The sequence below is a fragment of the Cupressus sempervirens genome, chromosome 1, assembly GCF_028749045.1.
Source record: "Cupressus sempervirens isolate cs-2001-9-10 chromosome 1, ASM2874904v1, whole genome shotgun sequence".
NCBI classification, from domain to species: domain Eukaryota; kingdom Viridiplantae; phylum Streptophyta; class Pinopsida; order Cupressales; family Cupressaceae; genus Cupressus; species Cupressus sempervirens.
In genome coordinates, this window is record NC_143118.1 from 818,261,125 (window position 1) to 818,387,510 (window position 126,386).

The 126,386-nt window shown below is 35.5% G+C and overlaps 1 protein-coding gene and 1 pseudogene across 3 annotated transcripts; both read right to left on the bottom strand.

Moving 5' to 3' along the window:
- Positions 1-1,454: 1,454 nt before the first annotated feature.
- On the bottom strand, positions 1,455-3,033 carry LOC149580380 (U-box domain-containing protein 44-like; annotated as a pseudogene).
- A 49,890-nt stretch (positions 3,034-52,923) lies between these two features.
- LOC149580381 (importin subunit alpha-like) lies at positions 52,924-121,066 on the bottom strand. 3 transcript variants are annotated; one of them, XM_089790502.1, is made up of 12 exons: positions 120,699-121,066; positions 120,030-120,107; positions 89,595-89,691; positions 89,418-89,509; positions 89,194-89,325; positions 88,900-89,085; positions 88,602-88,765; positions 66,644-66,722; positions 65,289-65,417; positions 65,040-65,167; positions 53,258-53,670; positions 52,924-53,175 (listed from the first exon to the last, which is right to left on the bottom strand). In XM_089790502.1, exons 1-11 carry the CDS (start codon positions 120,894-120,896, stop codon positions 53,259-53,261), a joined length of 1,695 nt encoding a protein of 564 aa, XP_089646628.1. In that variant the 5' UTR covers positions 120,897-121,066; the 3' UTR covers positions 52,924-53,175; position 53,258. The 3 variants fall into 3 exon arrangements, with proteins under 3 accessions (XP_089646628.1, XP_089646630.1, XP_089646629.1); XM_089790503.1 differs by having other exon boundaries at positions 52,981-53,170; XM_089790504.1 differs by lacking the exon at positions 120,030-120,107 and having other exon boundaries at positions 120,699-121,033.
- Between the last annotated feature and the right edge of the window lie 5,320 nt (positions 121,067-126,386).

Genomic DNA, 126,386 nt, shown 5'->3' on the forward strand with positions numbered 1-126,386 from the left:
TCTGTTCTTAGTAACACTTATGTTCAAACATCTTCACTTTCTTATTTGCATTGATTAACTAGATACGGTGGCATACCAGGAGACATTTGGTGATTGACTTATATTTGACTCATCTGCATTCAATGGTAAGCTAACATCTTGACATCTAGCAACTATGATGTGAATCATCTGTATCATGAGTGGTGCATATAGCTTGTGTTTTGTTTACTGCTATTAACATCTTAGGAACCCAAAATTCCCAATGTGAGTTGAGAACTGTGTAATCTGTAGTGAATTTAATGGACGATTAAATCATAGTGTTATTTATCTCTTCTAGGCTATGCTCATGCCAACTGAGGCCATTGAGTTTGTATAAGGAAGTACGAGGAACTTGACCATCGATCGGTGTTCAGCTCATTTCATCAAATAGTTGGTTTACACTCCTTTGGATGCTTTTACATCTGCCCTAACCTTCATCGAATTAAAAGAAGTCTATGCTACAAGCATCATTGGTGAATGATCAAGCAATACAACTTCGGACTTGTTACTCCACTAGTGTGTAGAATTCGCACTAGCCTATTAAGATTTGACCCAAAAGTCTTTTGCAAGAGGAAAACTGAAGAAATTGACTTCCTCCTTCAAATCCAATTTTCTTTAAGTGCCGATGACCATATGGTATGTTCATCATATGTGGCGGTGGATCCAAAATGGTGGCATTTTATGAAATCGTCATCTATTGCCTTTTGAGCTTTCATGCTTAGAATGAAGTCTTTAAACTTGGTGAGAAGATGCACCAACACCATGGGTTGATGACTATGGCTTCAGATTTTCATTGCTTGTATACATCAGATAACTGAACTTACATTTCATGTTTGACATATGTCTAAATGGTCCACATGTTATTCTTTGGCATCAACAGTCTTATTTCATAAACTCGATGATCAATTTCAAGCCATATCTGTCTATTTATCGGGCGCAGGTTCTTCACATATGCTCTGGTGTTACAACCACATCACTTCCAATTTACATTCCTCCGAAGAATTGAAACATGGAAACGACCCACTTATTTATGAAGCATGATGTATCTGGGCTTTTCATTGTTGGTATCAATGTTGCATTGATAAAGTAACATCTAAGTTCCATTATCATGACCATTCTCTTCTGTGCCAAATATATATATATATATATATATATATATATATATATATATATATATATATATATATATATAACTAGAATCTCCATACTAAGATCTCCACGGGCAACCATGAAAGCATCTAACTCCTTCACAATCTCATCAAAATTGACTACACCTTCCTGATTCTCGACCTTCACCATTAGCATGATATTCTTTGCATGATTAATGAGATATAGATACATGAAATTTTTCAACTTCAAATTCTCTTCTTTAATGTGATAGCCGCATTTTGAACATGTTGAGAATCCATTCAGACAAAACCATCAATCTCTGCACATTAAAAAAATAATTGTATAGCTTGATATTGCAAGGGAGGCTTGGCCATTTTGATAAAAGCCTAAATGGTTTGAAGGTTATTATCATTGTCCTAAATCAATCATGCAACATCACTATAATCTGAAGCTTTCGTCAACAATAACAGCACCTTCATCGAATTCTTTGCAATTGGTAATTCGCAGAAAGTTAGAATTCCCATGATGGCTTCAACAAGCTTGCATGCTTCCATTGGTGTCTTGTCATCATAGAGAAGAAAAGATCTTCCATGCTCCATAGTTAAATCTGCTAGAATAGCTGTAGCTTTAACTTTCATATTCAAATTAGGCTTCTCTAAGAAGAGAAGTAGCAAAGGAACCCCTCTAGCTTCTGCAAAACATTTTTTAGAATTTGAATGCAAAGAGAACTTGTGTAAAGCCTCGAGATTTGCATGCTCTAAACTAAAATTTCCGGACTTCAACATACCCACCAAAGCATCAATTACATTTTTTTGAATCAAGGGCTCTCTTCTGTTGTCATCGAGCTGCAATTGTGTGAGCATTTTGACCATTCCCAATTTGGATTCCTTTGTACCTCTTAAAAGTCAGTGGGCAAAGGATTTGCACCAATTAAACTAGATCATTGATCTTATCTTTCCTTTATTATAGGAGTTTCCATCATAAGAGAGCTCATTGAGAATAGTCTCAATATCCATCGTCAAATCTGGATGATTGCCCCTAATTAAAATCATAACAATTGTCAAAATAGCACCATGTTGTTGGCCTAGCTGCTCCAGGATATTCTTCTTCTTTTTTGTGAGCTCTAACAAGAGGTTGATAGCAGCCTTTGTGAGGTCAGGGTTCAAGTCATTAAATAGACATTTAATGATCTTACTAAGCCCATTGGCTTCAACTAGTTTTTCCTTCCCATGGTTATTGTCTTGCACAACTACCATTAAAACTGAAAAACAAAGTGCCTTCAAAGCTCCCACTATTAATGGAAGTAAAGATTCAAAAATTATCCAGTTTTTATCATTCGTACTCTCTTTGCAGAGTTCTGACAGATCAACAAGTGCTTTCTTTTTTTTTTGCTCAACACATAATTTTGTCTCTAACTTTATCTTTGCCTTCAAAATCCTTGCCATGTAGTTCTGCTACCTCCAGAGATTTATAGTCCAGTACAAGGCTTGGTTTGGTATAAGAATGGAATTCAGGAGAACTATACCAGTAAGGGTATCCTTTGGCTCACCTCTTGCAAACTCACTCTCAATTGCTTCTATCTCAAAATAATTATTAGTTGAGATCAAAACTGGATCGTTCATCACTTTCCCTATAAGAGGACATTTAAAATGTGAATATGGCTCATGAGTAATGAAATTCTCCCGAGATCTGCTAACTACTCTCCTCAATTCCAGGAATGCTTGCAGGAGGTTTCTAATGCCATGTTAGCATCTACTTGAGAAAGAAGAGCCATGACCTACTGCATATACTGGACATCCTGGAGCTCCTTTTCCCTTTCAGCTTCCTCGATATCCCTCTTAAACTTATGAAGTTCAGTAGATTTTAGCTAGGGCTTTGCCCAACACCTGTGGCACAATAATCCATCCTGCTCTTTGAAAGAATCATAATAACCAATGTTTTTATCCTTACAAAGCATTTTATACCATTCCAACTCTGCCATAGATGTTGTATAGACCTTGACAATATTGTCTGCATATTTCATCAACCAGGAGACTAGTAAACTAGTGGAACCTAGATTTAGGACAACCACATATTGAAGTTTTGAAATAGGGTTACTAAAAGTATGCCTACATTACTGCAGTAGGGTGTCATCCCCACCCCAATTTAGCCTTCTCATTAGAGGGTTTCTGGGTAATCATATATTGTGTCATGCATGTGTGCATGCTTACCTATTTACATACTTTAGATGTATATGCTTTATATGGTATTTTAGTTTACTTGTGAAATTATGAGATGGATGTAAAGTGAATTTTTTTATGAGCAAGAGTTTGAAGTATTGATTCACCCCCTCCTCTCATAATTTACCTTTCATATAGTATTTCCAACACATGTAAAGGATGTGCTCTAATAAAGAATATACAAATATCTTTTCCTCCTAGTGAACACAAGTCCAAATCAGCTCTAGAACTAGTTCACTCTAATTTATGTAGACCTATGCCAACTCTTTCTCTAAGAGGATTCTTCATTACATAATATTCATTGATGACTTCTCCAGGAAAACTTGGATCTATTTCTTAAAGGTCAAAGAATCAAATGAGGTCCTATCAAAATTTAAAGAGTTCAAAAAAATAGTGGAAAATTAAATCTCAAAAAGAATTAAAACATTAAGATCAAACAATGGAGGAGAATATGCCTCTAAAAACTTCAAAGATTTTTGTACCTCTATTGGGATTAAGAGGGAGTATAGAGTACCTTATAATCCTCAAGATAATGTGGTATTAGAGAGAAAAAAATAGAACCATTGTTGAAGCAAAAAAAGCTATGCTTCATTATCAAAATGTAAATTTCCCATTTTGGGTAGAGGCCACCAATACAACTGTATACATTCAAAATAGATGTCTACACTCTATACTAGGAAATATAACTCCTGAAGAAGTTTTTATAGGATCTAAACCTAACTTAAGTCATCTTATAATATTTGGTTTCCCTATTTACATTCACATACCTAAAGAAAAAAGAACCAAGTTAGAACCATTCAGGAAGAAAGGAATATTTTATGGGTACAGTGAGAACTCTGAAGGATATAGAGTCTATGTACATAGACAAAGATTAGTTGAAGTAAGAAGAGATGTCATGTTAGAAGAAAACATTTCTTTAAAACTATCTACAAGTACAAAAGATGAGCCCATCACAAACTTAGATAAAATCTACAAACTAAAATTTAGAGGGAGAACATATTAGAAGAGAATAAATCATTACTAGATACAAAGAATAGAGAAACCACTAATATTAATAAAAGGCCATTATGGGAAAGGAAAATGAATGAAGAAAATAATGTTGGTCCAAATGAAATTTCTAGGGAAAGAAATAAAACTAGAAATAAATCTTGTTACACTGTGTTAGTAACTGAGCTTACTAAATCTGAACCATTAACTATTAAAGAAACACTAACTTGTCAAGATTGGAAAGATGCTATGGTTGAGGAGTATCAACCCATATTATACAATGATGTTTGGGATATTTTACCTTGACCAAAAGACAAACAGGTTATTCCATAAACCACAAAAGTACTACAGGGTGTTGCTTCAGTCTTAGATCAGCAATGATATCCTAGTTTAGCATAAAACAATGCACAATTGCCTTGAGTTCCACTAAAGATGAGTATATGGAAGCCTCCATGGGAGCACGCAAAGCAGTATGAATGAGAAATCTATTATTTGGACTCTTTGGAAAACAACTAAGTCTTATAGTGATTCATTGTGATAACAAGAGTTGCATCAAACTTTCTGCAAATCTTGTTTTCCACAATCAATCGAAGCACATCAAGACTCCTTATCATTACATAAGAGACATGGTTTATAGAAATGTTATCAAGCTGATTTATGTTAGCAAAAATGAGAAAAATTTTGCTATTTTCACCAAGCCTCTTGCAAAGTTGAAAATAGTGTACTTCAGAGGTAAACTTAGTATGACAAATTTGAAAATGCAATTGTAAATTATTATAGTCATGAATGAAATTAGATGTTTATAAACATGTGTTATGAAAGGTAATGATGACCTTTCCTATGTGTAAGATCACTATTGTAAGGTGACGACCTTATTTATAATTGATCCATCTTCTAACATCAAAAGTGTTGAAGCATGCCTTATCATTTTTCTTTGGACCAAATTTTGCTAGACACATTGATGACCATCATGGTTCTTTGGGGCAGATTTTACCAAACACCATGAAAATCTATCATTATGGTTCTTCGGGCCAGATTTTGTTGGACACCATAATTTGATTAAACCATTTTATAAGTGGTGCATAACCTTGTATTATATTTCCTTCAATTCCTTCATTGCTAAAGAGGGAGTTTTAATAAGATTAGCTTCATGGAAATTGAAGCAAATTATGTATATGTGTTGTTATATATCTGATCAATATATTAAACCTAATTATAAATACATACATACACACACATATATTATTCACTCATGCTTTCTTACACACACACACACACACACACACACTCCTTATCCTTCTAAATGCTAATTAAATACATTACATTTTGTAAGTTGATCAAGTTTTGAATATCGATCAAGTAATGACAGTTTGGTATGTGCTCATTACTTATCTTTAAACATGAACCGATGCATTATCGGGTGCAAGTCTTAGTCAAGACTAAAGTATTAGTTATGAATCAATATGCATCTATTCAATAATATTAAGAAAGTAATAATATTATTATGTATTGAGGTATCATTATGTAGGGTCACAACCCTATGTAAACATATCTCAATGCATATATCTTTTGTATGCATTTGTGAATATTGAAAAATATATCAATAACAAGGCAATACATTCTCAAGAATATTTAGATTTGCACACACACATATATGTATATATACATACATAAACATATATCTATATGTATGTATGTATGTATGTATGTATGTATGTATGTCTATGTATGTGTGTGTGTCTATATATATATATATATATATATATATATATATATATATATAGGCACACACACACACACACACACACACACACACTTGAATAAATTAGAACATATTTATTACAGAAGATCTAAAATTTTCATGTAAGCTTCATTATTTTTCAATTCAAGTCTCCACCAATAAAGGATCATAAAACTTTATAGAATACACCTTATCATGTTGTTCGATTTAATATAATTTGACTCCTTTTGTGGATCATTCCACTTATCTTTAATTGCATATCTGATTGCCTCAATACTCCTTCCATAGATAGCAAGGTCCCAAATATCATAGAATTCATCAATAAAACTTGGCATTTTAAATAGTTTTTGCATGTCAAAATATAGTTTCATGGTCCCCTGTATTTTCTTTTGGGTTGCAATTCCAGTGCCAGTGCCAGTGTCACTCCTCTTGTATGTTTTTGTCATCGTTAAAAAATTTTCAGAACAATACATAGACACAAATTACAAATTATAAACATGATTAACATTTAAACCCTAAATTGTATTTCTAATATTTAACATTGCAAGTTGCCTAGCCACTAAAAAGTAAAAAATTTAGGCTTACAATGTACGATAAATTGAAAATTAAACCCTAAATTCTACAATCGATACTAGTTACTAAACTATCAGTAAAAAATGTGTTCATGATCTTACCCAAAAAGTTGAAACTCTAATTGATAATTATTTTCTGTGACATTGTGAGTTGTCTAGGAAGACTAGGTTTGTAATACAACTTGCAAATTGTGATTCGTAACCCCTTTTTTATGCTCCAATACTTTTATTAAATCTGGATTGGTAGTTTGTGTAGAGATCCAAGATTGAATAATGAAAACTATACCTTACAATCTACAGAAAAACAAATTTTACAAATTGTAAAATTGACAGAGTCGAGAATGTGTTTGATACTAATTCTTATGTACATTTTATAATGGACAACTAGTATTATAATTATTTGTGAAATTGTAAACGTACAACGTTATAGTATAATTCAGGATTAACTCTAGTAATTATATAGTGCCTACCCCTAGTTTACTTTTCATGCTATATTGTCCAATTCTTTTAGGCCAGCTTTTATGGTTATGTATTATGATTTAGTGGTACTTGGTTACTAGATTTGATTAATGTTATTTTATACTTAGATTATATATTTCATGAGCTACTTGATACTTGGTTATTTCATGTGTTCACGATTATTCTTTCAATGATGATGCTTTGTATGTTTCATATAGTGATTTCACTTGTTTCAAGATGACAATTAGATGGATGATTTATATACAATTTTTATGGTTACTTTCCCCACACTTGCATGCGTATGGTGTACATGTATGTTTTACTTCATCATTGACATTTCTGATGTGGTTGAGGGAGAGAGTTGTAGTCACCTGCTAGTTAGGATCTACATGATGTACCATTCCCTGCCATTTCCTATTTAGTCTAGATATATATGCATATGTACATGTTTGACTTTTATGTAGATTGCAGGTATTAGGCATCGACTTCCCTTAATTTCCAAGATGAGTGTGCCCTATCATAGTATCTCAATGGTAAAGAGGGGAGATAGTTCTCAAGTCCAAATCCTAAACTTGAGCCAATTGTCCTAAAATACAAGACAAGTATTTGAGTTATTTACCTTTTTGAATGCGTCAAATGACGTGAACTCAAGCTTTTAACCCTTAAGTTTGAATTTGTACTTTGTCTTTTAGATGAGTTTTCCTATTAAGTTTGTGGATCTGATGTGATTTTCATTTTTAATTAAGTCAAACAAAGATATATTAAATGATTTAATTAAAAGACCAAATTTGGCGTAATTATGTTTATTTTATTTAATAATATTTAACTTAGAAGTTTCATTTTAATAATGAACTTTAAATATTATTATTAGTTAAATTAATAAATATATTTTCTAAATATGTCTTATTATTTAATACAAATGAAGTAGGCATAATTAAATAAACTTTATTCTAATTAAAATAAAAAAGTGCACATAAAGAATTGAATAAATTAAAATAATAAAAGAAAAAACTTTTGCGTCTTCAGAAAAACTAAAACCTAAGGTTGAGAAAATTCTTTATTAGGAGATTAAAGCTCATTTCTCCACACATAGGTTTAGAGGAGCAATTTTTGGAAAGATTGTGGAAGATAGAAATTATTGCATTCTTTGAGTGTCCATCGGATTTTAGCATTAGAGCGAGGTAGGAATTATGTTGAGTTTATCACAATAAATCCTTCTAATTTACCTATCTCTTCTTTGTGCCTATTTATGGATCTTGTTTTGGAAATTGTATTTTTAAATTGAAACCCTTTTTTTTGAAGATTATTGTTCTTTGTTACTGAATGACTATGAACGAAAACTAGTTGAAACCCTCATAATAGGAATTGATGTTTGGAAACAAAACATAGCTAGGGTTTGATTTGAAATTTGATCTTATATTAAATTAAAGATTTGATTTGAGAAAATCATTTTTTTTATTTTTTTTAAGATTGCTAGAAAAGTTTTTATTTCAGGCCTGTACTGGAAATAAAATTTTTAAAATGCACATATATATATATATATATATATATACAAAAATTTATATTTAATAAAATGTAATTAATAAAATTTATGGAGAGGCAGGCAATTACCACCCCCCCCCCCCCTCCTTTGCTTTTTTTTTCCAATGCTACCAAGCAGTGTGCGGGTGTTGTAAGTAGGTTGCAGTTGCTAAGGCAGCCTACGACTGCTTACAAGCAACGCACGACTGCTTGAGCAATCGTCTGCCTTTGGGAGATGGGCTGCGTGAGCCTAAGGGCTATGATCACGGGCCCCACCAAAGGGTTTTTATTATTATTTTATATTAATATAATTATTACTTTATTAATAGTTTAATAATTATTAATAAATGTTAATATTAGTTAATTAAAAACAAGGCAAGAGCCTACAACACAATGGTAACTTGTGAGCCTCTCATGTGGGATGTCTTGGGTTCAAATTCACTTAACACATAAAAAATTATTAATCTAGGCTTCAATCGTTTACCAATCAAAAAAATAAAAGATAGTTAATTAAAAAATGTCATATAGTTTAATATTATTATATTAAAAATTGAAAAATTATATTTTAAATTTATTTAAGGGTAAATTAGTTTTAAAATTTTAATTATTGTTTAATAGTATTAAATTTTATTTTATTAGAAATTGTATTGTATATTAAGGTAATTATTATTGGATTGTTTGAATTATTAGTAAATGGATTTTGTTTGGGTGGAGTTAAATGCAAGAATTTCTCCACATAAATTATCATTTGATTTACATAAATATATATTTATTTAGGTAAACAAAGAAGATTGAGATATAAACATAAAACTTTAATTGTGATCTAGCCAACCTGAAAACCTTTAGCACCCAGATTAATTCCAAAAGCAAAAACTTGAAAACCTTGTCTCATATCAAAACTCTAGAGAATTTCTATAGAAAATTGGAATGGTTAAAGAACTACACTTATTTTAATTAATTCATGGGATGCTATGTTTCATGATGGGTTTTGCGAAATCTAGTTTTGACCAGTTAGGTATGTTTACCAAAGGCTTGGGAAGTGATTGATTTATGATGTTGTTATGTAATATTATTTGGTCGTGATCTTTTTTACTCCCAATCATTATGATGCATTCATGTATTTTTGTGATGAGGTTTCGATCAATTATATTTCGATGCTTTCTAGTTGCTTGTATAGGACTGAGGTGAATATTGTAATTTTATGAGTTTTTTTATGAGCTTACGGTAGGTTATTTATTTGTATGTTGGGAAGTGGCTTGCAATGGAGGCTGAAGCCCTAAAGAGGTTGCTTGGGTAACCCATTGTAAGTAGTATTAAGTGATAAAATTTCATTAAATGGGTTAAAATGAATTAACAAGAGTAAGTGTATTACCTCACCCATGCCTCAAGTGCTAGTTCAAGCTAGGATGGGGAGTAGAGAGGATGCTTGGTTACGACCTTGCCTCATTAGTATGGCTTATTTATAAGAAAGGATACTAATGCCACATAGATTCACTAGGGGGCCAAAGTCCAGAGAGGCTACTAGGGTAACCTTAGAGTTGTCTCATGTGATGACACTTGCCCACATGCATATTATGTTTCCTACATGTCTTTGTTGCCTCTAGGATTATATGTTACTTGTGTACTTGGTACCTTTGAGATAGATTGGTATCAAGATTCCTTGATCTGAATTTTTGTTACAAATTTTGGATTTGGGACTTGAGATTATCTCCTTAGCACAATGGGAGTGAGCCATTTAGGTTCCATGAGGTTGGGTGGTGTTTCTTATTCCATTGAGATTTTGACAGTTAGATGTTGTTGCTAGATGTACTTGTGCAGTTGTTCTATCCTTTTGATCTTGTGATTTTGTTCTGTGGTCATATTATGATTTACTATACTTTGATTATTTGAGATCCTATGAGATGTTGTATCTTATCATGTTGTATATTCTTTTAATATTTCATACCTTATGACTTGTATAGAGGATGATTATGCATTTTGGTTATGCCATGTAACATCTTATGTACTTGTATATTAATTCATTTGATCTATGATGTGGACTTCATTTAATTATCAAATTTTATCTTATTAAAACTTATGTATGTGATTCAACATCAAGGAACCCTTGAGAGATGTTAATGTATTTCTTATGTATGTATGTAAGTTATTGCTTCCTCAATGTTATCTCTTGTTGTTTTAATCTTTTAAAAAAAAAGTTTAGCAAACTTAGTGACATAATAGGTTAATTTCTTTGGGTTCTCTAGCTTGGAGTTACAAATTATTGCTAATTTCTGAAGAGTTGGTGACTTCTTTCTCAAGACTTCTTTTTTGGGGAAATTTCGAAAAAAAAATGAGGGTAACCAAAATCGGCTTGAAATAAATCTTAAGTCATCAACCTCTGAAGCTCGAATAGTGGTAGTTGTTGATCTTTACATGTCTCATCATTACACCATGATAATAACCAATTCAAGAGCTGAAGTTGCTAAAGGCCCAGGGCTCGAGCTACATCAATGGTGCCCCCAGTTCTTAGAATTGTTTCCATTGACAATAATATATAGAAGGCAGGCGAAGAAAATAGTTTCTTAAAGGGCAAGACATAAGGAGCTATAAATCCTTATGTGTAATATGATCCTGCCTTACATTTCTCATCATTACACCACGATCTACATCTTCCATGTATCTTCTTTCTACATCATTTGAGAAAGCAAGACTACCCTTTTCGAAATCGACCCAAAATACAATTAGGGCCATTTGATCTTTATTGATCGAACAATGCGTAAAGGATGTCAATGCCTCAATAGATATTATGTCAACTATGCCACATGTCCTCTTTCTGGGGAATATGCGAATATAAGTCAACTGTTGCCAAAATTGGTCTGAAATTCATTTGGACTCATTGATCTAAGTTGATCTAACGGTGGTTGACTTGTTTCCTTTTTTGTATAACATAAATGATGCCATGTCATCGAGTCACACGTATCACTATGATATTTACCACGGGTCCACCATCCATGTCAAAATGAATAGTGAATAGTCATAGGTATTACATGTATACTATGTGTCTTCTCTCCAGGGTGATTTGGGAAAATGAGTTGAGTGCTGCCCAAATCAATCTGAAATACATCCCAAGTTGTTGATCCTTTCTCATCCAACAATAGTTAGGGAATTCTCTTTATTATATTAACACTTGTGTCATCATATTAAATTATAATTATAATATTAATTATTATTGTATAATAATAATAACAACATTGTATTAACACTTGTTAAAGATAAAAATTACCAATTAAAAATAAATTGAATGAATATATTTTATGTAATATTAACAAATGATTTAGCTTATTTGTGTTATGTTTTTTAAAATTATTTTGTGATTGAATAAGAAGATATTCATAACAAATTAAGTAGAAATATGAATCTATGTATTTGTGCATTGAGTTTCAAACTGAGCCATTTACATTAACAAAATAATTATATTATTTTATGCTTTTGATGACGATTAAAAAATAATTAAGGAGCTAATACAATATAGTTAAATTATTCTAATTTATATAGCATACTTAAAATTTTAATTAAAATTTAAAAGTCATTACAATATGAATAATTGAGCATTCATAGCATAAAGTTTTTAAATAGCATATTTATTAGTTATTAGAGACTAGAGCTAACAAGTGTCTTTTTTTCAAGTACATGTATAAAAATGGTTGAGCATTCCATAGATTTGCCTGAAAATCATCTTTGGTCATTGATCTAAGTTGATCAAATGGTGCCACTATGAGAATAGTGATTTCACACATGATACATGTTTGTTGTGTGTCTTGTTTCTAGGGCATTTCGAAAAGCTAGTCAGATGTTTCCAAATTTGGCCCAAAAAATATCTAGAGTTGTTGATCTTTGTTCATCCAATGGTAATCATGATACCACCTTTATAATATTATTAACATAGTTCTTAAATACATTAGAATATTTCTAATTGTTAAAATAAAATAGTTTCTCAATGATACTTTAAATTTGATTGTAAAAGTAATTATCGATTATGTTCCACATATTCTATTATTCTATATTGCTGAAGTCAAACACTGAAGCAAGTGGTGTATTAATTAAATTAATTGTTAATTGTTAAACCTAAATATGTTAATTTTAATTTAATGTTGAATGTTATATTTTTTTTCTTAACCATTTAATAGAAAAATTCAAAAATGCCAAAACATTGCATAAGTAAGCATAACAATAAAATACAATTTTATATGGAACTCCAAAAATTGTATTGATATTCCTTGAAAATTGCAATGTGAGGAAGAGACATGTACAATGATTTTAATTTGACTAAACAAAATAGAAAGTAAAACTAGACTACATTGGAAAACCTTAGTACTAATGTACTAGTCATTGTAGAAAGCACACAACCTGACTAAGGTTATGAATTCTTGTAGCCATAGGTTGTCCTATGCCACTTCATCTAGATTATACCATTTTCAAAGAAAATTCAAGCCAATTTGTGCCCATTTCTTATGGTTTCAACTATCCAATAGTCAGGCCCAACAAAAATGGTTGCAAGGCCACATTTTGGCCTAGTTCTAGAAGCTTATGGATTTCACCCATCCAAGGATCCCCACCCCTAATAATGCATCAGCAAAGATGCCAATGTCATCACCCAAGTATTCTTCTTTAAAATTCTTCCTCAGGAGAAACAAAATGTTCTTCCTTGGGAGAAACAAAATATTGACCCTTTCTTCTCTAAGATCAAGCAAAGATGCTAGAAACTAAGATGTAATATCCATGTTGACACAACACCTATTCTCATTCTCCAAAAACTTGCACCCCATAACCATTTCCACAACATGAATAATTAAATGCACAATGGGAACAACACCATTGCAAATTGACAAGATGTTTTCATCATCGATGTCACCTAAAAAGCCCTTCTATTCCTCTTCCAATTTGCATATCAAGTGAATTAGAGTGTCCTTGACTACAAAGCAATGACTACCAATCTAACACACCATGTAAACCAGACTAGAATTTAATAAACACTAAAAGTATACCTATTACCAGACTATTAACTACCAAAAATGAGATGAGCAATGATGAAAGAAGAAGCTCAATTGCCTATAAATAAGCTGAGTGGTTGAATGATGGTCCCTACACATTTGTTTGCCTGACTTCTATTTCAATTGTTTTAAATTTTATTTTATTTTGTAAATCTTCAACATATATGCAAGTTTTTGTCGAAAAAGTTGTAATGTGTGTGAAGTTGATGGAAGAGGGAATGCCACTGATAGTGACAAGACATCTATTTACTATCCACTACAAGTGGTATAAGGTGGAAGGAAACATGTCACCATTTTAGTGTGATGAACCTCCTTATAGCAATATCGTGAGAATGCTCGAAATAACAGAATACAAAGTGATAGCAGAACTCAGAATGAATCTACTGATCGCAGGCCACTTCGAGGGGGTAACCTCCTTTGAGCAAGCTCAATACAATAAATTCGTTCGTTCCCATCAAGGGCCTCAACCTATTCTTATATACTGAGTACGATCTAGAAAAGTAATACTACCTATGCATGTGGGATAATAAAATATACTCACGGGACGACTTACAAAGCATATGCGTCCAACAACACTACTCTAACAAAATAAACAGAAGGAACACACAGGTTCCTAACATCCCCTCTCCCTTAGAAAAAAGCTTTGTCCTCAAAGCTTAAGGTGTGGAAATTGTTGTTGAATCTGAAGAAGGGGTTCCCAGGTAGCATCCTCTGGTTGCATGCCATGCCACTGAATCAAGACCTCAGAGATGGAGCGAGAGCGAAGCTGGCGAGTGCGCTGGTCAATGATTGCCACCGGGTTGACATAGTTCTCCGCAGCAGGGATCAGATTCTTCGTACCTTACAGGATAATCTTCACATGGCCCGTAATCGGATGAAACAGCAAGCAGATCAACACCGTTCTGAGCGCTCATTTCAAGTTGGGGATATGGTTTTTCTTCGTCTACAACCATACAAACAATCCTCCCTAAAGCTGAAAGGGTGTCATAAGCTGGCCCCAAAATTTTATGGGCCTTATAAGGTTCTGCAGAAGATTGGTTCAGTTGCTTATAAACTGGAACTTATAAGTTTTGAGGAAGCCTGAGTGCCCTGCTGAAGGAGAAGCATGGAGTTCATAAAAAATAGCCTGATGTAGAGCTGGGTTCTGAGGAAGCACTAGCCGACCCTTGTATCGAAGAGAAGCACCATCCCAAGAGTAATGTGGTATAGCAGAAGGATTATTGGCTAGCTGGTGAATGATTTGAGATAAAGAAGGGTCACTGTCATAGCCCTGCTGAACAGACGCTAACCAATTGGGAATGGGCATAGAAATAGCGAAAAGGGAAGCTTGATTATCAAATGTGCGAGAAAGAGCATCTGCCACAATATTCTCCTTACCCTTCTTGTAGGTGATCTCATAATCATACCCCATGAGTTTGCTGACCCATTTTTGTTGTGTAGGAGAGGATACCCGTTGTTCCAGGAAGTATTTCAGACTTTGGTGATCGGTTCTGATGCAAAAATGACTCCCTAAGAGGTATGGCCGCCACTTCTGTACAGCATGCAAAATAGCCATCATTTCTTTTTCATAAGTAGAGAGGGCTAGATTCTTACCAGAGAGGGCTTTGCTAGTGAACGCAATAGGATGGTCATCTTGCAGGAGAACAGCACCCAATCCATTGCCGCAAGCATCACTCTCAATAGTGAAGGGTTTGGAAAAATCTGGCATTGCGAGAACAGGTGTACTGCACATAGCCTGTTTCAGTTGTTCAAATGCAGTCTCAGCAACAGGGGTCCAGGAGAAGGCATCCTTTTTTAACAGAGCTGTCAATGGTGCTGCAATTTTCTCGTAATCTTTGACAAACTTGCGGTAGTAGCCAGTCAACCCCAAAAAACCCCGAAGGCTCTTGAGAGTTTTAGGATGCGGCCAAGTTTTCATGGCATCTATTTTGGTAGGATCCACCCGCACTCCATGGTGTGCAACAATATGCCCGAGATACTCCACTTCCTCCTGGCCAAACACACATTTAGATAGTTTTGCACAGAGTTGATGATCAGAGAGAAGTTGCAAGACAAGCTCCAGATGATGGAGATGCTCAGCCCAAGTTTTGCTATATATGAGGATATCATCAAAGAAGACCGGAATGAATTTCCGGAGGTATGGTCGAAATATGTTATTCATCACTGCCTGAAATGTTGAAGGAGCATTCGTGAGGCCAAAGGGCATGACTAAAAATTCATAGTGACCATCATGTGTGCGGAAGGCAGTTTTAGGTATATCCTCCTCATTAACCCGAATTTGATGATACCCAGAACGAAGATCTAACTTGGAGAAAAAATGAGCCCCATGAAGTTCATCAAGAAGTTCATCAACAACTGGAATGGGAAACTTGTCCTTTATAGTGAGATGATTAAGTGCTCGGAAATCAATGCAGAGTCGCCATGACCCATCTTTTTTGCGAACAAGCAGAACTGGAGAAGAAAAGGAACTGGTACTAGGGCGAATAATACCTTGCTTCAGTAAGTCACGGACAAGTATCTCGATTTTGGTCTTCTGATGAAATGGGTAGCGGTAGGGCCTGATGTTGGGCGGAACACTGCCAGGAAGGAGCTGAATACGGTGGTCCTCTGGACGAGAAGGAGGTAATCCCACAGGTTCAGCAAATACACCAGAATACTTGTCCAAAATGTGTTGGAGATCGGCAGGAGTGCTAGAGACTGCTGATGGCTGCATCTGAATGGAATGGAGCTGAGCGATGACACCATGTGAATTCTTCTTAAGAAGTTTTTCCATACGGTGTGAACTGATGATGCTGAGAGACCCTGGTTGTAAGCCTTTCAAAGTGTGTTGGTGCCCCTCGGCTGAAAACTGCATCCAAAGTTCAGCAAAATCCCAGAGAATGGGGCCAAGAGTGCGTAACCATTGGGCACCCAAAACCACATCACAGCCACCTAAAGGTAAGGCAAACATGTCAGAGCGCATGTTATAATCGCCAATAGAGAGATGCACATTGCGACATTTCCCTTTACAAGGTAAAGTGCCCCCATTGGCAATCATGACTTCAAAGCTAGAGCAGGGATGGATAAAGCAATCAGCCTGTTTGGCTATTCGTGGATCAATGAAGTTATGAGTGCTACCAGAATCAATGAGTATAGTAAGAGGGATCTTCTTGAAGAAACCCTGGACCCGCATGGTTTGTGGAGTAGTGACTCCTACCAAAGCATGGACAGATATCTCGGGTGGAGCTTCTGGTGAAGGAGGTTCAGGCTGGTGAGGCTCAACCTCATCATCCACTGTTTCCTGAGCATCTACATATTCTTCCAATTCCGGTGGAGAATCCACATCCAAGAGATAGAGCTTTTGCTGAACACATCTATGGCCCCGAGACCATTTCTCATCACAATTATAACAAAGCCCTTTGTCTCGCCTGACTCGCATCTCTGTTTCAGACAAGTGCTTGATCGGAGTAGTTCTGGGAGCTGGTATGACTGGAGGGTTGTGAGAACCTGTATTTCTGAATGGAATAAAATTAGATCTGGAGCGTTGTAGAGCACTAATCTTGTCTTCCGCTAACTTAGCCAACCCAAGGGCTTCCATCATTGTAGTAGGTCGAAACATTTTGACTTCTGAGCGAAGTGCATCCTTCAGACCACTGACAAAACAACTACGGAAGAATTCATCAGACAAGCCCTCTGTGTGATTAGCTAATTTTTCAAACTCTGTCTGGTATTCTCTTACAGTGCCTGTTTGACGCAGTTTAGTGAGTGCTCCTGTGAAATCATCAAAGGAACTAGGGCCAAAGCGCTCCAAAATGAGGGTGCACAATTCTCTCCACGTTGGGCCTACATTAGCCTTGATGTACCAACGGAACCATTGAAGAGCTTCATGTTCCAAATGAAAAGATGCAAGGGGGACTTTGTGGTTATCCAAAGTATTATGCAAGCTGAAATACTGCTCTGCCCTATAGATCCATCCAGTCGGATCAGAACCATCGAAGCGTGGAAAATCAAGCTTTGGTCCACGAAAATTGCCAGAAGAGGACCCAGTATCTCCTGAATGGTTTCGGCTCATGGCTGACTGCTGAAAGTTAAGACCCAGAATTTTGTCATCCAGATCTTGAAGTTTGGTTTTGAGGGATGCCATTTCTTCTTCCATGATTTTTGCTCCTGTACGCGTAACAACCATAAAGCAAGGGTTTTTTTTTTTTTTTTTTTTTTTTTTTTTTGGAATGGGTAGAAGATGAGAAACAAAAACTTTTTTAGTTACGGCAAACTTGGATTTGGGTAAAACTCAGATAGGAAATGGGTGTTCGACGGGTGGTGGGAGACTATCTAGGGACAAGGGAAACAGAAAAATGAGGGTTTCAAGGGTAGGGAGGCAAAATGAGGCGAACAGTCCAAGAGGGATTTAGGGCTTTGATATGTAAAATTTGGGGTTGGGTCGCCAAGGAAGGAAGTATGCGAAATGATATTGCAGACGTTCTGCGGAAGTATGAGCAGAAACAGAAAGCAAACAAGGAAGCTACGACTAAAAAACAGAAAAAATTTTACTCTTTTTTTTTTTTTTTTGAACAGTCGACTTAGAAAAATTCACTCACAGACAGAACAACTGAAAAGAGTTATTGCAATAACAAGAGATATTAGAAGTGAGAGGAACCTGAAGGCCACGACAGAAAAAAATTTGATGTAATTTCCACCCAGCGAGCCCAAGAGAGTGCTCTGATACCAGATGTGATGAACCTCCTTATAGCAATATCGTGAGAATGCTCGAAATAACAGAATACAAAGTGATAGCAGAACTCAGAATGAATCTACTGATCGCAGGCCACTTCGAGGGGGTAACCTCCTTTGAGCAAGCTCAATACAATAAATTCGTTCGTTCCCATCAAGGGCCTCAACCTATTCTTATATACTGAGTACGATCTAGAAAAGTAATACTACCTATGCATGTGGGATAATAAAATATACTCACGGGACGACTTACAAAGCATATGCGTCCAACAACACTACTCTAACAAAATAAACAGAAGGAACACACAGGTTCCTAACATTTAGAGACTTGAGCAAGGTTGAGGCTTCATTCAAGACATTTGGCTTCAAATAAATCTTCAACCATTGATATATTATCATCGAACGATAGTTTGTAGATGATGTCACTGGTTACACACGTATATTGGAGATATGACATGTTATTAGAAACATTTCCCAAAAACTTCATACATCAATTCCTACTTGCATACAACATGTGTAGTATGTACTGCGTACTTATACTAACCAGTAAGTATTTACTAGAAAATGAAATTATGATTCACGCAAATTTGGAAAGTAATAATTAAATACATCATCCAATTACTGTAAAATAACTAGAGCCCAAAAGAAAACACCATGCCAGCTGAAATATCAAATGTCAACAAAAAGGAGTTTACTTTGCATTATATTCTTTGTATTTTCTTTACACTTCATCTTCGTGTGTGTGTGTGTGTGTGTGTGTGTGTGTGTGTGTGTGTGTGTGTGTGTGTGTGTGTGTGTGTGTGTGTGTGTGTGTGTGTGTGTGTGTGTGTGTGTGTGTGTGTGTGTGTGTGTGTGTGTGTGTGTGTGTGTGTTTTTAGTATACCAAAAATAGTTGTGGTTTCCCTCAAAAATGGAAGCAAGAAGCTTGAAACAATTATATTTTAAATTCATACACTTTCGATAATATGTTTTACAAAAAAACCCTAACTAAATCGATGATTCTTCATGTAACACTTCTTTTATCCTTCAAAATATCCCAAAATCATTGAAGTTCGAGTTTTGTTGTTCCACCACATTTTCAATTTGTTCTTCAAAATTAGCAGGGTCAAGACCCATTTCAATAACATTGCTCAGAGGTCTGCCTTTTCCTACTCCTTTTCGAGCTCTTTGATGGTGTCCTTGGGATTAGCAGAGAGAACCTGCAAAGCTACAATAAGCCCAATAGTAAGATAACTTTGTTCCTCATCCTCCTCCATAGGCAAATTTGGGTTGACAACAAGGCTTGGATTTCCATTCGACGATCCCTCTTCTACAAATATTCCCATTTTTGGCAACTAACTATGTTTCTGATAATGACAACCACTAAGTAGGATGTTTGAAGCATAAAGAATATTTTTTCAACTAGATTCCACCTTGTCATAAATGCAATAGGAAATTCCAAATACATGCCGTCCTATAGAAACCTCACTTTCTTATCACTCATTGATTTAATACCAAGTGTAATCTTTTGATAATCTAACAACCGATTTGAAAAACATATGATTAGTTTCTAATCGTTGATTCATTGAGCAACCATGTCATTTTCTAGCACATTTGCCAACGCATTATATTATTATTTTAATAGACAAGAAAAATTTCCTAATCAAATATATTTTGTTTCCAATAAAAGAGAAAAATTGCATCTACCATTAAAATTTTTGTGACATCAAAAAATAAATTTGCCAAATGAAATTAATTTTCCCCCCTCGAAACTAATGTTGGATTCGCCAAGAATTTATATATTTTCGAGGAGGGGATTTCTTAAAGTTATCCCTATGTATTGTGCTTAATAGGATACTCATCTATCATAACTAGCAAAAAAAATTCACAAATGATACACATCATTCACCTATCATCTATACCCTTTCACACACACTTGGTTGAAGCACTAGTTATATAAATATGTGAAGTACCATCGCTCCTAAATGCATGCATCAAGAGATAAATGAATAATCATGATGAAAATTGAATATTGTACAATGAAATAATATTGGCAATATCTCATTCTTTTAAGATGAAATCTACATGCTGACAACCCATAAATAATACAATTATAGGGGGAAGGAAACAATAAGGAAAATTCACAATCAATAAAACTACAAATATAAAACGACCATTTGGGTAGTGATAAGTATGACATTTGGGCTCTTGGCTACAATAAATAATTTTTTATAGGGTCGAGGAGAAGTTTGATGAGTACAATCATCTTATGGATACTTTGGGATATTTTATATCACCTTTAGAAATAATAAGTTGTGAATTAATACTAGCATATCAAGTATCTTTACTTGATTTTAATATTCTCTAAGATCTACAACCGCACTAGCATATGGTAACAAGAATCATAGTCTAGGACAATTTATTGGTCACCAAATCATTAAATAAAAAATTATATGGCATCCTATGAAAGTTGGATATGATGTATCAATCTTTAATCTCTTTGCACTTCTAATAACCATAATTGTTGGACATTTCTATTTTTAGTAGCTCTATTAATACAATATATGAGACAAAATGAAAGCACATTTAATCAAAGGTGATCCTTTCATGGGAATATAAAAAAGGTACATTCAGGTATGGTCAAATTTTAATTAATATGCCCACTCTACCCTTAATTCTATCCACTATAGACTTCCAAAAAGTCAACTTGTTATTCCCAACAAAGAAAGGAACTCCCCGATAAGCTGAGGGAAGAAGATCTTACTGAAAACCCAAAGTTTTAACAATCTTGGAGGAAAGAAAGGCATTAGTAAAGAAATTATAAACTTTGATTTAGGAGCAATAATCCTTTGACTAGACACTGAAATGTAGAGATCTAACACTTTCTTGATAGTTTGAGCTTCTTGTAGTGCAGCATGCCCAAACAACAAGGTATCATCAACAAACAGAGAATGTGTTAGAACAATAGAAGTTCTAGGAATCTGAACACCCTTCGATTGCAATTGTACATGCCTCCAGGTAATCATCTTGCTAAAGGCCTGAACCATAATAATAAACAAAGATGGAGAAATTGGATCTCCTTGTCTTACACATTGAGAGGATGAGAAGTGGCCTAAAGGAACCCCATTTATGATAAGTGAGAAAGAAGCTCTAGCGAAGCAAGCCTTGACCCATTTACACCACTTTGGGGAAAAACCAAATTTCAAAATCACTTTAATAAGAAAATTCTAGTTAACTTTATCATATGCTTTCATCATATCTAGTTTAACTACAAACAATGGAATCTGATGTATGTTGATAGAATGGAGTACTTCATGAGCCACTAAAGCACCTTCCATTGTCTCTTTCCCAGGCACAAAACCTCCTTGCTATGAAGAAATGATCCTAGGTAAGAGTTTTTGCAAACAAAAGTATATGGTTTTTTGTAAAAATCTTGTACACTGTATTGTACAAAGAAATTGACCTGAATTTAGCAAAGGTTTTTGGGGAAGCCAACTTCAAGATCAAGACAATATTGGTGATATTAAAGTTCTTTAGTATATAACCATGCTTCCTATATTCTTCCATGGTAGAGAGAAGATCAAAAGCAATTATATCCCAACATTTCTGAAAGAAAGCAATAGTATATCCATCTAGGCCTGGAGCCTTATCCATATGCAAGGAAAAGAAAACCTCTCTCATCTCAAAAAGCATGAATGACTTCAATAATCTAGAATTATCTAGAGGAGTAACTAATTGTGGAATAAGTGAAAGAAAATCCTCTTCTAGATCAGGAAATGAAGATTGATCTTGAGGTGAAGATAAAAGATTTTTGAAAAATTTTACTCCCTCATCTTAAATGGCTTGTCTCCCTCAAAACTATACCAGATTCTAAATTTGTAATCTAAAAAATAGCATTGGCAGTTCATCTTTTCTTAATAGACATGTGAAAGAAGTTTGTGTTCTTATCACCATACTTAAGCCATATTTTTCTTAACTTTTGTCTCCAAAACCCCTCCTCTCTCACACAAAGTTCCTCCCACTTAGCCTAGAATTTTTTTTTTTGACAAAAAGTATTTGAATCCAAACCATGTTGAATGATGTGAGAATGGATCTGTTGTAGATCGCAAGACACTATTTCTTTTTTAGCAAAGATGTTTATAAAAACATGTTTGTTCCACCATTTGATTTGTCTCTTTTGGATGTTTAGTTTTTTGAAAAATTGAAACATTTTGGATCCCTCTTCAAAAGGCACACAAATCCACCATTGATTAAGAAGTGGAAGGAAATGTGGATTCCTAAACCACATATTCTAAAACTTAAAAGAGGACTTAGATCTTGGAACTAAGGAATCTACTGAGATGTTAAGCAGCACTGGATAGTAGTTAGATACTATAAATGACAATACTTTTGTAGAAGAAGAGAAATGAAGCAACTTCCAAGAATGTGATAATAAAAATCTATCTAAATGCTCTGCAATCTAAAGGAATCCCAAACTTCTATTTGTCTACGTAAACTTACTATTGTCAGGAGCAATATCAATCAAGTTATTATGTAGAATAAAATTTTGAAAAATTTCCATGACCCTAAGTGGTGGGGAAATACCTCCTTGCTTCTCTTCATGATTGACAATGGCATTAAAGTCCCTACTAAAAATAAAATTAGAGTCTTCATGATCTAGAACTACCTAAGTTAATTTTGTCCACAAATTTCTCTTATCTGCAACCAGGGTAGGGCTATATACATTAAGTATCATGAAAGAGAGTTGGAAATGCTTAAACTTGATCAACTGTCAATTCAATTGTTGTTGAATGAGCTCCCCAGAAACTGTCTTAGGATTCCAAAGCATTGTACTACCACCAGATGCACCAATGCCAGGAGAATGAACAAACTCCCATAGTTTTCATTTAGCAACTGTCTTGTGCAATGAGTCAACTACAAGTTTTGTCTCTTGCAGAAGCACAATATCAGTATGCAATGAGTCCACTTGTTGTTTAAATCTTTGCTGCTTATCAGAGGCATTAGTGTCTAGGTGAGGATCCTCATTGGGCTCGAGGAGAACATTTAGTTCTCCTCAAAACTCTTTGAACTGATGCAAATTTTCCATCAAGCATTGATTACATAATCAGATTAATAACATTTATATTCTTTGATTCAAAAATAAAATGATAATAGTATTGGGTATGGCTAAAAGAAAAATTACTTCTCACTCATAAACATGAATTTTGAGAAGCTTACAACAAAATACTACATCTTATCTTAAGCTAATAAAGAATCATACTTTGAGTCTAGTACAATCATAATAAATACTATTTATAAATTATCAATAAGTAATAAAAAAAATTGTATTATTTTGTAATGGATAATGAGTGTGCATATGGAGAGGAGAAAATTGCTTGCGTTGGGGCAAGAAAGTCCTAATATGAGAACTCCAAGTAGATTGTGTCCAATCTCAAGCAGCAATTAATCTATCATCAATTACAAAACTAAGCACATACCAATTGGGTGGGGAGTGTGCACAGGGGGAGGAGTAAATCTCTCATGTTGGGGAAACAAAATCCAATATGATAAATATCTGAGGGAGCCCCATGTAGATTGTGTCAAACCTCAAGCAATTGTAAATCTGCCATCCACTGTGAGGGATGTGAGAGAGTCTAAAATAAGGGGTGAACTACTAGGGCACCCTATTATAGTACTAGTTAAAGGAAATTTTCTAAAAGACACATCTTCAAAAAAATTTAATTTCCAGACAAGCGAAATGAGTGTAACATTTATGATCAAAGTTGGTAAAACATTTCCTTAGCTTTTACTTATTTCAAACTTTGAAAAGTAATCTTTAACAAAGTTTTTACCATGTATTCTCATTCTCTTCATTAATTAATGTGTTTGATTTGTGTCTTCTTTGTGCCTTCATGAATGTGTGTGTCTACCTTGTGTTTGGTTTGTGTCTTCATGTGTTATTTTATCTACTATGTGTATTCTTTGTCTCTTCATTCAAATCTTCTTGTATAAGCTATCATAAATTAACACACATATTTTAGAAAATATTTAACACACATGTAGGAAAGAGAATGAACTTGAGCTATGAATTGCTTGAGGACAAGTAAATTTGAGAGGGGACTACTGTGATATCTCCACTTAAATAATATTTATATAATTAAATAAATAATTAATTACTTAATAATAATATGGTTCACAATAATATTCAATTATTATCATATATAATTTATCTAATGATTAAACTAATAATCCAAATATCTAACTTGAAGAGTACACACACACACACAAATATATACATTTGATTGATAAATGATCAGAGCCTTTATATTATATTAAAATAGAAAAAATTACATTGTTCTCTATTCAAACGGGCACTGCTATGAAAGAATGGAGAAAGAAAACCTCTAGTCTTGCCCGAAACTAAAGTCCTATATTAGACAGACGTAAAAGGGGCATACCCCAATATGCATGAATCTCTTACATTCATGATTTTACATAATTAGATGATACATTTATAGAGATACTTCTGTTGTAAAGAAAACTGGGTACTAAAATGGCAAGATTCCAACTTTTAATCTTCAAAGGTCCTACCAAGCATCTGCATAACAAAATACAACTATCTTCCAATTGGGGATTACTAATCAAAATCAATGTGGTAAAAATAAAGATATTAGGATAAAGTCTGATCAACCTACTAATAGTCTCTACAAAACAAAGCTGTAGGAGGTAATTCCAATTCAATCCTATTTTAGGGTTACCACACTTCAAATTTAATATTCATAAATTCATCAATTCACTCTAGCTAATGTTGGGCATTAATCATATGTGTACTAAACATCAACACATTAATAGTGTTCTGAGTTGTACTAATGAGATTTATAAAAAGAATTATGGAATACTTATGATTGTCTTCTAATTATGAAACTCAATCTACTATCTATTCAGATTACCATTAATTCTTAGAGTGAAATGTATTTTCATAATCCCCTATAAGTTAAACTGAGTAAATAATAATATATTGATCAATGAATTTATAATAAATAAATAAATAATTCATTAAAATAAATATAAGTAATAAATAAATAACATAAAAAAGGAAAACCTATTATTAGATTAAAAAATAATATTCATATGGTATGATAATTATATATTTTAAATTTAATATAAAATATTATTAGTGATAAAGAATATTAATAAAATATTATTCCTAAAAGACGTGACTTTTAGAAAGAAAAGATATAAGAAATGAATTAAAGAAGAAGGGCATAGAGAAAAAATGGAATATTAAAAACAAAGAGTTCAAGGAACAAAGATAATCTAAATCTAAATTTGAAGTGTGCGAATGAGGGGTCATTACACAAAACCTATTGCAAAATAAACTTAGGAATATCTCAAGAAATGGGGAGTGATCCCTTCTTTATCCAATCATTAAGTGCTTAAAAAGAAGCATATTTTCAAGATGTGAAACCCAATGTGTTATTTTTTCATCCCTAAAGAGTTGTAGTTGTACTAAGGATAAGGTGAACAACATCAATTGTGTAGCATTAAACGAAAAATTCCATTAATATCAACAGAGGAGAGATGCAATTCGGGAAAGAGATGCCCTAATAAATAGAGAGCTATAGAATAAAATTACACATGAGGGCAAGAGTATAGTTCTCATGATTCATTGTGTGATTAGAAATCACCTTAGTGATAAATGGGAAGATTGTTGCAAATATTGCAACTGGTGTCAAAGGTTGTGATGTCTCTATTGGTTAGAAATATTGTCATCAATATCAAAGAATATGGTTGAACAAAAAAAAGGGATTGAAATCCCTAGCTCAACCTCTACATGAATTATAACAATGTTCGTGGGATTTGAGATTGACCATTAAGGTTATATATTTTTCCCATGTCCAAAAACCCTAAAATAATTTGTGCTATTTTTTTATTTTATTGTTGTTGTTTTGTTTTTGTGGTGATTGGCTCTATCTCATTTTTATTGTTTAAGTGATATTTTATCCTTGTTCTAGTGTGTGCACTTATTGATCCCTCTATTCTAATTACCTTCAATTAATTTTTCTTCTTCTAATTTTTAAGTTGTATAGGTGCCTTTGTTGGTTGTTTGTATAGTACTATTGGATTAAACGTATTGGAGTCTTCTTATTTCATGTTATTTCTATTATATTAGAGGACTTCTTTATGTAAGATAATATATGGATTGGTGATGTTATTGATATTTATATTGGGTATAGAGATGGTATGTTATCTACTAGTAACAATGAATCCATTTTGGTTTTAAGGTTTGACTAATTGGATATGTTAGTACATAGTTTTGGTTAGTCCTTTGTAGCTAGTTGAACTTAATTTAAATATTGTATTTGAAATTCATGTAAAATCATTTTTTTAAATTATGTTTCATCTATAGAAACTAGGAATGCATGTCTCATATGGGTTAGAAATCCTTGGGACCACTTTGTATGAAATGTATGTGACAATTTGACACAAATATTCAACACAATTTGCATTGGAAAAATATAGTACCAAAAATTATTTACAAGAGGGACATAGTTTTGTAAGGTCGTGATTTGGGGCCCCATAGATTATGTCATACTACTTATTAGTTTAATACAAACATTTTCTATAAAAAAAAGTACATGACTATTTTTTAAGGTTGGCTTGTTTAACCTTCAATTTGTCGAATGAGTTTAGACTAAAAGTCTTTTGTAATTTTCATATGTGATACCTCATTTTTTGAAACCCTAGGTTATCCCTTCCCACTCAATAATCTAAGAAACTAGAAAAATAAGCTTTCAAATTTTTATATTTATTATATTATATAATATTTAATTCTTTAAAGAATTAAATATTTTCATATTTGAATGCAAATTAATTGAATCAAAATATCAATATGTAAAACTATTTTCTCACATAATTAATTCTTTAAAGAATCAATTACTATTGTAATGTGCAAAAATGAAGGTTGCACTCAACCATGTAAAATTTATCATAAAGTGAAAAGGAAATAGAAGTAGGGAAACCAAAATTGGCAGAAAAATGACTGAAATGAAATGACAATGGGTTTAGTGAAAATAATTTATGGTAGTTACAAACTACTTGGCTAAGAATTCTTTAAAATGAGAAGATAATTATTGTAAAGGGTTGATTCTCTCCTCCTCGAGAAAAAGGAATATTTTTTTAACCAAAATTGAAATATTTCATAGTCAAGATATATGATGGATTTCTTCATGAATTTTCCTCTTTCAATAATTTGTGTGCTATGCTAAAGGGAGTGATATGTGTGTCACATTTTAGAGGAATGTTGATGAATAATATTTTATCAATATTTAAGTTATTTTCCCAAATATTATGAGAATATTTTAAGTTTGTGTGCTTTGAATATTCAAATATCTTTGCTCTTTGCAAACATTTATTTTAATTTCTTTCATTATTTATACATGATTTATTAATAGCCTTTCTGCATTAATAAATTTTTACATTGGTTTAATATATTTGTTTCTCAAAGAGAAGAAGTTAAAAGAATTACAAATTTGCATTTGAGGGAGTTGCCCCTTTTTGAAGTAGGGGAAGTTTCCCATTGTGCATTCAATTTTCAGAAATGTAGAGGCACCTCCCTCAGTATGGAGGTTGGTGGCTTCATTGAAAATGAATACCAAAAGTTATTTCAGAGATATCTATAAATTCTAAAAGATTGGATCCCTGCAAGAAATGAAGATAACGTGGGTATATCTATGTGTTATATATATATATATATATATATATATATATATATATATATATATATATATATATATATATATATATATATATATATATATATATATATATATATATATATATATATATATATATATATATATATAGAGAGAGAGAGAGAGAGAGAGAGAGAGAATAAAATTGTGGACGTTGTTGTAGACATAATAAAAGAAGTACAATTTTTGAAGTCTTTCTATGGTGCTCTGGTAATTTAGAAGAGATATCCTATGCAATAACTTTAAAATGACAAACAAGCATGTAAGAAAGAGGAAATTGGTAGAATGGAATTTGTATAATAAAAGGATATTGAAGGGAAATCAAATGATTGAGAAGAAAAAGAAAAATATTCATGTATTTTTCAGCCTCCTATAGTTCTCTTCTTCACACCACCTTTGGAGGAACCAATGCAAAAATCTACATTAAAGGAACCACATGAGAAGTCACAAAATCAAGGTATGAAAAAAATCATTACTATATAGTTTTGTCAAAGATAAAATGGGTACAAACAATGTTGAGGAAAATTTGAACTTGTATTTACTTTTGCACCCATGTTGTATGCACCTCCCATAAATAGAATAAATATCATGATATTATTGTTTATATCCTTACAAAATCCCCTTCTATTTTGTCAAGAATTAATTTAAAAAGTCTTGTATTTCCTTTAGCTTATAAATGGTCAGATCTAACCTTTCTCATGTGTCCCCCTCTCATTTTAAATAACCCTCTTAGTTTTGCAATTTTGGCTTGTCACTTTTTGTTTATTTGTTCATTATATTTTTCTTCAATAATGTTACATCATTTTTGGTAGCTTTCCCCTATTTGTGAAGCAACCCTAGAAAATTGTTCCTTCTATGAAGGAAATTGATATGTTCTTTAACACGGCTTCATTTCACCCTTTATTATGTTTTTCTTGGTAGAAAGCAATTATATGAACACCTAGGTAAAATAAAAGGCTCATAGGTTTACAAAGTGCCAAGAATGATCTAGAAGTCATTGCAAATCTCTATAACTTTAGGTTTCACTTCATTCTTGATTGTCATAAACACGATATTTGCACTTGTTGCTCCTCTACTTATCATTTGGGATTTCCTTTAGAATAGTAAAGTGATAATCTGCTAGCATCTCAACTGACTTTCTCAAATTTATAATTTTATCTTTTGATATCTTCTCAGCTATAATTGATTCCATGTATACATATTTAGTGGCTATTATTTCCTTGGTAGCAATTAATGCATCAGTCTATTTTGATAGTGCTAGTGGAGTGGAAACTTAATTGGCTTTTGCAGAAATTGAAGATGGGAAATGTGTAACAAACACAAACAAAATTCCCTTGGGTTCACAAAAGGAAGAAATACCTAACATTTTCAAAGCAACCCCAAAAAAAATTGTAGTCCCCATCAGACTATAGAGCTTGCTTCTTTTGGATTTTCTAGTAAGGGTTGGTTCTTCTTAAGAGTTTTAGTTTATATTCATGTTGATAGGAAGAAAGTCATGATTGGAATTTGTATGCATGGAAATTTGGTTTAGTCTGGGATGGGTTTAATATTAGAAAAATATTTCAAGGTCTCTCATAATTCAAAGTCTGTTAGACTTTTTTGTTGTGGATATACAACAACCATTTAAGAGGAAGAAGAGTTTTAGACTTGAAGATGATGATTTAGAATTGGATGACGACGTATTGTCATAATTTTAACTACAAAATATCAATGGAGGCAAATAACATGTGAAAGATGAGAAGGTTGAATTAGGGTACGTACTAAGGAAAGCTACGAAGCATTATTTATTGATATTTTTGAATATTAATGCAATATGATCAATTATCTAAATATTACTTAAACAAGCCATGAATAGGAGTAAAAATGAATATTTGAGCATTGGTACTTTCCTTCGCTATGAAACTATTTCTGTATTGGGTGCACACTTACTAATGAAAATAGAAGGTTTTTGAAGATATTGACATCTTGAGTGGCTTCACAACCCTTTGGAGACACTCACCAATCAAAAGAATGATAATTATAATTGATTTTATTGACAATAAGAGTGGAGGAATAAGAAAAGGAAAATATAAATTATTTGGCAAAGTGTTGTGACTTCATGATGTACAACTGCTATAGAATGAATAAAACATGTGAAATGCTTTAAATATATGATTATGTGGACTTGATTGCAAAGCACTTGCAAAATGGATTCATTGAAAAGGATTTAGAAACCATTGAGAAAAGGAAACTATCTTATGTGAATTGAAAATCTACAAAATAGTGAACTGTTGGACAATTTAGTACAGAGTAGCAAATGCCCAATAATGATGAAGACATGCATTATCATGCAAGACCAAACAAAGGAGTGCCTTGTGGAGATGTATATTATATAAAAATTCTTTACATGCATTAGTAAATTCAATTTAATTTCACCACAAAAGATGAAATCGGAAGTAACAAAATCCTTCTATGTGTTGATTATTTGTATATGTGAGCATTCACCTTAGTTCTAAAGTTTTAAAAAGTTCTAGCCTCTTGATAGTGGCATCTTGTGTAAACAAAATTATTGAAGAGTAGGGAAGAAAGATCTTGGTATGCCATGACTATATTGAGAAGTAAAAAGGTTAATCCTACTAAGAGTATTTGAATATAAAGTCACACCATTTTACCTTATTGCTGATATAAAATTCCCATGACACTTAATGAAGAGAATCAAAAGAAAATGAATGAGAGAATAGGGAGGTTTTTGATGAGACCATTGGGAAAAATAGTAGCAAAGATCATAGGTAGTGATGTGTTTAAAATGAGAGGTACCCTAGCTCTTATGAAAGCTCGATGGAGGTACCAACTAGATGGCTTAAAAATAACACATTAAGGCTTTATTATTAGACTAAAAGTGTTAAACAATCAAAATTGACTTACTTTTTCCAAGCTTTTTTTGTTTACCTTAGTGTGTGATATTTAAGAGTGACTGACATCAACTACCCCTTGACTAAATACACTTAAGCAATTTCAAATGGTTCCATTAATAGTGCACATGGAAGTGTCAAATTAGATTCCCACTTTTGTATTTGCTCTAATTCAATTATAACACATAAATATTTGAAATTGTTTTGAAGTCCATGCCAAGTTGGGAGATTAGAACTTTTTCTAAGCTCAAAATTTGGTTCCAGAGTTTAGATTTTAAATAACATAGGGACCTCCTACATATAAAGGCTTGACATCACTAGAAATATGTTAGAAGATCACAAGGTCGCACTCACTTATTTGAAAGGAGAAATCAATTGATGTGAAAACAATTATTCCATAATTTAAGGAACACATGCTCTTTAGTGTGGATTTCAACACGTCTTTTGTTGTATATCAACAAGTGTTTGAGGATCACAATGATCTAAAACTCTAAAATTTGTTGGTTCAAATTATTCCTTCAACTAGGTTGTTTTCAAAATGTTGGCTCTAGATTACACATTGGAATTGGACTGAATTAACCTCTTTTAGCATTAAGTATTTTTTTGTTTGCACCAATAGATTGGAGTGGAGTCGCATAAAGACATAAATAGTGATACTATATGCTGCTAGGGGTGGACATAAAAAGTTGACTTCAATTTTAAAAGAATTAAAATAAATTGACAAATTTGTGAAAGTAAACTCCACATGAGAATTTGTTAAAACAAGAAATTCAAAATATACATAAATAGATGTTGTAAGTATTCTCACTTTTTTTATATAGATTTCATCCATATAGTGCTTATGATGGTGATGGTAATTATTATTTGTCAGAGGGTTAAATAATAAATGAAGACATTTCTTCAATTTAAAATGAAGACAATGCAAGGATGATCATAGATTTTATAGGAAAATCAATAAGATAGACCTTGATATTACTTTTATAGACACGAGGAATGAAAAAAGATTCAGTGAAGAGTATCACTTTTATATTTTGTAACCAACTTCCACTAGTTGATGATAGAAGATATTCATGTCTTCAACTGAAACCAGAGAAGGCCATCGAGTGCTTATCATCACAAGGCCTATGATCCAACCAGGCTTCTAAGACATGTCATTATCACCCAATATGGGTGGTTATTAAGGCATAAAATGCTAGGATTAAAAAAATTCACCATCTTCCCTCACGTAGATGGCTTTTATAGCACAAAGAGAAACAAATGACTCCAAATCCTCATCTTTAGTGTTTGCACCCATAATTTTCCTAAACTTCCATCCTAGCACAAGGAGAAACGAATGACTCCAAATTTCCATCTTTTGTGTCTACACCTAAAATTTTCTTTGCTTCCATCCTAGCAAATGCAACCAATGTAGTAATTTGAGAGATCAAAGGCATTTGCAAGTCATGGATAGAGTAGCCAGTAAAGTACGGATCTTTTAGTATCTCTATAATTATTGAAATTGATTCCAATATCTCTATGAATATAAAATGTATTATCAACTGGTTCACTACCACATTCCACGTATATCTCCTTAAACATGGCTTGGTCGATTAACTTCTTGTTACAGTAGATTCTCATTGTAACCTCTACAAGCCCCATCCTTAGCATTCAAACAAAGAAACACCCACTTTTAATAGTGAAAACCCCAAATTTAGACAACACATAAATATCATTCTACATTTTTTCATTCCTATATTTAAGCTATTGCTCATACTTTCAAACCTCCAAAAAAGAAGAAACAAGTAGCCCAAGATTGGTACCTATCCCAACAGTTGCAAAAGTCATCATTGTGGCCCTTTCCCTTGGTTATAACAAGTTAAATGTGACACTCAAAGGGTTGATCCGTGAGCCACAAGGGAATGATCTTATGGAAAATGAATGATTTTTAGATCATAAACTACAACTTTTCATCAGTCATGACATTTCTTCATAGATTCTCCCCACCACTACTTTATTTAATATATTGTCAAATTGTTTTAACCCACATAAAAGGTAAGGAGGTTGTGACTTACCCAACCTAGGTTATCAATTTATATCATCGCAAACCTACACCAATTTTGCTTAACTATAATTTGGACCTGTGAGAACATGAAAACTTAACCCATTTATAAATGTACATGCATAATTTATTGCAGGGATTGCACAGTGGTAGTATGTAGCATTTTTCTTGCCTTCCCATGTTATCAAGCTGCATTATACCATTTGAAGGTGCACATAGTGCTATGTTGGGAGCTTTTTTTATCGAGTAATGTATTTGTAGACATGAGTTCACTTTGACATGGCACACAGAGGCATGGTATAATGTTTCTCCTATCTTGACGCATTACTAAGCTATATTATTTGTTCATCAATATGGGTTACAAAAATTATTTCATCCTAACCTCAACCATTTTCGTTAACTACAACTTATATGGGATGTTTTAGCATATCGCCTAGTTTGACACCTATAAATTGATAGTTTTATATTAACATAGTTAAAATAATTGGGTTACATCACTGCTTTAGAGGATATATGTGTTACAATATAATTTTACATACTCAAAAGAACGAAAAGTCAAAAAATTATTGGGTAGCATTTGAGTAGCTACTTACTGATTACATTTAACTACAACTTAAAGTAACCTACAGTCTATAATATTTGTTCATACAAAAAGAGTCAAAATTAGCTTAAGAGAGGCATCCTTCCAAACATTTGGTAATTGCATGTCAACCCTCCTAAGCCATAAGTCCAAGTATTGTTTGAACACGGGTCACTTTGTTGGTATTAGCAGACCTATCTTCAATACTTAATCCTTTGACAAGCTGGTTCATGTTATCAAGTTCTCTTTGATTGAGCATATCCTTGTGAAAAGAAACGTATTGGCATGAAACTAGGTCCTCCTTGTGGATCAAGATTTGTCCCTTTCACATCAGCACCACGAACCTATCTTTGCAAATCGATACTTTAAAATAATAGTTGGGACTTATAAATGGATGCTTTAGTATAGCACCTACTTTTGTGCCCACTCATCTAAGCAACGTTCATTTCAACACCAAGACAAGCGACAAAACTAGTGTGAATGTAGACATTAGATTGCTCTAAAATTAGCATTGGACCCTTCATCTCAACGTAAAGAACACCATTGACAACATCGACCTGATGAATAACGTCATCTTTCAAAAAAAATGGATGAGAAATACATTAAAGTGTGTGTGGAAGCAAAACACGACGAGGAATTATTGTTTTGTGTGTGTATTACAAGGGTTCATGAGTATTGATAGATGAGTCATGAATATACCTTGATTGATTTGTTTATACAATTGCAGCTTCAATTGGTAGCTAATTTGGAGATGCCTTGTTTATTGCCATCTACACTTGTTGACAAATTAGTTTAGACAATATAGAATTCATGATGATGTATTGAATGTGATGATGAAAGTCTTGATTCCTTGTAGCTCTTTCATAATTGGTGTGTGTGTGTGAGACATATTGATCACTGTCAATCTCAAAAATGTGATTGTCACCTTGAACTGATCCTTATTTTTTGTAATAGGAATTTATTGTATTCATAATAATTCACACATTTTTATTATTATCTTATTCTTGTGTACATATTTTTGTAATAGTTAATTTGCTAATTATAACTATAACAATTGTAAATATGTAATTGTAGAGTAAAATAGTGAATACCCTCACTTCCAATTTGGACTACAATTTGTAACCACTTACGTGTCCATTTTCCTAGTATTTGTGCAGATCATTTGTAGACCTTACATTGCCTTTTTCTCTCTCATGATGCCCAAAGTCCTTATCAACAAAAATCCTTTAGTATTGTCATAACCCTTTAATATTACCTTTGCAAACCACCTTTTGTTTTTTCATCTATCACTTTTTACCCTGATTTTCTTGGATGCTAGCACTCTACATGGATGTTTTCACACCACACATTTGTTCTGTGACATCTTCATGTTCAAATGTCAATTATGTGTATGCTTTCCACTTGTCACCCACTTTTGTTTGTGGAAATGACCTAAAATATTCTAGAATAATTGAGATGCCTCTTTTTCCCATTTAGATCCATCATCTTGCTTCATTCAAACTCTCTAGTTTTCATGGTTCTCTTTTTCTCTCAATATTTGCATTCTCTTGCTAAACCATTTTTACATAGAAATCTCTAATTTTCTACAATTCTCTCTTACAACAATATGCATGTATCTATCTTCACTCTCCCAAGCCTATCTAGTAATATATTTCTATTTCTTTTGCATTTTTTAGTATCTTTTTATTTATCACATGTCCTTGTCTATTAGTTTAAATCTCATTAAGGGGTTTTCCTCCATCAAGTGAGGTTTGTTTCAATTATGTATTAAGCATTCATCTTTTTATCTATCTATTTGACCATTGTGAAGATGGAAACATCAAAATAGGGACTTGACTAAGGAAAGTCTCCAAATAACCTCAAATATTTTCCTCTAGTGTATGTGCTTAGGTTTATTGAAGCATTCAAATGCACAAGATTTTGTTTATATTAAATGTATATTTTATTTTTTTAATCAATAATAAGAGATTTATATTGATAATTTGGAAAAAATATTACAAATATGTTGAAGAAAGATAGACTATCCAACCCAACCAAAACAAATATTTCAATTTTTTTAATAGATAATAAGATATTTATATTGATTATTTGGAAAAAAGATTACAAGTATGTTGAAGAAAGATAGACTACCCAACCCATCCAGAACAAATAACCACCCTACCAAATACCATAGCCCTTGTACGATATTATGTTTTGACAAAATAATCACATGCAAAACAAAAACTATGATCCTACATTAGAGAAGTAACCCCCGCCCACCCACAACCAACCTTGACAAAGACCCCCACAAGCTATCTTAGTTCCATTTAACAGCTTCTACCTTGGTGAAATTAGAATGCCTTCACCAACAACAACAACACCACCCAAACCTTAGACCACCCTTCTTTTAGCCATCGCCAACCGTTCAGGAAATAGGGAAACATCAACCTCTACCACAACTGCACTTCCAGCTTGCGTCATAGGATCCAAACTCATACCACCACTATGAGGAGCCTATGACTACATAATAGCATTCTCCACTACAGACACACCAATGCAACCTACAACCCCACTGTCATCCATTTGAGATCCTTTCTTTTGTGGCTTAAACAGAAGCTACCTTTGTTTAACTGGGTTCGTTTTGAGTCTTTTCACCACTCTGTCACCCACTAACACCCACGCTTAATCCAAATAACAAATGAAAGACAATAATATGCACCATCCCAACCAAGAAAAGTGAAAATAAACTTCCACAAGAACATTTGAAGATCATACTAGTAGAGGTTATAACTCACCCAAGTCGCCACCAATCAACCTTCAAGGACGTTGTTCCATGTGAATCCCAACACCTAGTGTCATTGTATGAATGATGTGTTCAATTCCACTACCCCATTTCGGTTCCACACAAGCCCTAGCTACATATAATACCTCTTGCTTAGAGTCAGTCGCCATCAAAGCTAGAGCTAGAAACAAAGAGGAGATATCTAGATTTGATCAAGGCCTCCAATACATAACCAATAGTCTTCTCCAAAGAGAAATTTCAAGGCCTTCCAAAATGGCTCATTATCAAGCTTGAATACATTCCCCAGTGGGGTGACTAAAATTGACCCCTTTAAAGAAGGAATTGGCTCGTCCTTGGACAAAGAAAAATTAGCTTCCACCCCTATGTGGTGCAGGAGCACCCTAACCATATCCATTGAATTTTGAGTCATTTTAGTGTGTTTTAAGTCATGATAGGATTAGTGAATTAGTTATTTTAATTTCATGTAAATATGTGTTCACTTAAGGTCATGTAGACCAATGTTATGTTTCAGTCAATGTTGGTCAAAGTGAGTCAAAGACCCTAAAAGTGGAAAATACCATGCAAGGCCATAGATGGAGTAAAATGTAGTGTTAAAATGTTCGTTATAAGCCTTTGGACCTATTTAAGGTGCTAAGTAGGCATATAGTAGCATAAAATGCCAAAATGCAAGAAAAGTGTAAAATATTGTCAAAAATGTTGTTGACAATATTTTGCAACATGGCAATTTTTAGAAGATGGAAGGTCAACCATCTTGGACAAATGCTTTGGGCATGTGAAAAGCCATTCTATTACATAAGCAATGCAATATCATGTATAGGATAGAGAATGAGATGTGGAGAAGAAAGGGAATAAAAATCTTTTTTTTTGTGAAATCTACCAGTGTACTGTTAATTGATTGTAGTCCCAGTATCTTCTCCCTTACCTCATGGACGTAATGATTCATATGCTTTATATATATATGGTAATGAATTCTAGAACTACTATTTATGTTAAATGTGTTCCTAGTATCATTGGGTTATTGCTATGATCTTACTACTCACTGTTTAGACAATAAATGTTGTACACTTTTAGAGTAAAGTGCCACATAGGTTGCATGTTCTCACTGTATGGAGTTATGGAAGATGTGAATGTTTTCTTTTTTGTTTTAGATTTAAATATTGTAGGTTTACACCATAAACCTACTCTTTATAATGGAGTTGGTCAAGAATCTATAAGACACCTATTGTTGCATGTAAAATATAGTGAATTAGCACTCAAGAAAAATGTGGCAAAAGCTTCTCTAGAGTTTGCATGTCTGTTTGAAGGTTTGTATTCATCCATGGGATGCTGAAGAATCCATTTGAAGATTTGGGTAGTCGAGATAGTGGAGGTTTGAAGTAGTTTCTTCAAATAGAAATAAAACCCTCATTAAGGCCAAGGTTTGAAAGTTTAGTCATCTCCACATCAGCTAGGTTCCCAAAAGTCAAAAGTTGGAAAGCTTTTGGTTAGGTAAATATATTTTCAAGTTTATTTATGCAAGTTCCTTGAGGGTTTTGTGAGATTGAAGTATGAGTGTGCCTTTTAGACTTATTAGCCTCAACTAGGGCCTACAATTTGAATGCCTTAATGAGCTGTTGAAAACCTAAGATTTTGAAGTTTAGTAGAGTTCAATATTGGGTATCTAAATCCTCTTTTAGTTTTAGTAGTTGTTTTGCAAGATTTTGATTTCTTTCTTTAAAACCCCAAAGATAGGGCTACAAGGAAGAGCCCTCATTAGGTCAATTTGCTAGGATTGGTTTTAGAGCCCACTAAGGTGTATGGAACCTTATGACTGTTTGAAATCACTTTGCTTGTGATTAGTTCAGCTCTTGAAAGCATTTGGGGTGTGGAGTTTGTGAAAGATCCTGGAGGTTGTAAGGGAGCAGAGGTGGTGTGTGGTGAGAAGGGTAGTTGTTTGTGTTTGTGAAGATATAGGTAGAGATATTTGGAAGAGGTGAGTGTGGCATGAGGAAAAGGCCAACCACCTGGTTTCTAGTCTTGGAAGAGTCCTGAGGGACTGATTGTGATATGTTTGGTAAGGCTTAGAAGAAGTTTACTGGAAGAGTTTGTAAGAACATGTAGAACACCTCCCTACTTGCATCACTCTGCACCTTTGCTCTATTCTTGCTAAGCAGCTTTCTCTAAACTCTAGGTTAGAAAGGAAAGTTAAAAATAAAGAATAATAAATAGCAATCAAAGCCTCGAGAAGGGTCGATTCCCAAGGATTGCTTCCATCATTACAAGAAATTTCCCAATCTTACTCACACATGCCCAAGGTACAAACTCTTAAACATCTATTGTAACTCTCACCTCCATCTGCATATGGAATAAGTACTTTGTGATGTTTGATGTAAATGAATGAATGTGATTTTAATGACATCCATGAGACCACAACAGTCTATGGGACTAGGCAAACATGCTAAACACATTCCATATTTCTTTCTCTTTCTAATCTTCTAATATGGATCTTAATCAAGAAGTCTATCATTTTCTTGATCGTGTCAACCTAAAACAAACTATGCATGTTGACTACCTTTGGTATGAAATCATAGTATGTTCAAATGTTGTCATAAGTTGTGCACTCAGAGAGAAAAATCCATTTTGTTTCAATAGTTCCCGTCTTACAAAACACACATATCCTCTCCTCCCAAACCTCCTTAGGCATCGTCCATATGCATGTCTTGCATCTGAGGTGATGGGATCTAGTCCTCAACTAAGCCAACATGATGAGAGCTCCATCTCGCATGGGCCAAATCCCAAAAATCCTCAGCTTGTAATAAAAACATGTTGGCAAAGAGTTTGCCATCTTATTGTCCTACCATAGCCAAAGACCACCTTTGACAAAAAGGAAAGAGTTTTCAATCTTGATACGTCATCCAAACTTCTCGACTTCCATGTCATAATGGGGGGATCCATGAAACAACACCAAGAAAGGACAATTAGGTTATCATACTCCACATCATTTCTAACATCGTGATCCACAACATATAACAAAGGATATGATATCAAATATTACACTGTCATCCGAGATTATTCACAAGTCCAAATCTAAAGGTTGGATTTGGCTAAAGTCTTCCCTGATTTCATAGTTTTTATGTAAAGGACTTGTCACCCCCACATTTGCAATTTTTTCTGGTAGGGAGTTAGCCTCTCTTAGTACATGGGAAATTTTAAACTCATCCACTTCATCAAGAAAAGTTATAATATGTTTAATGTATTTGTCAAGATACCATTTATCCATGATTCCTTTTGCAATACCATTATAAACTATTTGAGAGTCTCCCTCTAGATGTAGCTTCTAGATGCCAAGCTTAACTCCTAGCAATGCTACCTCAACATTTGCTAGACACTCAACTTGATTATTTGTTATATTTGCCACCCTTTTTGTACAGAGTTCCAAAATGCTTCTATCATTTGACCTACCACAACTCCTATATCGGTGGTGCCCAAATTGCCCTTGGATGCCCCATTGAAGTTGATCTTAGTCCACCCCAGGTCAGACATAGATCAAGAGAAGCTAGGATATTTTGGATGAGAATCAAGTCTCAAAGGCTCATTAACAAGCCAAATGCATATTTCATTTTTATTTATTTCTATTATATAATATTTATTCTTATACTTTAATTCAAGTCTCAAAGACCCCCTCAATTTTGCCAAATTTTGATTATTTCATCACAGTCCATACATGATTGCAGTGTATATGCATCATGCTAGCATTCTCACTCTAAATTTGGACCAAAACTTTCTATCAATGGACATTCTCATTTCTATAACCAAAATAGTGTTTTTCTTTATTTATTAAAATATTTCCACTACTTTTGAAATAATCGAAGATATCTAAATGTGTCTTTTGAACTTGGCTCTCAAAGAACAAAGTTTCCTTTCAAGAATGCCAAGTTGACTACACTACAATAATACCAAAAAAGTAGAAGTAGATTTTAAAATAAACTTCAAGACTAAAGCACTCACAAAAAACATACATAAACCATGAATGGAACATTATAGATAAGTTTTAATGTTATTAGATATGAGTTTTTTATTGTAGGATATCTACTTATTCAATCTAAATTGTACATTAAGAAAGATGAAGAAAAATCTTAACTTACCAATTTTTGGATGTAAATGAAGATTGATGAATTAGATAAGGGTGACCTTATTGATTAGTATAATTTTTTATTTATAGCTTTTTAATATTTTCTCCCCAACTATTTATTAATTTTTTCCTCACACATTCAATTTGCTACATTTTATCGTAGTTTTGTTAAATTGAATATTACACCAAATCTACCTTTGAATCCTCAACCTACCATCCTCATCCATTGACACATTCAACTTAACTAGGGTTATTTTGAGTCTTCTCACCACTCTATCACCCACCAACACCCGAGCTTAATCTACAAAATAAATGAAAAATAATAATATGCACCATCCCAAGCAAGCAAAGGGGAAATGAACTTTTGTAAGCACATTCAAAGATCATACTAGCAAAGGTTGTAACTCACCCAGGTCACCACAAATCAACCTTCAAGGATGTTGTTACATGTGAATCCCAACACCCAGTGTCATTGTATGAACAATGTGCTCAATGCCACTACCCCATTTTGGTTCCACACAAGCCCTATTTACATATAATACCTATGGCTTGGAGTTCACCGCCATCAAAGCTAGAGCCAAAATTAAAGAGGAGATATCTAGATTCAATCAAGGCCTCCAATCCATAACCAAATAATCTTCTCCAAAGACCATTTTGAAGGCCTCCCAAAATGGCTCATGATCTAGCTTGAATACATTCCTCAATCAGGTAATTGAAATTGACCCCTTTAAAGAAGGAATTCACCTGTTAGTGGACAAAGAAAAATTAGCTTCCATCTCTTTGCACCTTTAATCTATTATTGCTTGGATTTCTCTAAACTATCGGTCAGAAAGAATACTTAAAAGAAAGAATAATTAACAGTTATCAAAGCCTCAAGAAGGGTTGACTTCAAAGGATCTCTTCCATCATTACAAATAATTGCCTAATCTTACTCACACATGCCCAAGGCATGAACTCTTAAATGTATGTTGTCACTCTCATCTCCATCTGCATATGGAATAAGTACTTTGCGATCTTTGATGTGATGAGAGCTCCATCTCACATGGGCCAAATCCTGAAAATCCTCATCTTGTAATTAAAACTCCATGTTGGCAGAGATTTTGCCACCTCATTATCGTACCACAACCAAAGATCACCTTTGATGAAAAGGAAAGGGTTGCCTATCTTGCTACGTCATCCAAACTTTGTGACTCCCATGTCGTAATGGGGGATCCTCGAAGCAACACCAAGAAAGGACAATTAGGTTATCAATACTCCCCATTATTGCCCACGTTCTGATCCATGACATATGCCAAAGGATATGATACCAAATATTACATTGTCATCTGAGATCATTGACAAGTCCAAATCCGAAAGTTGGATTTGGCTGAAGTCTTCCCTGATTTCATAGTTCTCATGTAAAGGGCCTGCTACCCCCACATTTGCAAGTTTGTCTACTAGGGAGTTGTCCTTTCTTAGCATAAGGGAAATTTTGAACTCATTCACTTCATCAAGAAAATTTATAATATATTTGATGTATTTGTTAAGGTACCATGTCTCCATGCTCCCTTTTCCAATACCATTAACAACTATCTAAGAGTATCCTTCTACGTGTAGCTTTTGGATGCCAACCTTAACTCCTAGCAATGCTACCTCAATGTCTACTAGACACTCAGCTTGATTATTTGATATGCCTGCCACCCTTTTTGCACAAAATTCCGGAATGCTTCCATCATCTAACCTAGCCACAACTCTAATACTAGAGGTGCCCTAATTGCCCTTGGATGCCCCATCGAAGTTGATCTTAGTCCACCCTAGTTCAGGTAGAGACCAAGAGACACTAGGAGATTTTGGTGAAGTCTCAAAGGCCCATTGATGAGCCAAATGTCTATTTCATTTTGACTTATTTCTATTACATGGTATTTATTCTTATACTTTAATTTTGAATTTTACAAGTTACCTAAAGTGCACACCCTCATTTTTGCAATAAAAATATTTTTTTCATCATGATCCATACATGACTGCAATGTTTATGCATCATGCTAGCATCCTTGACCGAGACTCTAAATATGAACCAAAAATTTCTATCAATTGATATTCTCATTTCTATAACCAAAATAGTATTTTTCTTCTACAATAAGATATTTCCACTACTTTTAGATAATCGAAGATATCTTAATATGTCTTGTGAACTTGGCTCTCAAAGGAACATAGTTTCCTTTCAAGAAGGCCAAAGTTACTATACTACAATAATATGAAAAAAATACTAGTAGATTATAAAATAAACTTCAAGACTAAAGCACCCACAAAAACATACATAAAGATACATACTAACGTTATTAAATATGATTTTTTCATTGTAGGATATCTACTTGTTCAATCTGAATTGTGCATTAAGAAAGATGAAGGTTCAATCTTAACTTCCCGATTTTTGGATGTAAATAAAGATTGATGAATTGGATAAGATTGACCTTATCAATTAGTACAAATTTTTATTTATAACTTTTTTTAATTTTATCTTCCCAAATTATTTATTAATTTGTTCCTCAAAGATTCAATTTGCTACATTTTATCATAGTTTTGTTAAATTGAATATTAATAATGGTTATTCTGATTTTATTTATTAACTTTCATAATTTACAAATAATCAACATTTGTTAAATAAAGTGAGTGTTTTTTTTATTGAAGCAAGAGCAATAACCAGTGAGGTTAGATAGGCAAAACCCATCCCCATTATGATTTCCAAGGATTCCTCTATATATCTCCTAAATTCAATTGAAAGCACCAATTGGTTGTTCATTGGCAACAAAACAAAGGGACAACTCATCAACCAACACTAGTATCCTCGTTCACCACCAACATTCCCCTCTCTATATCTCCACAATTCTATGATGTGTCTTCCTCATGGTGTGTATTCTAGTCTCAATTATTGGCAAAAATAAGCGACCTCCAAGACATTTACTAGTATTTAGGCACAGACAACACCATCCACCCATAGACATCAATCTCCTAGGTATGCCTAGAATTTGACAGTCACCTCTACCCGTCATGATTTTCTATGATAGTTAGGTCATTTTAGTGCTATTCATTTTGCGTCTTAAGAAAAAATAGTGATTGTCATTTTTATTATATATGAGTAATTTAATATAAAAAATAAATTTAAATAATTTATAATATATTAAATATACTAAAAAATAATATCAATTGTTTGATAAGAAATTTAAAAAAATTGTGATATGATTGTTTTATATAGATACACATTTAAATAAGTATATATTAGTAACAAATGAAAAAAAAAATTTAAAATAAGTTTCTAATTTTTTATATTTTATTTGAAAATAATTCTAAATACAATAATTTAAAATAAGTACAAATTAGTCACATATTAAAATATGATGTTTCTAAATCAATACCATAAGAAATTTTTTAAATATAGAAGTTTTTATTTATAAGAAAAATTATGAAATCATAAAAATATCAAATTAACTAGACAACTTTCTAAAATTCATATATTTAATTTTTAAAATGTTAAATGAATGTAAATATAAACAAGTTTCTAAAATCATATGCTTTATATGAAGATATTTGAAAATAATAATTACAATGAATTTTGCTATATATATATATATATATATATATATATATATATATATATATATATATATATATATATATATATATATATATATATATATTAACAATTACATAATAATTATTACAACAAATAACAAAAACTAATCTAGGCTTTTGGTTGTTTACCGATAATAAAAAAATAAAACAATTACATAATAATTTATTAGCTTATAAATGAGTTCCTACCGATTCACAACGTTATTGTAGATCAACTCACTCTTTGGGAGGAAGCTCACAAAGAACACCTAGACAGTACATTGAGTATACGAATGGCATTAGAAAATTTGAAAGCACATGAAAAGCCCTCTCAGATGGGTCTAGAAAATGAGGGACATGATGTGGTCAATATTACTAATCCTGATAGGAGTCCTTTAGAAGCAACCAAAGAACAAAAAGAGGAAATAGAAGATAAACATAATTTAGAAGAGCAGATGAAGAGCAGTAATACTATAATAGAAATTTAAGAAAATGAGATAGATAAAGAAATAGTGACAACTAGAAATGGCAGTAAAGATCTTTCACATGAGAACAAGTTGAATCAAACAATGGAAGACAATACTTATCAAAATGACAATATAATGGTAGTTCAATCCTCTACCCTCCTTCATACAAACTACAACAAGATCATAGAAGGCACAATAGTAACAGATCATCTAGCTTTAAACCCAAGGTCAGAAAGAGATAGTATGTGGGCAATGACACCGAAGGGAACAATCAACATATCAGGGAAATAAAGGAAAAATCTTTCTAAATTTTGGCAAACCCATTCAAATGGGAAAAATCCTCTTGACGAAGACATAACATTACAGGCTCAACAAGTTGCAGACAAAAAAGAAAGCTTTATTAATAATCAAATCCCTTTGGAGGTTTAAAAAATTTATAAATACACAAGGAATAAACGGGAAGGACGATATACCTTTGAATTCAATGCTAGAAAAAATAAAAGGAAATGACACAGACATTAAATTATTCAAGGAGGAATTTGGAGTGCAGGAGGAAACAGAGAATGAAGAAACATACCTCAATGAGTTTGAAGAAAATACAATACAACCAGGATTGGAAGAGGAGATTGAAAACTTGGAGGATGATCTTAGTGACAGAATAATACAAGAATTAACAGAAAAGGTTGAGAAGGTAGATGAAACTATATCAAGAAGTACTTAGAATGCAAGCAACAACACAAAAAAGTTGGGTATAATAGAAGATATAGAAGGTATTAAGAATCCTAGATGTGGTAAACATAAAAAGAAACATGGAAGGAAATCACTAGCTAAACTTAGAACCAAAACTAGTGAGGTAGGAAACCAAAAGAAGATCAATGATTTACTTAATGTAGGGAAGGGGAAGTTCCTTCCCAAGAAGCCATGAGGATAATTACGTGAAATGTTAAGGGCTTAAATGTCCCTAACAAAAAACGCTTGCTAAAGCGTAATATGAAAGTTTTTGAATCAGAGATAGTTTAAATACAAGAAACTAAATTAAAGGAGGAAGGAGATAAATTCAAAAGGTTGATAGGATTATGAAGAATGGAACTAAACGAGTTTGATGGTGCCTTGGGAGGCTTAGGAATTATATGGGACCCTAGAAAAGTCAATTCTGAACTACAAAAATCCCATAATAATCGAATGGGAAGAAAAGTAAGTAATTTCAAAAGTGAACTAAGCTTTAGCCTAATCAATGTATATGGTCCTATACCAAATTCAAATAAGAAGTTATTATGGCAAGAGATTAGTACTTTTTTCGAAGCAAATCTGATACAACAATTCTTTCTAGGAGGAGATTGTTGAAGTTGATGAAAGATCAACCCCACAACTCCCAAGAATCACTTGCATGCAAACACTAGTCACAGAAAGAGTGAAGAAAAAGTTATGGAGGCTTAAATTTTCAAATCCACAAAAGACACATTCTTGATGAGCAAAAAGATAAATTGTTATAATCAAAAGTGAATCAATGTAATAATTACAAAGAGAGAACGTCCTTATAAAGGAGATCAAAACCCTAATACGTAACTAACCTAAGTTGCATGATTAAAATTAATAAAAGAATTAGTTATTATGTGCCCAAAGTTTAGCTTAAGTAATCTATAGATAATAAGTGACTTAATAATTAAATCAATATGATTTAATTAATAAGTAAATACTTTATTACTCTAACAAACATTTTAATATTTTATTAAATCTACAAGAAAAAGCAAGAGGGAAAACAACAATTTCACAACTTATGATAGACTTTAATAACTAGTTTAGAGAAAGAAGCTTAATAGATATCCTGACCAACAATGAGATATTTACATGGAATAACATGAGAAAAGGTTTCTGCAAAGATTGAACAGAATTATATTGAAAGAAGATCTAACCTCTTTCAACTTTACATTTAACACATCTATACTACCTCATTCAAGATCAAATCACTTTCTAGTAAGATTAGACTTAGTAGAAGTAGAAAAACCTTCTAGGAATCCATTTAAGTGTGAAAATATGTGGTTCTTAGATGAAGATTTCCTTATAAAAGAATTAATTATTATAAGCCCAAAATTTAATTTAAGTAAATTAGAGATAATAAGTGACTTATTAATTAAATCAATATGATTTAATTAATAAGAAAAACTTTATTATTCTACCACCCCCCTTAAGATAAACTTAGTTTGAAGCTAAAAACCTAGAAAATACTACTGAAATTAAATGTGGGTCCCGACAGCAAAGTCTGATGAGGTACCCAAGCACAACCAAATTTGTGAACAAAGGAGAAATAGAGATAATCACATGGGAAAAACCCTACTCCAAACAGAGATGGAAATAATGCTTAAAAGAACTAGTGAATGACTGAAGAAGCCTCCAAACTAGGGAATGTCCCAAAAGATAGGAACAAAAGATGATCATGAAGAGCATCACTGAAACATGTAGAAGCTGCAAATCTCTGTCAAAAGTAATTGTTGATCTGAAGAACCTCCACTAAAATAGAACTTGACTAGGTAGAGAAGATTGTGATCTTCATCGAATCGGGAGGCACACAAAGCGAAACAACTGAACTCGAAGATACAAATGACATAAAAGACCAAAGCCTAAAGAATTGATCAATCAAATATGGAAGGCTACAAACAAATTGGGAACGAAAAAAAGAGTGTCTATATGGTAGATGATCCATCTCACCAAAATGCATAGGTACCCAACCACTACATCCTCCTAATACATAGGAACAAAAATTGAATACATAGCTCACTCCATTGAACCAAGGAAGCATAAGAAAAAATAGAAGAACCCCCCTTAATGCAAACAAGGGTGAGGTGACAAGCAACTAGAAAAGGTAGGCCAAAAATAATTGCATGTCAAGAAACCCCAATCAAGATTCACAAAAGAATACATATTAGTGTACTAAGGTGATCAATCTCAGACAAGTCATGAGGCTAATGTCACATAAGGGAAATTCATTGGACAAATGAAGATGGCAAACAAAGGCAAAGCATCAACCCCCCATGGTACTTCAATCAGAGTTGTGTATGCACAATAAGGCATAAGATATAGTGAATTCCAATAATACAATATTATGTACGAATGTCCTCAGATGATACTCCTCGAATCAGAAGGCAAAACAAGGCAAAACAATAAAAACTAAAATATAGATGCAATATGACACTTTATCTCAGTGTGTTTGCAAGAATACATACAAATGATGTCTAAATAGATGAGAAGAGACGTAAGGCTGATACAACATATAGTACAACCTATGACAAATCATCTGAAGCTATGAAATTGATCTCTAGACCTAAAACAACCAAAATATCCACTAGAATGCAAAAAAAAAAAAAAAAAAAAAAATTGAATAGAATGTGCCTGGAGCATAATCTGGAAAAACAACCAACATCAATGGAAAGAGCTCTGAAAGACCTTTCCAACGATATAAAAATTTCCCAAATCAGAGATCAGATGCTCAAGATATGTCCCATGGAGTGCAAAACTATACCCCTAATTTTGATAGCATAAAAAGCCATCACATAATCATCAAAACTAAAAAATGCATGTACCACTGTGACTGGCTCGAAACCATCTTTTCAACGATATCTTGTTTGTTGAAAATGAAATCTATATGCCTGAGATATGAGCAAAAAACCAAAGGTAGGTCCAAACAAAGTCAAAAGGGCAAATAGGAATGTTGATGCAATGTTGACGTCAACAAGTGACGAGCATAAATTTGACAGGCAAATGGTCGTCAGGGCAAAACAAATACCAAGAAATAACCCCTATTGGAATAAAAATCCAGTCGTCGAAAACAAGACAGAGATGTCAAAATGTCGCTACTAAAAGAGTTAGTGCCAAAAGAAAATTTTGATGTCCAATAAAAGTACGTGTTTGAAAAGAAACACCAAATCCGCAAGCAAGCATGTGGGGTACAATAAAAATGCACAATGGGTGTAATCAAAGCACATAAGATCAACGAAAAATGCCTAGTTGTAAAAGTAATGAGCTTCCTTGGAATTGCCACCATGAAATATAATATTATGCAAATGAAAGGTTGCTTAAATGTGACTGGTTGCTTTGAGGATGAAACCCCTTAAGGCAGTGTGAGGTGTTAGACGTAGCATCAACCTCTCATCATAGACTCTACTCATCTTCAGAAGTGGAGTGCATTGCAAGACGTCACTGTTACATGGAATCCACTTCTAAGAAGTAAGTTAATGACAAGTAGTAACAATTGTGTATTATGAAACCAATGGAGAGTTAGCTTGAATCGATTCTCAGTACAGGGTAGACGTGAACTGTATAGCAACAAGGGACTCACAGCAGTATTAGCATCGAAGTGATTCACTAATAGCAACATGGTATTCAATAGACCAATACCCATCATTATCGCAACATAAAGGAGAATGGCAGTATTGAACGCTTGGAGGAAGGGTGTTTGATTGACGTATGTGGATACTCCATTTAGCAGATAGCACATTATAAACTGGTTGTGTTAAGTTAACAAGTTGTGGGCATTGATGAAGGGGGTACAATAGTTTGTGGGGAACCGCATCCATCATAAGGTGTGTCGGCAACTACATCCAGCAACACAATATTCTACAGCCACCAAGTCTTAATTGTACGTGCATCACTAGCCACGATTATCAGGCATCCAACCACGTCACGACAATATTAGGTTCTTTTATTTAATTTGTCTTGTAACTTGTTTGAATTAGTAGATACTCTTATGGTTTTAAGTTTCTAAACAAGACCGTACGATCTTTCCAAGCCATTACGAGTCTACTAGGAGATATTGACACGAAAGAGTAATATACATAGTTTAATAATTTGTTATTTTTGAAGTTATCTACCCAAGTGTTCCTACTTTATGTATCACCATTGTCAAATTTTGGAAGGATATAGAAAGAAATCGGTTCGAATTCTTATAGTGGTATCAGAGCCACAAGACCTGCCAACTTGTGGGTAAGTTATTGGAGTTGCAAGCTGGTTAAAATAGAAAAAATGTCAAATAGGCATGAATAGGAAACCATATAATTTTAGTCACATACGACCTGAACAAGCAAGATCTTCTAACCAGATTGATATTGAGGACAGCTACATTGTTGATAAGAAGCTAACCTTTAGGACAAGCCACAGGTTGAACAGGTATAGGTCACTCAAATGGCTCACGATGCAAATGAACAGGAACGTGAAGTGAGGGAAACCTTCCGCAATATTAGAGATGGACATAATAATGTCGCCACTATACTTCAGCAACTTACAGGTGCTATACAACAACTAGCTCTAATACACAAGAGAGCCCCAAGTCATCATAGTGGAGGTGGTAGTGTGGCAGGATCACCATGGGCTGCTAGGATCCCCACACGAAACATTGACAGGCCATTGATGCTCATTTTTGTTGAGAATAATGTCGAGGAAGAGGTAGCCCAACCTATGGCAACAGGCTTACTTCTGGATAATGTTATGGCTATGTACGATCAATAGGATCTGTTCCACAATCTGATTAAATCGAATTTGACATTTACTCAGTACATGAATTAAAAAAGGCAGTCAAAGAGAACACAATAGGACATGAGGCCTAGGGCACGGAATAGAGACTTGAAGCACACCATGAACAAGTTATCTCTCCCCAATTTTGATGACGGCAGTAAAACGTCTGCTAGGGCTTGGATTCACAAGTTAGACACATTCTTGACACAAACCCATGTCGTAAACAGAAGCTATTAGATCTAACACGACGAATTTAGAGGGAGCAGCATATGATTGGGTGGCATCATGGACTAGTCACCCAAGATCATGGTCTCATTACATCGTACGAGACTTTCAGCTCTAAGTTGATCACTCATTTTGACAAGGACATTGAGGTCTACTACAAGGATTTGGCACAGTTGCAACAAGGCGGATCTTTAGATGACTTCATTGATGAGTTTCAATATATCTCAGTTATGGTTTCAGATATGACGAAACAACATAAGGTAATGTTATTCACAGAGGGCTTACAAGATAGATTTAGAGGTTTGGTCAAGCTCCTTAAACTAGACACTTTGAATGATGCTATTAAGATTGCACATGATCTGAACTCACCTTCTTCAATACTTCAGACTCCTAAGAAACCTTATAAGGGATCTACTTCGATCCAAAAGAACAAAAATCAAAATAGGACTTCACCCTCCAGATTGGACTTTGAGACATGGGCTGAACTAAGGAGGAAGAAGTTATGCTTCACCTATAGGGAGCCATGGACACCGAATCACAGATGCCTTGGCAAGAGGTAAAATACCTTATGTGAAGGTTCTTTTAGAAAAGGAGGATGAGTGGCAGGGAAGCAATGATGTTGAGGGCAACGATGATGAAGAAAGTGGGGGGCAACCTCCTAAAGAGAGGAAGAAGGAATCCACTCCAAGACAATCCCCTATCATAGCTTCCCCTTCTAGCGATCCCACAGGTCACTCCTTTCGCTTGAAGGATGTAGTTAGAGGGCAATGTTTTGCGTGCCTTCTAAATATAGGTGCATCACATAATTTCATTAGCACAAGCTGGGTATCAAAGAGAAGGTTACAGGTTGATGATATACTCGAGTTTGAAGTTAGGGTAGCAAGAGGTGATAGATTAAGGTGCATAGTAAAAGTGTCAAGGCTTTCGATTCACTTTGATGACTATCTTCTAGAGGCAGATTTTTATGTAGTTGACTTGGATGGGTTAGACTCCATGTTGGGTAGGCAATGGTTACAGAAAGTCGACCAGGTACACAGTTGATCATGGTAAGATGCAGCTAGAATTCTTACAAGATGACCGACAAGTGATTCTCAAGGCCATGCCAAAGGGTGAACCCAAATTGATTTCAACTCACAAGATGGAGGCTATTATGAGGCATGATGACATGGAGTGGGCAACGCACTATTTCATTTCCTCTAAGGCTACATTAGGTTGAGGACATCAGTTTCATGTTGACATTCAGTCGGTGCTTGATAAGCACAAGAGGGTTTTTGAGGTTAGAGGAGGGCGCCAAACCCGTCATTACCACTCCTTATCGTCACCTCAGGCACTATAAAGAGGAAATAGAAAGGACGATCAAGGAACTCTTAGACATGGGACATATTAGACCCAGCTCCAGTCCTTTTGCTTCTTCAGTAGTTTTGGTGAAGGATGTACTCTTCACATGTGTATTGATTACCGTGCTCTCAACAAGAGGATCATTAAGAATAGGTACCCTATTCCCCGTATTGATGAGTTGTTGGATGAATTACATGGGGTAGTCTATTTCTCGAAGATAGACCTTCGATCTGGATACCATCAAATATGTGTTCGTGAGGACATGCATAAGACAACTTTCAAATGCCACTACGAACACTATGAGTTTTTGGTTATACCATTTGGGCTCCCCAATGCGTCGACCACATTTCAATCTTGTATGAACCATATTTTTAAAAAGCAATTGTGCAAGAGCGTGTTGGTGTTCTTTGATGATATCCTGGTTTTTAGCAGGACTTGGGAGGAGCATTTGCAACACCTAGACAAGGTACTTAGCATTATGGAGGAGCATTCATTGTTTGCAAAGGAATCGAAGTGTGAGTTCGGATTGACTGAGATTCTTTACCTTGGACATGTGATTGATGCAGATGGGGTTAAGGTACACCAAGAAAAGATACAAGCAATCCTAGATCGGTCGCCTCCGAGGAATGTATCAAATTTGAGAGGCTTCCTCGTTCTCTGCTCTTATTACAAGAGGTTCTCTGTGCATGTTTGTGGAGTGTTTGTAATAAGTCTGCATGGTGACTAGCCTCCCATCAGACTGTCCATCCATGACTGCATCATCATCCTGAGGTAAGCTTGAGTAGTGAACTCTAAAGCAAGGGTGATACTAGGAAGTTGAGATAGCTTTGTGATATTCAACAAAGGTGCACAAAATATTACACAACTCCGTCAAGTTTTGGGTCTCATCTTGGATGGGTTTGATGTGATCAGCCAAGTGCCTGGTGCATTGATGTTGGAAATGCTCAGCCATCCAGTCGCCAATTTTCAGCAAGTGCATATGACTCTAGATTTCCACACTGACAAAAAAGTATGAGAGAGATCACGTCAATTTGATTGGTCAAAAAAGCAGCACAACAGGATACAACTTACCAAGTTAAATACTTAAGAAGACACGAACTTATCAGTCCCTGACTAAATCATTTTATAGCTTTATGTGGATTTATATCCCAAGAAAATTAGAATCATCTATAATCTACAACAAAAATATACAACCCATGCAGAATTCTGCTTTTCGTAAGATTAGACAAATCTAACCAGACAATTATCTTAAGGCATTTAAATGTTTAAATTAAATGATATAACCATCTGATCAAAGTTCACCATGACAAAATTGGGCTGATAAAAAATACCATGGTAGAGCCTGTCAATATTATTATCACTTTGAACAAACACATTGACAAAGGTAGCCAATATTGACAGCTGGGAAACTTTATTGTCGGCTAAAATATCCCACAATGAAAACAATACAAAGTTGTAACTCTATCCCAAGAAATGGGGATATCCACAGGAAACTTATTTCTTTGGAAAAGATGCATAACAGTGTTATCTTTAAAAGTCTCTCAAATACACTGCATAGCCAAAATCTGACCTGCCATATAATGAGCAAAAGTTTAGACACAAAAAACAACTAGCAATCATATCTTAAGAATCTAGAAGCATCCAAAGCAGACCTTAATGAAATGTGAAGCCACTGGGAAGTTTTTGTGATTGATTTGCACCAGAATTAAAAGTTGGCCGAGCATCAGTGCTGTTAGCAGCAAAGTTTCGGTCATTGTCCCTTTCATTTTCTATTACATAGTCATTCTCATCATCTTTTTCCCAATAGGTTTCAAGAATATGTACAGCCTTGACATTGTTCTCATCATTACTGCAAATCTGCAAATTCTCAATCTTTTCAATTCCTCCAGCATTGTCAATGTATTGAGCATAGAGATTTATGCCTGTGGTGTTCCCTAGTTCCTTTTCTGCTTCTCCTACTCTCAAAATATTCTCAAGGCCCTCAAGACAAAGGTTCACAAGTTCCTGGTCTTTGCAATCTAACAGATCAGAAAGAGGCTTAATGCATCCTTGATCAACCAAAAACCTGCCAAATCAAGCATATATCAGTCTTCATTATGTAGTTTTCCTGTACAGAGTTGATAAAAACTATTTAAACCAATATCTATGATCCTGAAAAGAAATCATCAAGCTGAGACGAAATAACTCATGTCTTCTTTTTCCCAGTATCGAGCAGATAACATAAATTCAATTGAAACTACAATAAGTGGTGAACCATATGACTGATGTGTTCAAATTTCTAGCATACAGTGTAATACCTCAAATCACCATACATTCAAAACTGCTAAAGAAATAAGATCATCAGGATAACTGCATAGGCTTCACCCAGAACAACACTACATGCATCTGGTAGAATATCACTAGCGAACACAGGAAGCCCATACCCTAAGCAAGGCTTACCAAAATTGCTGACTAGTTTTATAATCTATGAAGTTTAACATGGAGCCACATCCCATTGATGAGCCCTGAATAAGGAAACTCAAAATGCTCATGAAACCCATGGATCACATCACCAGCTCATTTCATGAATTAAACGTGTAGTGATTATACAGTTATTGACAATGATATAAACCCAAGGCTAACAGAATATGCTGTCAGTTAACAGAATCTCTTTTAAAATTTGATATAAGCCAGCCTAAGGTCAAGAAGCTATCTGCAATGACAACCCAAATTCCTTTAAAAAATGACAGCAATGATGGAATTTTTTGTTAGAATCAGAAAAGATTAATAACCCAGAAAACTAGTGCAAAGAGTAAATATCTAAACTATGAATGCAAATGATACAAAATCAAAATAGCATCATAGAGTTAGTCTCCAAGAGAGTAATGCAAATGCTGGAAGCAAAATAGCATTAAGAGGATGCAAAAACAAGAGATACAAATACAAGCCAGGTAGCATGCTTATATAGGCAAGGAAGAGAGAGGAGGTGGCAACACCAACCAATGAGGAGCAACCATCTATCGGACTAAAGATAGCAAAGTATCTTCCCAAGATAGCTAATGGATGCTCACATGTAGGAAGGTGACACCTCACAACCATTCACCTAATAAGACATGCTTTATTAACCTAAGCGAGATTATTAAAAGTGTAGGAAAAACCTAGCAAAATAGGAAAAAATAAAAAACTACACTAACACCCCCCCATAAGCGAAGCTTAGGTGGATGTAGAAATGGGTCCCGGCAACGAGGCCATGTTAGGTACCCAAGTACAATGCAAGAAGATGGAACCTCTGAAAGCGGGGAAAGAGAGAAAACCACATGGGAAAAACCCTCCCCCAAAAAGAGGTAAGAACCTAGTGAAGAACTGAAGAAGTCTCCCGCTAGGGAAATTGTCCCCTAAAATAGGAACAAGGAGTGATCATGAAGAAGCAGCATCACTGAAGCATGAAGAACCGCAAAACTCTGTCAAAATGCTGATCTGTAGAACCTCCATGGAAATAGAAGGCACGAACCATCAACCAAAGAAGTATAGAACAACAATATAACCTCCCCTTAAGGTAGGTGAGGTGACAGGCAGCTGAAAAGATGGGCCAAAAATCTACTACAACACAGGAGCCAAACTCATCGAGAGTGAGGTAGAAACACAAATAAAGGCATGTGTCGTCGACACTGCATGAGGAATTAGAGAAAGATGGCCTATAAGCGGCAAACAACTATCCCCCCCATGGCACTTTATATAATAGTGCGAGTACAACGAATCACAATGATGAAAAGGATCCCGAAACGCAAGAGTGGCACTTTATCTCAGTGCGTTGCATAAAGATGCTTACAATGAATATCAACAATGATCAGTAAAAAATATAAGGCTGAAACAACAGAAGGTAAAGCCCAAAACGAAGCAACTGAAGCAACAAAATCGATCTCCGGACCTGAAACAAACAGAATATCCACCAGAATGCTAAAATGCAAAAGACTGAATAGGATGTGTCTGGAACAGAATCTGGAACAACCAGAATTACTGGGAAGAGCACAGAAAGAGCTTTCCAACGATATAAAGAAGTCCAAAATCGGAGATTGGAAGCTCAAGATACGCCTCCCGGAGTGCAAAATAGAACATCTGGCTTTGACTGCCATAACAGGCCACCAAACTGCATCAAAACTCAAAAATACCTATACCAGCATCTCTGTCTCGGAACCAGCTTTCCGGCGCTTCTTTCGGATCGGAAAAACACCTCCGTATGCAAAAGTTATGGCCAAAAAACCACAAGTAGGTCCAAAAGAGAACTTGAAGGAGAGGGCAAGCAAGGATGGTGATGCAAGGATGACGTCATGCTGACATCAGCAAAACCAGGGTTTAAATTTGACGGCCACTGGCCCGTATCAGCAAAAAGGAGGGTGCCACGTGACATGCCATGTGACAGCCACGTGGCAAGAGTGCTGAAGTGGCAGGGTCCACGTGGCAATGTGCCACGTAGCACCCCTGCCACGTGTCTCACGCGGACTGGCCGCTGACTGTGCTTTAAAACGCTGTCACTGCTGACTGTGCAGACCGGTGGCGGGCAGAGCGGCCGGAGGCGGAGGCGGCGGACGGAGAAGAGCAACCGGCAGAGGTCTGCAGACGGGCGGCGGCCGGGAGGCGGCCGGGCCGCGGCGGAGCCCGGGCGGCGCTGCCTGCTGCGGCCGCTGCGGGCTGTGCGCGGGTGGCGCGGCGGCGGCGCCCGAAAATTTAAATTTTTGATGCCGAAAATCGTCCGTACGATCCGTACGGAAGCCCTGCAACCAAAAAAAATTTGCCTCGTGGAGCTCTGTCTCCAAAAACAACAAGTTTTATATGAATCCTGACTGCAAACGGCCTTCCGAATCCAATGGTGATGTCTGTTCGGGCCCAAAGTGCTCCGAAAATTTGCTGATCCCCTGATTTGAAGAAAAATTGCATTCAAATCTGCGACCGCCAACGGAGAGGGGTATGGACGTAGCTTTGCATGCTCGAAAATATACAGCTTGCATGCAAAATCTAAAAGATACCCAGATGGTATTTCGGGGCTGCGAACAAAACCCAGAAAGTGTTTTTTGTCAAAACTTTTCTGATTCTCAAGATCATCCAAAGATGTAAGAGAAGAGCATACTTCGTTTTTCAAAAGACTACAATAAAATTTATTTGCCCCCCCCCGAATCTCTCAAATAAGGAAACTAAAATCTACTCTTGCACATAGAAAAGCTCTGATACCATGTTAGAATCAGAAAAGATTAATAACCCAGAAAACTAGTGCAAAGAGTAAATATCTAAACTATGAATGCAAATGATACAAAATCAAAATAGCATCATAGAGTTAGTCTCCAAGAGAGTAATGCAAATGCTGGAAGCAAAATAGCATTAAGAGGATGCAAAAACAAGAGATACAAATACAAGCCAGGTAGCATGCTTATATAGGCAAGGAAGAGAGAGGAGGTGGCAACACCAACCAATGAGGAGCAACCATCTATCGGACTAAAGATAGCAAAGTATCTTCCCAAGATAGCTAATGGATGCTCACATGTAGGAAGGTGACACCTCACAACCATTCACCTAATAAGACATGCTTTATTAACCTAAGCGAGATTATTAAAAGTGTAGGAAAAACCTAGCAAAATAGGAAAAAATAAAAAACTACACTAACATTTTTAGGGTATACGGCATGGAGAGAATCAATCCAGAATCTAATGGTAAATGAAATTTAAGGCAAAATTTTGAAAATGAACAAAAATTGAAAAGCTTACCCACATTGTAAGGAAAAAATATAATAATTAAAACCAAGATAACTTTGCAGTGTCCTATAGTGATGCATCCCTGCAAGTTTGTGACAATCCTGAGTGGGGGTCGGGGGCAGTACAACATCCGTTTGTATGGCTGCCCGTCCATAGCAGAACTCCTTTTCTTCACAAATTCTGTCAGCACTCGACACCAAGCTGATGGAAGAATGGATAAATAGGGAAAGTACTAACATTTTCAGGCCACTAAATTTTTCATTCTCTATAAATGCTTGAATCTCTTGAAATGAATTTATGCCAGGTTATCAGGTGCCTTTGTTTTGGCCGACACATTGGCAAAATACAATCCAAGAACCATTTTGGGCCATGACAGCTAAGGGAATGGCCTGAGCACCCCAGCTACTCAGAGGGTTCCTCACCTTACTCAAAAAACCCACAGACCCCATACATTTTTTTTTTTCAATATCAAAAAAAATTTCAAACAAAAAACAAATAGTTCAGAAATTTGACCCTCAAGTGCTGAAATTTCACTACTTCTGTCTAAAGTCACTCAAACCATAGTCATTTCACAGATAGAAGAGGCTGATTTCCTTTCAAGCTGTCATCTTTTGTTCTTGAGGACTGTTGGTTGTTTTCTCAAAGGTGAAGGCTCAACAAAGGCACTCTGTAGAATTTGTTGTGTTTGGTGAACAGAGCTGAAATTACAAGATTTATGAATAAAAAATACATTTATAAAATTATATATGAAATTTCCAAAATTTTCCAAAAGAAATTTCAAGTTCTTTTATGTTTTTGAAATGTTCTAAAAAAATTTAACCTATATACATATTATAGGGTTCTCACGCCTTTTGTTTGTATTTCCTTTGGTTTTTAATATTTTTGTTATTCATACAAAATGGTAGGAAGTTCTAGTTCAGTGGGCCCAAAACCAAAGAGAATTCAAAATTGATGCAACATCACCACTTTGGCTACATACTTGCATGATTAAACAACTTCCTAAAAGTGAGAATTGTTTATGTAAATATAGCCGATATGGGAATGAGTTTAAGAGCTCATATAGTCAACTTAAATCTTGCTCATTCACTATGACCAGCTTAGGAATAAAAGTTTTTACAAGGCTGAATTAGAAAGGGTTGCCAAAGGAACAAATCAGGGCATATGGCAAAGAAAATAAGGATGCCAACATTGTAAGTAATAGAGCAAATAAAGGATTGCATAAGCTTCCTAGTGGATTTATAATATCAGCTGGCTCACATCCTTTCATGTCACCTCCATCTTCCCAAAAGATGACACCAACTTTGTTTTGTATATAAGTGGCCCATTGGAAGAAGGCCTTTTACAATGAGTAGAGGAAGTTAGATTAGCGCATTGCTCATTGAATCTATCATTGTTACCAGAAGACAAATCACTAGGCCCTTAAATGTTTCTGGCTAAGTAACCAATTCGGGTTCAATTCGAAGTTCAAGTTCGAAGAACTAGCTCATTGGTATGGAAAATTTTTGATAAGGGGTTTGGGTTTGTTCATACAAAAAGCAGGTAAAAATTATAAAGAATTATATATATGCATAAGTATGAAGCCTAGAAGCATGAGTTAAAATTAGAATGTCACGTAGTATCATAAAATCAAATGATTTAAATGACAAAAAAACTTTAAAACTTGCAATCATAGCATCATGAATCATGATCATACCATCATATACTTCAAGTTCAACATCAAAGATTCAAAACATTAAAATTAAATTATAACAAGTTTAAGTATCATTGTTTATGTTGATATTTGATAGCTTCAGTCGAACAAACCTATATATAATTATATATGTGTGTGTGTATTCATTATATTAAGATATAAGGTCATTGTTATATGAGAATAAATTTTATATATATATATATATATATGATTAAATTTTTTATTATTATTAATTATCTGATTAATGAATTGACATGTCCCATGAAGGGACATGTCTGTTCATGGCCTATTCTCAATATATATATATATATATATATATATATATATATATATATATATATATATATATATATATATATAAATAAGGATGTTGCATTTGGAAGACACATCATCAGATCCATGAAAATTCAACATGGTATTAGAGCCTAGTTGCAAATGTACAAATGAAGACCACTAAAAATATGAGACTACATACTTACATGTTGAAGAAAAGTCATAAACTTTGTGGAACAACAATCATGTTTTAGTCCATGTTATTTTGAGTTTAGGTCAGATTTATATTTATTTCTGCATCATTGTTTATACCTATGTTCCCCTAAGTTTTCAGGACAGGGATGGCAAGGGACAGTGGGACAGCAAAAATTTTGCCAATTTTGGGGACGGGGAGAGGACGGCAAAGTAAAATTTTTGTTTTATATTTTAACTTTTTGTGTGTTAAAAAATTGGGGACGAATGCAAGTCCCCGTCCCCAAAACATGGGCTTTTTTTTTGGGGGGGGGGGGGGGGGGGAGGATATCGTAATGCCTATTCCTTCGCTTCTTATGCGATGAAGTAAGAGCCTATTGATCTGCAACCAATGACCACAAATTTGTTGAGGAAGGTGATTGTAAAAGGGCCATCTAGAGGCAGCTCAAACAGTACAAAGGCAGCATCTATTCATTGCATGACATGGCTTTTAGTTCAGTTGAATTCACAATCAGAGAGCCCTCATAACTCAACTCCAGGATCTCAAGATTTGTTGTTGTAGGGTTTACAGAAGTTTGTAGAAATAGATTCCAATTCCCATTCTCTTTCTACATGTACTTCATTTGAAAACCAAGGAATCCAAAATTTGAGCTGTGAATCCAAAATGTTTAACTCACATTATTCAACCCACATCTTTCAGGATTGCATTGCGCAATGCCAGGGACGGCCAAATACTAGCAAATAAGAATTAGGGCACCAATCTGCCACTGTAGTTTTTTATGGAACAACATTTCTTTTGAACCCATGACAATTGAATAGTTGTTTTTGGTATTTAACCGGGTCATGTTACTCGAGTTTGGTCTAAATGCATGCTTGAAAAACTCATAATCCTACCAAGAGGTCGATTGACTTGTTGAGTTGAATGAATAAGTAAACACAACTCCATTAATGCATCAAGCGACAATTCTACTGAGAGGGCTCGACTTTAACATTAAACATATAAGATTCAAAACGACCCGGCACAATGGTCGTTGTCTATTTCAGTCTTCTCTCCGCGTGAATGGTCAATGTTGAATTCGTAAAACTTGAAAATAGTTAGAATTCAAATTTTATGGAATAACCACTTCACAGGTCCAAGCATCGAACGGGAGGAGTAAGGTTTGGGGTACCAATCACATCAAAGTAATTACATATGCTAGAATATGATTTTATTTTCATTGTTTAAAATTCCTTGCATTATTAATATGTAAGGGGAGAAAGAGACATTGGGCACCAATCCAATAAGTGTAAGTATGTGTCTTTATTAATAATTATTTTGTAGTTATATTATGTGAGATAGTATAACTAAAAATATAGGTGGTAACAAAACATTATATATAGTAAAAGATATTTTTAATGAATATTGGTATATTGAGAAAGCATCAAGGACATATATTTATTAATGAGAAAATAATAAATAGGAGACGGATTAAAAAATTGAATATACGTATACTATATTTATCGATGTTATTGAAATGATCTTATATCATTATGCAAACTATTTGTTATTGTAGTCTCTCTCTTATTTATTTTTTAAGAGTTATATGCATTGATCTTTTCCTCCGAGAATGTTCTTGCATAAAAAAGAGGGAGATTGAGATTCAAGGAGAGCCTAGCATTTCATTAGAGGCAAGCTTGGAAAAGAGGGAGCAAATAGAGGATGTGATTCAGTCAACCTTCAATAATCTTATTCATATTGATTCAAAGGGAGTAAACCATGTTGAGATTGATTCTCCAGTGATCATTAAATTGTAGCAGTTAAAACGACTATGATTTATGAATATACATCATGACTATGTGATTTTAATGGGCCTATCCCCTTTGTACATCATGAGAAAGTGACGACTTCCAAATGATGTCACTTGAATTTGCAAAAGTTACTATAAGGTGACGATATTACAATAACTTGTATTATGAGATCAAAGAAATTGAGTATATGGTGAATGTCTGGCATCTCAACATTTTGGAAGGCCATTACTCAAAGAGTATTTGCTGAATATCATAGATATTTTGGGAGGCCAATACTCTTGATATCAGATGTGATATCAAAACCTTTTTGAGTACTTGGTGAATATCATTGATATTCTGGGAGGCTAATACTCTTGATATCAAATGTGATATTGAAACCTTTTGAGTACTTGGTGAATATCGTTGATACTCTAGGAAGCCAATACTCTTGATATAAAATGTGATATGAAAACCTTTTGAGTACTTCGTGAATATTGTTGATATTCTGAGAGGCCAATACTCTTGATATCAGATGTGATATCAAACCTAATTTGGGTAATTGGTGAATATCATATGTTTATATTTTGGAAGACCAATACTCATAATATCAAATGTGATATCAAATGGTGGAAATCTTCTTAGATATCAACTGAGATATCCTTAAAATTGTTATTTGTAATATTACGTTGAAGTAATATTTATTCTTATGTGTTTATCCTTCTAAGCTAAGAGGGAGTGTTGATGTTTGATAGCTTCGGTTACATAAACCTACATATAATTATATATGAGATATAATATGTGTGTGTGTGTTCTTTATATCGAGATATAAGGTCATTGTTATATGAGAAAAATTATTATATATATGAGATTAAATTTATTATTATTATTCATTATCTAATTAATGAATAGACATGTCCCATGAAGGGACATGTTTGTGTAGCATGTTGATTAATGTGGCAAGCGTTAATTATGGATCATGGTATGTATTTTTTATTTATGTAATTGTTGTATATTTGTTTAAGAAGGCATGTATGCCTTAGGATGGCTTCATTTATTTATTTGTACATTGGGCAAGTCTTGACAGGCCAACCTAACTGCTTGGTTGTAGCTTGTGTAAAGGAAAGTATTTCCTTGATTTTAATGCATGGAGTGATTGTTACATGTCTTGATATTGAATATTAGAGCAGAGATGAAGGATTGCCAAACACTTTGAGAAGAGTTATGAGTGGAATTTGTTATCATTCCTAGTGTACTTCATTGGAACTATTTAGACAGGTGTGTTGCCATTAGTCAATGCATCATTTGGATTTGTAAATCCTTGAAGGTGGCTTTAACCTTCACATCTCAGACAAAGAGTCTTCTTGAAGGTGAATTTAACCTTCTTTCTTTAGGCAGTGTGCTCAGGCAATGAGCTTTTTGTTCTCACCAACTCCTAACAACATTGGAACCTTTTAACAAGGGTTCAACCCTTTAACAGGGACTTGTGGTTTAACAGGATCATATGTACTAAATGTATTGTATCAACTCCTAACATGGTTAGCTCCTCTAAAAGGGACATTTTTATATTAGTGCATGATCTTGTGGGTATCATCCCCATCGAGATTTTTCCCTTAACAAGGTTTTACTCGAGAACAAAAACCCTTGTGTTATTGTGTTGGCTTTCATATTGTTACACATTGCTATATTGTTGATTGATGATCAGTTTAAGAAGTTTGAAATTTATAGTTTTCACTCACAACTCACTGCAAATTATATTTGGGATCAAAGGAAGGCGTTCATTTCTGAATATACACATAATCCTTATCTACTTTCCATGGGCCTTTCCTCAAAAACATAATTTTTCTTATCTTCATTTGGGAATTCGATGATGACAAATTGTTTTGGCATAAAGTACACTCCACAGGCCTCTGGCCAGAAACATTTGATCCATGCTCTGATCTCTTCTTTGGTTCTATATATCTCTTGACACATATCGATAATAGTGGTTTTATTCAGATTTCTAATATCTTTCTCTACCACTTCTTCCATTATTATTTCCAAACCGCCCTGCACTCAAATATACTCATTTGCCTCTAGAATATCCTTGGCCTGAACCCCATTAGTTGCCTACAACTTTGGGGCCTTCTCCTCCATGCTATTCTCTAAATTTTCAATTTCTCTATTGTAATTTGTGTGTGTGTGTGTGCATGTATTTGTAAGTTATGAAAATATATTTGAAATTGGAAAGTTTTCTTTTAAATACTTTAAATTTATAGTTCATTATGTCTAATCTATAACAGCTGCTTCATTGGCTGTACTAAAATTGTAGCTATATTGATCGTGCAAAATAAAATAAAAATATTAAAAAGTGGATCTAGAGGCCGAGGCACACTTCTCTTGTCAATCCCACTACTAGACTAAGGTCAATTGCCTCAGTTCCATTCTTTGCAACTTAAGGGAATCAAACCCTCACCACTCTCCCCTACAAGGATAATAGCAGTCAAGTGCATGCAAAAACAAGAAAGGTATCTCTCTTTCTTCATCCATGCATTGCATAGACGAGGATGATGTGTCCATGTCGATAGCCAACCATTGAGCCAAGACAGGGCTCAAAAAAAATGTGGCACTGCCTTGAAAAATGCAGCATGCAACTTTGATTCATGTATACAAGAAGAAACTAGTCAACATATGTTGATCATTAGTTTTTTACAACAATTATGTTGAAAGCAAATCGCCAAGAGTGGCATTTCATGATTTTGCTTATTAATCTTGCACTTTTGGCAATTTTTGCTCCCATGAAAGTGACCCTAGAAGCTGAAGTGACTAGGCCTGCAGCTAGATATAATAAAGCAATCCAAAAAAGGAATGGGGTAAATGCAAGCCAAAGAATACAAGGTTAATTATAAAAATTAAAGTGAAAAGAGCATGCCCAAGGGAAATTCATTTGACCTTTACCTTTCAAGGTCAACAATCACAAGTTTCAGAATTCTAACCTTTGAAAGAAATGGCCTTGATTGCAACAGCTTTTATACTAGACTGAAACACTAGAGAATTTACTCCCTGCAGCAAAGACAGACGAGGCCTGGTAAACAAATCTTTAACGCCAGTTCATTTCGATGTATCTAAGCAGGCAGCTGATAGTGCTTCTTGCCCACATTTACTTGATGTTTAATAATTACTAATTGTAGTGTGTAGATTGTGTTTACACTGCAGATGGATTCAACTGTGCAGACTTTTTAATGTCCAACATTCTGAACATTCCTAATGGGCTCATCGTTAGGGGAAAAGATTCAGAAGAATAATGCTGTGAGCAGGGTCCACTGACTATGCCACAGTTTAGTTGAAACATGTCTAGCATTATTTTTTGAGAATATTTTGAATTCTGCAAAACTTTTGCATATCACACTAGAGACATCTACCACATGTTTCAAAACATGAACTTTTACTTGCATCAAATATTCTGGGAAGCTTTCTGTGGACGAGCCTCAAAACACTAAAAGTGTTGCATAACTATAAATCGAGGAGACGGCTGACTTTCCAGTTTCTAAAACTCGAAGATTTACTTATCCACATATATGAGAAACAGGGTTATAACTAATGTCTTCAAGCATTGAAGGACATGATATATTTCATGTTAAAGAAAGTATAATCAGCAGAGGAGCTAGCAAATAGCTCTGAATATAAATTTGCATAGCTGTTAACTACCATTAAAGTTTTGCACATTGCTCCTTTTCTTATCTTGTACACAAAAAATCACAATATAGGTGGTTTTTGTTTTTAATATATAATATATAATATATAGTTACATACATGACTTGCTCATGCGAACCACCAGAAGCGGCATTGCAGATTGCCCAAGCTGCCTCTTTCTTGATGTCAAATTCAGCAGTCTGAAGCAAACTCACAAGTGGTGGAATAATGTTTGCATCAATGACAGCCTGCAGACCAGAAGAAAGGCAATCAAAGAGCATTGAAGTCAAAAATATTTCACAAGACCTATACAGCAGTTAAAATTCAAGCAGAATAAGCTCCTTGGAGTGGATAAAGTAAACAGCTGACCTGTATTTGCTCTTTATGGCCTGCTACAATGTTGGAAATCATCCAACATGCTTCCTTCTTGATATTTTTCTTAGGATAATTTGCCAGGAGAGGTACAAGGTAAGGAAGCACTCGATTGTCAATCACAGTCTACAACATAATGCCATATAAAATGTGCAATAAGATCATCTAGCAGTAGAAGGTTGAAGGCTAACTTAGAACATTTTATTAACATTAGAGCAGGTCAATGTTAAGTTATGCGTGAAGCTAGTTGTGTGCAAGTTGAATCCCAGGAACTCAAAAACAAATTCAATAACTAAAATCTAAGTAATTGGCTCAATCAGATGCCAAATCATATATCAGAGGCGCAAACATTAAGCTTGAAAGCAGTAAAAAAAAAAGAAGTAATTTTCTAAAGTAAGACGAATAGCAAGACCCGTAAACAAGGGCATCAACAAAATGCCAAACTATCCCCTCAAGGCTTCCATGAGTGGTGTCTCATATAGCAAAATGGTGTCTTCAATGAAGTCGAGACCTAAAACATACAATTGTGCTACAAGAAGATATTTTGATTGTATGATATCCTACAATATACTAAAGATTGAATTGTTCTCTTTAAACATATTCCTTGTTCTCGTGTCTTTTATTTATGAACTATCTCATTCCTTGTGGTTTCCAGAGTTCCTTTTATATCATATAGTTTCTATAGACGAATGTCCAATGAGCTTTATGTTGCCAACTTTTTTTTTAAGCATTGACATTGCTAGACCCTGAAAGTGAGATTTTGCATTCCTTCAGTTCTAATTTCTTCTTTTCTTCTCAGCTGATAGCAACCTCATGCAATTCAGTTTAGTGTAGTGTTCCTTATATTTTGACTTCAAAAAGTGAATGCGGCTGATATCATGTTAAGACTATCAATACTCTATTTATGCTTCTGGGTAAGATTGTGTGTGATTTTTCTAGCATCAACATTTCGGATCATACTCAATGATCCCCGTTTCGGATCATTAAGTATGACCTGAAACATTGACTCTAGAAAAATCACACACAATCTTACCCAAAAGCATAAATAGAATATCATGCATTGTGGAAATCTGCTATCAATACTATTCTGATTTAAGTAATAGTTGTTATTTGTAATGCATGTAAGATACCATGAATAGCTTTGTTAGCACCCTGTACCCATCCTATGGTATACTTTCCATAATCTGGCTGCCATACACAAGCAGTATGATCTACATAACACACAACAAACCAAGCAACCATTCTTAAAGATCACACAAATTATTTTGGTGAAGAAACTAATCAGTAATATGTTGAGAGGATACCTCATATTTGAAGGTTTGAAAAACAATAAGATCTGATTTGATATATACCTGAGTCTGGATATTGTCTCCAGTAACCATATTGCCCACTGCTCGAAGTGCGGGGATAAGAACATTAGAAGAAGGATGTCTACAAACAACCAAATTAGATTCTTGATAAGTCCAAAAGTGAGACAGGTAAATTGCTAATAGACAAACTAAAGAAGAAAAATATATTTTAACTTTTTACGTTTTTGTGGTCTATGCAATTTGTAGTGCTAAATATATGGAAAGCCCTAAAGCTAGGCCAAATGGAGTTACAGGCAAGACATCTAACCTTAAACAAGTGGCATAGATCCACCACAACTACCCATTAAAAGACAAACCATATGAAACTAAAAAATGCTGTTCTGTAAAATTTGTATCAATGGAACTTCACCAAAACACAGCACTACAAACAAAACCTCAAATTCTTAAATGTGAGTCTTGCATACATCCAAAGCCCTAATCAGAAATTACTAAAGACTTGAGCAACAGTGTTATGAGTCATGACAGATAGAACACTGAGAAAATCAATTAACCAAAATAATAGCCTAGTGCAATGCCCTCTCCAAAGTAACCGGTTGCTAGCAAGCCCAGCGCTTAACAGAGATATACAGTTTATCAATTATTTTCAGCACAGATTCGAAGTGAATTCTAAGTTCGAACAACTCTTTATCTGGCAGAGAAAATTAATACAAACCATTGCATAGTATCTAGGGGACAGAGTAGAAAATGTAGATGCAAAACAGTGACAGTAAACAGGGTAAAAATTCACATAGATCTATTCAAAAGGCATGATCCTGAGTAATGAATTTATCGTTTCCTTTATGTTCCAAGTATCAACTGATCCTGAGTAATGAATTTAACGTTTCCTTTATGTTCCAAGTATCAACTGATCCTGAGTAAATTCAATATAACATATACACTCCAATGCTTTACGCAAAAGGGCTATTTACAGAAATGCAAATTCTGCAAATAAATGTTATGTTATATATCTAAATCTACTTCAATCCGTGAAGCAGCTCAACTTCTACAACAAAGAACATCACAAAACAAAGACACCAAGAAGAAGATGGTGTTCTGTGCTGTGATGACCCTTGGCAATATTTTTCTCAATATTCATTAATGAACACAACAAATTTTTTTTGCTCTATGCAGAAGTTCATGTATGATGTAAAGATATGTTTCTGGTCACAGTTGAATTGTGTTTACCTGTTTATTCTGTTCAATAATAGTAAGAATCTAAGATGTCCTGTTTTGCCCAAACTGGAGGCTGGACCAGCCAGGGATCAAACTGATCTGTATTCCTTGTCTAGTCCCTTTGTGGGTCCAGATAGGGTCTAGTCCATCGCAAGCTGGTTCAAACCAGGCCACAGGCCATTCAGACCCAGGCAGTGAAAATATCCCACTGAATATTTGTCCCGATTTCTCACAATGTAATCTTAGGAGTACAGCAGATAATCTAATCCAATAAAATACCAGAAAAATACACATATAAAATGCTTCAGAATTTCTTTATTGCATTATAAACCAGCAATACAATAACATATAGAAATTGAATCTTATAAACAACAACAGTTAAATTGGAAAACACATAGATATGAACCTAAACTCCAAGTGTGAACTTTGAAGTGAATCCACCACGTAGATGAATCAGGTTTGCGTCCAGTCCACCCGAGAAGCCTGAAGGGTTCCATCCTCAAGTTCCAAAATTAAAAGTGGAAGCTTCCACGTTTTCTCAAAAGAAATCTGACCTCAATCTCAATCCAACCATAGATGCAAATGAGTTCTTCTCCCTTCTTTAAGCTTGACTTGTGACTCTTCACCTTCACCCTTCTATCTTTTGCCTTGCGTTCTCCCTTTCACCTTTTAAATATTACAAATGCCTTATAATAATCTGCCTTAAGCTACAATTAATTCACTTCAAAATTAATTTATGCATTTGGCTTAAATTCTCTAATGTCCCAAAAAGGGGACATTGCAAGCAAACCAATTGCCCAACTAGCGAACAACAGTTAGTGCTTACGTGATTTATTTATTTTGCAAATTTTATAATATTTGGACATCCACAACCCTAAAAAGTGGATTTCAAAGGCTTATGTTGACCTCTCATTCTCATCTGTGGTGTGCAAATTGGTTGTTTTGCCTTGAACAAGCGCAAATAGGTGGTTCAGCAAGAATTGGTTGTACAAGGACTTGGAAGATTGATTTGTGGATCTTCTTCAAGTGCTTGTGCCTCATTCCTACACCAAGCTTACAATGAATTGAAGAGGTAAGTTCCTGTCCCATTTCCTTTTGTTTTTGTTTAAGTTTTTTTATTCATTTCCCTTTCATTGTCCATAAGATCTACCATTTTTTTTCCAGAATTTTTCATTCTCTTGCTTTGATAATGAGTACATATACAATTTCTTGCCATAGAAAAGAAGCTACAATGGCATCCACATCATCCTCAATAGGCAATACCGAACAAAGAATAGGCTAGAACCCCATTCTCATTCTCCCTCATGGAAGTATGTTGATATTGTAAGACCACTTCCAAGAGGTGTTGCATTCCATTGGAAATGTCAAGGTTGTGATGTAGAAAAGAATATTTCATATTATCATGTGGTAGCCATTTGTGTGGAATATCTATAAGAGCTAGAAGAGGAGTCACAAAATGCCCTGGAAGAAAAGGTGCGCCTATACTGTAATGTCCCCTCTTTAGCAATTGTCAACTATGTTGACGCTGGCCTAGTTTTGCTTTGGTCCCGGGGGCTAGCGAAGAGTTCAGAGGGATCTTGGAGTGATTTGGCTTAGTCATTCCTAGTTTAGTATATTATTAAAGTAGCATTTAAATTAAATGTTAAAATATTAAAGTGTTGCTTTAATATTATTTATATTGGGTCGTGTGGGGAATGCCCAAGGGAGAGATAAGATGTCATTTATTTTATTTTATTTTAATCCCACATTGCTTGTGAAAAGTGGGCCAACCCTACAAAGTGAGGATAAAAGGAGAGCTTGAGGGCATTGTTTGGGCATGGGATTGGATGAGAAGAAGAATTGAAGTGCTTGCAGTTTGCAGATTGTGTTGGGCATCCGGGGACGTCCTCCTCATTTGTATCACTCTAGACATCAATCCTTGGGATTGTTCTTTGGAGTCTATGCTTTCAGCTGTGTACTATAGCAGCCCCGTCACTCTAGCAATCATGTACTATAGCACCTGTGTCTTGTAGCAGCCGCATTACTGTAGTAGTCACGTTACTATAGAAGATGTGTCACTGTAGCAACCACGTCATTGTAGCAGCCACGTCCTATAGCAGTTGTGTCACTATAGCAGCCACATACTGTAGCATCCACATACTATTTGCAACAAATCAATGCAATGGCCAAGACATCAACTATTTGATGTAAACAATGTTTGTTCCGGTTTATTGCTAGAGTATTCAGTGAGTCAACCTTGCACTTGTTCATTCATTTGGAAATCAATATAACTATAGTGTGCTGGTTATTTTTGTGATGTATGTTTATGCTTTCAATTCCTATATTCATGTTACATGCCAACACAACACAATAGAGACAAACCTTTTCAGAGCCATAAGGGTTGTAACACATGACGGGAAATTAGGGACTGCAAACTAAGTGTTTGATAAAATTACCATATAGCTATGAATACTTTGCAAGCAGATTTGGGGATATCCATTATAGTGGTATCAGAGCCTAGTTTTCTTGCCATCCTGTAGAGGCATTATAGGAAATTTAGAACAAGGGAGAGGGAAAAATGTTTGACGAAATGTCAAAACACTAAAATCAGAAATAAAACAGGCTAAGAAAGTATGTTTGAGGGCCTTATAACTTCCACAATACTAGAGTAAGACAAAATAGGATTTCGGACTTGCAGAGCAAACAGTCTAGTTCATCCGTGCAGTTGGACATAGAATCCAGTCATATAGACACAGAGGAGATATTCTTTGATCAAGACAGCAATATGGGTGACCGAGATGACAAGAATATAGGACTAGGCGGAGGCAAGAATACCGGTCCAAATCAAGGGGAGGTAATGTTCAGACAGTTATTAGATACATTAGAGCAAGGGCAGTGTATGCAACAAGAGCAAAATAGGCAAATGGACATGATGTTGCAGCTTATGGCTAAACAGATGGGCCTCAACATTAATCCAAGTGATGCCAACAATGGGGACAATGATAATAATGGAGGCCGAGGCAATAACAATGGTCCTGAGGGTAACATTAATGGTAATAATAATGGGCATGGCAACAATGGGAATGAAGCTGATAACTTTAGACACATTGCACGCCCAGCTCGGACAGTGAGCTCAAGATTTTTTCTACGCACCTTCCCTCCTAGAGATCCGGTTCAACCAGTAAACAAACCGCAGATTACTGAGTTACAGGATCAGTTCAAGAGGGACTAGGAGGCTAGTGGACCAAAGTTTGAGACGGATATTTCCCTCAGAGATTATAAAGACTCGAGGATGAGGCACATGCCTAGAGCAAGAGGGAAGAATCAAAACTTTGAGTTGAGAAAGAAAGTTGAAAATTTTTCTTTACCTTATTATGATGCTTCAAGGAAGCTGACTGCACGAGCTTGGGTTCAGAAGGTAGATACATACTTGCAGTTGAATCCTATGCTTGAGGAGGAGGCTATCAAGTATGTGGCTATTCATTTGGATGGTCCAACACATGAGTGGTGGCATCATGGCATGGTAACCTTGGGGCATAATCAGATCACATCTTACGAGGAGTTCACTGAGAGACTCATAGAGAGATTTGATACCAAAGATCCCGAGTTACAGTTTAAAGAGTTGGCACAGCTCAAGCAGTGGGGATCAGTTGAGACGTATATCAATGAATTTCAGAGGTTAGTTGTGTTGGTCACAGATATTTCAGAGACGAGATTAGTAGTGTTGTTTATGGATAGACTCTCAGATCCCTTGAGCGGTTGGGTCAAGGGGCATGACCCAACTATATTAAGGAGACCACTAAGAAGGCTCGTGACTTAGCACCTTCTTTTAGGAGCAGATTTCAGCCTAGGGATTCACATATGAAGAAGGACAAGGAGAAGGACAAAAAACCTTTTCACAAGGATCCTTAGCCAAAAAGGGATAATAAGTTAGATAATGACACCCTGAATGATTTGAGGAGGAAGAAGTTGTGTTTTAATTGCAGGGAGCCTTGGGACTTATCTCATAAGTGCCCTCTCAAAGCTAAGGCAAATCAAATGGAGTGTTTCTCAGCAGTGGAGTTACAGTCAGAGAGGGAGGATTAGCACTCCGATTGGGATGAGGGTAGCACTACAAAGGAGAGCAGCATTCCTGAGGATTAGAGGTCGTTGGCACATTTAATGGGGGCTCAAAAGGCAATCACATTTAAGGTCAGGGGTACTATCCAAGGGCAAAAAGTGATCTCACTCCCTAACACTGGGCTACACATAATTTCATAGATGCACAATTGGTAGCCAAGAGAGGTTTAAAAACTGAGGAGCATGTTGAGTTTAGAGTCATGGTGGCTAACGATGACAAATTATTATGCACTCGAAAGATATCTAATCTTCACATGAGGTTTGGATATGGCTATGAGTTGGAGGATGAGTTCTATGTAGTAGAAATTGGAGATTATGATGTCATCCTCGATATGACATGGATGGCCTCACTAGTTGAGTTCACACTCAACCTAGCAAAATTGGAGATGAGAGTCTAGCATGTGGGCAAAACTGTTGTACTTAGAGGACTTTCAAATGGGCGTTGCAAAGTAATCTCCTTGAGGAGAATGCAGAAACTTTTTCGGCATGATGACGTATAGTGCGCAGCAGAATGTTTCACTATGCCAGCTTCACGAGAGTAAGAGGTGAAGAGTCATCCACCAGATATCTAGGAGATACTTGATAGGCATGCTAAAGTATTTGGCAAGATTTCGCATGGGATTCCTCTTGACAAGGTGATAGAGCATGTTATTGAGCTCGAGGAGGGAGCCAAACCAGTTATTATTACCCCCTATCGTCATCCTAAGAAACACAAGGATGAGATAGAGAAGGCAGTTAAGGAGTTGTTGGAGATGGGGCACATTAGGCCTAGCAAAAGACCTTTTGCTTCAACAGAACTTTTGGTAATGAAGGATGGGACGATGCACATGTGCATCCATTACAAGGCACTAAATAAGAAAATAATCAAAAAACAGGTATCCCATTCCTAGGATTGATGAGTTGATTGATGAGTTGCATGGGGCACGCTTCTTCACAAAAATTGATGTATGATCCGAATACCATCAGATTCGGATGAGAGTAGAGGACATCGAGAAGATAGCCTTCTGATGTCACTATGGCCACTTTGAGTTATGGTTATGCCATTTGGGCTAACCAATGTGCCCGCTACATTTCAGAGTTGTATGAGCCAGGTATTCAAGAGGCAGTTGAGGAGATTCGTCTTGATCTTCTTTGATGACATCTTGGTCTTCAGTAAGACCTGGGAGGAGCACTTACAACATCTAGAGGAGGTGTTATCTATTCTGGAGAGAGTCGTTGTATGCCAAGGAATCTAAATGCAAGTTTGGCATGACCGAGCTCCTTTACCTTGGGCATATTATTAGTGCAGATGGTGTTTGGGTTGATCCCGAAAAGATTAGAGCTATTGTAGATTGGCCTACTCCCACAAACCTCACACAGCTCAAGGGGTTCTTTGGTTTATGTGGTTTTTATAGGAGGTTTGTTAGGGGATTCTCACAGATTGTTGCACCTTTGACAAATCTCACCAAGAAGGGGGCCTTCACATGGATAGAGGCAGCACAGAGATGTTATGACCACTTCAAACAGGTGATGTCATCTTGTCTGGTTCTAGCTCTACCTAATTTCACGAAACCATTTGAGCTTCAGTGTGATGCTTCAAGAGATTAGATAGGGGCAGTATTGATGCAGGAGAGACACCCTATTGCATTAGAGAGTAGGAAGCTCCAAGGAGTTGAGAGGAGCTATTCTATCTACGACAAGGAAATGTTGGCCATAATGCATGTGTTGGCCAAATTCCGATCTTATTTGGTAGGTGGGCATTTTGTGATCAAGATTGATCACAATAGTATTAAATACTTCATGGGCCAGCATGATCTTAATGACCGGCAACAAAAATGGGTTACCAAATTGCAAGCTTGTGACTTTGACATAGAGTTTGTCTAAGGTAAGAAAAATGTAGTGGTTGATGCTTTATCTCGGAGACCTCACTTATGTGCTCTGGCAGAAATTTCAGGAGATTGGAGAGATCGGATTGCATTGGAGTATGTAGGAGATGATTGGGCTTTAGCGATAGTTGCAAGCACCATTCAGGATCACAGGTATGCAGTGTTGGATGGGTTGATCAAATTTTAATACAAGATTTATTTGATTCCTACAACAGAGTTTAGAGAGGAGATCTTGAGGGCATTTCATAATGCACCTACAGCTGCACATCCTGGGGTCTTCAAAACTTATAGGCAAATCCATGAGAGATTCACCTAGAGGGGAGTCAAGGATAACGTGCAGAGATATGTGAGAGAGTGTGTTGTGTGTCAGCAGAATAAGGGAGAGCACACTTTTGCCGCAAGGTTGCTTCAGCCTTTGCCCATTCTTGATAGAAAATGGGAAAGTATTTCGATGGACTTCATCACTGGGTTACCACGAGTGCAAGGGAGAGATTGCATCTATGTGGTGGTAGACTGCTTGACGAAGTTCGCTTACTTCTTTGCTATTCCATCCACTTACATAGCTGCATAGGTGGTAGATCTTTTGTTCAAAGAGATATTCAGGTTACATGGGCTGCCTAGATTCATAGTCAATGATCGGGATAGTAAATTTATGAGTTTTTTTGGCAAGAATTGCTTAAGTTGTGTGGTACAAATCTTACACCCAGCACCAGTTATCATCCATAGATACATGAACAGACAGAGACTGTGAATAAATGGGTGGAGGGATATTTGAGGAACTATGTGAGTGCACAACAAAGAGTTTGGGTCAGATGGTTGCATATGGGAGAGTACTGTTATAACACCACTTATCATATGTCCATCAGGATGACTCCTTTCATGGCACTGTATGGTTATGAAGCACCTAGCTTCATCAATTTAGTCTTGGGGGACAACATAGTGCCCAAAGCCAAAGACTAGTTGCAGGATAGTTAGAATACCCTGAGAGTGCTTAGGGAGAACATACAGCAGGCTGAAAATCAACAAAAGTTGTATGCTGATCAGCACAAGGTAGAGCTCAGTTTTGATGTAGAGGATATGGTTTACTTGAGGCTAGATCCATACAGACAGTCATCGCTCAAGAAGAGCGAAGCCGAGAAGCTAAAGCCTAGGTTTTATGATCCCTACAAAGTGATTTGCAGAGTGGGCAAGGTCGCCTATGAGATTGAGCTTCCGGAGGGCAGTCAAGTGCATAATGTGTCGAGGGTTAAGAAAGCCATTGGTCAATGAATTGTACCTTTTGCAAATTTGCCACTGTTGAATGAAGAGGGTAAGCTTGTGTTGGTCCCTGAAGCTATTCTGGATACCAGGGAGAGGACTAGTAGGAGCGGGGTAGTTAAGGAATACTTAGTAAAATGGAAAGACCTGCCAGATGAGGATGCTACATGGGAAGGTGAGCAAGTGTTATAGCAAATGGGACTGAGATTGCTTGCAGACAAGCAATTTCAAGGGAGGCGGACTGTAATGTCCCCTCTTTAGCAATTGTCAGCTATGTAGACGCTAGCCTAGTTTTGCTTTGGTCCCGAGGACTAGCAAAGAGTTCAAAGGAACTTTGGAGTGATTTGGCTTAGTAATTCCTAGTTTGATATATTATTGAAGTAGCATTTAAATTAAATGTTAAAATATTGAAGTGTTGCTTTAATATTATTCATATTTGGTTGTGTGGGGACGCCCAAGGGAGGCATAAAATGTCATTTATTTTATTTTATTTTAATCCCACATTGCTTGTGAAAAGTGGGCCAACCCTACAAAGTGGGAATAGAAGGAGAGCTTGAGGACATTGTTCAGGCATGGAATAGGATGAGAAGAAGAATTGAAGTACTTGCAATTTGCAAGTTGTTTTGGGCATCTAGGGACGTCCTTCTCATTTGTATCACTCTAGACATCAATCCTTAGGATTGGTCTTTGGAGTCTATGCTTTCAGCTGTGTACTATAGCAACCGCATCACTCTAGCAATCGTGTATTGTAGCAGCTGCATCACTGTAGCCGTTGTGTCTTATAGCAACCGTGTTACTGTACCAACCGCATTATTGTAGCAGACGTATCACTATAGTAGTCGCATCCTGTAGCAGTTGTGTCACTATAGCAGCCGCGTCCTGTAGCAGTTGTGTCACTATAGCAGCCACATACTGTTTGCAGCAGATCAATGCAATGGCCAATCCATCAACTATTTGATGTAAACAATGTTTGTTCCAGTTATTGCTGGAGTATTCAGTGAGACAACCTTGCACTTGTTTATTCATTTGGAAATCAATATAAATATAGTGTGCTGGTTATTTCTGTGATGTATATTTATGCTTTCAATTCCTATATTCATGTTACATGCCAACACAACATAATATAGACAAATTTTTTCAGAGCCAAAAGGGTTGTATCACATGACAGGAAATTTGGGACTGCAAGCTAAGTGTTTGATAAAATTACCATATAGTTGTGAATACATTGCAAGCAGATTTGGGGGTATCCATTACATGTACTGAATGCAACAATATTAAAATATATAGCAAAGCATGAGACACCAAAAGAGAGAAGAATTTAGGCAACATACAACTATTGGCAGTAAAAATAAAAACAACAAAGGGCATGCAACCCCCCTCTACAAATGTTGTGATAGAAGACCAACCCTTTTATACTACATGAGTTGGCCTTGACGTTGGAAATATTCAAGACTATGCTAGGTTATTGAGAAGGGAGGGGTGAATCAGTTTCCTTAAAAACTTTATCAAATTCAGACCTTAATTGCAATAACCCAATAATCATTTAATTCATTAAATCAGATCTAACTGCATGCATGAGAAACTGAAAGCATAAACATTCATGACATATGAACACAATGATTTGGTGACCCAGAAACCTTCCAAATAGAAAGTAAAACTAGGGTGGGGATGATACCCACAAAACTTCAATACTGCAGCATAAAGTTGGCCTGTTAAGGCTTATATTGATCACTTCTGATGATCTGCCCAGTTAGGAGCAATTAGGACTACTAGGTCCACCTTGTTAGAGGATTTACAAACATACAATGAAGTATGCACTCTGTAAAGAGATTTGACAAAAGACTGTTAAGTCTACCTTGTTAGATGATTTTGGAGCTGATTCACCTGTTAGGATGAAACATTAGATCTCTGACTTACAACTGATTTACTGATTGAGATTCTTTGAAGTACTAATCACCTTAATGTGATAGATATGACTCTGCTGCTCCTTTGCTGATATGGCCTTACAATATACTTTTTGCTGATTCACATTCGCATGCTTCTTACATATTCTTTTCTCTTGTTTCTCATTCATGCACACACACATCTATCTATCCATGTCATTTTGGATATGATACAATACATTATATATATATATATATATATATATATATATATATCCAATTTACAAAATTACAAAATATACAAGTTAACACCAATATTACAAAGTCGGCTTGAATGAAGACACTCAGGTTCTGAAGACTGACTTGGTGAAGTTCTGATATACGGCATCCACTATCATTACTCGGCATCGTCATGCATTCGGTAGAAGTGAAAGCTCAGTCCATACTAATCATCTCAGAGTAGTCTCGAACTCAGTCTACACTAGCAACCCGGTAGATACTGTCTAACTTGGTAGAAATTGAATTCTACGTTTACCATACTTGAACTCGGTAAACACTAATCATTCCATCACTTGGTTAACACTGACTTCGTTTCACATGAACTAATGACTCGGTAGAAACTGCAAAGCTTGGTAACCACTAAACTACTCGATAAGAACTGTAGGACTTCACACTACCTGAATTTACTTGGTAGCCACTGGAATGCTCGGTAGGAACTATGAAGCTTGGTGGTTACTGAATTATATGGCAAACACTGTAGACTGTCTAATGAGCTCAATAACCATACAGAATCTGAATAAGTGTTGTTATAATGACTTAATGTCAACAATCTCCCCCTTTGGCATTAGTGACAAAAACACTTATCAGCCAAAACTTATATACATTACAGTGTGATACTGGCTTGGTACTAGAATTCTGTATTTGAGATTTTTCAAAATTTGCCTTTGTAAGTATGTACTTTCCTTTCCTTTGCTTAGGATGAATCTCCCCCATACAATATACATACTAAGTGTTTCTCCCATATACAGATTCATATATATATATATATTCTGTTCCCCCCCTTTTTGACAATAATGCCAAGGATTTATTCAAAACTTATTTACACAAAGACACCAATATAAGAAAGAAACTCAGAATGTACCTTGAGTATGAGTGCTAGAGTCTTATCCCAATTTTCTTGCAAAACTTTGCACGTATGTAGAGCAATTTGAACTTCTACAAAGAGTTCTATCATGTGATCTGCAATTGAGAAGTTGTTGTCATGGATCAATGTTTTTGAGTAAAAAATGTGCTTCTGCATTGTGTCCATGATGGGAAGGATCATATTCTGAATATCTATCAGTGAAGACCGGATCCTTGCTTCTTCTTTCAACAATTCTGCCTGCATATCTGACAAGAGTCTAATTTTCATATGATATGCAGAACTTGAACTAGGGTCAAGTTGCAACTGTTGTGAACTAGCCTTCAGATCTTCATCAATTTTATTCAATTTGCTCTTTATTTCCTTTGTGAACTCGGTAACATTACATAATTTTGCAAAAAGTGATGTTACATTTGCACAAGAATTTTCAAGATTGGTCAAAATTGAGGAAAGCTCCACTTGCTGAATAGCAATTTCTTGAGCAATGTGCTCAAGCACTTTGTTATCAAATTTCTTCTCTGCCTTCTCAATCAATTTTTCTTGACCACTAGAGTCCTAATTAAACTTTTGGACTACTTCCAATTGAAATAAAATGTGTTAAGAAGTATCAACTTCAACACCTATTACCTCCGTCAAAATATCCTTAGCACTCTCAATGATTTTATATTCTCTGTCTCTTTCCTCTCTTAATTTCTTTTGTCTCGCTTTCTTTTGGAGGAGTTGACTAGCTATTTGCATTTGATCTATAGTGGCATTATCAAAATCCCACTTAGGAATCTCAATCTCCTCATCTAGATCAATATCCTCCTCTATCTCTTTTCCACTGAAAAGTCTTGTACAAGGTTGAGCCTTGAGTTCAATTGCCTTTGTACAAACTACCTTAGAATCTAGAATGGAAACAATAGTAGAGATAGCAAGACTAGCAGTAAAAACTGACATAGTACTAACGGATGGAATACTGACTGGAATGCTTACTGAATCCAAAACTAATATACTTATAGAAGTATCGAAAACTGTAGAAAACAAAATTGTAGAACTTGAAACTGTACTTACTGCTGAAGAACAGAAAATCGTAGAACATGTTGTACTCACTGCTGATGAACCTAACTCAGGAACTGAAGAAGGAGGCTGCAGCTCGGTAAATGAAGTGATAGACACTTCCATTAGTGATATGCTAAGTTGTGAGGGAGCGAAGTGTGATTGGATGTTTGATGTATCTATTGTGGTCAAAATCAAACTTGCTGAAGCTGACTCCAAATTTGATGTGGCTGCTGATTTGCTTGGAGAATGAGCAAGTGAGGCAATGACTGTTGCGGCTATCTTCATAGGATCAGTCTCCTCATCATCTTCTTTGACTTCCTCAATGGCTTCTTCCTCTTTATCTTCTTCAACTCCTTCATTGTCAAACTAAATTGTTTCAAAATTTGTTTCTTCCTCCTCATCATCACTATCATCATCCTTGACTTCTACTGGAGAGTCACTTGGTTTTCGTAAGTGATAAATATTCTTCCACATGCCTGTAGCATTCTTGACTACATGCTCTACATCTTTTAACAAAATTAAACAAGTATTGAATCTAAGAGTCATCCTGTCTTCATATTTCTTCATAGACTCTTTTACCTCAGCATTTGTAACGCTCAGTAACAATTGCCTCAGGGTTTGTTCATAGATATCTCTTGCTATCTGCATGTCTGAATCCCATCTTGGCTCCAATCTCTCTAATAGATCTTTAGAAATCTAAGAAGCTATCTAATCAGGGGAATACTTCCATTTACCCATCTTGGTTAGCACCAATTACTCAATCTGCTTCTTCTCAGCCTCTGTCCTGGTCTCATACTTCAATGATTTGAAGTTGGTTATGCCTGCACCTTCTTCCATTTGTTTCAGTCTTTCCTGGAAGGTGAGAGGAGGCTTGCTAAACACAACTTCACTACCTGTCTTTTTGGATCTTCTGGTAAACACTACAGTGGGTGGCTTGGATGGCTTGGTGATGATCACCTTGCCTTTCTTCTTCACTAGCTCTTCTTCCTTCTCTGACTCATCTTCATCCTCTGCATCATCATCATCATCTTCTCCTTTTTCCTCGGTCAACAAAAGAGGTGTGCTGGTTTTGAGTTTTTTTATTCTCCTCTTGCCTTTGTTAACCGCCTGTGGAAGCTTGATTTCAAGCTCTATTCTTGCCTTGGCCTCATCATATGTTCCAAAGTGTAGTGCCTTTGGATCAACAGGTTCATTTAATAAGGCTTCAATTATGTCTTTTCCTTCATCAATGTTCACCTCATAGGGAAGAGGTTTTACCCATACAACTCTTGGAATCACTACTTGGATGTAGACTTTGTCACTGTCTACCATGAAACAAACATCATCTTTGTAATCTTCAACCAATTTCTTGGGAATCCCGAATCTGTTATTCATTTTCTCCTCAAAAACATTAAAGTAGTTATCCATTATGAATTTTCACCCATTTCTGCAATGTACTCATTAATTTGATACAAAACTGGCACGATTGTACCTTTAGAAGGGAAAAACTTTTGAACATAGAAAAATAGACATGTTAACAATGAACCGAATTTACAAGGATTGTTCTTGGATGTCCTTATGCTTGCCATGTTTTTGTTGAATTGTTTCAACAATAAGTCTACAAGATCATATGACAGAATGTTTTTTACGACTTTGAATGCCAAGTCTACTGCTTCACACGACACACTATTGAGACGACCCAAACTGTAAATCTTGTGTCCTATCACATGGATGCCAAATTTCAGTTCTGCATCAGTTCCACTACTAATCTTCATACCTCTACCATCCCGGTTTTCTTCTTTAACTTCACCAGACCTAGGGTTTTAATAGCTTTGGCTTTGGAGAGCATGGGAAGGCCGGCGATACAATGAATCATCTTTTTAGTAATCAAACTGGTTGCTCAAGCCATAACTGACCGCTGTGAACTCGGCTTAGGATGTATCTGATCCATTTGATTTGGAAACTTTGAGGTAGGTGGAGAATGTGGGTTAAACCCTTATCTTCCAAGTGCTTATGCTCAGGTTTAAGAACACCATTCACACATAATTCACCTAGGGCATCATCCATCTCTAGGGTTCAAATTTCTTGAATTGCATACTTAAAATGAGTTCAAATATCGTTAATGAGAAGTACCTTAGAAGGGATTTGCGCTCCATTTGGATCGAGGGTTTCCGCAATTGCTGGTACAAGTTTGAAATTTGGTGGTTTCTATTCGACTCCTCGGAACAACATTTTTGACCCTTCTTTGCCTTGCTACTGCTGCTTGATGCTGCCATGGTTACTCGGTAGTATACGGAAAACTTCAAAAAAATTATTGCAAATTTCACTCGAAATCGCTCGATTGCTCTGCAATTCACTTGATCGCAACAATACTTCAAGATTTTGGTGAAAAATGAATTCAATTTCCTACCCTTTTGATAACATTTTGCCATTAATGCTTGGTACGAAAGTAGCTGTGATGACATCATTATGTGCGACAGGCTATCATCCACTATCTGTTCGGATCGCTCGGTGAATACTTCATAACTCGGTAACCAAACATGTGTGACTAGTTACTCCTGACCTTGCTCAGTAGAGTCCATGACCCAACCGTACTCGGTAATAATTGATACTAATCTTTTGTGATCCCCTTGTATCTCGAATACTGATTTGGACCTTTGCTTCCTTTCAATTTTGGAACTATTTAGATGTGACCATGATAACGCAATTCCAGTTCTTATATAAGAACTTAGTTGAAAATGGTGGAGTCAACCACTTCTTTAGTGACATGACCATCATTGCTTGGACTAGCTTCCTCGGTGTATTTAGGAATCCATTGTTGCCTCATTTGCTTTCTAATGTTATCTACTTTTGCTTTCTTCTCATCTTCAATTCTTCCTGTATTCATGCAATTCTTGGCTAGAAGACCAAGTTTTGTAAAAGTGAAACATCTTATGGTGGTATCTCTCTTCCTTGTGTGATGGTTAACACAGTTCGTGCCAATGTGTCCATACTCTCCACAGTAATGACATCTGCACCAAGTGTTATAGTCCCAACCAAATAATGCTTTCACAATTTGCTCTGCTGGATTGAATTACTTGGTTCTGCAGTTTGATGGCTTGTGACCTTGTTTCTTGCATTTGTGACATTTGCCTTCAAATTTTGGTTTCTCTTTGCATTAATAAGCCTTGTGACCATGCTGATTGCAATTATAACATTTACCATTGAATTTTGCTTTTCCATTACTCCAACATTTGTTTGATGTATGACCTATCTTACCACAGTGGTTGCAAGTAGGTCTTTGATTCCTTTGAGCACCTTGTTTGAAGGATTCACCTTCTTCTTTGTATCCAATTCCTGCTTTACCTTTTTGTCTATAGAGATTTTGTTCATTTAGTTGATTCAATTGATTCATGTCTGCTTGGGATTTCATCATTCTCTCGTTGACTTGCTTTTCAGTGTTAGGTCATTTTTCAATCTTTCACTAATTTTCTTTTTAGATCTTAGCTCACTTCTTATTCTTTCATTGATTTGTCTTTCTGAATTTAGATCATTCCTTATTCTTTCATTTTCGGATCTCAGACTCATGATTTCTTCATTTGCATTGGAGATTTGATCTATAAGATCTTCATGCTGAAGGGATTCGTTCTGGATCTCATTGTTTCCTTTATCCATTTCTTCTTTCATCTTGTTCCTTTGCTCCAAGATTTCAAATAACCTTACTGACTGAATTTCTTGTTCTCTTTTGAGCTTTCTCACTTCTTCTTGTAGGGAACCATTCTCTCTAAGAGTTCTTTGATTGCATTATTTGCTTCATCTGAACTGCTTGAAAGGAAAAGATCTTCAATCTTTATTTCAATGCACTAGTGATCATTCATCTAATTTGCAAGTTCCTTCCTTCTTTTCAGGGATTGGGAAAGTTGCTCCTTAGCTTTCTTGAGTTGTGCAATGGTCATTTCTAGATCTAGCTTTTCATTGTCAATTGCTTTGTCAAGTCTGAAAATCTCCATTGTCCTTGATCTTTGCTCAAGCTATCAAGCTTTATTCTGAGAACCACAATGCTCTGATACCAATTGTTGGAAATATTCAAGACTATGCTAGGTTACTGAGAAGGGAGGGGTGAATCAGTAACCTTAAAAACTTTATCAAATTCAGACCTTAATTGCAATAACCCAATAATCATTTAATTCATTAAATCAGATCTAACTGCATGCATGAGAAACTGAAAGCATAAACATTCATGACATATAAACACAATGATTTGGTGACCCAGAAACCTTCCAAATAGAAAATAAAACTAAGGTGGGGATGATAACCACAAAACTTCAATACTATAGCATAAAGTTGGCCTGTTAAGGCTTACATTGATCACTTCTGATGATCTGCCCTGTTAGGAGCAATTAGGACTGCTAGGTCCACCTTGTTAGAGGATTTACAAACATACAATGAAGTATGCACTCGGTAAAGGGATTTGATAAAAGACTATTAAGTCTACCTTGTTAGAGGATTTTGGAGCTGATTCACCTGTTAGGATGAAACAGTAGATCTTTGACTTACAACTGATTTGCTGATAGAGATTCTTTGAAGTACTGATCACCTTAATGTGATAGATATGACTCTACTACTCCTTTGCTGATATGACCTTACAATACTTTCTACTGATTCACATTCACATGCTTCTTGCATATTCTTTTCTCTTGTTTCTCATTCATGCACACACACATCTATCCATCCATGTCATTTTGGATATGATACAATACATTATATATATATATATATATATATATATATATATATATATATATATATATATATATATATATATATATATATATATATCAATCCAATTTACAAAATTACAAAGTCAGCCAATATACAAGTTAACACCAATATTACAAAATCGGCTTGAATGAAGACACTCGGGTTCTGAAGACTAACTTGGTGAAGTTTTGATACACGGCGTCCACTGTCATTACTCGGCATCATCATGCATTCAATAGAAGTGAAAGCTCGGTCCATACTAATCATCTCAGAGTAGTCTCAAACTCGGTCTACACTAGCAACTCGATAGATACCATGTAACTTGGTAGAAACTGAATTCGACGTTTACCATACTTGAACTCGGTAAACACTAATCATTTCATCACTCGATTAACACTGACTTCATTTCACATGAACTGATGACTCGGTAGAAACTATGAAGCTTGGTAACCACTAAACTGCTCGATAAGAAATGTAGGACTTCACACTACCTGAATTTACTTGGTAACCACTGGAATGCTCGGTAGGAACTGTGAAGCTTGGTGGCTACTGAATTATATGGCAAACACTGTAGGCTGTCTAATGAGCTTGGTAACCATACAGAATATGAATAAGTGTTGTCACTAATAACAAACCTGACTTAATGTCAACACTTTATACTGAAAGTGAAGCACCCCTTACACACAAAAGAAAGGGACCACCAAAAACTGCATTTCAAAATCAAAGTTGGGAAATTGCCAACATTGATGTGGCAAGATGCTTGTTTGCAAATGGGCTGTTGAAAAGTGCCAATGAACCTCCAAGAGGTTATGAAGGCCCTTGTTATGAGAGAGTACGGACCACCTTGTTGGATCAAAAGGTCAAGGGGATTGATGATTGATTAAAGCCCATAAAGGATTCATGCATTAAGACAGGCGTATTAATTGTTTCAGATGGGTAGAAAGATGCAAGAAACTATCATTTGATCAATGTCCTAGGGGTATCCTCTAAAGAGGCAATATTTTTTAAATTCGTAGATTGTGAGGGGCAAGTAAAAGATGGGTCATTTATTGCTAATATTCTCATCTCTGTGATGAACAAGTAGGTGCTTGAAATGTTCTCCGGGTCATCACAAACAATGCAAAGAATTGTAGAGTTATTGGTTTGTTGGCTGAAGAGTGATATCATCATATCTTTTGGACACTTTGTGCAGTCCATTCACTCAGTCTTATGTTGCAAAAGATGAGGAACAAAATTGAGTGCATCAAAGAGGTGTATATAGAGGCTGAGGACATCCACATGTTTGTCACAAACCACCACATGACTCAACAAATATTCAGAATGTTCTCACGTTTGGAGCTATTGAAGATAAATAAACTTGAACTTAAGTTACTAATTTTATTTTTATTTTTGTAAATAGTATTTGTTCCAATTTCTGATTTTCATATTTTGATTGTGTAAAGTGTATTTTTTTTAAAGTACGTATCTAGTTGTATTGTTATGGCTCTAATTTATGCTACAGGTTGTTGAGACTCGTTTCATATCAAATTCAATCGTCTTGAGACAACTTGTGCAAGTGAAAGAACTTTGCAATATGGTAATCAGCAACCATTGGGCTATATGGAGGCAAAGCAACAATGAGAAGGCAACCAAAATAAAGCAACGAAATTATTTCCTAAGTTCTTCTAACTTGCATTTTATTTTTATTTCATGCCTGCAGTCCAAGGTGTTTTATTTTCTTGTTCAGAATTGAAGCATGTCATAATGATAAGAATAAAGAGGACTAGCTCAAGGAAGTGACAAAGAAGGATGTAAAGGAAATCAAAATTTGAGGAAGAAAAACACTTAAAGAAGATGAAAAAATGATGGACTTCTCAACCTATTACAAGAAGGAAAGCCAAGATAATGCCCAAGAAGAAGAAACCCAAAACAAGTAAGGATTACTATGAAGATGAAGAAGAACATTCTTGAAGATGAAGAAGAACATTCTTGAAGATGAAGAAATTGCGGAATATGAAGTATCACAATCATTCACAAGAAGTAGATAGTTCTAGAAAGTTAATCAAAGCTCGAGAAGACTTACTTGTGATGAATATAAAGTTTACAAAATATGCAAGCTGAGGTGGCGCCTACTCATCTCCAACCAATCAAATAATGCAAGGTCAACATGTCCAAATTCATCAAACGTGACTCATCAACAAGTGGACATGAGGAACACATTTAATGCAATACTACAATCTATTTTCTCATCGGTTTATCCTTGAAAGGATATGTTCTTAAAGGCTTGTAATTTTCTCATTGTGGTAGTTGTATCAACCCCAATCAGGGTTTCCTTTGAATTATCTTGGTTGTTGATTTAGAACCAATCTAGGCCCTTCATTTATATCTTCATTTGTAATTGGGTGGTCTATAAAAGGCTTAACGTTCGCATTTGTAAAATCATTAGAAGTAGAAGAGAGAATAGTCTTAGTAAGAGAGAATAGTCTTTCTATTAAGAGAGTCTTACTATTAAGAGCAAGTAGTAGTCAAAATTTATATGCAATTTTCATTGACGATATGATAGATCTTTGTGTGTTGTTTCTACATTTTGCACTGCTTATACTTCTCAAATTTTTAATTGAAGTTCATTGACTATAATGGAGAAATGTGGAGGTATTTGATAAATTCTTGTTTCATACCATTTGTAGTTTGTTGATTGCAAATTGTAGTATATGGTCAGGCTGAACCTCGTTGTGGGCATATAGGTTGATTGTGGATGTTCATTTGGATTTCGCCAACATTTGGTATTTGGATGAATTATTTTCAATATGAAAATATTTCACAACATTAGAAGATTGAACTCTTTCTATGGCATCATGGGCTATCTCTAGTCAAGTAGTAAGTAGTTATATAAGCAATTTGTCTACCCAAGCATTATCCATTGTTATCATTGGCCTTAGGTGTCAGAAGTAGATTAAATTTCTCTAAACCTCCTTTTAGTCTTTTATTAAAAGGTGAGGGCCCAACTTCAAGGAGTTCCATCCGTACATATGTTAGGTCTTTATTTTGGAGCATTAAATTAAGTAGTGGGCTATCAAAGCTGGAGATTAATTCCTCTTTTTAGAAGTTGTTATAAAAGATCCTAAGACATTTAGAGTTCATTATGTGATGAGAATTTTTGTTTATTGCTGCTGCAATTTGACTTGAACATTCAAACCCTTGGGTATCCTTGGTTTCCGTAAGACCCACAGGCTCCCTAATCATAAGAGTGTTTCAGTGGGAAAACTTTGCTTTGTAAACCCTAGCACATTGTTTATTCTGGGCTGCACGTATTATCAAGTTGAAGGCCAACTTAGAGGAAAATAAGTTATAACAGCATTAAAGCTTCAGATTGGCAGTCATCTGCAGCTGCATTTGTCAATGTCTGGGCACTTGTGAGACGGCTGCAAGGAGCAGTTAGAACAGACTGTTTGGCAGTCATTTTGGGAGTCTGCCACTTGCATTTCTGGAAAGCTTGGGTTTGATAAAACCCAGAAATAATTCTTCTGAGGTTAATCTGCACCTCTTACCGCCTAGTTTTGTGATTTGAACTCAGAAAAAATATGAAAAATCAGACATGCTTTTCTGAAAATTCTAGGTTTTGTTTTAATTATTTGAATTTCTGATCATAATAACACTCAGAAATTTCTGTTTGCAGTCCTAAATCTACTCTGAAATCTGAAATGTAATGAGAATAATCTTATGCAAATTCTTTTCCAGATTTATGCACTAGTTGCAAAGGGTTTTTTTCATTATCAGTTTGTGCCCTAGTTTTCAGATTTTATTGTTTCCTTTTTAGTATCCCATTTGGGGATATTACAGTCAAACAGATCCTTAGTCTGAGGGATTCTTTGGATTCAGTCTCCTTTTGTCATACTCCTTAGGAATGGAACAGGGCAGCTAACTGCTTGTTAAAAATGGGCTTCAGAGCGATTGGATGGGTGAAATGTAGGTGAATGGGGACAATTGTCCCATACTGCTCTCAGTCTCAAATGTTTGACAAGGTTGTTTTGGAGGACATGATTGCTTAGGCCCTTTCTGGGTTCCCTTTTGGTCAGTTTTTTCTTTGTTTCGTTCCTTTTGTGGGTTTTGTTGCTCTTTGGATTTGAAATGGTTATCACTTATCCTTGATTTTTAAAAAAGTACTAATCTTTAATAAAAAGAATAAGAACCCATAGAGACAATACCTAGTCAGCAAGAACCCACACATCATTTGATAGGGTTACCAAGGCAAATTTGACTTGGTATGAAACCAACTTGTATATGACACATGTTTTGAGATTAAGAGAACCAAGAGCTTATGTATGGCCAAGGTACATACTTATGCTAATGGCAGTGTGTGTTGAGTACTTCTTTACATGCTTGTACATTGCTTTCATGTTGATTTTATCCCTGAAACGGTGACACCTAAAATAAACATTCTAAATCTATGTCTGCATGATTCTCAAACACAATAGCATGTAAGTACTATACCCTGAATTTCTGCATTGAGAAAATAAAAATCATGCATTGGTACTTGATAAAGGAAAAAAAGTGTATGAAAAATGAATTTCAGAAAGATAAGTATTAATTAAAGCATGTACACATTGCACACAGGATAAATCTGTAGTAGGCAGGCCATTCAACTATTGTTAAAACTTAAAATACATATATATTATGCCTACTGAAGTATGTTGATTTTCAGAAGCAATTCTTCTTTTGATCAGAACATTGACAATTTTAACTTGGTGTTTAAGAGTTGTAAATGGTAATGTCCATTTCAATTGTAGATAAAAACATATACATACAGCAAAAGGTTAACAAGTCTACGGCAAACACCAGCCTCTATCACAGCTTGAATTATGTCATTTGTTCCATCTGATAGATATGACAGAGCCCAACATGCATCTGACAAGATTTCCTCGTCATCTATTTGAATCAGACTACCAAGAGCAGGAAGTGCTAATTTTGTCTGCATCGAACAAGACAGTCTTAAGTTATACAGAAAGAGTCAGCATGTCCATTCCATGGTTTACAGCTATAATCATCAAGTCTTACAATTATTCAAATTCTCACATGATAGAATATCCTTGCCATAATTTATACCTGCTCAAAGGATGGCTGTGGTGTGCCACGGCAGATATTGTGCAGTATAAAAGAAACATTTCTAAGCATTGACAGTTTTGTTTGATCATTCAATTGAGCCAGGAGTGGCATAAGGGCACCATGACTTAGGACTAAATCTCTAAACTCAGTGCTATCGCCAGCTAGATTTGCAAGAGCCCATACAGCCTGTAACATTATAAAATGTCAGCAATAAAAAGCACTGAAGAAAGCCACTAGATGTGAAAATTCTTAGTTACTCAACACAGTTACAAGTCAAAAGGTTCAGTATATAACCTGTTCCCGCACATCAATTCTAGGGGATTTAAGAAGCTCCACAAAATGTGGCACAGATCCATGATCAATCACAACTCTTGTTTGTTCTGAGGTTCCTGATGCAATGTTTGTCAAAGACCATGCAGCTTCAAACTATATCAAAACAATTGAAACACAAAAATTACTGAGACATCATGCTGACTTAATATTCTATCAAAAGTTATCCAGAGAATTGGATATTCCACCTGAAGTGCAGGGAAGTCGTGCCTTGTAAGGAACTCTACAAACCGAGGGACTACGCCTGCATTAATAACTTCCTCAATTGGGGGGCACCGTTCTGTTACATATGTTTTGGCATATGGTCATCTTTCAGAAGCAGAAAGGACAGAATCAAGATGAAACAGCAAGATAAACATACACACCAATTGAAAGAAGCTTCCTGAATAGATTAGTTGCTTCCAACTGCAAACTAGGATCATTTGAGTATACTCCTGACACCAACACGGGAATGTTTTCCAACTTCAACATTTTCAACAAAAGAAAAAGGTAAGGTGGTTTCCAAAAAACTAATAGTGAACACATACTATTATTATTCCAAGAACCACTAATTTCTTGCATAAATGGTTGAGATGTATGAGATTTGTTATATTGAATAGTAGCCTTTCAAACAACCTTAAATATGATCATAATATACAGAAAATTAATAAATCTAATGAATGGAGATGCCTAAGAGTACATCAGGGCCTTGTAAAATAATATCACATAACTCTGTCACCTTCCTAACTATCAAAAGATAAGACAGAACAGCAAGTTACAAGATAGCCTTCTACTTTACTCAAAAATTAACTTGAAGAATGGCGTAACCAAAAACTTGACAACCTTCAAGAGAAAAGGCAGATTGGCAAGAGACTGAAAATAAATGAAGCTACAGTGAAAAATCCCCTTGCGCAAGAGTTACCTACTTCCTGGCTTGGACTTCTGGCTGGACTAGGACCAGAAATATTATCTTTCTTTGTTTTTGTGTTTTAACATCACTATTTGTATACTGAAATGAGACTAGTAAATATCTTTGCCCTCACATTACCATCCTTATTTATAGAAGCTTACCAATAACCAACCTATGAATACACCATTTTTTGTGGATGCACATTAAACAATCAATGGTTATTCCAGTAAAGTCAAATGTGGCAGTTGGAAATATAATCAACAAGATCACATGTTATGTAAAATTTTTTTTTATAGGAAATGTATAAATGTATAATAATTGTCTTCAGTACAAAATACTGACCCTATGATTACCGAATTAAAAAAATGCAAGCAAGAGCATGTAATGTCCCCAATTTTTAATAAAATACTTTTAATAATTAATGGTCCCAAAATTTAAACAATATTATTTGGACCTTTAATTATATAATAAATGAATATGTTTATTGGGGTCCCAATTGATTTTTGTATATCTCGGGCCCATCTTTAATTTTCCGTAGGTCTTGTCGTCAGCACTCTATGTAAACCCTTGGGAGTGCCTCCGAACGGTATTTAAGTACAACATGTAGGTAGTGTTTAATACGTGATTTGGGATTATTTCTTTGTACTGCAAATTCTTGTTAGAGTTTTGTATTGTTTACCATTTCAGAAGTGGAAGATCTTCCCTACTTGGCTATTCCAATTTTGGTGAGATTCAACCCTTGCCCTATTCCATCTTGTATTACTTTGCTTCAGATCTGCCACATCTGGAGCGCCATCTTTGTTTTGCAAATATAATATTTTGGGTTTCAGCAATAAATTCTTACATTTTTGTGTTGGCGTACACTTTTGTGTCTGACTATTATTTAGTGCATTCAATGAATTATATCTTCCCCTCAACATCTCCAGCTCACTCCCTTTGGCACATTCCTCCAACAGTACCATGGCATCAAAACTTCCCCTCAGGCACTTTCCGTCATGTGTGTTCCCTCGGGAACTTTTCCTCGGGAATTTTCCCTTGGGTGTTTCCCTTGGGCATCCTCAAGAGTCACTTTCCCTTGGGCACTTTCCCTTGGGTGTCTCCCTTGAGCACTTTCCCTCAAGTACTTTACCTTGGGGCTTTCCCTCAGGAATTTTCCCTTGGACACTTTCCCTCAAGTGCTCTTTGAGTTCTCCTTCAAATCAAGTTCTCCTTCATACCTAGTTCTCCTTCAAACCAAGTTCTCCCTTAGACCAAGTTCTCCCTCAGTCTAAATTCTCATTTAGACTACGTTCTCCTTCGGGTTGAGTTTCCTTCGGATCAAGATCACTTCGAACTGAAATTGCCTTCGAACTAAGATCGCCTATGGCCAAGACCATCTTGGGAACGTTACAAGTGGTATTAGAGTTGGTGATCTTGCCAGTCTGTTGGGATGATTGAGAGATTTTGGGATTTGGATCACACTATGGCACCCAACAACAATGGAGAGTGGTGATTGAATGCATTGCAAAAGATTGGCAAAGAACTCAGTGAGGGCGTTGATCTTCCATTAGATTTATTGGAAGTATTTTTGCATAAGGTGGATCAATTACCTTCAAGATGTATACAGAGGATCCTTTCTCCGATTAAGGATGCCTTTAGTCAACCCAAGCTTTTGAGACACCATGACAAGGAAATAAGGTTGGGAGTTGCAACATGTCTTAGAGAGATCTTGAGAATTTGGTTTCTACAGCACAGTATGATGATAACACCATGATAGAGATATTGCATTTGATTATTGACAGCTTTCAAAGCCTTGATGACTTCAATGGTGATCCATTTGGTAAGAGATTTAAATATTGGAGAATTGTGCAAATTGATATGTTTCATCACTTCTTAGTCACAATCAAGGAACGTCATGATACTAGGGTTTCAGTTGCTATGGAAAAACTTATGATTTCATGCATTGAAGAGACGGATGAAATATCCCAACTTATCATATCTATGTTATGGGTTGTTCGTAATCTAGAATGTGTCCCTTCTATGGCGGCATGTAGATTGGTCAGTAATGTTTTCAAGCATTGTGAAGAAAAACTAATATCTCATTTAAACAAGTGAGAGAAAATGGATGACAATGATAAGGGTGATGCATTACGTAAGGAGAGTGAAGGCATGACTACAAGACTGCTCCAAGAGGACATGGACGGATCAAGTTGTACCCATTACCAAAGTTGTGCCTGAGGTTGCCCCCATCCCCGAGTTTGTGCCCATCATCAAGGTTGTACCTATCGTCAAGCCACTATCACATGAGGAGGTTTTGTCAGATATTGAGATTGTGTTTGTTGCCGAGGTTATGTGTTTGTTACTGAAGCTAAATCCATCGTCCTGATCATGTCCATCATTGAGGTTGTATGTATGTCACCGTAGTTATGTCCGTTGTCGTCACAGTGTCTGTGTCTGTCAACATCATTATGTCTATCATCGTGTTTGTCACCATCATTGTGTCTATTGTCATGTATGTCACCAAGTCTGTGTCAGTCGTCATCGTTGTGTCTATCACCATCATTGTGTCCATCACTATCACCATGTCCGTCACTGTCACCGAGTTCGTGTCTGTCATTGTAGTTATGTCTATCAACATGTGCCTTGCCAAGTCTATGTTTATCACTGTCCTTGTGTCCATTGCTATTACTGTATCTGTTGCCAAGTATGTGTCCATCACAGTCGTTGTGTTTGTCGCCGTCATTGAGTTTGTGCTTGTCGTTTCCGTCGAGTTTGTCTCTGTCGCCATTATGTGTCTACCATTGTGGCTACATCCATTGCAGTGTGTAATGTCCCCGATTTAGCAAGTCTTTGGAGTGTGAATTTGTTAGCTCATCATCGCGACCCTCATGAGTTGATGTCTAGATTTGGGGGTCTTTGTTAGTAGATTGCTAGTTTAGGACTTACTATTTTTAGCAAGTCACTCATGGCTAGTTGCTATTTTTGGATTGAGCAGTTCAGGCGAGATGATCATCTGGCTTTGGATATTTGGTCTCTCTTTGGGATTTCTTTATTGAAGTCATATTTATTGGAGAGCTTGTTGGCTTTAATGATTATTTAATACTCATTCAATAATCATAGTATTTTATATTATAAAGTGTTAAAGACTTTATATTATAAAGTTGCTTTTTAAGTGAAAGGTGTGAGGGTGAAGTTGAATGGCTCAAATGGTGTATAAATATGGCTTTTTGGTGAGAAGAAAGGACACCTTGAAATATATATTATCATTCAAATTTCTGGCTAAAGGGTTTTGTGAAGTTTCTGAGCATTGTTTTGAGTATTGCTTGTAATTTGTTGTTGTGGTATAACAAATTACTCATTCTCCTATTGTTGTATACTGTATCTTGGAGAATTGAATCGATTGAGGTAGTTTGTTTGGGAATTGAATTCAGTGACGTCTTACAACTTGAAGACCGTAGACTATGAAGTAATTTGGTTAGGGAAAATTGTCGTTGACTTCCAATAGGAGACGTTGGGCATTTAAATTGTCTTTGGAAATCATTATAGAGTTGGACGGCTATTCCTTAGTGTACTGCGATTATTTCCTGGGAGAATCACAAGGTTATATTGGTATTGCATTGGAGGATTTGGGGGAGGTTGCAGCTAGTCTGGACACCCCGAAATCTACTGCTGGGTGAAATCTGATAGTCATGGGTCCGTTTGGGATCGGTCACTTGTATCTCCTTTGTGTAATGGATCAATAGCTGCGGCCTGCACATGAAAATCAAGCTAGCTTGTTGATAGTCCATATAGACCGTCGGCTAGAGAATAGCAAATATGAATCAAGTTTTATTTACTCATTCCAATTGTTTGGATATGAATTTGAAATGCATTATACTTGTCCCTTGAATCAAAAATAGATTGGAGTCTAATTCTCTATGCTTTCTTTCCACTTTGTTATCATTCATTTAGATTTCAAAAAAATACAAAAAAAACATTAAAATACAAGATATCAAAGTTGCTCTCATTTGAAATTTAGTTCTAGACAAGGAAGGTTTTTTACACAACCGCTACTTTTGTCACCATATACATAACTAAGGAGATGTTCGTTGTTGAGGCTTTGTTCATTGTCGAAGTTTTGTGTTTTACTGAGGCTCTATTCACAATTGAAATTTTAACTGTCCTCGAGGTTTCGTTTGCTACTGAGGTACTCTCTATTGAGGCTCTCTCTGCAGAGGTACTCATGGTTGCGGTTCTCTTTGCCGAGTTACGCTATCAAGGTTCCCTTCACTGAGATACTCTTCATTGAGGCTCCCTTTGTCAAGGCACCCTTTGTCAAACTTGTTGCCGAAGTACTTACAGCCGAGGACCCTTTCACTGACATACTCTCCACCAAGGTTTCCTTCAATGAGATACTCACAGTCATGACTCCCTTCTACGTACTACTTACAACTAAGGCTCCCTTTGTTCAGGTACTCTTTGCCGAGGCTTTGTCCGTTCGGAATATTCTACAGGGTTTATCCAAAGGACATTTTCCAGTTAAGAATATAATAGGGGTCACTTTGGTCGTGTCAGTGACTAAGTTTGTGCTAGCATCAACATCTATGCCTATGACTATACCCAAAGAGATTTTTGAACATGACGACATGAAGGATTTCATCAATTGGCACCACTGGCATCGTAACAAAGGGTACAATAATGTTTATATCAAAGTGGTGCAGGGAAAGTTGGATGACTATGTGTTGCAACAAAGATTTGATGTCAACTCACATGCTCTACATGTGCGTTTGATCTAGGATCCGGGAGCTAATGGTGTGGATTGGATAAAGAATTGCTTGAGGACAAGCAATTTTTGGGCAGCAAGGAATTGTAATTTCCCTAATTTTTAATAAAATACTTTTAATAATAATGGTCCTAAAATTTAAATAATATTATTTAGACCTTTAGTTATTTAATAAATTAATAAGTTTATTTGGGGTCCCGATTGATTTTTGTACATCTCGAGCCCATCTTTAATTTTTTATAGGTTTTACTGTCGACTCTCTTTGTAAACCTTTGGGAGCCCCTTTGAAGGGTATTTAAGTACAACACGTAGGTAGTGATTAATATGTGATTTGGGATTATTTCTTTGTAATGAAAATTTTTGTTGGAGTTTTGTATTGTTTGCTATTTCAGAAGTGGAAGATCTTCCCTTCTTAGCTATTTCAGTTTCGGTGGGATTCAACCCTCACCCTATTCTATCTTGTATTACTTTGCTTTGGATTTGGCACATTTGGAGTGCCATCTTTGTTTTGCAAATATAATATTTTGGGTTTCGAAAATAAATTATTCTCTGTTTTGGTGTATGCTTCCATGTCTAACTATTACTTGGTACATTTAGTGAATTATATCTTCCCCTTGACATCTTCAGCTCACTCCCTTCGACACATTCCTCAAACAGTACTGTGGCATTAGAAGTTTCGCTCGGGTACGTTCACTCGATTACTCTCGAGAACTTTCCCTCGGGTGTTTCCCTCAAGCACTCTCCCTTGAGTGTTTCCCTCGAGTGTCACTTTCCCTCGAGTACTTTCCCTCGGGTGTCTCCCTCCCTTGGGTACTTTCCCTCGGTTGCTCTCACCCAAATACCTTCCCTCCGGTACTTTCCCTCGAGTGTCTCCCTCTCTTGGGTACTCACAGTTCTCCTTCAAACCAAGTTCTCCTTCAAACCAAGTTCTCCTTCGGATCGAGTTCTCCTTTTGACCTAGTTCTCCTTTGGACTGAGTTCTCCTTCAGACAGAATTCTCCCTCGAACTGAGTTTTCCTTCGGGTCGAGTTCTCCTCCGGGTCAAGTTTCCCTTCGGATTGAGATCTCTTCAGACTGAGATTGCCTTCAAATTAAGATGGCCTATGACCAAGACCATCTTGGGAACATTACAGAGTAGGTGACCAAAAAGTGAGCATGAGCAAAATGGATGGCTAGGTACTAGGGTGGGCAAAGCAAAATTTGCCTTCAACAACAGTAATGAAAATTGAGAGAGTGAATGCATATGGTGTTTTCTAGAGGCATCTAATGCATAAGTGGTGGAAGAAGACACAATGGGTGAAGAGTGATCGGAAAAGAAGATGACATGCAACATGTCCATTAATTCTTTTTTCTAGGAATAGAAGGAAAACAAAGGAGTAAATGTGAGAGATTCAAGCAGTAATTCAAAAACAATCTGCACAAAGGGCTTTTGGATGGAATGGCCAAGGCTCCTCCATTCAATGGTAGAGTAGGCAGCAAGATGGACAATTCTTTATTAACTCTTGTAGTGCATACAGACTATGAGAACACAACAAATACTTCTCACTCCTATAGTATTTTTTCCCAATGTCTAATTTTAGCTACAAAAGTTGCTAATCGCGTCACAAAGGAAGCTATATCTTCTCTAGACAAGGATTAACTTACACCCATCACTTGGGATGAGGATAGGATGGTAATCACATTGGTCTGAATCCTTCACAGAAATTTTCTCCAAACCTTAACTTGCATGACACGAATGCTAGCCTAACTGATGATCCATCAGATTTTCATATCTCTGACAAAAACTATGATGATGAATCAAATTGTAGATGACCTTGGCAGTAAATTTTTTATCTTCAAGTGTCTGGCTTAATGTTCTTATTTGTGAAACCGGTCCTCTAAATGAAAAGCACTTGGAAGGAGATCAATAGTACTTGGTATTTTCGAAACACCTTGAACTCATTTCTTTGATCCTTGTTCAAAAATCACTACCAAAGTTCCAATCCGGTTACAATGGTATAATTTGAAATTCCTTTTGATTTTGAGCTGATTAAAAGGATGTTGGAACAAATGGATGAAATTGTGATATTTAATCAAGCTAAGGCACAGATTCATGAAGACAATTGTGAGGATTTGTATCTTGATCAATATCTCTGAGTCAATTCTCAAATCCATTTGGATTCTATTTACTAGGGTTCATGGCTACCATCCCTAAATTTCATAGGATTGTCATACAAGTGCTTTGGTATAACAAGTTGGATCAAATGATTGAAGTATGTCCCACACCAATCCCTGAGACTATGGGTCTGTGGCGGATCCATGCAGGTTGCTCACTGCGGACTATGGGTACCAGATGTATATATTGCAGGAGTACCAGTGACTTTAGATGCAACCCCTGGAGAAGAGGATCAACAAGATTTTGCACAGATTAACACTGATGATGTTGGCAATTTGGGAAAAAGTGGCAACATAATGTCTGAAGCAATTACAGAAGATATTAAGGATGATAGCAGTGATCGGAGTCAAGAAGCAGAGCAGGATGAAAACAAGGAGGAAACAGTTTGTTAGAAGATAGAGGCAGAGGATAGAGACAAAGTTGAACAAGCAGAGCCACAACAAACAAAGACTACATGAGAAGAAGACATTCAGTGAGATAAGCAAGACATTCAGTGAGATGAGCACAGAGATAAGGACACAATGTCATCTGTGGAAAATGAAGAAGGATCTTCGTTTCCCACAGTTACTGACTCTACACAAGGAGTTATGTCAATTTCTAGCACAGAATAGAGGAGAGAAGAAGAAATAAAAACTATAGTACAAACACCTTCAAGATCAATAGATAAGGGAAAGGAGATTGTAACTACACTTACTCCTACTTTACAAGCATTGTTGGCAAGTCCTGTCATATCAAGTGACATCACCAAGTAAATGAAGGAAGACTTAGATGCAAACAGTTTCATGTGACTATTAACATTTGCATTTTCTAAAGCAATTGAACAATCAAGGAAGAAGACTTAACAACACAAAGTGTCACTTTAGAAATCATTAGACAGATTCCAAAAGGCTCTACCCACTCCAATTCAATTACCAAGCAATGATATAGCAGAGAACTCGGAAAGGGTAATTGAAGCATTCAATGATAAGTTTTCTACACTTGAAGAGACAACTAAGTCAAAAGCTCAGACAAACATTGAAGCCAGATTATTTCACAAGGTATGTAGTAGTATTAGAAATGATATACAACTCATTGATACGTGCATAATGGACTGATGCAGGAGCATCTTGGGTTTGCTTGCAATCTTACATATTTGGAGGGATTTTGGCTAAGTGTCTGGGAGCTCGGGATGGTCTGGGAACTCAGCGTGGTCTGGAACTCGGCATGGCCTGGGAACTCCGCAAGGTCTGGAACTCGGCAGGGTCTGTGGTTGCTCGGCATGGTCGCTAGAACTCAGCATGGTCTCTAGAGCTCAACAATGCTTGGGAATTTACTGGTGCTCGGTTTGGTCTTGGTTTTGTTGGTGTCGAGTTGTCTGTGAGCCGACTTTTGGCATTTAATTTGTGTATGGGTATTTAATTTAGTGTTGTAGCCAACTTGTGGCTCAACCTATATTTAATGTAAGGGATTTAATTTAGTTTGTAATGAGATGGGCCGACTTATGGCTTAGTTGGGTATAAGAAAGGGGTCTTGTATAGTCTTTAGGAGGAGGAGGACAAAGAGTAGTGATCATCCAGCTTGGAGAAGGGGATGAAATATAGATGCGCATTTTGGAAGAGCTAGGGTTGAGGCTTAAGAACCAAAGGATTACTTGGTGGACTTGAGGGTGCAAGTATGGATTCTTCTTAGTGTTCTTATCCAGTTGTGTATCTAGACTAATTGGGATCGGATTTGTAAGTGGATCTTGTTGAATCTTGCAGAACTGATTTTGTAACTGCTGTTTGTATTTGGCCCTAACCCAAAAGGCCTTACAGTTGGACATATTGCATGTAATCAATTATTATATGAATAAAGAGTTGTGATTGTTATCAGATCTTGCATTTTTCTTGTATGGTTGTGTTGTTTCCGCTATGTGGTTGTTTGTTGGGGGCTTGGACATCTCCGTTGCAGATTCTCCTGCCTTGCACTACGTCTAGTGTTATCAAACCAAGGTTGTTCTTGAGTGTGTGGACAGATCGCTGAAGTTGAGGCAATTTGCACCAGGATTTGCAGAGAAGGTCGCTCTAGTGGCTGATTGATCTTCTAGCTTTGTGGATCTACTGCTTTGGGTTTACGAAATTTTGGAAGATGCCCCCAAGAAGATTGGACCCTAGGGCAATTAATGATCTTAGTGATGTTGTGGAAGAAAGGATCTCAAAAAAGATGAGAGCAGAGTTCAGATCTGAGATTGCATTGATGAAAAGTGACATGATTGCTGAAATTGTAAGTGCTTTAAGTGGTGTAACTAGGCATGTGGGCACTGAAAGTAGTTATGAGGAAGTTGCTGAAGACTTTGAAGTTGTTGGATCTAGTGGTGAGGACAGAACTGATCGTGTCGAGAGACCTATTGGAACTAGGGCTGGTCAATTTGCTAGACCTGGACCTCAATTGAAGCTGAAGCATAAGATGGAGGTTTCTAAATTTTCAGGTACTTTGACTCCTAAAGACCTAATTGATTGGATTGGTGAATTGGAAGACTACTTTGAGCTTGAGGATATTGAGGATCCATTTAGAGTGAGGTTGGCACAAACTAAGTTGAAAGGACATGTTGCTCTTTGGTGGAAGGAACTGCAAAGAGACAAAGAAGAGGCAGGTGAAATGAAGATCTCTAGATGGAGATTGATGGTGACTAAGTTGAAGGCTAAGTTCATTCCAACTAATTATGAACTTGAGTTGTTTAAGAGATTGCAGAATCTGAAACAAAAAGATATGACTGTGAAGGATTATACCAAGGAGTTCTACAAGTTGACCATTCAGTCTGGTCATACGGAATTGTCAAAGGAAAAGGTCGCTCAATACATTTATGGCTTAAGATTCAATACTCAAGATGAGGTTGGTATGCTAAATATTTCTTCAATTGAGGATGCTTATCAGTATGCCCTAAAGGCAGAGGATAAGTTGAAAAGGAAAAATCAAGGTAATGCTAGAGGGAAGGAGAAGTAGGATAGCTTGGCACAAGCTAAACTGAGTGCAAAGGGTGAACCAAAACCTATTGATTAGAAAAGGCAAACAAGTGGAGGTGACTTCAGAGGTAATTGTTTCTTATGTGGGAAAGGACATAGATCTTTCAAATGTCCACTTGGTAGGACAACTGCTATTGTGAGTGAGGTTGTAGTTTAAGACAGTCAGCCTGAGCAAGGAGAAAGTTTGTTCGCTCGATGAGTACTAGTTGGTGAGAGGACATTGGAATCTTGTCAGAGGACTAGTTTGTTCAGGACTTGTTGTAAGTCTAGTGGTAAAGTCTGCAAGATAATTGTGGATGATGGTAGTACTGATAACCTTGTTGCTAAGGAGATGGTTCAGAAACTTGGTTTGAAGAGAGTGAGACATCCATATCCTTATAGGATTGGCTAGTTGCAAGGTGAACATGCTTTGGAAGTGAGGAAGTAATGCCTTGTTGATTTTTCAGATTAGGCAATATAAGGATCAAGTGTTGTGTGATATTGTGGACATGAATAGTTGTCATGTGTTGCTTGGTAGACCTGGGCAGTATGATTGTAGGGTTGTGCATGATTGTGTCAAGAATGTGTTTACTATTGAGAAAGGTGGCAGGAAGTTTTCATTGATTCCTTTGCAGAATGAAGAGCTCGGTAAGAGGAACCTAAGTATTGGCAGCCGAGTTGAGTTGGCAGATTCTGAGAAGGTTGGAGATCAATATGGAAATCAGACCTGTAGCACACCTAAGATGGATGTGAAGAAGCAGAAGAAGAACAAGGGAAAGAGTGTACAAGTTAAGGACTTGGAGGATATGTATGTGAAGAACCAATTTGGAATATATGTGTTGAATCCCAGAAGATGCTCTTCCAGCTACTGAGAACATCTTTTCGAACCTAGGGTGTGTGATGTAGGAGCATCTTGGGTTTGCTTGCAATCTTGCATGTTTGGAGGGATTTTGGTTAAGTGTCTGGGAGCTTGGCATGGTTTGGGAACTCAGCATGGTCTAGAACTCGATAGGGTCTAGAACTCAGCAGGGTCTGAGAACTCGGCATGGTCTATGGTTGCTCGGCATGGTCGCCGGAACTCGGCATGGTCTCTGGAGCTCGGCAATGCTTGGGAATTTACTGGTGCTCGGTTTGGTCTTGGTTCTATCGGTGCCAAGTTGTCTATGAGCCGACTTTTGGCATTTAATTTATGTATGGGTATTTAATTTAGTGTTGTAGCCGACTTGTGGCTGAACCTATATTTAATGTAAGGGATTTAATTTAGTTTGTAATGAGCTAGGTCGACTTGTGGCTTAGTTGGGTATAAGTAAGGGGTCGTGTAGTCTTTAGGAGGAGGAGGACAGAGAGTAGTGATCATCCAGCTTGGAGAAGGGGATGAAATATAGATACGCATTTTGGAAGAGCTAGGGTTGAGGCTTAGGAACTAGAGGATTACTTGGTGGACCTAAGGGTACAAGTGTGGATTCTTCTTGGTGTTTTTATTCAGTTGTGTATTTGGACTAGCTAGGATTGGATTTGTAAGTAGATATTGTTGGATCTTGCAGAACTGATTTTGTAATCGTTGTTTGTATTTGGCCCTAACCCAGAAGGCCTTACAGCCGGGCATATTGCATGTAATCAGTTATTATATGAATAAAGAGTTGTGATTGGTATCAGATCTTGCATTGTTCTTTTATTGTTGTATTGTTTCCACTATGTTGTTGTTTGTTGGGGGCTTGGACATCTCCTTTGGGGATTCTCTTGCCTTGCACTGCGTCACGGATATAAGAAGATGCATAGAAGTAGCAAAGAAATTGTATGTTCTATGCACAAGGGCACATCAATTTGCAGATGATGTATCAAAGAGGATGAGGAAAAGTTGGCACAAATTGCTAGTGAAGTGGAACAACAAGATTTATATATCACTGAAGTAGAGAAAAGGGTAAGCAATGTTTTCGATGCTTTGGACATCCTGGCAAGAGACAGGAGCAGAATCATTCCAAGATCTAACTTGTTTAGGAATAAATTAACTCCTAAGATTGATATATTACAGAAATAGCTAACAACTTTATTGGATGCTAAGAGGACTTATGAAAACTTTGTACCTATGGATTTAAATGGAGAAGAAGTAGCTACATATGGTATATGTGCAGCCATTCGTATAGCAGAGATTGTAAAGAAGACATGGGACACAGAGTTGGAGACTCTAAGAAGAAGTTTTTCAGATTGCACAAAATCCTTACCATGAAAAACAGTTCGAGAACCAAAATTTTGACTTGTATATAACATTTTGCCTCACCTTTGTCATTGATGTCAAAGGGGGAGAGAAGTCAGTGAAAAATGTTGTTTTGGGAATAAAGAACATTGAAGTTTGCAAGGTATGTATATAGAGCAGCAGTTATATACTAAGGGGGAGCACTCATATTTATAGATGTTAAATTTAGTGATCGCTTCAAATGTAATTACACTGCAATTATTTTTGTATGTGTCTTCCAATTTGCAGCAATCTCTTATTTATATATAAAAGTGAGTAAAGAGTAGACATGTCCCTTCATGGGACATGTCTATTCATTATTATAATCACAATCTTATAGTTATGTTATCTCTAATATATATATATATATCTTTGCTATAGTTTATCCAAGAGAAACTACAAAACATCAACAAGAGTATAGTCAAAGGGGGAGTACAATATTAGTATGAATAGATGGTATGTTTAGATGATCCACAATTTTTATTGACCAAATTTTTGAAGTTTTGGAATTTTGAAGAAGTATCAGTTATACTTAGGCAATTTTTCACAATATTGTCATCAATGCCAAAGGGTGAGATTGTTGACAATTTGGCTGAGGTAAGTTGATAGTTTCCATTAATGGCAACAATATGTCAAGGTAAGGCCATTGAAAGAGAAATTTATAATGGATATTTGATAATCAAGAAAATTGACTAAGTAATAAGCAAGATTACAGTGCACAGACAGATAGATTGTTTCAACGAGCTACATAGGGATCAGATATAAGGCTACAAATTGGAGAGATGACAGTTTGGACAATGTAGATGCTATGTTTAAGGCCACTGAACTTAATACTATGTTTTGCATATGTTTTGGATGAATATTCTAATGACAGGTTTGAAATCACAGTAACAGAGCACTTGACAATGTATTGGAAAATTGGTCAAGGAATTGATTTGACTTGTCAAATCAAGAACTTGACAAGGTAGGGAAGACATCCTAGATGTTAACCCTCAACTAGCAGAATAAAATATTTTGTTTTGGGTAATGTATGGTTAAGTGCAAAGCAGACAGATCAAAGAAATCAGCATAGAGGAAGTAATATTTGTTTAGCGAAGATGTCAATTGTATTGTAATGATATGATTGATATATGCGCACTTTATTGATGTTGGTAGATGCGAATTTAATAGTCAGGGCAGAGCAGAAGGTTGTATGTTTGATTGGATGCAAGAAACTACAAAGAAATGATCAGATATTGAAGATATCAGAACAGCCAAGGTTTTGGTATTTCTCAATACTACTTGTAAAGTAGTATATAATTGTAAAGAGCAATGAGCTCACCTATTTTTTTGTAATTACAACTCCTAACAAAGTTAAGGTTTCTAACAAGGCCTAGTCCTCTAAAAAGGATAGATACAATATATGTATGTAATAGACTCCTAACAGAATCAAAACGTTTTGCACGGTACTTTTAATTAGTCGATCATTTTGTGGGTAACATCCCCACTGGGGTTTTCCCTTGGCCAAGGTTTCCTTAGTTAACAAAATATGGTGTCATGAGTTTCTTTATGGTGTGTTTATTATTACTTTTCAGTTTAATCTTTTATGCAAGTTTAAGGTTGATAATTGATATCCATAGTTGGGCAAGAAGTTGTGGAATACCGATTCGGCCCACCCTTCCCCACTCTCAGCATTCCCTATTTCTAACATCTTCATGTTAAACTCCTAAGGCTCTACTGCTGTGATTAAGGCATCCAAGTGTTCATCAATAGAAACATTGGGAGGCATTGAGATTATGTGTGTTGCACACATTGCATAATATTGTTATATTGTATTATTATATTTTATTATGTAATATTGCACCTAGGAGCACCTAAATGGGCGTACAACATGTAAAGATTCCCATGGGATGGACTTGATGAGTTGTATTGTAACATTGTGATAATATTTGATGTAATTATTTAATATTGGGAAAAAGAATTAAATGTCCAATATTAAATGCGGGGTCAATGGGTTATGTAGCACATGGTTTATGTAATACTACTTGGTGGTTTTTGTGGGACTTGCTACTATATAAGCAGTCACAAAGGTAGTTGTTGTATGAGAGGGCAGAAGGCAAAAGAAAAGTTGAGCAAGATAAGGCTTGACAGGCTAGCCAAGGGAGCATTTGTGAAAGTTGGAAGCATAGCATGGGATGTGTGGATTCATGCTTGTTCACATGAATTGCTTGGTTGTGGCTATGGCTTTGAAAGCCTCCATGGTTGTATTGCAATGGTGATTTTGCTGAATAATACATGGTGATGGATGCTTTTGGAGGTTGGGTTTTTCCTTCGATGAGGATTTCCCAAGGTAAATCTTTTGTCACAATTTTGTGGGTATGTTATCTATTCTCTTGCATGTGGATTTTAATTGTATATTTATTTCAAATCTATTATGTTTTATGTGGAAACAGTTATATTTTTCATTGCATGTTTCTTTACAGGAGGTTCTTTTTAGAATCTTTAGGGAGCTTGTTCGGTTAAACTATTAGTTGATGATGATCCATTAGGCAAATACTAAAACCATTATGCAGCAACGTCAGTCAGGGATACTACAAACAATCTTACAGCAGCATCTTCGTGTTGAACTCCTAGGACTATGTTACAATGTAAAAGGCATCCAAGTGTTCATCAATAAAAACATTGGATGGTTCTTGGAATCTTTACAGAATTCATTCAGTTAAACTACTAAATTTAATAGCCAATAGTTGTTCCCCATGGTACTAGTTGTACCATTGCAATAATGAAGTTTACAAATAAGGGAAGTGCTGATGTAAGTTTTGCTCCACTACAACATACATAATCTAATAGTTAGTTTTCTAAGATGTAACACCAAATATCATACACTCTATTGAATAAGGATGCTTATATGCTAAACATGTCTTTGAATTGTGTGATCAAATGAGACAACCTCAAGGTTCCTTCTTATTGTAGAATTTCACTCAATTATAATGATGTGATATATTGATTATCACAAAGGGACTTATGTTTTTCAATCAATGTATATCAATTTGAGAATTAACTTATTGAATCGCACCCAACCAAATAAACTGCAAGGGAATGGGATCTACAAATCCAATCTACTCCTAGAATGCAAGAAATTGTGGATGTCTTTGTGACTCTCCTAGACTAAAGTTAGCCGTCAATCAACCAAGCTAGTGCAATCTCCTAAGGTAAATGTAAGATGCTTAAACTACCACCATCCATCAATGCATATCAATGTGCAAGCAATAATCAAAGTTAAGTTCATATAAATGTCATTTAATCATGCAAGGTGTACTTGTAATCAGAAGCAAATAGTGGTTTGTTCAAAGTGAGTTCACCAAAGAAACATCCAATATATCTTCCATTTAACTAAACACTACTTTTGATCAACATGAAATGGAATCTAATTCTTAGTGAGGAAATTGAAGAAACCAGGCAACACTTCAAAGCAACACAATTAATCCATTATTAAGACCAAGATTGAATCGACAATTACTTTTTAGCATTATGACAACAATTTCAACATGTCTCATCTCCTACTCTACTCTCTAATTAATATTAATTTGTTCTCTAATGAACCTAATCTCTAACCCCTTACAAAAGAACTTGGCCTTTTATAGTTACTCAATTACAATGAAGAGCCATGATCAATTCAAGATCAAGGGCCTAGATTAACCCATTCCAAACCCTAATAAGGGTTGCCACACTATCATCCAATTACATGTAGGCACCGCCCTATGGGCCAATAAGAAAATTACAATGCTATTGAGAGCAATGAGAAAATTCTATACTTGGCATAATATGATTGAATGTGCTAGGAAATGTGTAACTAGACATTTTTTATTGGTGGAAGAGAAGTGGCCACCACCTCAACTTCCTTATCTTCTAGAATTGATCAAAATCCTTTGATAAGAAAATATGTCTTGATATGCAACATTGTCAAGCCTTCAATTGTGATGGTATATTCCCAAATTGCTTCATCTTCTCAAATTCTCTCCATCTTCATTCTTTGAAATTTTCTCATTGCCATGACTTGAACTTGATTGTACTTGCAAATTTGATATTTCTTTCGATGCGTTGACCTTGATCTTCTTGGTGATGATGATATTTTCATGTAGTTGGCTCCTTCGAAATGAACTTGGATTTCTGGAGGAAATTCAAGTTGGTTGACAATTTTTTTCACGTGTGAATTCTGATTTTTCCTTCTCCATCTTAATCTTGTCTTGAATTTGCACTTTGATAATCTGATGTTAGAACCTCCTTCTCATTTGAAGTTTTGAGCTTAACCTTGCCAACATCTTTCGCTCTCCAACCCTCTCCATCAACAATCATCCTGCAAAACAAAGGATATTTTCATTAAGCTCACAAAACGGTAAGAATAGATGGAATGAAGGAAATCTGATAGCATAAAATGAAATTCAATCTATGTTTGCCTTAAATCTTTCTCTTCTACAAAACCAATTTGATAAGAATTCCCATCAAAATAAAGAGGCAAAATGCACCTCTATCATGAAATCAATGCCCAAATTTCGTCCCTTTCAGCCCCTTGTATCTCTGATTATACAGAAAAATCAGTGATCTTCTCACTTCAAACCTCTCCAAAATCATTTTCAAGTCTTAAATTCGCTGCCAAAGAGAAATTGCTGCCCTTGGAGTGAAGTCACTGCCTTGAAAAAGGTAAGTCTGTCTTGTTTTGGTGAAAATAACTTATATTTGTCCTCCTATATTGTCGATCCATAACATGGAAGGGCATGACCCTAGTTAGGTCAACTTGCAACGTTATTGGCCAATAAAAATCATTTATAATTACTCCTTTTATTTTCTCATACTAGCCAACTTGATTTGAGGAGTGAAAGGCATGCTTTCTTAATTATGCAATTGTCATGTGCTCACATCTCTACTTGATTAGGTCTTAGTTTGGACAGAAATTGAGAATATCTTAGAACTTGAAATCCCAACTAGTGGGCAGATTCTGCCCCTTAGTTGGGATTGATCCAATGTCATGAATTGGACTTAAATTACCCCTTTGTTTCCAACTTTTTGCCCTTTATCTTGCTTAATGATTCTTGTTCAAACTTTATCTTCATTTGTATTTACCTTCATTTATTCCCTCCTTGTGAGGAGCCTAGTATGTATTTTAAACACCTATAATCCATGGCAGAAACTCATGTGCTGGGATAGCACTTTGTCAAGGGTGGAATTTTTCACCTTTCATGGGATTTGGAATCCCAAGAGGTAGTTGGTGCAGGAACACCTCAAGAATGCATTGGAAGCCCAAACCAATCGGGTTCCTAGCAGGGTAGATTGAATGTAATAAAGTCACATGAATCATGTAGACCAATGATGTAATGAGCAAAAGTTGTTACAAGACAAAATTGGCATAAGTACCAATTAGGGATTATTGGGTATATTTGGTCAAATGGGGTCAAATGTAAGAAAGACCATTTGATCATGTTTTTTATAATGTTTTAAGCATAGTTACACTGCCTAGGGGGACGGGGAGGGGGCACAACGGGGAGACAAGTTTCTAGAACAGGGGAACAGAGGGGCCTTAATTTGGGGACAGTGGTAGGGGACAAGTAGGGTTGTATATGCTATACATTTGGTACTTAAAATGCTAATTATGAAAAGATTTATTGCAATATAAGATATAAAAATGTAAAAGATTAAATACTTGAACATTGTAAAGAACTAGAACATCAAGCATTGAACATAAATAGTTGAATCAGCAAATAGTCAACACAGGGATGTCCCCCCATCCTGAGAAGGTGGTGGAATTTGGTGGCGCCATTGGAGACGGGGTGACGAAGTCTCAAAGTCCCCGGTACATCCCCGTCTCCACAACATGGGGCAACAGGGGGGGGATGTGTCTCCGTGCTACTATGGTTTTAAGCCTATCATGGTCATTTCATCTTGTTTTGGGTCTTAAAGTACTTAAGAGGTTGAAAAATGTGCAAAAAAAGGTTGCACTGTTGTCAATAATAACATGTGCAAAAGTTGCCAACTTTTGCAAACTAATAGATAACAGGCAACTAATTCAACAATTAGTTGTCAATCATTGAGGAACATTGAATAACCTCTATAATGGCCCATACATGGGTGTTTCTGGTGATTTGGCAAGTTGTGGAATGAAACAGTAAGGAATTACAGTAACTTTTACGTTCTTTGTACACATTTCCTATGTCATTGGAATGGAAGATTAGAATGATTCATAGATCTGATTAAAATTTTGCTTCATCTTTCATTTGCATCAAGTTTGAAGATTTGAAGTGATTGAATAAGGAAGAAAACTTAATTTTTCTACTACTTGTTGGAAACTCTTGTCACCTAGGGTTTGGAGACAAACAATGGGTTTTGGGCCTGCATCCACGGTTGGAAAAATCTGAAACTTGGAGGATTCCAGGGCCCATGTATGTAAATTAAAACTCTAAAACCATTTTTGTTGCCACTTCTTATGGCTAATTATGAGAGCAAGCCCTAGCAGCCTGGCATTTCTTTGTGACAAGCAGAATTGCGATACAAAGTAGGGTAATTTAACTGGAGAGTGAGATCAAGGGGTTTCATCATATTTAGAAGATTGCTTGGGCTATGCTTGACCTAATTGAAGTATTGGTAGTGCCTGATTGAATGGTTGAATGGACAAAAACAAAGGTCTATCGGCAAACCTGTTTAACTAGCCTAATAAGCCTAAATAGGTGTTTATAAAAGCAACCCTAATCAAATAGTGTCACCTTGACCCAAAAGTTGGGAATTAGGGAGAAAAGCCAAAAGGGTATCCAAATCTAGTGTTAGCTTTGGGAGATCCAAAGTTGTGGATGAGAAACGGAATTAGAAGGGCTAATTGGGAGCTCATAGACCTAATAGAAAAATTGGTGAGATCGGGTGTTTGGGAGAGGTTGGATTCCTAAAACCTGTTAAGTTTGAGACCATTTGACCATTGAAGACTAATCCTAATGATAGTTACTTTGGAAAATGGCTGTAGTTGGTCAAATCCAAAAATGTATTTGTTTACGCCTTTGTATCCAAGTACCCAAGAGTGTTTGAAAGGTGGAATTTGTGGACTTGCTTGTTGAATGGGTTATAGATACACCTTGACATGCCAAGGCAGTGATTTGGAAGGGTGAGAATGCTTCTAGGGCTTGTGATTGACATTTTTGTGAAGAATAGGCAATTAAGCCTATTGTGAGGTGAAAGACCATCCTAAGCAACTTGCCTCCTCATCAGTAGGCAGGTTCCGCCTCCCTCTTGGAATTATCCCTTTTTCACTTTAGAACTTTCCAATCTTTATGATCTGATTTGACAGCATCTTCTTCTCCTTCCTTTGTTCTTAAACTTGATTGAGGATGGTAGTGTCCATTAGTTGATAGAGGCAGACTCTCTAATGTCCCCTTCCTAGATATAACCAATCAATTTTCATTAATTGTTTATAAAAACAGCAAACTATAAAGCTGCAGCACAGTATGAAAAGAAACAATTACATAGGGATTTAATATGCAGCAATTTAGTATTTCCTAATGGTTCTAAACAAAAAGAACTGATTAGTTAGAAGACAAAACTTACCTTGTCTTATTCACAGAAAAGACAAAATAAGAATAAGACAAATTTTGTTTTATCTGAAGGCAGCGATTAGATTTAATAAGAAAAGATTGGCACTAAAGGAAGACAAACAACTAAAGAATGAAAAACGTCTGATTTGGGAAAAGATACGATTTGCATAGGATTAGATTAGTTTGTGCTGACCAAAGGTCAATATTTAAGTTCTAATTTGTGAATAGTTGTGTCTATTGGAAGAGAGGTGTCACTAGGAAATAAAGATATAAGAAAAGCATGGAATAAGAAAACAAATATAGGAAGGAAAAAGAGACGATAATATTTAGGGAAGTTATTAAATGGTTTACTATGTTGTAAGCATAGCATGACAGCAATAAGATGGTCAAGTATCTGATGTAATTTATAGAATTGTGTGTGTGTGATATTAAGGATGGAAAGCTCATAATTATCATGTGAATTCATAAATATTGAAATCAAAATTGTAAATTCACAATAACAAAACATCAACAATTAATTAGTGTCTGTGTGTGTATATATATATAGTCAGCCCTATTACTATTTCAAATTGAGAAGAAAATTGAGAAGAAAAGACAGAGATGTTACTCAGGAGGGACTTTGTATAAATCCAAGCAACAGTTATCTATCCCAAGATAGGGTAGGGGTCATTGTCTGAGAATCTTTGAGAGCATAGACCCAAGATGGGATACGGGCTTGGACCTTTAAACTTTAAGGGAGCCCATTGCAGCTGGTATCTAGGCATCTTGAACAACAACTACTCCTTCAATCTTTGAGTTCGAATAGTAATAAGGTAGGATATGAGTGTTAACAAATATACAGATAACTTAATCTAATTAAATAAATGAATAGTTCTTTAACTTCAAATATCATATTCCTTAGCTTGTGATACAAATATCAAATCTATGTTAATTTCATAATTGAGACTAAACCCAACTAGGGGTCATTACAAATGGTATCAGAGCTATGATCTTGCCATCCTGCAAGGTAAAGACAAATTGATTAATTTGTGTATTTAAAGGAAAGAAATCTAATAATGTGTTCTACCACCCTCTGCATGGATATTATTCAAGGATTTTTGTAAGTTTATCAAACAGAAATAATAATTAAAATAATTTCTCAATGGTAGTAATTAACCATAAAAAGTTGCAACTCATGCAAAAGACATTATAAATAATTGTGACTCCTTCACATTGGAAGTTATAAAAAGGGAAACAATATAATTTGAAATGATCATAATGTATCAAATCATTCATCAAATAGATCATTGAATAAATTATCAACAATGGCAATAAGTGTAATGTCTCTTGTGTTATCAATTGTGTACAATATAGTTAGGTCAGTCTGTACAGTGTTAATGGGTCATACATTACATCGCTAGTAGAAGCATAGGGTGGTGTAGGTTAGCATCGTGGGGGTTGATTGGAATAAGACGTACAATCAGTTGTCCTTCCTACAAGTGTAGGAGTTGTGGGTAGGACGATCTTTATTGGTTGCTTCTTGCATATTATGTTGATGCAATATGTGTTATGTATATGCTTCGGTTATGTGTAGATGGATGATGAATGTCTCTGTGTAGGAATATATTGTGTGGTGTTGGAATAGAGATTTCAAATGTTCGTTATAATATAGGTCTTTGTTAACAATGCGAATGTTATTAATGATCATACACACAGTGGAGAGACAATAGTCAATGCCAGACAATAGAACAACTAAATGCATAAACATCCAAACTGATTCTCGCCAAATTCCGTGACACGAATAATATTCTCAAGTCCAATAATACTTTAAAGTGTCCCATGTAATCATGGATTAATTACTTAATGAAGATTATTAACAGAATTGGCACACGCAATGAGATATCCAAGGGAAATCTCCAATAGCAAAACAAGGTAGCGTTGAACCATTGAAACTACAACAAGCATAATAAGGAGGATCTTCCATCTCCAAAACAGCACACATTTACCCTCAACCTCCAACCTCTAAAAATACAAAGAAGAGTCAAATCCAATCCATGATGACTTACAATAGCCAGCCATCTCCTTATATAGGCCTCCAAGAAGCATCTAGAGATTTACAACAAGCAAATATTATTTATGATTTTCTTACTTTATTAATTAAATGTCATTTTATTACATTATTTAAATTCTGGGACCAATTAAATAATTAACTTAATTTAATCATTACATTAAAATTTGGGGACATGACAAATCCTCGTCACCCAAAGATTGCTTACCCTCAAGCAATCTACCATTAGAGAAAGGGCCATCAGCTCCACGGTCCCAAATTAAATGCATAGTCGAGATGAGTAGCATCAAACCTCTATTCCACCGCACTGTCATCAAACTTCCATTGCGTCACACTGATATAAACATTGTAGTGTTCGAAGTCACTAGGATCCCAAAGATGCCAATAATAAAATATATCAATGTCATCATGTTCATCAATAGAACCTCGTAGCTTAGGCAGGCCTTGTTGCTCTCACAAGGAACTCCCTCACACAGAAAGATTGCAAGTATGCACGCCTTGAGCAGCATTAGAGGATAAACTTAATAATCAATCAACGGTAGCAATTATTCTTGCAAACAACCTTTTGCCCTGTACTCTAGGTTCATTATTCCATTTATGTGACTCCAGATTATTATCCATGCTTTCCTGCATATTTGCAACCTTGCTCTCGCTCCACACACTAACATCATTTTGAGGGTTCACTTCAACATGAGCTTGGTGGTTATCCTCCTTCGGGTTTGCTATTTTGTCTTGTTCCTTGACTTCTTTCTTCTCTTTTGAATCATCAACGATTTCTCGATCTTCACCTTCTAGTTGTCTTGAGGTTTTAGTTGCTCTTCATGTAAAGGGGCAATTATAATCTCTTGCTTGTCAATATCCTTTTGTGGTTGTAGTTTAGTAGTGGACCCAACTTCGTTTTGTAGCCACTTGTCAATCGCTCACTTCAAACTATGATGCTTGGATGACAAATAATTCGTTTGCAATCCTATATAATCTTTCAAAGATATGTCCCTCTCTCATTCACCAATCACCCAATCCTGCTTGATTTGCTTCAATGACTCAGTCAAAGTGGTTGTTAGTAATTTCTGTAGCTCGGCATTGCATTGAAGCATTGTGAAACTCTTTTTGTACTTGCTCTAATCAAGAGGTTGAGTGTCTCCTCCATCCACTCGGGAAGCTTCTCGACTCCTTAGCTCTCTTAGCGCATTACTCAAACCATTATTAAGCGCCATAATTTGATCTCAATTACCAATAAGATGGCATTGTAATGTACTAATCCAGGAGAAGGCCTTGTTGACCATATTGTGTCATTCTAACACACAAGTGTGTCATACAATTTATCGCTAATGGTCTTTTTAAGTCAATATCGTGGTCCTTAGTCAATCCATACATTATGTCCAATTGTATCCCTATTCTAGATGTCATGTAGACTAACTCAATATGTGTCCCCTATGGAATAATGGCAATCAATAAAAACCTGTACAATTCAACCTGTATTATTTCCTACAAGTCAACCATACCACTTGTGCAATTAGCCAAACCTCTGTATAGTGTTCACCCTCCTGTATACAATGGTAAGATCATGGACTCCTTAGGATTGATGTAGCTATATTGGTTGGCTACCAAGTAATCCCTGTCTATATGGTGATGCAACTATACACCTAATGGTTGCCAAGTAATCCGAGTCCATACGATGCCAAGGTGTACAATGGAGAAGTGTGTAGAGAACAGGTTGGTCGTACAGTAAATGTAGGGGTTGTACGATAGCAGAAATTGGATGCACCAAATAAACTGATTGCTTTTGCCTTAGTTGTTGTACGATCGTAAGATGTTGACGTGGGGGTGGGAAAGACAAGAATGTCATAGTGTTGGGGTATTTGGATCGTATAGCCTCCCTTGACTTGTCTTGAGCCACTTTACATGGATGGCAAGAGCGTAAGTGTGTGATACTAATTCGTTGGAGAGATGATATTAGATAGTAGATTCAGACAACGATAAATCTTCTGACAGTGCAAACACCAAAGTTGATTTACTGCCAAAGCCAACGTCACCAAAATATATTCTTTAGTATTTCGTAATGGTTAAAATTTAAAAACAAGAAGAACTGATTAGTTAGAAAACAAAACTTACCTTGTCTTATTCACAAAAGAAGACAAAATAAGAATAAGACAAATTTTGTCTTATCTGAAGGCAGCGAATAGATTCAATAAGAAACAATTGGCATTCAAGGAAGACAAACAACTAAAGAAGGAAAAATGTCTGATTTGGCAAAGGACACGATTTGCACGAGATTATATTAGTTTGCGCTGACCAAAAGTCAATATATGAGTTTAATTTTATAAATAGTTGTGTCTATTGGAAGAGAGGTGTCTCTAGGGAAATCAAGATAATAGAAAAGCATGGAATAGGAAAAGAAATATAAGAAGGAAAAAGAGAAGACAATATTCATAGATATTAAATCATTTACTCTATTGTAAGCATAGTATGACAGCAATAAGACGGTCAAGTATCTAATGTTAGATGCTAATATATATGTGTCTATGTGTGTAATATTAAGGATGGAAAACCATCATATGGTCATGTGTGTGTATATGTATGTATGTATGTATGTTTAATGATAAGCTCATAATTACAATGTAAATCTATAAATATTCAAATCAAAATTGTAAATTCACAAGAATAAAACATCAATAATTAATTAGTATATATGTTACTATATAAATAAATATACTTATATAATCAGCCATTGTACTATTTTAAATTGAGAAGAGAAGATAGAGATGTTACTGAGGAGGGCTTGTATAATCCAAGCAATGGTTATTTGTCCCAAGATAGGGTAGGGGTCAGTGTCCCGAAAGCCTTGAGAGCATAGTTCCAAGATGGGATGTGGGCTTCGACCTGTAAACTTTAAGGAAGCCCATTGCAATTGGTATCCAAGCAAGTTGGATAACACCTAGTCCTCCCATCTTTGAGTTGGAATAGTAGTGAGGTTGGATATGAGGGTTCGCGAAAATACAAATGACTAAATTTGATTTAATAAATGAATACTTCATTTAACTTCAAATGTCATATCCCTAAGCTTGGAACATAAATATCAAATTTGTGTTAATTTCATAACTGAGACTAAACCCAACTAGGGGGTATTACATGATACATAGCCTTTCTTAGGATTGATAATCCCAAGCCAAGGGCGGATTCCAACCCTACCTTAGGATATTTTCTTTTTCAACTTAGCTTTGTTTATGGTATTTCATGGCCTCTTAACTCCATTTAACACTTCAGTTTGGCTTTTAAGGTAGGTTTCATACTTGTTTCAATCTGAATTGTGCACTTGAAAGTCTGATTTCTCATGTCTTGGTACACTTTCTCCTGAGTATTTAAGAGGCATGCATTATGTAACATTGGTATCCTGTATTGCCAAATCTCCATTCTCAAGTGGAGATTGAAGGTGCATTGGGAATTTGAATCCTAAGAGGTAGGTATATTTCGTCTTGCCCTTCGGATTTTTACTTTATACTTTTTTCCCAACTTGGTCATCATTATCCCTTTTCCAAGCCCCTTCCCAGGTCATCGGAATGGATTTGTAAGAAGTGTTTTTGTTTGTAATTTCACTTGGCCTCATCTCTGATCTGATTGTTGATAATCCGCACTTGTACACCCTTTTCTCACTCTCATGGCTTATTCAAAATCCACAAACCCTATGCCTACTCCCCTGAGGAAGACTTCTCTCTCTCTCTCTCTCTCTCTCTCTCTCTCTCTCTCTCTCTCTCTCTCTCGGAAACTTGAAAATGCTACCAGCTAAAGCCACCTACAATCACAAACCTGCTGCTAAAGAAAATAGAGGGGGTCCCCATTTGCGATGGGATGATGGTGTGAAAACCTCACAATAGGAAGTACAATATCGTGCAAAACCAAAGCTTGACAAACTTGAGATAAAGTAACATTTCTTGGTGGTGGTGGAGGTTTGCTTCTTGCTCTTCTAGTTGGGAGTAGTGCATATGAAAATTTTACTCCTTGTAATGCCTCAAAAGTGGAATCAGCTACAGCTCTATCACGATCACTTCGAGGGAATATTCTAAACTCTAGTATGATCAAAAACTATCATTTTCTTGGTTGGCACAGCTAATGATTACGATTACGAGGGGTAGCCTAGTTCCTCTCAAGATTCTTTTCAATAATAAATCTGGGAAAAGAGTCAATCGCCCTCTCGCAAACCACCAACCTATGTTCTAGAAGGGGTATATTATTCAAGTCTACTATTCTTTTTTCTTCATCCAAAACTTACTAAGCTCTTATGTACACAACATACTTCTTTTGTAATTCCGAGCGATGCCATTCAACAGTGAGACAATATTCTTTTGTTGCGCATTAATCTAAATCCAAAACAGGGAAAAAATCATTATGTGGCAAGACCATCATATTTCATTTAAAAAGGTAACCTTTGATACATAATTGTTTGATTTTCCCTTGCAGAGTTGCCAAATATTTGTTGGTTAAAAGATTTGTCTCTTCAAATATTAAAGTAAAATGCCTTTATTATGCCAAGATATGAAGACAAATAAGTAACAAACAGTTGGGTTCCATCTGAATTGTACTTAAGGCACAACTATCTTTCACTAATTTTTAAAAAAAAATTGACATTTAAACTGTGGGGATTACTTTTAATTAGAAAGTACGAAAGAAAAACTAGCATTTGTCCATCGCCATGATAGAAATGTGATTAATGGATTCAAACACATAGATAGGTTTTTAAAAATATCAACTTTCTTTAACACACATGTTATAAGACTAAAAGCTACTCAACACAAAGATTGAAACACCAATGATAAATACACAATTTCAGATTTAGATTGTATTACACCCGAGAAGAAAATGAATGTCAGACAAGTGAATATCACATTTACAAAGAAAAGCAATATTCAAACATTCAATCAAGCTCACAGACTTAGAAATAAGTACCAAGTATTGTGTTCAAATTCAAATGCATTCAAAAAAGAATTTCTTAGGAACGAGCAGAATTTTATTGATCCTTTCTTGCTTATGTCTCACCTTTGCACTACAATGCAATGGGAACCCAAATTTTGGATCACTCGATAGTCCTTTAATTACATATTTGTAGTTTTTGAAATGTATTTGCCAAAATAAGTCTAGACACCAATCTTGATTTCATGACTGTGTACCTTTCCAGTCTGTCGACATATATGTGTGGGGAACAACTATCTAGCCATCACAATGCATCATGGTATCAATGGCAAGGAGACACCATGACTCAATCTCACTATTCCTAATTATTTTAACTCAAAAAAAAATGCAACATCAGTTCATTGTACCATCACCCCCAGCCCATCAAGCTGCAATTGTTCAAGGAAAAATTTGGAAAGCATGAGATAGAAAACAATATTTTACTTTTTATTTTGTCAGTTTTGTTTTAACCAACATAAGGGCAAAAAATGTGATCGCAAAGAATTTAGTTGAAGTGGCATAAAATAAGGCAGAAGTTCAAGCGACGCTCATTGCAGTGCAAAAAGCAAAGTAATTCAACGTGAGGTAAAATCATCTGGAAGGCAACTCTATAATTATAGTCATGGCTATATCCAAAGGGGAGTCACAAGTATGGTATCTTAATAAGTATATTAAGTAAATTATATCCCTATTCGGATCCTTTGAGGAGTTCAAGATCACTCATGTGAAGAGAGAAGGTAATGCGAAAGCAATATATCCCCAAATGGGTGTATCACTTTTGAAGCAGGGGCATGATGAAGTTTTGGAGGAATTTTAGGGTGTTGAAGGTGAATGGCCTGATCGTGAAGAGGGAAGAATAAAGATAAGTGATTCTAGTTTTAATGTTGAAAGGAGAAATAAGGTGGTGCCTCTTTTGGTTTTGAATTTTTTTGCAAATTTAAATTTGAGTTGTGGAATGTAGATGTTAAGTTGCATTGATTACAAGGTAATATTTATTGACCACCACTTGGAATAATGGCAAAGGAGCTTGTTGGCACTTAAGCAACAGTGAAAGCCATTAATGAGGCATGCAGACAATAATCTTAATGACATGTGGCGAGTATGGGACATAATTACTTAGTAGAACAATCTAGACTCTTTTGTGGTAGATAATAAGAAATTAAGGTTATTTGATAGCAGGACTTAAACAAGTATTCTCAGCCAAGGCAGAGAGATTGTGCAGAGAAGAAGGGCAGAATGGAGGCAAAGTTTACCCTCAAGACACCAAAACAAGGCAGCCTATCTTTGGAGTGGTCTCTCAAAGGTGATTGAAGTGCATTTTTCGTTTCATTAACCGAAGTTCACACAGATTTTGGATCTTCTTTTGGGGGAGCAGTTCATGCCCTTAGAACATAGGTACAAACTCCTTGGGCACTTTAATTAGGTCCCGAGGAGGAAGCACTGTGGATAATGCACTCCATTGTTAAACTCAAATGGATGGGGGGAGTGATTCCAATATTGGCTGTTGTAGCGTTTGAAGTGGGATTGCATGTGGATAGTGGACCTTTGGCATCCAGTTGATGGAAGAAGATAGAATTATCATCTCTTTTTACCATGGAGTGTAGCAACAAGTAAGGATTGGAGAATAGATGAAGCAAGTGATGGATGGGATTTGTTGAAACAATTCATCAAGGAAAAAGAAACGGAGGGGAAGGAGATGGTTTATATCAGATGACAGGTGAAGAAGAACAAGCTTCTGACTTAGGGTGGCATTCTAAATCCAGAGTGATCTTTGTTGGCGGTTGAGATTTGCAAGTGTAAGAAGGTGCGGGCCTCCAATGACTATGGGATTGGTATTGTATGAAACTTTTGAGTCCCAATTCTCTAGTATAGTAGCTTACAAATTTTGTCTCTATCGGTTGGCTATGTGATGTTTGATGGTTTTGTCAAAACTGTAAATAATGGGTCCCGATTACTATCCACTATGTTGGAATGGACAATTTTGTAATGCTTATTAGAAGATGAAGTGGGTAGTTGTTAGGGGCATATTTGAAATTTTTAGTGGTAGAATGTTTTAGTTATAATAAAGTTATTAAATATGTACAAGACTCTATTATCTCATAATATCAAAAATTAACACCAATTAAAAAAATATCCTTTTAAAAACTTATAAAATGTATATGTCGTTAATAGTAATACTAATATATACATGGGGTTTGACTTGATTGACAAGAGCATCCTATGGTATACAATGCACATGAGGTCACAAAATCTAATCTCCCCCAACTCATAAGTACCAGAAGGTGTGTCACATCAACCTCACCGATCACATTAAAAAGTTAAAACTCTCCATTGCCATTTTTCTTACCGCAATCCTCCTAATTTTTCAAACTCCTAAGTTGTGGAACACCATTCTTGATAATCTATTCACATCAATAATTTCATTGAAATCAATAGTTTGAATGATATGTTCAGTTATATTTAATAAACCAGTTCACGTGCAGGGAAACAACAAAACAATCAAAATAACTTGCTATAATGATCGTAATTGTGGCATTGAAAATGTCTGACACTTATTTTTCCAATTGATTTTGTTTGCAATGACTAAAGATTTGAAGCTTTCACTTGCAACGATTTGCAAACAATAAAAAGTTTATTAAAAAAAGATCAATATATCGGCCGAAAAATAAACAAAATACAGAATGTTGATTAAATAGAAACAACATAAGGAAAAAGGAGTAAAATGCTATGATTTAGCTCATGTCTTTCAAAAAAATTCACAAAAAACTATTGTTGGATGCATTGAGAGCAATGGTGCAGCGAACTAATGCTAATTTGGAGTGTATGTTCAAGTAAAATTGATAAGAAAAGTAAATTTGAGTGTTTATGTGTGTGTGTGTGTGTGTGTGTGTGTGTGTGTACACATATATATACATATGTGTATACACATATATGTATATATATGTTATACATATATACATATGTAGACACACATATATGTGTATATATATATATATACACACATGTGTGTATGTATATGTGTATACATATATACATATGTATACACATATATGTATATACATTTATATGTGTATACATATATACATATGTATACACATATATATGTATATATGTATATATGTACACATACATATATGTATATATGTACACATACATGTGTGTGTGTGCGTGTATGTGCATATGTGTATCGACTTTAAGTTATGATGCATCCATGCCATCAATGTTACGGTGCATCTTAAATAACTGGATAGTGGCTCCCATATGTGTGTTTACATATATACCATGGACATGAGACCCATATTGTGAACAAAGGAAGGCTCTGCCAGCTCAGCAGAATCTACTTCCCGAATAAAGCTGTCCTGCCAAGCGAACCAAAAAAATCCAATAAAACAAACAGGAGGGGAAATATCTTTATTTAAATGAAAAATAAATCTTCATATATTTTTAAAAATTGTAAATTTTCTTTTGCCAATTCTGAAAATAATATCTACAGATACATGCATCAACATATAGTATTTATGTACTTAGCTGTGGTTATGGGAAAAATAAATACTCAGCTTTTCAGTTACAAGAACAAATAGATCTAGTTACCAAATTTATTTAAGTACGATTTGGGGAAAAAATTAAAATAGTATACAACACTCAAGGCTGCGTGAGTTTCAAGTATATGAATGAATCAATCATGACTTGAATATAGAGAGCTGGGTGTTTTATATGTGAATCCACATACAGTAGTTGTGAATGTATACGTATATATGGTTATCTAAAAGATGTGCACGGGCCTTTACGGTAATAAACACACCTATATCTAATTATCAAAATCTAGCTACACAAAATTTGAAACAAAAGAATGTACCCAACGAGTATTCCGGAAAATTCAAATCATTTATAATTTCAGATTGAAAACAAATTTCAATCCAGAAATATGCACGAAGCCGGATTCGGCGTACCTTGCTACCAAGGGTGAATTGCCCTTGTTGGGCACCCTGCATTCCTTGTCTTCTCTTCTTGAGGAGATTATCATCCTTCTTATTCTTCCTAATTTCGAGAAGATTGTCTTCTCTCTTTCGCCGAGCGTTCTCTGCATCCACACCCATCTTGTAATATTTTCTCCTCAGCTCCGCACGACTATTGGTTTTGAGCGACATTGTGAAATATCAATTGGGTACTCGAATAAACTCAGTTTGCTGGACAATTCTAAGAAATTGAGGGCTCTAGAGAAGATATGGACGGAATCCTTCGAAGGTTGATTGGCAATTCTGAAAGGACTCCAGAAATGGAAACGTTTCGGTAAAAGAAGGCGGGAAAGTGAGAAACCAAATTGGGAATTTTGCGTCAAAGGACGAAATAGAGCCTGTTGCTGTCAGTCGGCTTAAAAAGTTTCAAACGGGTGCATCGTAGCCGTTAATTGACAAAGGGAAGATTCTGTGGTTTTAAAATCCTGTCCTTGCTTTAAGTTTGCTTTTTCTATTATTAATAATTATTATTATTCGAGATAATGCGTTTCTTTAGTAAAAAATAATTAATTAATATTACTCTCTTTCTTTGCCTGCTCCATGATATGATTAGTATGATATTGCTAAGAAGTTAGAAGAATTAATAAAAAAATTATTAATTGTATTTTGATATGTAATGGGGATGTTAAAAATCTGTGGAATGTTAATTCTAGAAATATATATATAGTGTGAGAGGTCAATTTACAAGTTATATCTAGTAAATGATAGTATTTGTGAAATAAAGATTGTAATTGATAAGAAGTGATAATTTCAAATCAATTATGTTTTTATTTAATGGATCTAGATACAATTAAAATAAACTTCTAAATTGCCAATAGCGGCATTTCGTGATGGTTAAGTTGTTGAGTTGTTATCCTTGCCATCAAGATTCAAATCTAATGGGGATGAGGTCCCCCGTTTCTCCACGTCAAAGCGTTTACCCCTCTTGCGAAAAAAAAAAAAAAAACTTCTAAATTAAGAAGGTAATAAAGATTCATAATTAACAATGGACTATTTGGCATATACTTGTATATTTGATTCTTTGTGTATTTTAAAACAACAATTATGAATTTACTTAATTGTAGCAAGTTTGTTTATTTTTTCTGATGACGTCTCGCGAGGAAACTCTAGTTGTTCAGGGATACAATGTTGTATACATAAGTGGGAAGGATTTATTGTAGATCTAAACATTGAAAGACTTGAAATCATCATTAATGCCCTTATGAGAAATAACACTCCAAATTAGAAACTAGAGTTGTTACTAGAGAAAGCTACATATTTATTGAAATTCTTCAAGGATTATATCATTAATCATATATATTAGGAAGGAAACTCTATTGATAATAGACTTTCCAATAGAGGAATTGATTGGGAGCATATTCACAACATTTGATAATTCACTATTATTGTCATGATTCATGATGAGTCGAGTAATTAAATTTTAGTTTTTGAGATATTGTTGCATTTATAATTATAGCTTTGGAATTAAGATCTAAGTATGGTCATAATGTTTGCCAATATTTTTAAATTTTTAATTTAAAAGCAAGGACATTTAAGTAGAAGAGGTTGTAGCATATGCAAGAGATGACTTGCTCACTCAGAGATAGGGCCTCATTATAAATTATAATGTATATAGCTTCATATTTTTTCTTTGTTATCTCGTTGCTAATATTCTCCTTCATGCTTGAAGGTTTTTCGACGTTTTTGCTTCCTCTTGTTTATTTTGACTCTTTGTATATGTGTTTTTTTTCCCTCTTTTGTTCTATTCAATATGTTTTTTGCTCTCCTTTTATTTGTGATGTTTTCCTTTCTCACCTTTTCTCTAACTCGTTGGCCTTCACTATGTTTGCTTTTATCCCTTCTTTGCCATCATTTTTGTTTCACTCTTCCCTTTGCAGTTTGTTCGAATGTACTATTATAGTCTTAAGAAACTTTATTTGGTCTTTATGTTAGGCTCCTTTTTGTTGGGTATAGCCTTTGACATGGTAGTTGGTAAGGCTGCTCTATGTCTTGATTTTGATATATTTGAACACCAACACACTACAACATTTGGGGTCAAATTGCAACAGCAATTTGCAACGACGGTCTAATTTGTGGTGATTTTCATTTTTTTTTTGCAATTTTCCCTAACATCATCGCAATACCAACGTAAGCATTGTAATTGCGATGCCCGTGTAAGTATTTAAAAAAGCAAAAAACACAGACATAAATCATTCCCCATTTGTTTTGATTGTGGAGAGTTGTGCGAGAAAGAAGGCGAAGAGATTTGAACGAGGGTGGAGAGCTATGAACATCATCGTGCCATTGTGCTTGGTGCATTTCGTTCCTGTGATATATCTCTACATTTCATTGACGTGCCAGATTGCTCTGCGATTTCATTGTTGTGATCTCTGTATTTCGTCGTCGTGTCTTTGCTCTACAATTTGGTTGTCATGCCCTTATGATCTCTATGTTTTATTGGCATGCCCTTGCTCTGTGATTTGGTTGTCATGCCCTTGTCATCTTTGTGTTTTGTTGGTGTGCCCTTGCTCTATGATTTTCGTGGCGTGCCCTTGCTCTATGATTTTGTTGTCATGTTGTGCCCTTGCTCTACGATTTTGTTATCATGGTGTGACCTTGCTCTACAATTTCATTGCCATGCCCTAGCTCTACGATTTTCTTCAAGGGTATTTAATGTTGGTTTCTTTTCCTTCTAAACAAGTATCTCTTTGTATCTCTTTATAGAACATGTATATTTAGAGATCTTTTTTAAGGTGCTTATTACATCTTAGCTACATAACAAAAAAATTGATCCAGCTGCATACATATTCCAAAATTCAAATAATAATAAAATAAAACTCAGTCAACCCATGCTAAGTGACTTACCTCAAGATCCTCCACAAAAATAATGTAGACTAGAAGAAATGGGCAGAGTTTGTAAGAAATTTTGCAAAAACATATCATAGCAGATATTTTTACAAAGAAACAAGTCATAACCAGTTAAATGGGTCTAGTTGTCAATTAGTTGGGTTGATATATACGTATATTTAACTAGGTTATGGCTTCTGCAAGGCAATGAGCCTTGTGATTATGTATATGTGCTTGGTACATTTTGTTCATGTGATATATATCTCTGCATTTTGTTGTTGTGCCCTTGCTCTGGATTTTGATGTTGTGCCCTTGCTCTGCAATTTCATTGCCATGCCCTAGCTTTGTGATTTTCTTCAAGGGTATGTAAATGTTGGTTTCTTTTCCTTCTAAATAGGTATCTCTTGATATATCCTTCTGAACATGTATATTTAGAGATATTTTTAAGGTGCTTATTACATCATAGCTACACAACAGAAAAATTGATCCAGTTGCATACATATTCAGAATCCAAATAATAATAAAATAAAACTCACTCAATTTGTACTAAGTGACTTACCTCAAGATCCTTCACAAAAATAATGCAAACCAGGAAAAATGGGTAGAGTTCACAAGAAATTTTACAAAAATATATCATAGCAAATATTTTTAGAAATAAACTAGCCATAACCAGTAAAATGGATCTAGTTGTTGATTAGCTAGGTTGATTACAAATTCTTATAGAATTGTCATCAGATTAGGTACAATAAAATGAACAATCAATTGTTCCTAGCCAATAGGATCAAATATAGTTTTCCAAGGTGATAAAATTGCATATGTAGATGTGTGTGTGTGTGTGTGTGTGTGTGCGCGTGCGTGCGTGTGTAGAGAGAGATCTTGTGAATTGTGGAGATCAGTGGAGATCTAGGATTTCATTATCGTGCCCTTGTGATCCCTGCATTTCATTATCATGCCCTTGTGATCTTTGCATCTCATTGTCGTGCGCTTGTGATCTTTGTATATGTATGTATGTATGTATGTATGTATATGTATGTATGTGTGTATATGTATATGTGTGTGTGTGTGTGTGTGTGTGTGTGTGTGTGTGTGTGTGTGTGTGTGTGTGTGTGTGTGTGTGTGTGTGTGTGTGTGTGTGTGTGTGTGTGTGTGTGTGTGTGTGTGTGTATTTATGTATGTATATATATATAGAGAGAGATCTTGGCACAATAGAAAAACAATAAAACTCACTCAACAGGTAGTATGTGCAAAGGTATTATCACAAGCTTTTAATCATAACTATAGAAGGAGTGAGTTAGGAAGTATACAGATTAACCTTACATTAACTACAAACTACAACACAAAAGTTGCACTAGGGTATTGCAATATTGTAATTATAGAAAAATGCCTAATTCACCCAAGTGGGTATATGATGGCGAAGAGTTGTATTAGGAGAGTAAAGCTCACTAGTGGTTATAGGAATACATCTACATCAAAACAATTAGAAACCAGAAATACATATTCGTTAGAGTGAGTAGTTCAAGGGTCTTGATCCTGTGCATATGGGTATGTAGGTAGCCTTGTAGGTAGAGTGTGCCTCTAGTGTGCAGAAACCTTGGACATAGTTAGGTAGCCTTGGACATAGTTAGGTAGCACTTAACCATGTATGTATGTATGGATGTAACGATTCTCTACTTAACAGTGTCATCCACAGGGGGGGTAGTTGAGCTTGCACCCTCTACAATACTTCATTTCCATTATTTGCGCTCTCTAAATCAAATGTATATAACTTTATCACTTGTAACAATAATTTTCAAACAATACACACCACAACAGTTTCTTATAATTCAATGGTTCTCTTTGTAAGTTTATAAAATTGAACTTTAAAAATTAATTGCATTTATGTACATCTTTTTCTACTTTGATATATCTCGTTTTCCTAACTCACAGTCCAAGAATAATTTTTCAAAACACATATTGACCAATTAGAGATTGAGCCAAAAAATTTGTAAGGACGATTATGCCAAAAGAGCTAAAAAATTGATTGGTGCATGATAATCATCTTTTTATGCTCTTTTTGGCATAGTTGTTCTTACATTTTATGATTTTTGGTGAAAACAAAATTCTAAACCAATCAGGTTGGTGATCCAAAATTAAATCATAATTGGTCGAGGCATGTTTAAATACCTTATTTCACATGTTATTGAATGTTATGTGTTTATTTGCTACTATTAATGAATGTTAAAGGATGAACTAATGTCAAATGTTAGCTTTGGACATTATGAGATTATTTTATGGATGCTAATAATTGTTTTTTACTTCATGTGATAATGAATGAATGCTATATTTTATTAATCAATGAATATGAGATCCATCTCTTCTTAGGTACTCTTTCTAGGTTGTTGTACTAGTTCTTAAGCCCAAAATAGATAAATCGTGATTTAAAATGCAAAATTGGGTGCTTAACTTAATGAATGAGCACACCAAGTGAAAGACCTTGTGTGATGAAGGATTATATGATTTTCTACATATTTCATGACATAGCATTACACTGCAGCTTCACATACATTCTTAAGTAGACATTTGTGAGGACTAGGTGTGTGAAGGCTCCATGCAAAAGCATGTAGAAGCAAAAAAGGTCATGATGAACATTTTCGATGACATGTTTGCCAAGAGCATACACAAGTTCCTCAAGGTGACTTTGCATTATTAAATTTTCATGTTTGTCAACACCACTGCTCTTCCTCCATATCCTACACAAATAAAAAAATGTTGCCACAAACATTGCAACCATATGATAAATGGGAATAACACATGCCT

Bases quoted from the DNA above. Each gene is read 5' to 3' on its own strand.
- LOC149580381 (XM_089790502.1), bottom strand. From the start codon at position 120,896: ATGTCGCTCAAAACCAATAGTCGTGCGGAGCTGAGGAGAAAATATTAC. The intron at 89,326-89,417 runs GTGGAATATCCA...GTTTTGATATAG, and splicing joins ACGACTTCCCTGCACTTCAG to TTTGAAGCTGCATGGTCTTT. The intron at 65,418-66,643 runs GTATATATCAAA...ATTATGTTGTAG, and splicing joins GAGACAATATCCAGACTCAG to ACTGTGATTGACAATCGAGT.